Source organism: Saccostrea echinata, unplaced genomic scaffold, assembly GCF_033153115.1.
Source record: "Saccostrea echinata isolate AGI-Se365-2 ecotype Australia unplaced genomic scaffold, CSIRO_AGI_Sech_v1 ptg000033l, whole genome shotgun sequence".
NCBI lineage: Eukaryota > Metazoa > Mollusca > Bivalvia > Ostreida > Ostreidae > Saccostrea > Saccostrea echinata.
Genome location: NW_026889782.1, coordinates 6,086,344 through 6,230,522, shown reverse-complemented (window position 1 = coordinate 6,230,522; position 144,179 = coordinate 6,086,344). Strand labels below are relative to the sequence as shown.

Genomic DNA, 144,179 nt, shown 5'->3' with positions numbered 1-144,179 from the left:
TGTTATATATTAAAACACTTTTGAACATAGTTTCTTCATGGTATTTATCTGCAATCGAACTGCACATTGAACATAATACCAGCATCTGCATCTTTGCAAGCAATGTGGTTTTCGGCATGTGCTTATCTAGTGGGGGGCCGCCGTCCATGATCAAATATCTTAATTAACATTGTAAGATTACCGAAAATAGGCCTCGCCCTGGTAAACACAAATATCCCTTGTCCCCCCTCCGAGAAACGGAGAAAATTTTCTTGATTCGCACATGTTCGCTGAGTTGGAAGTACACATGTAGTTGGAAAGGTTGTAAATTATCAATATTACCTTTAATGAAAATAATCAAATCATTACTGTCTCAAAGAACAATGGATTAGATTGTACTCATTTTAGAATTGTGGACAGTCCCCCCCCCCCCAAAAAAAAAAAAATTCTAATAAGCAATAAAAACTAATGCGACCAAAAGTGGGAGGGGGCATTTCCCCCAAATTATCTGACAAACATCCAAAAGAATGCTAATTTACTGTACAAATCTTTGTATATGCGAATGCTCAACTAACAACATAAAAAAAGGGGGGGAACCAGCATCTAAAGGAAAATTTATTATAGCAAAATACTATTCTCAGAAAAAAAGTAGGGGGCCGACACTCCCCCCCCCCCCCCCCGCTTTCTACGAGCCTGTGTTTAGGCATATATATGAATAATGTTTGTTCTAAGTTATAGATCAGTAATTTGACGATTGCCACGTCAACTTAAAATGGTCGCGAATTTGGCGACTTAAAATAAAATATATTTGCCCTTCAGAAACTTTAATCTTCCCCCGGGCTGTCATACGGGGGTATCAATGTTTCACAAACATATCTTGTTTCTTTTTATTATGTTTCCCAAAGGGATTTTTACTTTCTTTTTTTTTAATTTCTTATCCGGTACTTTTTTTGTCCGACATTGTTGTATAGATTGATTGTATGCTGTTTAACGTCCCATTCGAGAATTTTTCACTCATATAGAGATGTCACCATATACTGGTGAAGGGCTTCCAATTTTGACCTTTACTTGGCACTCAGGGCCATTAGCAGTGAGGAATCTTTATCGTGCCAAAGCCTACCTTGACACGAAACTTCGGTTTTGAAGGTCTCATCCGAAGGACCCGAAACTGTCACTTCAAAGTGCCGAGCGCTTGGCGAAGGAACAGTTGCTACCCATTTTTTATCCACTTAGGTAAGTTGAAGCCGAGATTTGAACTTACGACCTTCCGGACACGGAGCGAGCGCTGTACCGACAGAGCTACCGTGAACGATAGTGTTGAATAGATGTGTTGATTGAGGGTCATTTTACATGTGTTGAATAGATGTGGTGAACGAGGGTCATTTTGCACGCACATGCAGGCATGTCCGGGTGCGTGCAATGATTGAAATGACCGATACAATTCAAATAGCTGTAGCATTTATATTTAATGATTAAATGCTTTGTAACTCAAAACAAATAGATATAAGTCCAGTTATAGCTATGATGCATGTATTAATAAAGTTAAAAATCAATAAATAAAAGGGTTTGTTGTCCTTTCAGTATGTATGTGTCACAGTCTGTGACTGTAAGCATCAAATCATGATCATTGTTACATGTTCAATATTACGTTTCGAAAATGTTTTAACATGAGAGATTTGATGTTTGATGTCCACCAGTATTACAGGACTTACATTGTGCAGTTATATCCTTACAGATTTTCAAGATGGCAGATATTTCTTCAGCTGGGGAGAGAGGGAAAGTAGGGGAATGTTTTGGTCCCTGGTTTGGGATGTCTTTAAGAATGATGCAACAGTTTATCAGTTGTCACCCTTGCCACAAAATGAGTATTGGTTCCAAGTTATTGGATACAAAGAGTTCAATGGAAGGTCGGAAAACATGTCAATTTCCAAATTTTCTCATTTCTATGCAAATTTTCATCGATTTTACATAACATTTTGCTATGTACATTTTGCCTATCTCAGACCTGTTTACTCTTACGATTTCGCCGTATTTTGTACGGATTTTCACTCCAAAATACGTCTTACGTTTTGCTATAACGAAAATCCGTTCATATGGATTTTAGCAATTAGTTTTCATTATCTGTCTCTGTTTGAAGCTTTTTAATCGCTAAAGAGAAAATTTTGAAACATTTAAGTTGCCAAAACGCGGTGGTTTAAAAAATGACAGAAATCACTCAAAAGAGAGCAGTGTATGACGTTTTACTTTGTTATTAAACCATATTTTGGTAATCAGAGATGTAGTTGTTTCTATTAATATATGTACAGTCGATGAAAAGTGAAATCTTACGGGCAAATGCCAAATCTCACTGACAAATCTAACGAAAAATACTGAGAGACAACAATTTGGGTAAACAGGTCTGCTATCTACCAAATTTATGTATTTCATACACTAGTATCAGATACATTTTATGTATAAAAATCTGATAGGCAAGGTTGTGCTCTATGTTTCCCGAAGTAAAAAGTATCTCAAATTTGACGAAATTCCACCCGAATTGAGGAAATTCGGGAAAATGTCCTACTTTTGCACCCTCTTGTGGATTCTGTGTGTGCTATGAATCAGAATTAGTGCAGGTTTTAAAACAAACATCATTTGAAGTTTTTAAATACAAACTATCACAATTTTAACTGCGTTCTGATTTTTACATCAAATAAGGGGCCAGATTCGGCCATTACCATACCTTGTCCTTTGGGGGAGAACGACGTTATGTATTGAGTAATGTAAAAAAAAAATTCAAGTAGAAGTTAAAGTAAATACCTCTTTTCTGCACATTATGTTTGGTTTATGACAAAACAGGTTAGTGAAATGTATCAGTGTACATCTTTAAAACTTATTTATAATTCTTAACATGGGTTCGATCGATCAGTCGTTGTTGACTTAGGTTCAGGATGTATAAGCGTATAATTTATATTATGCATGTAAACCTGAAGCATTTTACATATAGGCAGAGTACATTGTATATCAGTAAATTTTAATTACAACTGAACTCACTCTGTTAGTGTATCCCTGTTTCTTCTTGATATTAGCTATAGCTTCTTGTAATCTATTAATTGTTGATATATTTCTTGTTAATTTGTTGACATAAATACATGTTATGTCAACATATATGACATTATGTATTGAGACACTTCTTTTTTTCTAAGCACTTCACTTTTGACGAGTTATCGTATGTGTGCCCAATCTGTGGGTACTGTCACTTTGACTTCACTTACTTTCGGAAGCATCCCCGGTGGTACAAAAAAAAATATACTCCTTGCAGAAGCCTTGAAGGGATCTCCTGCTGTTCCCTTTCCTTCCTTAGCTGAGGTCAGGGAGGAGAGCAAGGTAGTCTTCACCACGATTAGGTAGTTGTCAATTGAGGTTTCTGCCGCCCACTGGGAGAGGAATCGTCGAGTTCCAGCAATGGCACAGATTCAGATTGTATCATCTACCTCTGTTGCTGTACGTCCAATTCTGCCCCCCCCCCCAGTCACCCTCCCAGTGGAACATTAGCAGATACGATAGCCAATATTGTCCCAGTTGTGGCTCCACCTGGCTCTACCAGCGAGCCTGAGTCTCCTGACACTCCTGATGTGCCTGCTACTCCTGCATCTGTGTCTGCAGCTGAACCTTCCTGTGTACCTGTAGTTAAGCTTGATGTGCCCAGCAAGGAAAATGTAGACATTCTCTCCCGAGTCCCTTCTTTTTGAGGATACCAGTGAGTTTGACACTGAGCCACCTTCCCGCACCTGTATCAGAGACGTAGCGACGAACACCACTCCCTTGAATGATGAGGTCTTCAGGCTCAAGGAGATTGTTGAGAGGCAGGAGCGAGTCCTCAGAAACAACACGATAGTCATCGTTGACCTGCAGCGGCTGCTCCAAGAGAGGTTGGAGGATCCTGCCTCCCTCTCGGTGCATTCACCTTGGTCCTGAAGAAGGAGAGAGGCCCCAGACTGTGCGCCGCCGGACGTCCCCTCCCCCACCAGCTGTAAAGTCGGTAGTGTACCACCCTGCCAGACAGCGACTCAGACCGAGGAGTCCTTCCCGCGCCAGCAATAATTCTCCTCCCTTGGATCACCTCTTTACCCTTCACAGGAAAATATATAGGCTATGCCTGTTGCCCAATCCATTTATGTTTCAGTACATAATAAAATATATTCAAATCAAAGAAAATCAAATCACCCTTCACACGAAGAAGTTTAGAAGACTTTAATTAAATATAATATACAGGTAACACAGTAATGTAAAAAAAAAATTCAACTAGAAGTTAAAGTAAATACCCCTTTTCTGAACATAATGTTTGGTTTATGACAAAACAGGTTAGTGAAATGTATCAGTGTACATCTTTAAAATTTATTTATAATTCTTAACATGGGTTCGATCTATCAGTCGTTGTTGACTTAGGTTCAGGATATATAAGCGTATAATTTATATTATGCATGTAAACCTGAAGCATTTTACATAAAGGCAGAGTACATTGTATATCAGTAAATTTTAATTACAACTGAACTCACTCTGTTCGTGTATCCCTGTTTCTTTTTGATATTAGCTATATCTTCTTGTGATCTGTTGATTGTTGATATTTTTCTTGTCAATTTGTTGATATAAACACTATATAAATTTTAATGCATGTGTTTGATATATAAATCTGAAAATGTATATTACTGTTTTTGTAGAGTGTTGACAGGAGAATTTCATGCAAGTGTCATGATCCATAATTTTTCGTACAATATGTGCATAAAAATCTTGTTTTTTGTACATACATTCCAGTTGCTTGATTGATTAAGCTGAGTACCTCGACGTGATTTTCTATTATAAATAGATCTGTTCTTGTACATAGATCTGTTGATTCATCTTCTGTGAATGGCCCACGGTTATTTGTTTGTTGAAATATTGTTTTATTGTTTATCAGTCCAAAGGGACTTTAACAATTTTTAAGGAGGGGCAAAATCTAGGAATATAGCTACGTATGTATTTATTGTTGATACTCATTCTAGTGTGTACTTGTACATAATTTACGCTTTTGACATCGCCAATTAAAGTTTGATTTGCACTGTTTGTGTATTTTGACCGTTTTGTCAGTATAAATGGTGTGTGAAATAATTTGTCAACTAAGTAAAGACTAGTTTTATACATGCATAATAACCTGAATTTCCCTATTTATACTTATTTTACTTTATTGTTAGGATTTCATGATACCTATTGTTTTAGTTATGGCCGACTCCCATAATGCAATGCGCCATGTGTTTACGAAGTTTAACGAGCGTTATATTTCAATTATCATTTATTGTTAATGCTTGTATGGATATTTAATGATACTACAAATAGTTAACTTTCTTGTATACACTTTCTTGAATTCCTTGCATGGAGTAGAGCATCCCGTCATGTTTTTCATTGGTTGTTGTAATTTACGCGACGTTACTGATTGGTCGCATTTGATTATGTCATTTATTAAGTATATAACCACGAGTTGTAGCAGACTACAGTGATTTTGACTGATCTTGGGTTGTAGAAAGGTGCGTTACTTTAGTTTGTTAATTTTATTACATTTATTTAGGAAGAAAGACTTTAGAATATTGGGGATGGATTTGGTAATGGTTTTTATAAATAGATTTATTTACAACCATCTGCTGAGCTGTTTACCATGATATATCGGTCTGAAATTACTTGACTTATTTTACAGATATTTTATCCGTTGTTATTTCAATAACTGGTTAAATCTACCAGTCTCAATACAATAACAAGTACAGAATACTTAAGTTTAAAGGATTTATTTGGAATTATTGTTTCATAGATATACAATATGTGTTCAGAATAAACCGTTTATTTGTTAAAATTTACAAGACTTGTCTATATTTCACTTTCACCCTTAATTTAGAAAAGAGAGAAAGTAATTAATTTTAATATTATTATTATTCACCAGTGCGCTTAACCGGTGTCGTTACAATATATTAGTAGTGTAGATAAGTTGACATCGTCAAATTAGCATGAACTCACGCGCATGCACGTCCACTTCGCTCTGGCTGAAATAAAAATTCCAATATCTTTCTGTGTGTTTTTTTTTGATAAAATACTTTGAAATTTAAAATATAGGTATATATTATAAGTTTCTAAAATATGTTTTATGTGGAAATTCTTGAAATCGCGCATTCACGTGTTTTGCAATTTGATTGGCTGAAACTTAAACTGACTATAACTTCTTTTGTTTTCAACAAAACAGAATGAAATTAAGAATAGAGCACAAATCTCTTTTCTGCTTAAACTTTCAGTAAGGCGTGACATTCTCGGCGATACAAATTAGCGGCCGTCGCCCGCGTGGCGCAGTAGTTAGAGCGTCAGCTCTAGAGTCGCGAAGTAAGGAGTTGATCCTTACGTCGCGAGTTCAAATCCCACTGTGGGACGTGGAGGCCGGTCCTTCGGATGAGACCGTATAAACCGAGGTCCCGTGTCGCAGTAGGTGCTGGCACGAAAAAGATCCCTCACTGCTCAATGGCCGCAAGTGCCGAGTATAGGACAAAATTTGGAGCTCTCCACCGACAAATGGTGGCGTCTCTATGAGTGAAAAAATTCTCGAGAGGGACGTTAAACAACATACAAACAAAATTATAAACATATAAAAATTATAAAATTACAAACATAATTAGCTCTCTCAAATGGTGACCTAGATTCTCATTGGTTAAGAAATTAACAACATTAGCAACTTTAGATTCTTGTTAACAAACAATGAGATGACATAAGCCACATCTCTTTGCTGTAAGAAACGATGTAATTGGTTCCTTGCGTTACTCGTTGACTCTGACTCGTTTTTATCCCATGTGTGTTTCACCTGTGAATGAAATACTGTGTAAATTTCAGTATTGATGAGCTAATCCGGCAACCAATAAGAATCTAGGTCACTATTTGAGAGACGCTAATTATGTATCGCCGAGAATGTCACGCCTTACTGAAAGTTTAAGCAGAGAAGAAATTTGTACCAAATACGGATAATGGGTTCCTGCATGCTACTATCAATACTGAATGCAAAGACATGCATGCACGTGTGCTGAAATCTGATTGGCTAAGGTTGCTAGTGCATCCACGTTTACTCAAATCTGATTTGCTTATGGGAGTAAGGGGAGCGTTTGGGGATCATCTGTAACAATCTCCGTTACAATTAGAAGTAATTTCATTAGGTTAAGACATTATGTACAAGCCATAGGCACAAAATATAAATAATTCCATATTTTTATGTAAACTTTGTATCATCACAGCATGATTATAAGTACGTATCATTATTATTAATTAAGGTGATGGTGAGAATGCAGATGGATTGTAAGACTCCAACAGAACTCGCCTGGTATGAAGATGAAAATGTGCACCTTGTAGACAATTAAGGAAAAAAAAACTCTAGAGAAATCCAATGAAATTAATTATATACGTAATTTCATTGTATAAATTCAAGTTAACTGGACATGTCCTATATGTTCGCGATTACGTTTAGAATCTTGTGCATTTTTTTGTCAGGAAATTTTCGGAATAGTGAAGTATGTTCACGTAAATTTTTATGATTAGGCAGATTTCAGATTGTGTGTGGCGCTAATTGGAAAAGTATCTGCAGTCCTTGAAATGATTTAATTAATATTTTAAAGGCTAGTTACATAACTTTTGCTTTTTTAATTTCTTTCACAATGTAGTTTAACTTAAGTACTTAACAAATATAATTTACCTCTCTACCCATCAAGACTGAAAATGGTGTGTTGAACTGATTCATTTAATGTTTGTTGATTAACGTCCCAACCCCATTAAAAAAAAACTACAGTCAACTATAGTAAATGCTTCGATACTTATGTTCACTATGGAACTTTTCTTTAGTACTTTTATGAAGACTTAGAGCTTTTGTATTTTTTTTCTAAAATGCATACCAATGATGTAAATTTTTCAAATAATATGTAAATATACATGTAACATTTCCTTTTAATATAGGAAAATTGCTTCTTGGAATTTAAAAATAAAAACAAACTAAAATATAACGATATGAAATTCATAGGAAAAGTATTTTGATTAACTTTTGTTAAAACTGATTTACTATAGTGAAAACATTGATACTACAGTAAATTATGGTACTTTTTAATTTAAATTTAGTATATGTGAGTCTAGGAAGATTGACTTAAGCATATATTTTGTATTGATTGATTGTATTTTGTTTTACGTCCAGTTCGAGAATTTTTCACTCATACAGAGACGTCACCATTTACCGGTGACGGGCTTCAAATTTAAGTCTATATTCGACACTCGGGGCCATTGAACATTGGGGGTTCTTTATCGTGCTAACGCCTACTGTGATACGCGATCTCGATTTATAAATTCACATCCGAAAGACCCGGGACTTTTACTTCTGGTGCATGGTGCTTTGCGAAGGAACAACTACCTGCGTTTACGTCTGAGGTTTGACGCTGGGGTTCTCGATCACGAAGCGAACGCCTTACCCTAGGCTACTGTAACTTGTGGAGGTACTTGGTATAGTATCTGGAATTCTGTCAATGATACATTTATTTGAAACTGGTAAATAATTTTTGCTTTTCAAATTTCTTTCATAAAGTTATATTTTTTTTTTTACTTAATGAATTTAGTTTACCTACCTACCCAGTCTGAAAATTGTGTAGCGTTAATTGGAAAAAGTAACTGCAATTCCTGCAATTATGCATTTAATGTTTTTATCATAACAACATAATTTTGGGGTTTCAAATTTCTTTTATAACAGTTGTTGTTTAACTTAAGTACTTAATAAATAAATGTAACTACCTTCCTACATACAAAGAAGGAAAACGGTGTGACGTGGAAAGGTAATCTCAAAACATATTTGGCATTAGACTGAAAATAATAATTTTGTTCCTATAGAACTTATTCAGATGTGTTTCTAAAACACTGATGCCCCCGTATGACAGCTTATGGCGAAGGTGAAAGTTTCTCAAATGAAAGTCAAAATCCAGGCGAAAAGATAAAAAAAATGTTGGTACCCAAAGAAAGGTCTTGTCTCGAGGAATATACCTGTGAAATTTGAAAGCTCTAGCTGCAACTGTTCAAAAGTTATGGCAAAGGTTCAAGTTTTTTAAAAGTAAAACGTCAAGGTCAAAGTTGTTAATATCCCAAAGAAGGTCTTGTCACAAGGATTACATACGTGAAGAGAGTTGATGCTAATATCATTGCACAAATTGCTAAATCACTAAACCATCTTTTTTTTTTTTTTTTTAAATCTCGTATAAATTTTGCATAATTATTTATTAGATGAAATCGAAATCTTCCTTATCAATTTCTCGTCTTCGTTTTACAGGCCCTTAAACACTATGAACAGAGATTCAAATGAATTTACATGTAGCACCCTCCCCCCGGATATTCTTTAAACTTTATCTCAAGAAGTGTACGTAAAACTATCAAATGAAATTAAATATCGAGCAAATATCTACGTGAATTAAAATAAATGTATTCTATTTTAACATGTTTAAGTTATTTCATTTAATTAATAAGTTTGTGCAATGTATATAACTTTATTATTTTTTTTTTTAATTTTGTACTGTGTCCTATTTTGCTAAACATTTTTCCATCAATTTAATTTGTCAACAAAATCGATAACAAATATTAAATTTTTTATGCGTCCATAAAGATTGTTCCTGCTCCAAGTAGTAAGTACATGTACAGTGTAGGTTCATTTGTTTATTAACACCGGTGGCCGTAGACGCAGAACAATAGGTAATTAGTGCCATTGTTACGCTGACCACTACAACTTACATGAAATATACATGTACCCCGTTCTGCCCCAGTACCTATTATTGTGTACCTTTGTACATAATAAAGCCAAATCACGGATTGATCTTCGATTTCTGATCCATACAAATCAATTTAAACGTGTATTCCATTCAGATCTTTACAATAATAAAATCTATCAGCTTAATCATCCATTATTTACATTTAGTAGATCCCATGTCTTATTTTCCAATCCATAAAATTAAATCAAATGCATGAGATTTTTAAAACTTATATTGAATAAAAATGTTTTATGTGTTGACATGTGAAATTGTAAGAGACCAACATCAAAATTACATGTACACGTGTATTCCATTGCACTTGCACTATAATTCTGACAAATTATTTTTGATCAGCCCCATCGGCCGGTTGCACTTGTATAAACATGTAGCAGAGTTACATTCTGGGACGATCCATGAATGCTTGCATTACGCATTCCTAAAAAAATAAATAAATAAATAAAAAATGTGCCTCCAGACGGAACATATTCACCCCTGTTTTCATCTCTCAATTTATTTTTTTAAAAAAGCATAAAATTTATCAGTTTCTGGCAGATTTTCAGGGGGGGGGGGAAGATCAGAAAGACCTAACATAAAAAAAAAAACTAAAAAAAAAACAAACTATGCATGTCTTTGGGAAAGAATAAAAAAATGCTATCATGTAAGGCAATCTTTAAAAAGAAAATGATTGTTTGTCCTCTCTTGACCGAGTGAAAAAAGGTCCGAATAAAAATTTTTCAATTCTGCTGGAATTTTTTTTTATCCCGAATTTTTCCCACCCATTAATAACTATTTCCACTTCAGTGTTTTTTAATGAAATAATTCACCAGCCTCCGAATTACCCAATTTCCTGAGTCGGGCTATCAATATTCTTTTTTTTAAGGCCTTAATGTTTTAGTATTACAGTGACTTAATATGTTAAAATGAAATCTTCATACAAAAAGAAAATTCCATTTATTCTGCTTACAGACATACATGTACTATTTTCATAGATTCTTGGATAACATTTGCCTTTACGCTGACAATTTTATTTAATGGTTAACTTTAATTATAATTGTCAAGATTTTCACAACCGCATTGTAATCGAGATAAGTGTCATAATTTTTGTCACAAGCAGTAAATATAAAGAAACATGAAAATGTTGTTGTGAAAATTAAATAAAAAGAAAGTAATGATTGAAGAGGATTTTAACAACCCTAAGCTCTATTTTGGCACCTTCTCAGCAGAAGAACGATGACCACAGTAATTATCAGTAAATCTCAGCATCGACAGCACATCAACAGTATTTATCAGACTCAACAGTAAGGACGACAGTAATTATCAGTTTTTATCAGAAACAAATAAAATTATCAGTAACAACAGTAAGAATAACAGTAAATATCAGCATTTATCAGAAAGAACAGCGCAGTATCAGTAATTATCAAACATTATCAGTACAATTAGGGATTCTCAGCACTTATTTCGTCCAGTAGTGGTGATAACAATCTGCAAGAAAATCCTATCCATCCAATACAAGATTCCATCAACATTGAGTGTGCAGATGGAAATTCTCTCTCTTACCTAGGGTATATTGAAATAGAAATCCAGCCCATAGGAATTCCTAATTGTCAGCCTTTACCGTGCCTTTTCTTGATTGTACCAGATTCAAATTACAGTAAAACAACTCCAATTTTATTAGGAACCAACATAATCAATTTATTTCTCAACAACACACATCAACAGTATGGAGAGAAGTTCTTTCAAGAAACAGCATTGAAAACACCATGGTTTTTAGCTTTTAGAAGTTTACAGTTGAGAGAAAAACAATGGTGAAGCAGAATTTCAGATTAGCCATAGTAAATTCAGGCGAACAACAGACAATCACCATCCTTCCAAATAGTCAAGTAGTCATTAATGGGTATGCAGATAAGAAGACTCCATACCACACAACTTGTGCATTAATGCAATCAGCAACATACTCCAGAATTCCAACAGATCTTGACATTGAACCATCTGTGGTGAACTTCGACTTCAAAGAAAATCAAATCATTCCATTTAATATTAGCAACTTAACAACAAGAACAGTGACTGTTAATCCAAAGGCACTACTTTGTGAACTTCACCCAGTATCCATCATAAAACAGCCTCAACATCTACAACAGGAGGAGATAACTCATTTGCAGGAAGTAAAAATTTCTACTGACAACTTATCATCTAGTCAGATACAGGAAGTACATGAACTACTCAGAGCTTACGAGGATATATTTTCAAAAGGCAGGCGACACTGATTGCCTGACGCCACGTGCGTCAGGCAGTATAAGGATTAATTTTTCAGGGATCCGAAACTAAGCGATCATTCTTAATGAACTAGATTTTGTGCAAGCTGATTTACTTCGGAATTTGTTACCTGCATTTAAACAAATACAGCTTGCAGAAAAAAGAATCATATAACTGATGCAAAATAATGATGTGTTTAATTCCTTCAGTTTTTGTTGCATGCACATGTTTATTCTTTGCGATTCTTTGTACGGACATGTCCGTGTAACATTTTTTCTGCGTTTCTAAACTACTGGATCAGTCCATTTGCCTTCTACGAAAGGGGTGACACAATCATTTCACGCCAAATGTCACATGTAAATTATCTTCGTGCCTTTTTCTTGGGTTGTTCCTTATGTTTGGACGTGAACCAAAATTAAAAAGACATAGAGTTTGGCTTGAAGAAAGAAGAAAAGAAATCAGTATCAAAGTACATCAGTAACTTGAAAGAAAACATGAAAGCAGCCTACGAACTAGTAAACAAGATTACCAAGAAATCGCAGGAAAGACAGAAAATTATGATAGGAGAACTTCAAATGCAGAAATACAGATAGGAGACAGAGTATTAGTAAAGATTGTAGCGTTTGATGAGAAACACAAAATAGCAGATAAGTGGGAAGAAGAACCTTACCTTGTTATTGACCAACCTAACTTAGAAATTCCAGTTTATAAAGTACAAAAAGAAACATCAAAAGGAAAAACCCGGACATTTCATAGAAACCTACTATTCCCTATTGGCACTTAGATTCATATGAAGCCAATTTAGAAGAATCATCTACATCACTTTCCAAACCTACTCTTAAACCCAGAACAAGGCAAAGATGGAAAAAACAAGAACAGGTTCAAGAGAACACACCAGAGACTACGAATTAGAAGATGAAAGTGATGTTAGTTCTGATGAAGAGTCAGTAATAGAATTGATCCCAGTACCGGTACCAAGGATACCTGAGGTTAACGTCCCAGAAGATGTTGGTAAGCACTCAGGAAAGCAGAAAGTACAGAGATCAAAAGAGCAGACAGTATAGAGTCCTAGAGAGCAGACTGTATAAAGTCCTATAGAGCAGACTGTACAGAGCCCTAGAGAGCAGACTTTTGACCAGAGAGAACAGAGACAGGAAAGAGAAGCAGAGGAAGAAATACAGCATTATGATGCAGAGGAGAAAGCAACAGAACAATAGCCAGTACAGAAAGAGACAGAACAACAGCAGGAACATGCTGTAGCTAATATAAGTCCCAGATCTGAAGATAAAGAACAAGAATCTTAACCAGTGTTACCGAGGAGGAGTACTGGTTAAACCCCCAGGAATATGTCTTAGCACAGCAGCAGCATCAACAAGAGTGGATGAAGAAATGCAATTATTTGAATCGTTTGAAATCAACATCAGAAATGAAGACATATGAGAATGAAATAGTTCAAACCATGCTAGATATTTTAAAGAAAAGCTAATCTGATGTTCATTGTACATATTTATTTTTATTTCAGATATTCCAGTAAACGATAAGAATCGCTGGAACAGAAAAGAATACAGTCAGCAAGTCCATTAGAGAAATGACGGGGACGTCAATTTCTAATGGGGGGGGGGATGTTTGTAGTAGAAGTACTTTTATAAAATAATAAAAGTTGGAAATGATTTTAAATTAAACAAGAGGCCCAAGGGCCTTAACGGTCACCTAAGTATAATACAACAATTTAGAAGTTAAATACACTGATAGATGAAGCATTGTTGCCCTAAAGCAAGAAAAGAAGGAAGATCAGGTTTAACAAAATAATTAGTCTAGTATTCAGTATCAACTCATAACTTAAGTTCTAATCTGTCCCCCACTTAATATTATCACCATGCAGACTATTAACAAACTATTAGTGCTTCTGTACTATTTTTAAACCCATATTAAGACATAAACCCATATTTATTTATCTATCACTTACAGGTCTACCTGATTATAAAAACTAAGAAATACTTTTTTAATTATACGATAAACATTCTTGCATAATTATCTTATTCTTTTAACCTTTCAAATACATTATTTACAGTGATTAATTATCAAAGGTGAATGGAAAAGAGGAATAACTTCTCTCAGTAGAATACAAATTAATAGAGCCCTGCCCAGGACCAGAATGCTTAGACGAATTGTCCAGGGGCCCGTTTCATCAAAAGTCGTAAATTTAAGACCTAACTTGGGTGTACTTCCGGGGCTTATGCCAAAACTTAGTCGGGTGTAATTTGCGTTTCACGAAGTAGCGTAAGACTAGTCGTAAACAATACGCTTAGTCTCAGGACTAAGTCCTTGACAACGCTGCACTGCACATGCGCAAAAAACATAAACATACGTATTGTATACAATGCAACACACAATGTTGTTCTACAAACATTGTACACAATACGGTCACGTATACATTAACTTAAATGAAAAACTACATGAATTTTTAGGGACCTTGAAGAAAACATACATCTTAAATCTACTTATTATAAAATATTAACTACTTACAACATACTATCTGATCAACTCCAAAATTAAAGGTCTAAGAAAAGAAATAAACATCTTATAAATGTATTTATTTTGAAATATTTACATCCCCCGCCTAACCCCCCCCCCCTCCTCTCCTTCGATTTTAATACAGGAAGAGAGAAAGAGAGAATCCGTTACAATTGTATATACTTGTAAATATATGTAACTGTGCATATGATGGACTAGTCTACTAAATTATTAAGAATCGATAAAATAATACAAAATATGCATTATCATGAAAAACTAAAGACTTTTTTTTCTATTTTTCTTTGACATTACTTTGTACGCCATTCCGTTTGTTCCTAAAAATTGTAGTATTAATTTTTTTTAAATGTGGATTCTCTTTATTTTTCCCAATAAAGAAAGGCAATTACCATCGATATTCATTTTGAAATTTTCAGAAATGTATCGTTCATTGTTTAAACATTAATATATTGTCATACATGGGCGTAATAATTGTAAAATTACAGTCATTCCGAGTCAAGTTTCTCTGATAGCTGATTTTCAGAATCTACCGAGTGACTTTGTTGCCCCTTGTCCCTAAGGTAAAATTCTCTCTCATTTGTATTCTATCTCAGAAAAAATTTGACGTTCAAGTATATTTACCTAATCAACTGGAATCTTTTTCGTCTTTTGAACGTAAACAACTTTTTCTGGACGCAGGTGCGGGTCCGTGATTTTTTTCAAAGGAGAGGTGGAAAGGGGGGGGGGGCAGAGTCATCAGTAAACAAAAATTCCATCTGAGAAACTTGTTGACAAGCTAAAAGATTGTAATTTTCTTTCCCAGACCTGAAAATCTTATTGGGGGGGGGGGGGAGGGTCCGTTCAATTCTTAAACTTAATAGATATGGTTCTTCCTCCAACGTACTAACTTAACTCTTTAACAGGGGTCCAAGGACATTTTCATTTCTAACTTACTTTACTCCAGCTTTGTACGAGGGCTGTTCGGAAATTATTGAGACATTGTGTATATTCTTCTTTCTAAAGAACGTCTTTCGGTGAAAAACTGCATATACGTATGACAAACACTAAGAATTAATAAAAGCAAAGAAACAAAAATTTACAAGTGTTTTATTCTTCTTTTCAATGGTATATTGTGTCAATGGTAGGGATACCCGGCGCAGTCACGAAATCAGATATTGAAAATATGCAACACCAACGTTAAATTCCTGGTAAGACCGAAAATAATTTAATTTATGTATATATTTTTGGAATATAATTTTGACGTCATTTTATGCAAGTTTGTTAGAATTTCGATCAAAAATACGGAGATCATAAATAAATTTTAGCACGGTATAGAATTATGATAACGACAACAAAATGGATTTTGACGTCAAGGCGGCGAATCGAGCATACATAAAATTTTGTGTAGCGCTATGGAGAACTCTTTTTCAGACTAAACGACCTGCTAAACAATAACAATAAGAAAAACATGTGTATGGGTTTGATTTTTTCACTAATATATTTTTTTTTCTTCAACCAGACTGAGAGTGAAAACAAAAGCTCCTGACGACCATCAACTATTACGGACCAAATAACGTTGACCCGCGTTCCATAAACCAGTACTGCATGATGCTAAGTCAACCTGTATATGATTCTTCACGGCTGACGTGACGTTAAAATGAGGTAGCGATGCTGCTTTAGGTCGACAGACACATGCATGATTATAATTTCATCGAAACTTGTCTAATTATCCTATAAATTAGAAATTTTGCACATTCGTTTTATTCGTTCTTTATAAAATGTTGACGAATTTTCATGAATTTATCTCTGTCCTTTATGGAATAAAAGTAAATGTCTGAATGATTTTCGAACAGCCCTCGTACATAAATAACTCTGCAAATTGCTGCGAAGAGGAATGGACCCCCAATCTGACCCCCCTCTAGGTCCACGCGTGTAAACGTGGAGTGAATAAGATATGGAGTTTTCGAGAACGATAATTTTTAAAAAGCCTACTTGGTTTTACGATGAGTTAAAAAAAAATGTGTATTTTAATTATAGATATTAACCATGCAAAGCTAAAGAAGATAACTGCTTTTGTGGGAAAAAAAATACTTTTTTCCACAAAAATATGTTGGGAAAATAGCTTTTTTTTTTCAAAATGGACATATTTAATAAGTTTCTTTTCAGTGAATGACACCGTATCTGTATCGTGTAGTGGATTTGCAATACCTCCTCAAACTCAAAATACAACAATCAAATGCATATAAGTGCAGGATTGTCAAAACTTAAGATATGGTGTTAAAATGAATCCCTAATAAGGCAATCTTTTATGAAGAAATTTATTAAAGTAAGTTATGTAAATACTGCATGTCAACTACCTCCCCAAGCGGTTGTACCCCCCTCCCCAATTTCCGCTCTCCCAAATCTGCATAGTTTCTGAAATGAAATTATGCATCGTTTGTATTAAAACACTTCTTAGAACCGTAATTCTTCTTGAATGAATGGCTAAATCGTTTTCAAATCAGTAAAGTCACTTTATTTTATGTTTACGCCCAAACTTACGCCTACCCATGATTAGACGCAAAATTTGGGCCTAACTTTAGTACGGTGTAAAGATACGCTGTTTAATGAAACGCAAATCTTTGTGCTAGTCCCGACTTTACGCCGGCATAGCGCTACGACTGGGCGTACGACCTTTGATGAAACGGGCCCCAGATGTTTAAAAATCTGGTAGAAGTACGCTTACTCATATCATTTAAACTTTTACTCAGTTTGCTTCCGATATGCCCAGAAGCAGAGAAGAATTTCACAGGTACAATGCATTTTCACTACAGATTCAACAAAGCCTTACCCTAACACCAGAACCCAGTCCAAGGGTCAAGAAATTCAAGACCAAGGGTCAAGAAATTTACAAATTTGGAAGAGTTACCCTCATCATCATAACTATGGACTTCAAAGAATTGACACTTTTCCACTATATTATCAAAAGCCCCCCCCCCTTTCGTTATGCCAGAACCCCTGACCCTAGGATCACAAGATTTAAAAATTCTGTTCGAAGCTCCCATTTTCATCATTGCTAAGCAATTTATTTATCAGCTCAACACTAAGGAGCAGACAGGATTAATTAATGATTAATTAATAGAATTAATGCTTTTTCACTATATAATCAATAGAGCCCCCCCCCCCCTCCTCAAGAACCCCAAAAACTGAGGCCATATATTTAAAAATTTTGGAAGAGGCATCCTTGTCTATCATAATCATGCACTTAGTTTGTTTGAATAGTCTCCAGTAAAGTCTGATTAAATCTTTCTACAAGACCATTTCCCATTGGATGGTAGGGTGTTGTTCTACTTTTACTTATCCCACTAATTGCACAAAGTTCTTTAATTACCTTACTCTCAAAATTTCGACATTGATCGGAATGAAGCCTTTCTGGGAAACTATAATGACAAATAAAATTCTCAAACAGAGCTTTAGCTGTTGTTTTTGCTAGTTGATTTTTTGTTGGCACTGCCATTGCATATTTTGTAAAATGGTCAGTTATTACTAAAATATTTTCAAAACCACCTTTAGACTTCTCTAATGTTAAAAAATCAATACACAGTATTTCTAAAGGTTTAGTAGTTTGTATATTTACAAGATTAGCTCTAGGGCTTTCCGCTGTTTTTCTTCGAACACATCTACCACAGGTTTCAACTCTTTCTTTGATTTCTTTTTCCATACCATTCCAATAAAATCTATGTTTTGCCAACCATAAAGTTTTGTCTCGACCCTGGTGGCCAACATCATTATGAATACCCTTAAAAGCAACATTTCTGTAATGTGATGGTAAAACTAGTTGTTTGATGTTTTTTCCATCTACCATTGTATGACGATAAAGAACATTTTTAGATATTTCATAATTTCTCCACTCTCTCAGGTATTCTCTAACCTCTAGGTTTTCATGTTTTAAATCTTTACTGTCTGGTTTCAAACCTGTTTCTAACAACTCAATAAGTCTGTTAATAGATGTATCTTTTCTTTGTTCTACAGCCCAGTTAATATTACTAAACTCTTGTAATTCGTTATCCTCACTACTCTTTTGTAGTGTAGCATTTTCTGACAACACTAGACTTTCAGCCAAAGGAAGTTCTTCCTTTTCTACTAACACTGCTGAAGTCAAAGCCTTAATAACATTAGGACAAATTTTTGTAGGTCTACGAGATAATCCATCTGCATCTCTGTTTGATTTGCCTGTTTTGTAATGCAATTTAAAATTGTAATTGGAAAGAGATGCCAACCACCTGTGTGACATTGCATCTAACTTGGCTGTGGTTGTTACATATGTTAATGGATTATTATCTGTAAATACGTCAAATGTATTGCCATATAAATAGTCGTGAAATTTGTCACATAAGGCCCATTTTAAACATAAAAATTCTAATTTGTGGGCAGGGTAATTTTGCTCACTTGACCGTAGTCCTCTACTGGCATACGCAATAACTCTATCCAAACCTCCCTGATTTTGATATAGTACTGCCCCCAGACCTTCCTTTGAAGCATCAATATTAACACTAAAGGGTTTTGAAAAGTCTGCAAAGGCTAATATTGGAGGTGATGTAAGTTTCTGTATTAATGTTTCAAATGACTGTTGTTCTTTCTTACCCCATACCCATGGAGTCTTCTTTTTCTTACATGCCTTGGACTTCTTATTAGTAGGGTGTCCACCTAATAAGTCATTGAGAGACCTTACCAATTTGGCATAATCTTTGACAAACCTCCGGTAGTAGCCGGTAAATCCTAGAAAAGAACGTAGATTTTTTATATCTTTAGGAACTGGCCACGTTTTAATGCTGAGATTTTTTCGGGATCTGTTTGTATTCCTTTTTTGGACACAACATGTCCTAAGTATTTCACTTCTGACATAAAAAACTCGCATTTTGAAGGTTTCAACTTTAAATTGTGCTTTTCAAGTCTCTTAAACACACCTTCTAATCTATCTAAATGCTCTTCAAATGTAGAAGAAAAAACAAGGATATCATCTAAAAATATCAAACACTGTTTTAGATTCATTTCCCCCATACAATTTTCCATTAACCGCTGAAATGTGGCTGGAGCATTTGTTAAACCAAAAGCCATGCGGTTACACTCATAAAACCCAAGGGGACCTAATGAAAATGCTGTTTTGTGTTTATCTTCTTCTTTGATTTCCACCTGCCAGTATCCTGATCTAAGATCTAACTTTGTAAAATACTTACTGCCAATAAGAGTATCTATTGTTTCCTCAACTCGTGGGAGATTGTAAGCGTCCTTGATGGTTTTGTTATTTAACTTTCTTAAATCAAGACAAAATCTTAAAGAACCATCTGACTTTTTAGCAAGTACGACATTGGAACAATATGGACTTTTTGATTCCCTTATAGCATTTGCTTCTAACATTTCTTTCAGATCTTGTCTTACCTCTTCGTACATTCCTGGAGGTATTCTTCTGTAAGGTTCCTTGAATGGAGTGTTATCTGATAAGTTTATTTCGTGTTCTACTAAGTCAGTTCTACCTATATCTTTTAAAGATGTAGAGAAAATATGTTTCCATTTGTTCAAAAATTCATGGCAAGTCTCTACTTGTTCAGGGGATAAATTATTTTTATTGATCTTCACCCCTAATTCTGATAAGTCAAATTCTGATGTAGTTTTAGAATCATTTGATGTTGACGGCTCCCAAGCATCTACTACTTTTACAGAACTTAATTTACAAATAATAGATTTTGGTGAGACCTTAATTGGTCGTGCTGACATGTTACATACCCGTACTGGAATTCGTGAGGTTTTACCATTCTTCACCGATACTACTCTTGGACATACTAAAAGACTGTTGTTATTTGGTAGATTTTCAATTTGTTCTGTAATAGCAGCACTTACCTGCATGTTGTTGCAAGACTTGACTATTCCTGAAAGAGTTTTTACCTCATAAGGACCTACTGTAATGGAATATTTGTTAGTGGTCTTTACAGGAATATCATTATTAATACTAAGATTTGTAAATGCTATTTTCCATTCCTCTGGAACATTTATATTTTCTGAGTTTGAATAATCTCTACACAACCTTATAACATTTGTACCCACAATGACAGGAACTTTACTGCTGTATTCAGTTCCTTTTGTAACTAGAACTGGTACATAAAATGGTTTCATGGACAAAAATGGAATATGTAATTCAACCTCCACATATCCTGAAAATGGCAAAAAATTACCTTCAGCACTATAAACTTTGAGTTCAAAGTCTTCAATATTATGAAGTTCTGGTTTATGTTGTAGAGACTGATAAAAATTCTCAGACATACATGTAACCATTGATCCAGTATCAATTAAAGATTTTGTTTCTAGACCATTTACAAATATAGTACTTTCATTTTGGTGTCCAACCATCCTAGACAACAAGTCTTGAGATTCTGTTTTCGTATTTTGAATAGGGCTTCCCTTAACTATGTTCTCCTCCTCCATTTGCCCTTCAATAGAAGAGGTTAGTATTTTTTTGAATTTTGAACAACTTGGGATGGTTTGTATTGCCTTTGACCTCGACCTTGACCTCGACCAATACCTCTGTTTGAATTGTTGTTGAATCTACCCCTTGCAAATGAACCTCTACTTGAATAAAAACTTTGTTGTCTCTGTGTATGGTTTTCTAATTCATATACTCTTTTGTTCAATTGTTGAAAACTTTTTGAATTGCTATCAATTTTCTGTTCTAACCTTTCCATTGTCTTTATCATTGTTTGTGGTTCTTTCTGCAGATCTGTGGATGATGTAGTAGTCTCTGCTCTTTCTGCCTGTTGGAATGCCTGCTTTGATGTCTTTGTTGCTCCAGTACTCCTTTGTGATGTTATCTCCTCCTGAACCTTCCTAATTTCACTAAGTAAAGATTCAAAATTTTTAATTGAGTCAAACAAATGTCTTGTGCTTTGTTTCAATTGTTGACTAGATAATCCTGTCCAAAATTTACTTCGAAGCATTCCATCTTTTGCTTCAGTACCTATATGCCCAAATTTTATGGCTTTTGATAAAGTGTCTTCTAATCTTGAAGCATATACAACTATAGATTCACCCTCTTTTTGACAATCATTGTAAAATGACTGCATAAGCGTTTCGCCTGAGGCTACATTGCCAAAAAATCCATCTAATTTTCTCAAAATGTCTAGGATAGAAGCTTTATCCCCCACTGACACTAACATGCTTCTTGCTAAACCTTTTAAAGAATTCCTTACTGCTTGAAGTAGGACATGTTCTGGGTACTGATTTGAATTTAATAAACACCTTACTTCAAAATTCCAAACTTCATACTTAACTTCCCCTTTTTGTGGTTCATCTGTTCCACTAAATGTTGGTAGTTTAGGGGTGGGATATTGACTTCCGGGTATCATAGAAACATTACCTGGGATTTCATCCATTGCTTTGACAAGCTTTGCCATGGGAGAAGGAAATGGGAAAAAGTTTGGTTTTCTGAAAGGAGTACTTGTCTTCTGCTCTTGTTTAAGACTTGCATTTAATAACACTTCATACTCCTCTTTTGTCAGAACCTTATAGTTTGGGTCTTTACTTACTTCATTTATGTGATGTTCAATAGAACTTTCTTTTTCGTCTGCATTTGCCATATTTAAAGATCTTATAATAATGACAACTTACTTCATACAGTATACAAGTAACAACTGCACAGGTATGTTAATATGATTGGGTCAGTCCCTTCCAATATTGACCTAGCAGTGAGACATGTATATGTATATCAGACAATAAAATCTATGGTACAATTTCTATGAAACAGGGATATTTCCTGTGATTGGGTCTGTCCCTACCAACAGAGACCTGCCTCAAGATTATGTACCAATACAATAAATAACAGTATCTAACTAAACATTAAGACGAGTTGATAAAAATACATTCAATCAGCCTTTTCAACCATACTCTTCCTAACAAAGAGCCTGGATGAACTCCATTTATGTATAATTGAAAATTGTATGAAGCACGTTGACACTTGCCCTTTTCTTTTCTGTATTTTAATAAATCACGCTTAAATCTAGGTCCAGAAACAAGACGAATAGAATTCACACTCCTGACATAATCATTCAGGATGCCAATTATTTCATTCAATGTTTTGTCTTGTTCTTTGAATTCTTCTGGATTGCTGTGCAATTTATATTTATTCCACTCCACAATAGAATATGGAGGAATATCCAAAAATACAGGAGTAACCTCTTTGAACGGATTGATAAAAGATACAAATAAATCAATATACTGAATGATATTTTGTACACACAAAATAGAATTTACATACCTTAAATCAATGTATTTTCCTGACTTCTGGGTTATATCACAGGTTCCCAGCCAAATATAGAGTGTAATCTGACCGTGTTGCTGTATAAGACGCGATAAGTTTTTCTTCAGCCACGGATAGAAATCTGCGAAACGAGCTCCTGGTCTACATTCAAACTGCACAAACACTCTACTACTTTTCAATAAATCTAAATGCTTCTTTAAATAAAAACCCTTGCTATCACTAATTAATATTGGTCTACTAACTACAGATTTAGAGATAATTGGTCTTTTTAAATACTTTAATAACTTGCTGTTGCTCATATATACCTAAATAAACAAAGGAAAATTTGTCAATAGATGAATGAAAATATACAATAAATACAAAAATAAACACTGCTTTTACTTCTCCTTTTCCTAGAGAAAAATTCTGTACCTGAAAGAAATTATTGTTAAATGAATATTTACATTTTAAAGTAGTTCAGTGAAATCAGGTATAATTCATTATACAGCTGTTATGTTATAATACAAGTGGCACCTGTAAATCACAAAAGGGTTAATTAGACTGGTTAATGTTTCATGACAAGTTTGTTATGCCCCGCCATGAATATGGCCGGGGCATATAGTGCTTGTCATGTCCGTCTTCCGTCCTTCCGTCCTTCTGTCCTTCCGTCTGTCCTTCCGTCACACTTTGCGTTTAGCTCTGTTCAAAGCTCAGTTTCAAAGAAACTATCCAAGATATTTTTATCAAACTTCATATGCTGATAGATATTGATGAGGGCTATGCAACTGCATCAACATTTTTTGACCTTGACCTTTCCTTTGACCTTGACCTCACTTTTCTTAAATTAGTGTTTAGCTCAGTTTTAAAGATACCATTCAAGATAGTGTAATCAAACTTCATATGTTGATACATACTGATGTAAGCTATTCAATTGCATCAACATTTTTTTGACCTTGACCTTTCTTTTGACCTTGACCTCACTTTTCTTAAATTAATGTTTAGCTCTGTTTTAATGAAACCATTCATGATACTTTTAACAAACTTCATATGCTGATACATACTGATGAGAGCTATTCAACTGCATCAATATTTTTTACCTTGACCATTCCTTTGACCTTGACCTCACTTTTCTTAAATAAGTTTTTAGCTCAATTTTAAAGATACCATTCAAGATAGTGTTATCAAACTTCATATGCTGATACATACTGATGAGAGCTATTCAACTGCATCAACATTTTTTGACCTTGACCTTTCCTTTGACCTTGACCTCACTTTTCTTAAATTAGTGTCAAACTTAATATGCTGATACATACTGATGAGAGCTATTCAACTGCATCAATATTTTTTGACCTTGACCTTTCCTTTGACCTTGACCTCACTTTTCTTAAATTAGTGTTTAGCTCAGTTTTTTAAGAAACCATTCATAATATTTTCATCAAACTTCATATGCTAATACATACTGATGTAACCTTTTCAACTGCATCAACATTTTTTGACCTTGACCTTTCCTTTGACCTTGACCTCACTTTTCTTGAATTAGTGTCAAACTTCATATGCTGATACATACTGATGAGAGCTATTCAACTGCATCAATATTTTTTGACCTTGACCTTTCCTTTGACCTTGACCTCACTTTTCTTAAATTAGTGTTTAGCTCAGTTTTAAAGAAACCATTCATAATATTTTCATCAAACTTCATATGCTAATACATACTGATGTAACCTTTTCAACTACATCAACATTTTTTGATCTTGACCTTTCCGTTGATCTTGACCTCACTTTTCTTAAATTAGTTTCTGAATCAAACGTCATATGCTGATACATACTGATGTAAGCTATTCAACTGCAGCAATATTTTTTGACCTTGACCTTTCCTTTGACCTTGACCTCACTTTTCTCAATTTGTGTTAAAATGTTGCATTACTAATATACCCTTGGCGGGGCATTCATGTCCTATGGACATATTTCTAGTTTGATATGATTTGTTGATGATGTGAGCTGAAATGAACTGACTATGAAACTTTAGTTTACCCCCAGATAATTTTGACAACAGATATATTCTATTTCTCACCTCGCACCTGCTAACTCGAATTTCCTCTGTCTTTCAAACACTATCGTGACTACTTACCTGTTGTTAGTAGTGCATTTTGTTAAGAGACATGCGGGGTTGTTATGAATGTCAGTCAACTGTTTTACGAGAAAATTACTGATTGGTTATCTTAGAATCTTGATGTAGACAGCTGATAGATATTTTACACACTCATGCAACTTTCAAACCTCATGCACATGATAATAAACAATACACAGATACACATTTGCACAAAGAAACACAATATAAATAGAGAAATAGAATTAAATAGAGTCACAGAGTCCCTGTAAAGTTTTCATGGATCCAGCGTCGACAAAAACGGGTTCCAGCGGCGAGGATTTCCAGAGAAAATGAAACTAGAAGTTAACTGTGTGCGTGATGTCACAAATATGTAAATGACTTGCACCGGGCATAACGGTAAATTTTTGTAGAAGAGTGGTCCTATGAGTAGAGCTCACGCACAATTCAAAACAAAACACAAAGGTGAAATCACATGATGGGCAACAATAATATAAGAATGAATGGATAGTTGAATGATTCCTCCACCGTTGAAATTTCGAATCACCTAATGTTTATTCTAATTGAAAACACAACGTTGGGCGCCATTGTCACAGCCGTAATTTATTTGTTACTCCTTTTTAATAATAACAATGAAAACAGCTGTTGGGTTCGATTTATATATTTTTCAATTTCATGGTAAGACTAAAAAGGTGACCGAATAGGCAGTTAAATTGTCCACATTATAAAATGATAGACTTTGTGGAGTAGGAGAGAAATTCTTCCTTACTCCTGGCTGTCCTAGGGTGGAGTGAAATAGTTAGGGTATTTGGCGCCAAGCATGCGCACCTAATACCAAACTAGTAAAACCACTCACACACTTCTCACTCTAAAATATCAACCAATCATACAACTCCAAGTCTCACCCATTCTGACACAAACACCTTTGACCTTTCACACTCCTAAATCCACCGATGAGCATTCAACCCCATGAATATGAATGAGATATTTTATGAATGAACACATAGTAAATTCCAGAGGACTGTAACTTACTATGATTTATAGATGAAAATGATGATGAAGATAATGAAATGATGATTAGTGATTAGGTCATTAAATATTCAATCATACATATAATATTTATTAGAATAATAATTTATTCACCCTGTGACACAGAGAAGAAGATTCTAAAGAATCAATGCATTTTCACTATATAATCAATAGAGCCCCGCCCTAACACCAAAACCCCTGACCCTGGGGCCATGAAATTCACATTTTTTGAAAAGGCATCCTTATGCATCAAAACCATGTACTTAGTTTGTTTAAATAATACCCAGAAGCAGAGAAGAAGATTTTCAAAGAATTAAAGCATTTTCACTATATAATCAATATAGCCCCGCCCTAACACCAGAACCCCTGACCCTGGGGCCATGGCTTTCACAATTCTGGAAGAGGCCCACCTCCTCATCATAACTGTGTACTTAGTTTATCACCTCAACGCCCAGGAGCAGAGGAGAAGATTTTCAAAGAATTAATGCATTTTCACTATATAGTCGATAGAGCCCCGCCCTAACACCAGAACCCCTGACCCTGGGGCCATGAATTTCACAATTTTGGAAGAGGTACTCTTGCTCATCATAACTATGTACTTATTTACTTTATTAAATACCCAGGAGCAGAGAACAAGATTTTCAAAGAATTAATGCATTTTCACTATATAATCAATAGAGCCCCTCCCTAACATCAGAACCCCTGACCCAGGGGCCATGGCTTTCACAATTCTGGAAGAGGCCCACCTCCTCATCATAACTATGTACTTAGTTAATCATCTTAATGCCCAGGAGCAGAGAAAAAGATTTTCAAAGAATTAATGCATTTTCACTATATAGTCGATAGAACCCCGTCCTAACACCAGAACCCCTGACCCTCGGGCCATGAATTTCACAATTTTGGAAGAGGCACTCTTGCTCATCATAACTATGTACTTAGTAACTTTATTTAATACCCAGGAGCAGAGAAGAAAATTTTCAAAGAAATAATGCACTTTCACTATATGATCTATATAGCCCCACCCTGGGGCCAGAACCCCTGACCGTGGGGCCATGAATTTCACAATTTTTGTAGAGGGCTCAATGCTTATTGCAATGATGCCAACAGTTTGACTGCTTGATGTCCAGGAGTAAAGAAGAAGATTTTTTTAGATTGCATTATTTTTGGTAGTTTTAGCACTATCCCTCAGGCCCCAGGGACCATGAAATTCACAATTTATGTTCTCCTTTACCCATAGATGCTATATACCAAATTTGGTTGAAATTGGTTGAGCGGTTCTAGAGAAGAAGTTAAAAATGTTCAAAAGTTATCGCACGACGGAAGACGCACAACGCCGGACGAAAACAGATAACAATAGGTCACCTGAGTGACCTAATAAAATAAATATTAAATATAAATTAAATAAACTAAATAAACTATTAAACATGTTATGAATGCATAAATGATAAGTTTTCTATTAAAATTTCATTCTGTTCATTCTTAACTAACATGGGTATTTAGTGACATAGCTATACATCCCTTTGGATCCACACCTGTACATAACTTTTACATGACCACACACACATCTATTGGTCAGATTTTGAAATGGATAAATTTCATTGGTTGAAAGTTTGGTCTTCGTAGGGTACTGAGTTTTATTCAGATTTAGCTGAAGATTTAGATTTCAAATGGAGAAGACATAGTTTTTAGGCTGCTGACTTATTTTATTTGGAAGACAGTTTCCTGAAATGACATTTCCATATATTCTATATATTCCATTTATCTGTCATCCATCATTGATTCAACTGGACATGTCACCCCAATAAACATAAAATTTAAAAGCTACAAATGTGTTTCCATCATTGCCGGGAATATGCGCTACAATGACATCACACGAAACTAACAATCCTTAAAAATACGAAAAAAATGAAGTGATTTGCGATCTTAAATCGTAGGAAATAATAAAACTACATGTACATCAAAACTAACTATAACATGCGTTTTTGTCGTAAGTGAAATCCAACATATCAAGGTTTAAATAAGTCACTGATCGCACTGCACTTGTCGATATGACGTCATTCTGTAAAACTTCACGCAGTTTGTATGCAGTGAGAGGCGGGTCAAGTAACATTTTTACAACGAAGAACTGAATTTTATAATTAAGGAGGCTGGGGGGTCAACAAATTAATCATCAGATATAACTTATTTTTTTAGATATGATATCTTAAGCTGTCAACTATCATTTGGCAAACAGATATTTTACACATTTTAGTTTTAAAATTTGATCATTTTTGCATATCTTTATATGAAGCTCTTTTTCTAAAGGAGATCAATATAGTCTGAAAATGACCACAACCACACAGCCCTCTTAAATAAAATATTATTTGCAGATTTTTAAGAGGTCATTAATTTAGATACAATGTCCTTTTTCTGATTTTGTTCATATATTTTCAGTACATTTCCTAATTAACGGATACTGTCGTATATTTGTATGCAGGTAAATTGTAGGATAATCTAAGGGTCTTAATAAATCGATCTAGTGCAAGGGCATACCTTCAATGGATAATGACAAGTTTTTAATCATCAACTCTAGAAGTATTGAGCTATTTGAAAAGTGCTGCGATCCTGTTGAAATCTTGAAACTGAATTATTTCCATATTTAATGAAGCTGAACAGCAAAAAATTTTGTATGCGTTCATACAAGTATGATTTAAACAATGGAATTTTAAAATCTATATAGGATTGCAGCGCTTTTCACAAACTACAGTGGGTGTTGCAACTATTTAAAAATTAAACTTCGAATTTTAACTTGGTTATGCCCTTCGCAGCTATGTTAAGGCCTCTCGTAGCTTTAAAATGCGCTCAAAACATAATATGTCATTGCGAGGTCGGTTTTGGTTTTAATTTATAAGTATTGCACTTTAGTACTTCCAATTTATATAAAGTGTTTCCTCGGCTATATATTAACATATTTGTTATGATATCACATGACTTTGTTGATCACGTGACGGTCATTTATATTTTTTTGAAGTGTTTCATATAAATCGCTTCGGCGCAGCTGATTAACACAATAATTATTAACACTTTATTATATAAATAAACTCATCGTATCCTTGTGTAAACGAAAAGTGCTTGGGAAAAGTCATAGTATCACTTGAGTACAGAATATTTCCTGAGAAATTCAACTTACCTACAAATTTGAGGGTATTTTCCACACAACATCGTAATCTGTATTAAAACAAAGCCAACACACATTTTTTCCAAGCAAGATTCAGTTAGAGAACAACCTCTTCTTACAGATTTTCACAAAAATTCCCAGATTAATCCTCATTAAACACCTGCACAGACTCTTTTATACACACAAAATAAATCCTACCTCCAACCACGGGTATAAAACAGAGTACATTTCAAAAGTTTATTTTTCATAAGCATTTTGAACATGCTGAATTTCATTCAAGGGTAGGTAAGCGGTGTATTTTTAAAATATTCGGACATATAACACTTAAAAATCCGTTTACGACCCCTGAATTTTTCAATAGCTATCTAGCATTTTACATGCAGTTTAAAATAAAGTGTAAAGTTCATGACACTCTAACCGTCATAACTCCTCAAGTTTGCAGTGACTTGACGTCATTTTCCATTATGACGTCATATTTTGGTAGTTCAGAGATGTGAAGGCACAGAGTGCACTGTGATATTCTACGGGATGCCTTAACCTACCTGCATTGCACTATTGAAATTTATAGGTGATCTCATACTGCAAGTATATGTGCAAAAATCACGTGACAGGTCTAAATAGTAAATCTAATCGTCTTTAAAGTGACACTGACGGATAAACGGGAAAATTGACAAAAGTAGAATTTTTGCATGACACATGCAAATTTTGTTCAGTTCTTGAAGATAATTACACATTTCAGAATCTAAAAAATCTAATTTTATGGAGAAAAATAAAAGTAAAAAAAGTCTTTGTATAACCCATCACAAAAATATTGCTTCGCTTCTTCCTCTTTATTGTACGCATGCGCTGAAAAGTTGAAGAATTTACCATGGTTTCAATTCCATAGATATAAATGTCGGATGACTGAGAATTTTGATACAATCTTTAAAAAAGATGATCATAACTTATTCCTTACTTCTGCTTGCCCAATTCAATGTTGTTTACAAGTTTCACGCTAAAAATAAAGGACGCGTGACCTTGACATTGTAGACATTGACGATAAAAACAAAGCGATAGATACAACATTTGTTTTTCCGGCACTTATATTTAGCAGTTTTTTTTTCTTGCTTTACAGTGCAGTTGAGTTGTCAGAACTTCGCTATATTCATATTTCACAGAAATCTTTTGTTTTGTGATACAATTTTCTAAAAAGAAACACATGGTTTTGACTCATCATGCAACTTTAATATGTAGTTAAAAACCATAATTACATTTGTCCGATATTATTAAAGTACTAAAAAGAATCACCATCCTGAGAAAGAATATATTTTATCATAAAAAATCGCCGATATTTCCATTGCGCACCTTAACTGTACTGCGAAAGAGTCGAAATGACAGACTGCAAAATAAAGGTGTATTACCTCTGTGTGTTTTGTGTTGACTGTCTTAGTATATTCGTTACAGTCCAATTCCTTCCCGTTGTTCACAATCCCCGGATCAAACGATAAACTGGGGAATGGTGGTCTCAAATTTGCTGACAGAATGTGCTATATCTTGTAAGACAGAATGTGTCTGCTTTGGTTTTCATCTTGAACAGAAGTTGTGTAGAATGCAAGCACGACGTGATCCGTCCAGAATGAACCAAAGTGAGACTGGGTGGTTATACTATCTACCAAGTAAATGTTTTTTTTTGTATTCACATACATTACTTGGTTTTTAGGTAACCTGAGTTACTCAGGTGACCTATTGCTATCTCTTTTCGCCCGTCGTCGTGCGTCGTGCGTCGTTCGTCGGTCGTAAACTTTTGAATATTTTCAGCTTCTTCTCTAGAACCAGTGAACCAATTTTAACCAATTTTGGCATATATCATCTAAGGGTAAAAGGGAACAGAATTTGGGGCCTGAGGGTGGGGCCAAAACCATCAAAATTAATGCAATCTTTAAAAATCTTCTTCTTTACTCCTGGACATCAAGCAGTCAAACTGTTGGCATGATTGTAATAAGCAACGAGTCCTTTACCAAAATTGTGAAAATCATGGCCCCAGGGTCAGGGGTTCTGGTGCTAGGACGGGGCTATATAGTGAAAGTGCATTATTTCTTTGAAAATCTTCTTCTCTACTCCTAGGTATTATTGAAACAAATAATTAAATGAAATACATAGTTATGATAAGCAAGGATGCCTCTTCCAAAATTGTGAAATTCATGACCCCTGGATTAGGGGTTCTGGTGTAAGGGTAGGGCTTTATTGATTATAAAGTGAAAATGTTTTAATTCTTTAAAAATCTTCTTCTCTGCACGTTGGTATTATTTAAACAAACTAAGTACATTGTTATGATAAGCAAGGAAGCCTCTTCCAAAATTGTGAAATTTATGGCCCCAGGGACAGGGGTTCTGGTGCTAGGGCGGGGCTATATAGATCCCATACTGAAGGTGAATTATTTCTTTGAAAATCTTCTTCTCTGCCCCTGGGTATTATTTAAATTGTGAATTTCATGACCCTAGGTTCAAGGGTTCTGGTGAGAGGGGGGGGGGGGGGCTCTCTTGATTATAAAGTGAAAAAGCAAAATTTCTTTGAAAATATTCTTTTCTGCTTCTGGTTAAAAAGCAAAGAAGCTAAGTGTATAGTTATGATGAACAAGAGTGCATCTTCCAGAGTAGTGAATTTCATGACCCTTGGGTAAGATATGTTGGTGTTAAGGTGGGGCTCTTGATAATATAGTGAAAATGCATTAATCCTATTAAATAATCCTGTCTGTTCCTTAGTGTTAAGCAGATAAACAAATTGATTAGTTATGTTGAGCAAACTTATGGTCCCAGGGTCAGAGGCTCTGGTGTTTCTTGGTGAGGGGGGGGGGGGGTGCTCTATTGATAATATTGTGAATCTGTAGTAAAAATGCATTATTTCTTTAAAACTCTCAGCACCTGGGCATATCTGAAGCAAACAGAGTAGAAGTTTTTATAAGGAAGGGTATTTTTACCAGGTTTTTGAACATCTGGACCATTTGGTCAAGTGTCTGGCCCTGGCCAAGGCTCTATTAATTTGTATTCTACTGAGAGGAGTTATTCCCCTTTGCCATTTACTTTTGATAATTGAATACTGTAAATAATGTACTTGAAAGTTAAATAGAATAAAAGAATTATGCAAAAAATTTTATTGTTATAATACAGAAAGTACTTTCATAGTTTTAATGATCAGGTAGACTTGAAAGTAGTAAATAAATAAAAATGAGACAAAAATAACTTGTCTTATTAAATTTTCAACAAAGACCAAGAGAGGCCAATGTAAGAGATTTCAACAAGGGACTAAAATAGTACAGAAGCACTGATAGTTCGTTAATATACTGTATGGTGATACATGTAGTGATAATTGGGGAACAGATTAGAACCTAATTTATGAACTGTTAATGAATACTAAGACTAATTATTTTGTTGATCCTGATCACCCTATTTTTCTTGCTTTTGGATAACAAAGCATCACCTTTCAATTCATTTAATACTCGATGCATCCTTTAAATTGTTGTATTATACTCATGTGACCGTTAAGGCCCTTGGGCCTCTTGTTTGGTTATGCAATTTTGTGAATTAAGTCCCTTACCTTTTAATTTTCATTTTCTTGTGATCAGCAACTTAAATATTCTTCTAACCCGCTCATTCCTAATTCATAACTTCAAAACCCAAACTTTAGAAGCAGCGGTTTTAAATGAGAATGTATCTTATTCAAACATTGCTGTAACGTGCAATTCCCTCAGAATGCTTGTTCTACTATTAATTACAATGTGTTTTCCTCCCTTATAAATACTTGCATTATTATTATTGCAAGGGCAGGCATAAACGTGTTCGGAATTTAGCCACAGAACTGTACCTCTGGTTGAGAAATTTTGGAGAGACAAAACAGAGAATTATACAGATCGGAACATTGTAATAGTTTCACCAACTCAATCCGCCTCACAAACTAGCTAAACTTTTATTCTCGATGACAGTGTTAATTTATTTGAAATTGAACATTTATTTAAAATGATTGATTGCAATAAATATATTATATATATATATTAATATGCTTAGTGCCTACAATATAAACATTTTTTTTTCTTTCGAGTTTCACACTTTATAGTTATTGACTGGGTATGAGGGCAACATATGATTTGTTGGACCTGAAGGTGAAAATGTTGCCCGAGGCCGCATTGTGAGAAAGGGGAAGGAATTTGACTGTAACGAATATACTAGACAGTCAACAAAAAGCTCCGTTACAAAGCAATCAGCATTATGAAGTGAAAGTTACGGGTCTTTCGGATGAGACCTAAAAAAAAACCCAGTCACCTTACTGAGACCTCACCACCTCGCACAAGGTATTTTATTTTATGTTGATAACTTTAATTTGTTTTAATAAATAAATAACTAAGATTATAATAAAGTTGAAATATTAATTTACTTCTCATATGTAATGCATTACTATGTATAAATTGTATATATTTATCTTTATAGAATCACCTTTTTGAAGTGAGTAAACACTAGAAACATCATTTATGTCTCTATTTCACTCGGTCACAATTTTTAATATTGCTGAATTAAGAAAAGGGTTTTTAAAACCAATGAAGGCAAACAAAATAATTGCTTGTTTAACATCCGTTCTAGATTTTTTCACTCATATTGAGATGACACCTGTATCCGGCTCTCACGGCCTTTGAGCTGTTATGAGATCTTTTTTCAAGCCAGCACCTATTGCGACAGGGGACCTCGGTTTATAAGACCGATCTCCACGTCCCGCAGTGGAATTCGAACCCGCGACGTAAACATTAACTCCCTACGCTGCGACTTTAGAGCAAACGCTCTTATCACTGCGCATGCGCCATGCGGGCGGGTTAACATATTGAAAAAAGATTTTGATAATCATTAAACCTTACACACAAGTTGACCATGTGATGAAATTGACCACAAGTGTTAATAGTCAGGAGCTCAACCTCTGACATTAATAAACTCTTTGAGAGAAAAATATTCAGAGGACTAGACAGATTGACTCCGCTTATATTTCAATTAAGGCTGCTTCATGTCCTGATTTAAGGCCACAGGTATATGACAGTTTGTTTATACAAAAACAATCAAACAAAGACAAACAAACAAACCAAAAGAACAAAAAAGGAATGACGGTGTTTAAATTAAGCGATACATAATGGCTTTATCCTTCTACATACTATCTAAATAATTGCAGTGTAAGATATCAATTCGTATCAGCCAAAACAACGACTTCAGGGGTCGTATTAATGACTCGAGATTGTACTTGAAGAATTTTGTTGACGAAGCTCTCCAGCAAAATCAACGATCGCAGGTATATATAAACTTACATGGGTCTAATATGGATTAAATTCTCCAGCAGCTGTGCTACTTTATGGAGAAACAGAGTAATTACTTGACGGAACACCCAAATAATTACTTTAGAAAAATGGAACAGCCGAGGTTACTTGATTTAACAGCTGTGTTACTTGATGTAGAGTCGAGTTAGAGTCGATGGAAGAGTTGGGTTACTTGACGTATTCTTCAAGGACAACAAAACAGGTGTGTGCACTCATGGGTATTTTTTTCCTTGACATTCAATTCAATAAACACAGAAAAATGGTTATTTTCCTACAGGAAAGCGTACCTATTACGCTACAATGAGCTCTTCTAATTCCTTTAATTTATATAAGATGTTTTAAAATGCATTAAAAAATATCCATCCATAATTAAAATCAAATGTCTTTTCAAGCTACATAAAAGGCATGTTTCAGATCCTAGATAAAGCGGGGAATTCACTAGACATGAAAATTACCAATGATCATATGCCGGGAAGTAAAACATCGACATAAAGAACGATCATTCCGATTCTTAAAGGGGCCTAGACACAGTTTTGACGTTAATATTTCCTCAAATTTTCTGTATAATATCATCGCCTATATGTTGCTATAGCTTTTCACATAGAAATGAAATAGCGTGTTAAGAATTCTTCTTTCATCTGGAAATTATTAAAACTACGAACTTTATTATTAATGCTTCCGAAAAGTAGAATTATTGTTGTTTATAAATGAAAATATTACAAACTTGTTCAGCATTAAAATTCGCGTCTTACTGGATTAATAAAAAAGCTATTAAGCTAACATACCTAAAATTAACAGGAAGCATTACGTCCGACATTTATACATTTTTTATTTGATTTCACAGACATTCCCGGAGAAGGAGCCAGCAAGGACCTGTAACTGTGTCACAAAATTAGCTATATACGTACAAACGGAAGGTTTTTAATGATTATTATGTTCCCCAAACGAAGTTTGGGAACATATTGTTTTTACTCTGTTTCTTATTATTATTATTAAGTCTTCCGTTCACAACGGAAGACTTATAGTGATTGTATTGTTTCTTTTTATTATTATTATTAAGTCTTCCGTTCACAACGGAAGACTTATAGTGATTGTATTGTTTCTTTTTATTATTATTATTATTAAGTCTTCCGTTCACAACGGAAGACTTATAGTGATTGTATTGTTTCTTTTTATTATTATTATTATTATTATTATTATTATTCCTCCCAAATTTTGTGAGCGCGATTACTCAGAGATGGTTGGATAGATTTTCACAATTTTTCACATGATAGTAGGCTGATATATGAAGTTTATATAAAATTCCGTTTTTTGAAAAATTCACTTCCGGTCCGAAGTTACGGCCGAGTTTCCAATTTTTAAATGGACTTTTGTCCGGAATTTTTCTCGGAAACGGTTTGAGGTAAAGATGTGAAATTAACAGGGGTATTAGATCATGACATTCTCTTTGTTTCGAAGTTATTTTCGTGTGTTTCCGGTACTTCCTGTCCGAACCGGAAGTGAACTTGTGTTTGGTCAATTTTCAACTTTTTTGTTTTTTAATATTTTTTCAAGATATTATTATGTATAACAGAGGTTATTCTACAGATACTAAATATATAATTTGTTTTGAAATCAGATTCCACATTTTGCAGATTTTCGGTACCGTCATTTTCCCTATTTACCTAGTGTGTAGACAATGGGCAAAGAAAGATAACTCTGACTTGTAAGTGAGAATAGAACTTTCGAGATAAAGGCGGAAATAGTATCGATGACGTCAGGGACATATACACTCTCCATATCAAAATATTTAGACGTTCTATATTCACTCTTCAAAATTTAAGAGTACGTTGGTTACCGCTTCCAGTGCATGTAAAGTTTGAAGTTGCCAGTGTAGTGTAAGTCTGTATTGACAGTTAATTGATTTACACATGAATATATGTAAAAAAAAATTACTATATCTGCTAGGTATGTAATTCAAGTAAATATATTATAAGCACTGAATATACATTTATAGTGATGGACAGGCATGCAATTTATCTATCTCGTATAGTAAGTTCGGAATAAGATAGTTACTAAGCCTTCTGTAATGCAGACGATTTATTATTCTCTATGATTTGAATGCGAAATTATCCCGATTTCCGAGTTTTATTTTCGATATTAAAAAATATTACGTACACTTAAAAAGGAACTGAGCGATAGAAATTTGTAATACAGACTGTATTAAAGCCTTTGGAAATAAATTGATATTTGTCACTTAAAAGAAAGAAAATCAATATATACATGTAGATTAGATTTGGTTATTACATGTATTTTTGATAAAAAGATGTCACATGATCTATATCTATATACCCAAGGAGTTATAAAAGATGTGAAAAGGCGATTCTTGGATTCTTGTCAAATACTCCAGAGTTAAAAAAAAAATATGTGAAAATGCGATTCTGTGTGAAATAATGCTACTCTGTATGTTTCTTTTGAGAAAAAAAAACATGATAAAAAAATTGCACAGGTGCTGTTGATATGTGGGATAAGTATATACATGTACCTGAATGAACACAATTTTATGTAATTAATGATATATAATTATGTACATGCAACTGACGTCCGTACTTTTCCTTATAATTCATAAATTTATAATGCAACTATCTAATTCCTTTGAAGCTCCCCCCCCAACCCCCCCCCCCCCCCCCCGTCTTGATTAATATTTGGAGACGTTCGTGCTGCTAGGCATTTGAATTTTATATTCGTTTTAGATTTAAATCTGGAACATGTGAATATAATTACCATTTACATGTATACAGAATTTCATATTCTATAATGGTAGATTTGTCATTATGAAATGTTCAATTTACGTCTGAGAGAGAGAGGGGGAGAGAGAGATTCCCTCTTAATCCCGATCTTCCTATCTATTTACATAGACCAAAAATTAGTTCTATATCAGTCACACCCATTCTTTATTAAATGTTTTCTGATTTCATAGTCAGTCATGGTCACATTCTGTATATTTTTCTGCTTAAAAAGTATCACACGAAGTGCACGTGTGTTGACCTGTCAATCAAGATCACCCGCGCTGTCTGCACTGCAATAAAATAGCCTGAGTTCGAAATGATCTTGAAGTATGATCTTTAAGTAAATCCAATGCAACAAACTTGTGAAAAAATAAAATAAAATAAAATAAATAAAATATCTCGGTATTATAAACTTCGACTGTGGGACGTGGAGACCGGTCCTTTGGATCCTTTAAATCGAGGTCCCGTGTCGCAGAAGGTGCTGGCACAAAAAAGATTCCTCACTGATCAATGGCGATAAGTGCGAAAGTATAGGACAAAAATTTGCAGTCTCCACCGGCGAGTGCTGGCGTCTCCATGTGAGTGATAAATTCTCGAGAGGGACGTTAAAGAACAAACAAACAAACAAAAAAATCAAATTTGAGAATTTATCATACATACACCCGTAGTTGGTGCATCACTTTTATTTAAACTTTGGAAGGATGACCAAGAAAAATTTAATTAGAAATTTTAATGAACTAAGCAAACAACCTACTCATTGTTAACACTTTGACCTGTTTCAAAGAAAGTGGGTTCCAACAGTAACGCACTAAAATCACTTGACTCTGACACAGATTTAGTGTTTCGGTGGTGCAATACGAGGCTTATATTAGAATTTTAAATAGGTATTAATTAGCTGTGAATTTGCCATCATCGGAAAGACGTGTTACTGACTAAACATTTAATACAAGTATGAAAACGGGCATCTCCAGCATACGTTTGAATTCTACATATCATTCACATGAATAGAATGGATTGATCATAACACGAGAGCGTTTGATTATCTAATACGCTAAATGTTTTTCTTGTCATATAATGTGAGGATTTGACCAGTGTGATAAATGGGCCAAATGATTCTAAGAGAAGAAGATGAATAGTCAATCAATCAATCAATCAATCAATCAATCGATTGCTGAATAATTACTGTAATTGAATAATCTTTCTTATAGGTATGCTGTCAAATCTTAATATTATATTATATTCAAAACTCAGTGACTTTACCTTTAATTTGATACTAACTTAATTCATTATATTTTTTTTATAACACCATCACAATTATGCCAGAACATATACACAGTAAAGTTTATGATAGTACGGTGTTCGTTCGTCTGTTTGTTTGTCTTAGAATTGATTGCAAACATTTTTTTTTAAATGCTAATTATCCTTGCTCTATGATATACGTAAATATCTCATAGGTGCCAAATGCATTATACAAGATTGATCATGAAAATCAAAGTACCTTAAGTACGGAAAGGACTTTCCTCCAGTTATTTATTTCTTTCACAATAAATATGATATGTATGTTTTTGACACAGAAAAAAGCAAATTCTTACAGATTTAGTAGAACGGAAGACTTTTTTGTTGCCATGGCAACAAGAGTCTAGTTATTATTATTATTATTCCTCCCAAATTTTGTGAGCGCGATTACTCAGAGATGGTTGGATAGATTTTCACAATTTTTCACATGATAGTAGGCTGATATATGAAGTTTATATAAAATTCCGTTTTTTGAAAAATTCACTTCCGGTCCGAAGTTACGGCCGAATTTCCACTTTTTAAATGCACTTTTGTCCGGAATTTTTCTCGGAAACGGTTTGAGGTAAAGATGTGAAATTTACAGGGGTATTAGATCATGACATTCTCTTTGTTTCGAAGTTGTTTTCGTGTGTTTCCGGTACTTCCTGTCCGAACCGGAAGTGAACTTGTGTTTGGTCAATTTTCAACTTTTTTGTTTTTTAATATTTTTTCAAGATATTATTATGTATAACAGAGGTTATTCTACAAATACTAAATATATAATTTGTTTTGAAATCAGATTCCACATTTTGCAGATTTTCGGTACCCTCATTTTCCCTATTTACCTAGTGTGTAGACAATGGGCAAAGAAAGATAACTCTGACTTGTAAGTGAGAATAGAACTTTCGAGATAAAGGCGGAAATAGTATCGATGACGTTAGAGACATAAACACTCTCCATATCAAAATATTTAGACGTTCTATATTCACTCTTCAAAATTTAAGAGGACGTTGGTTACCGCTTCCAGTGCATGTAAAGTTTGAAGTTGCCAGTGTAGTGTAAGTCTGTATTGACAGTTAGTTAATTTACACATGAATATATCTAAAAAAAATTAATATATATATATGCTAGGTAGCTAATTCAAGTAAATATATTATAAGCACTGAATATACATTTATAGTGATGGACAGGCATGCAGTTTTATCTATTTCGTATATTAAGTTCAGAATACGATAGTTATAAGCCTTCTATAATGCAGACGATTTATTATTCTCTATGATCTGAATGCGAAATTATCCCGATTTCCAAGTTTTACTTTCGATATTAAAAAATATTACATACACTCAAAAAAGGAATTAAGCGATAGAAAATTGTAATACAGTACTGTTTTAAAGCCTTTATAAATAAATTGATATCTGCCACTGAAAAGAAAGAAAATCAATCTATAGATTATATTTGGTTATTACATATATATTTGATAAAAGGTTAAATTATTTATGACACATGATATATTCTCTATATACCCAAGGAATTATAAAAGATGTGAAAAGGCGATTCTTGGATTCTTGTGAAATACTCAAAGAGTTAAAGAGTGTGTGAAATAATGGTACGCTATATGTTTCTTTTGAAAAAAAAAAAAAAAAAAAACATGATAAAAAAATTGTACAGGTCTGTTGATATGTGGGATAAGTATATCTGAATGAACACAATTTTATGCAATGATATATAATCATGTACATGCAACTGACGTCCGTACTTTTCCTTGTAATTCATAAAATTATCTAATTCCTTTGAAGCCCCCGCCCCCCCCCCCCCCCGTCTTGAATTTGAATTATATATTCGTTTTAGATTTAAATCTGGAACATGTGAATAACATTACCATTTACATGTATACAGAATTAATATTTTATAATTATGAAATGTTCAATTTACATGTCTGAGAGAGAGAGAGAGAGAGGAGAGATTCCCTCTTAATCCCGATCCAGACCAAAAATTAGTTCTTTATCGGTCACACCCATTCTTTATTAGATGTTTTCTGATTTCATAGTCAGTCATGGTCACATCCTGTATATTTTTCAGCTTAAAAAGTATCACACGAAGTGCACGTGTGTTGACCTGTCAATCAAAATCACTTGACGCTGTATGCACTGCAATTAGTAGCCTGAGTTCGAAATGATCTTGAAGTATGATCTTTAAGTAAATCTGCTGCAACAAACTTGTGAAAAAAATAGAATAAAATAAAAAATAAAATATCTCGGTATTATGAACTTCAACTGTGGGACGTGGAGACCGGTCGTTTGGATGAGATCGTATAAATCGAGGTCCCTTGTCGCAGAAGATCCTGGCATAAAAAAGATTCCCCACTGCTCAATTGCGATAAATGCCAAAGTATAGGACAAAAATTTACAGTCTCCACCGGCGAGTGGTGGCGTCTCCATGTGAGTGAAAAATTCTGGAGAGGGACGTTAAACAACATACGTATAATCAATCAATCAATCAATCAATCGATTGCTAAAGAATTACTGTAATTGAATAATTTGTCTTATAGGTATGTTGTCAAATCTTGATATTATAACTTTACAAAACTCAGTGACTTTACGTTTAATGTGATACTAACTTAATTCATTATATTTTTTATAACACCATCACAATTATGCCAAAACATACACACAGTGAAGTTTATGATAGTACGGTGTTCGTTCGTCTGTTTGTTTGTCTTAGAAATGATTGCAAACATTTTTTTTTAAATTGCTAATGATATACGTATATCTCTTATAGGTGCCAAATGTATTATACAAGATTGATAATGAAAATCAAAGTACCTTAAGTACTGAAAGGACTTTTTTCCAGTTATTTTTTTCTTTCACAGTAAATATGATATGTATGTTTTTTACACAGAAAAAAGCAAATTCTTACAGATATAGAAGAACGGAAGACTTTTTTGTTGCCATGGCAACAAGAGTCTAGTTATTATTATTATTCCTCCCAAATTTTGTGAGCGCGATTACTCAGAGATGGTTGGATAGATTTTCACAATTTTTCACATGATAGTAGGCTGATATATGAAGTTTATATAAAATTCCGTTTTTTGAAAAATTCACTTCCGGTCCGAAGTTACGGCCGAATTTCCACTTTTTAAATGCACTTTTGTCCGGAATTTTTCTTGGAAACGGTTTGAGGTAAAGATGTGAAATTTACAGGGGTATTAGATCATGACATTCTCTTTGTTTCGAAGTTGTTTTCGTGTGTTTCCGGTACTTCCTGTCCGAACCGGAAGTGAACTTGTGTTTGGTCAATTTTCAACTTTTTTGTTTTTTAATATTTTTTCAAGATATTATTATGTATAACAGAGGTTATTCTACAAATACTAAATATATAATTTGTTTTGAAATCAGATTCCACCTTTTGCAGATTTTCGGTACCCTCATTTTCCCTATTTACCTAGTGTGTAGACAATGGGCAAAGAAAGATAACTCTGACTTGTAAGTGAGAATAGAACTTTCGAGATAAAGGCGGAAATAGTATCGATGACGTTACAGACATATACACTCTCCATATCAAAATATTTAGACGTTCTATATTCACTCTTCAAAATTTAAGAAGACGTTGGTTACCGCTTCCAGTGCATGTAAAGTTTGAAGTTGCCAGTGTAGTGTAAGTCTGTATTGACAGTTAGTTAATTTACACATGAATATATCTAAAAAAAATTAATATATATATATGCTAGGTAGCTAATTCAAGTAAATATATTATAAGCACTGAATATACATTTATAGTGATGGACAGGCATGCAGTTTTATCTATTTCGTATATTAAGTTCAGAATACGATAGTTATAAGCCTTCTATAATGCAGACGATTTATTATTCTCTATGATCTGAATGCGAAATTATCCCGATTTCCGAGTTTTATTTTCGATATTAAAAAATATTACATACACTCAAAAAAGGAATTAAGCGATAGAAAATTGTAATACAGTACTGTTTTAAAGCCTTTATAAATAAATTGATATCTGCCACTGAAAAGAAAGAAAATCAATCTATAGATTAGATTTGGTTATTACATATATATTTGATAAAAGGTTAAATTATTTATGACACATGATCTATACTCTATATACCCAAGGAATTATAAAAGATGTGTGTGAAATAATGGTACGCTATATGTTTCTTTTGAAAAAAAAAACATGATAAAAAAATTGTACAAGTCTGTTGATATGTGGGATAAGTATATCTGAATGAACACAATTTTATGCAATGATATATAATCATGTACATGTAACTGACGTCCGTACTTTTCCTTGTAATTCATAAAATTATCTAATTCCTTTGAAGCCCACCCCCCCCCCCCCCCGTCTTGAATTTGAATTATATATTCGTTTTAGATTTAAATCTGGAACATGTGAATAACATTGCCATTTACATGTATACAGAATTTCATATTTTATAATTATGAAATGTTCAATTTACATGTCTGAGAGAGAGAGAGAGAGAGAGGAGAGATTCCCTCTTAATCCCGATCCAGACCAAAAATTAGTTCTTTATCGGTCACACCCATTCTTTATTAGATGTTTTCTGATTTCATAGTCAGTCATGGTCACATCCTGTAAATTTTTCAGCTTAAAAAGTATCACACGAAGTGCACGTGTGTTGACCTGTCAATCAAAATCACTTGACGCTGTATGCACTGCAATTAAGTAGCCTGAGTTCGAAATGATCTTGAAGTATGATCTTTAAGTAAATCTGCTGCAATAAACTTGTGAAAAAAATAGAATAAAATAAAAAATAAAATATCTCGGTATTATGAACTTCGACTGTGGGACGTGGAGACCGGTCCTTTGGATGAGATCGTATAAATCGAGGTCCCTTGTCGCAGAAGATGCTGGCATAAAAAAGATTCCCCACTGCTCAATTGCGATAAATGCCAAAGTATAGGACAAAAATTTACAGTCTCCACCGGCGAGTGGTGGCGTCTCCATGTGAGTGAAAAATTCTGGAGAGGGACGTTAAACAACATACGTATAATCAATCAATCAATCAATCAATCAATCGATTGCTGAAGAATTACTATAATTGAATAATTTGTCTTATAGGTATGTTGTCAAATCTTGATATTATAACTTTACAAAACTCAGTGACTTTACGTTTAATGTGATACTAAATTAATTCATTATATTTTTTATAACACCATCACAATTATGCCAAAACATACACACAGTGAAGTTTATGATAGTACGGTGTTCGTTCGTCTGTTTGTTTGTCTTAGAAATGATTGCAAACATTTTTTTTTAAATTGCTAATGATATACGTATATCTCTTATAGGTGCCATATGTATTATACAAGATTGATAATGAAAATCAAAGTACCTTAAGTACTGAAAGGACTTTTTTCCAGTTATTTTTTTCTTTCACAGTAAATATGATATGTATGTTTTTTACACAGAAAAAAGCAAATTCTTACAGATTTAGAAGAACGGAAGACTTTTTTGTTGCCATGGCAACAAGAGTCTAGTTATTATTATTATTATTTTTCTTCCTGGGTACTTTTTTGTCCGTGAGTGATCTCCGAAACTATACATCCGATTGAGTTGAAACCTTTTTAGGGTTAATAGGAATGTTATGTAGATTTGCGGAACGAAGGTCATTTTGCGCGCACGTGCATGCACGTGCGTGCGCGTGCAATGAGTAAAATGACCAATATACTTGATTTGGCCATAACTTTCATGTCTTTTGATGAAATACTTTGATACTCAGAATATAAGGATATATTAATAGTGTAGACAAGATGACATGGTCAGAATGCACATGCATGCACGTGCGCGCATGCGCATTGATTGAAATAACCTATACAAATGATATAGACTTAACTTGTATATTTTTTGATGAATTGCCTTGAAACTTAGAATATAAATATATATTAGAAGTGTAGACAAGATGACATGATCAGCGCGCACATGCATGCATTTGCATGCACGTGCGTGCGCGTGCAATGAGTAAAATGCCCAATATACTTGATATAGCCATAACTTTTACATTTTTTGATGTAATGCTTTGATACTCAGAATATATAGACATATTATAAATGTAGACAAGACGACATTGTCAACATGCATATGCATGCATGTGCGCGCGCATGCAATGCTAAAATGACCAATATACTTGATATAGCTGTAACTTTTACTTTTTGATGCAATGAGTTGATACCCAAAATATGTAGATATATTTATAGTGTTGACAAGATGACACGGTCATCATGTACATGCATGCACGTGCGCGCGCGTGCAATGCGTAAAATGACAGATATACTTAATATAGCCGATTTTTTTTTTATCTTTTAATGAAATTTGAATATAAAGATGTATTAAAAGTGTAGACAAGTTGACATGGTCATTTTGTACATGCATGCCCGTGCTCGCACGTGTAATGCGTGAAAAAACTTCATTGCCTTATTTAATGAAGCTTACAGGGAATGAGACACCAAAAGGAATTTGGGGAGCGTTTGGGGAACATCTGTAACGGTCCCCGTTACAATTAATACTAGTTTATTTTGGGTTTTATTTGAAAAGGGATATATTTACATTTGTAAATGGCTTACATTATTTTTCCACTTTATTTTGAGGATGACATTTCAGCGTCCATGATAATTCCATTTTTATGAGGATAAAGGGATAAAATGTCTCCATGTTATTTTATCATAAAAACGGGGAATTTAACTAACGCATGCTTAACATTTGTTTTAAAAATATGAGTAATAAAAAAATAGCAGTCATGTTGAACAATTCATAGAGAAAAGTGTGATATTATGAATATTTCAGTTCATGCTAAAACATTTGGAAGTACATGTAGGCATATAATCATAAATATTACAGCATATCTTGTCGCCGCGTGGCGCAGTGGTTAGAGCGTTTGCTCTAAGAGTCGCGGAGTAAGGAATTGATCCTTACGTCACGGGTACGAATCCCACCATGGGACGTGGAGATCGGTTCTTCGGAAGAGACCGCATAAACCGACGTCTCGTGTCGCAGTAGGTGCTGGCTCAATAGAGATCCCTCATTGCTCAATGGCCCTGAGTGCCGAGTATAGGTCAAAATTAGCAGCTCTCCACCGGCAAGTGGTGGCGTCTCCATATGAGTGAAAAATTCTTCAGAGGGACGTTAAACAACAAACAAACAAACAAAACAAAACGAGCATATCTTTAAAACATGTTGAGCATATTAATATTAATATAACTTCATGTGTTTGAATTTATATTGTTGACCTACAGATCAAGGTCGATTGAACAAGTTTCTCTTAATTGGATTTCAAAATTTCTAATTATTCACTGTTTTCCATATATCTGTGCTTATAGGTAAGGGCCTAGCTTTATATTGATGGCTTAAAGATAAAGTTAAAGTTTCATACTGACTGACCCCCATTTTACGAAAGTTACTGTCCCTAGGCTTTGCAAATATCTATTTACTGTTTTCCAGACATGCTGTGTGTGTAAATAATAAGCTTATCTTTGTCTCCCTATACTGATGACGTAAAGATCAACTTTTAATTTGATATCGATTGACACAAACTTTATTGCCCCTGGACTTTAAATTTCTAATCATTCACTGTTTCACAATTTTGTACCCGTCATATCGTTGGTAAAGAGTTGATGTTTAATATTTGGGGACTCATGACTTAACGATCAAGTTCGTTTTCTGATGATTTACGAATTTTCACGAAAATTGCCATTAGAATTTAAGTACGATTTTGTTTGCGGTGCTTTTATATAATGAGCAAATTATTGGTGACTCAAAGATCATGCTTAAGTTTTATTTTGATTTACCCATTCTGTTGAAAGTTTTCGCCCTTAGTCTTTGAAAGTTTCTAATTAATCAATTTGATACGTCTCTGTATTAGGGTGACTCAGATTATATTACAGATTTATATTGACTAACAAATTTTATTTAAAGCTCTTGCCCTTAGACTTTGAAAGTTTCTAATTAATCACTTTGGTGCAGTTCTTTCTGATTTGCTTGTAGATCATAGGTTGACAACTAATTCAAGAACAAAAAAGGCAGTGTGATATTCCTCTTCTGTTTCATTTTTTCGCCTCCTTGAACTATCAGATATTTAAAACATGAATGTAGGTGATGGGATTCATTGTCACACTGCCATATCAAGTTCTCTTCCGCGATCAACCTGGCATTTGTTTTCATTGCTTTTAATGAAAAAAGGTGCCTGCGTATATTTCCAATATATTGAAATCAAAGGACGTTAAAAATACTTCTATTCAATGCCTCGTATGTAGACTTTTCAATTGTTTAAACGAAAACTTGCGAGGCCAATATTGAGTTGGTCATATCCAATGGATTAAATAAATTGAGTCGCAAACAGTGTTTGTTTGAGAATGTTAAAAAATAAGACACAATAAGTTATATTAAATATGTAAGTTTAATTAAGATTTTTACCTTACGTTATTATTTGGAGCATTAGTCATGTCAAAATTAGGAGACTAATCTCAAAAACTCGTGGGCAAGTTAGTTCACAGATGTTTTTCCAAACCCGCATTTCATTGTGTTGTAGTATTCCCTTTTATCGATCGTTACGGTTGCTAATTCGATAAATTAAAGTCATAATACTTAACAAAGGTCCCGTCTCTTGTACCTTTTCTGTTCAGAACATTATAACTGAAAACAGTCTGAAATATTTATTGAAAAAAATGTTTTTATTTTAAAAATAGAGATAAGACAAAAATTCGTTTACTTCTTTTTAATAATTAATAAGTATATTTTTAAGCCATGTATTTCCTGCGTTTTTCTTTTTGCATACAAGAACTATTGTTTCCCAACACGGGAGTCCTAATATTTCAAAAAAAGTATTTCAATTAATTTTTAGAATTCATATTTCATTCTTCTTTTCTCCCGGCATAATCGTTATTTAAATTAAAACAAATACGATAATTTAAGACATACATGTAGTACCCAAGGTACTCTCGTCTTTTAGGAGGAGAAATGAATTGAACGACTTCCATTGAGAGAGCATTTGCCTTAATAAATATTGATCTGACGCAGCGTTCTGCTACATAATGTTTGCAGAATTTTGACTTCGGGCAAAGAACGTTCTGTAGATAAAATGAAATTGAAAATTAAAAGTCTACATTGAGGTTAGGAGTTTTATATTCCCATGTTATATATGTATATAAAGTAGTGCATTTTGGCTGTTCTAGTCAGAGCGCATTGGTAAAGTATCTGTCGCCTGTCTGTCTAGCTGTCTGTTTTTTCTATCTACAAACATTTCATCAACACAAACTCTCTTGTAGGTTCTATCGGACTGAAATTTGGTACAGAAATAGAATAAATCAAGGCTTCAATCACTATTTAAAGATGTTGCCATAGCTGCTTCAAAATTAGGGGGAAAAATTTACTCTTCTTGCAGTTGATTAAAACAAAACAAAACAAAAAAAAACACAGTGCAAGTTTAGAAAACGTAAGGATAGATAACTATGTGAAGATAAACATAACGATGTGAAGGTAAAACGGAAACATTTGATGTCCCACTCTTTTTGTCCACCAGTATAGTGAAAAATCCATTTCAGTAAAATTAGCATCAAAGACATGGTGACACCTAGAAGTATGTGATTATTTTTTATAGTTAGTAAATACAGTAAAACCTGTCTAATCTGGATGTTGTGTATTCCGGAATCATGTCTAATACGATATAAACTTTACTTTCATTTAAGGAGATTCAACTGTTTAAGACGAGTATAGTCCGGAATATTTTCTAATCCGGCCAATTTCTATGAAACCAGTGGTGTTCGGATAAGACAAATTTATTGTATGTCGATTTAATATATATTTACCCACTTGTTATTAATATTTTTGCAATAAATATGATTTTTTTTTTCAAAAATCATTTGTTAAAGAAAAGAGATTTCAATCATGTTTGAACATACACATGGACACTGTAACAATCTTTTTAACTATACGCCGTTTGATAAGAAACAGAATTATGTAACCGCTACAGCTTTAACACCAATGATAGTTAGCTACTCCTGAAATAAGTGGTTAATAGTTCAACAACCTCGTTTCGAAAATTTTATGGCCCTTATAAAGACCTTCTTAGCGAATATAACCTATCATTGGGTCGTATTTTGGTAAACGTGTGTCATTCCGATTTTAGGCCTTTGTTTTTATACTAAAGCTCTGTCTACCTGATCAATACATATGGCTCACGGCGGGTGTGACAGGTCACCAGGGGATGCTTTCTCCTCCTAGGCACCTGATCTCACCACTGGAATTTCCGGGGGTCCGTGTTTTATGCCTTGTTTCACAGACATGTATTGTAATTTTTTTTAAATCGATCACTGTTCATCATCTTCACAATTCTCATTTCAACTATAATATTGGCATTTCATGATACAATTTGATCAAGAGGTATTTCCCCCTTACTCCCATGGCACATTGAAAAACAATTCCTGCTACGTGTCTGCAAACAAAATAATTATATACATGTAACCATCTACAGAAAAGTTTTTAACGTCCCTCTCGAGAATTTTTCACTCATATGGAAACGCCACCACTTGCCGGTGAAGAGCTGCAAATTTTGACCTATACTCGGCACTCAAGGCCATTGAGCAGTGAGGGATCTTTTTCGAAAACTGAAAACTGCTGAAAACGGGACCTCAGTTTATACGGTCTCATCCGAAAGACCGCTCTCCACCTCCGACAGTGGGATTCGAACCCGCGACGTAAGGATCAACTCCTTACTCCGTGACTGAAGAGCAAACGCTCTAGCCACTGCACCATGCGGTCGGGGCTATAGTGTATAAGATATTGCTTGGTACAGTCTAGTGTATAAGATATTGCTTTGGTATATACTTTAAAACTTTACTTTTCAATTTCATTGTACTGAAAGAAAACTGTTTGCTTTAAGCAATCGATATGTCGAATCAATATTACGAGATTTAATCTAGAATAGAGGAGGTTCATTCTTTTCCCCTTTAAAAAAAGGACAAAATCACTCAGATGATTTAAAAGAATGCAGTCGAATCGATTTCAATACATCGAAATATTTTCAAAACATATAAGATAGTTTGCCATTCAAAAAGTGATAAGAAATTATCACTCTTAAAAGCCACTACATTATTAATAATAAAAAAAAACAACAGTCTGCAAAATATACGTTCGTATCGAAGGAAAGAAATCAATTCTTCATGATTTTTATCTTACCATTTCTCTTTAACGTTGTTGTCAATTACAATGCGGGCAGAGATGTCTTATTTAGCACGTATGGTAGGCTTATTCATTTTGTTAGGAATAGCTTTCTTTTGTAAAGGACACTTATTAAGAGGATACTCTAGGTTACAATATGGATATAGATTGGGTAGACTTCTGATAAACTCCTATGCTAAGTATAGCATTTTAGACTGTATGGAGGAGTGTATCGAAACTATTCGATGTAAGTCGCTTAATTATTACAAAGGGGCTAATTACTGTGAACTTAACTATGAAACCAAGACTACTGCACCGGAGAGATTTATAGAGAGTGCTGCCTGGATCTATAGTGACAGACAAGATTGGGAGAAGGTAATTATACTAAAAAGCTATTGAATATACATCAAAGGTAATGAAAACGATATTTCTTATTGCTTTTTTTGCTTTTCTTTTTTTAAGAATATATGATTCTGAAAATAGCATTACTTGCTGTTTGTATTTTGTGCTCCATATATATTTAAGTTTTTTTGTTTATTGTTTAACGTCCCTCTCGAGAATTTTTCACTCATATGTTTGTGTAGTTTGCTTGCAAGACAACTACGTAAATACCTTCATCCCTTGTTCGCCACATTAAAATAAATGTAAGAGCAGCTGCATTGCACTGTAACAGAATGGAAAAATATCCTATCACTAATTCGTAAAAGAAACCAAAAACGCTTGTTAATTAATACATTTATAAAAAAAAAAAAAATGAAAACATATATCTATCAGACACCACGGGTTAAAAGGAAAGGTAGTTTCCAGTTAAAAAAAAAATTTGAATTGATTTGGGAAGTATAATATGGAGTTTTGGAATGAACTTCTAACGAACTAATGTAGTTTGTATAATTATATTAAAGGAAAATATATGAAATGAGTATATTTCATATAATTTAGTTTATTAGTATTTCATTGGCTAACAGGGGAATCCTGGTGTCCTAACTGAGGAGGTCCAGGTTTTTGTTTTTGTTTTTATACTCCCGGTATGTCAGTCAGATCAAGCCTATCAGAAAGCCCGGAGAAAACATATTGTTTGAACTGGAGATGACAAAGAGAAACTGAAAAAAAAAATGGAGAGGCTTTCCTTGATCTATGAAAGTCGGAAGTATGCTTTCTCAGCAAAAACATAAAACATTTTCTAAGAAATGAATAGTGATCATAGGAAATATATTTTTTTAAAACTTAGCTTTTAATTGCTTGTTTATTGGGATAAAATGTATGTCATTCCATTAATATGTTGATCATTGTTGCGACTAAAGATATTGATAAACTGGCTTAAGTAAAATCATTATAATTTTAATTACATCTGCATGCTCAGTATTTCAAATATTTCACACTTAAAACTGATGTATATTGAAATGGGAGATCTATGTATCACATGTTTATGAATATATGCTAATTACATACTTTCTAAAAAATACAGATTTGTTTTTTCTGTGCAATATACCTGTCACAGTAGCCGTATTATCTTCCAGCGCTGATGTGGATCCTGCAGGGCTGATACGGATATACTCGTACATCACAACTCTTGCAGAGTAAACCTAAAATAAAAAACAAGCGGCCCAAGGGCCTAACGGTCACCTGAGGATAATACAACAATTTAGAGGATCCATAGAGTATAAAATGAACTGAAAGGTGAAGCTTTGTTGCCCAAAAGCAAGAAAAATAGGGTGATCAGGATCGTCTTGTATTCATTAACAGTTCATAAATTAGGTTCTAATCTGTTCCCCATTTATCACTATCACTATACATTATATTAACAAACTATCAGTACTTCTGTACTATTTTAATTCCTTGTTAAACTCTCTTCTGTGGCCTCTCTTGGTCTTTGATGAACATTTAATAAGACAAGTTATTTTTGTCTCATTTTTATAAGTCCCCTACCGGTGAAACCGGAGGGGACTTTAGGTTTCGTCTGAGTCTATCCGTCCGTCTGTCTGTCCCTCTGTCTGTCTGTCAGTCTGTCCCACTTGGTTTTCCGCACTTTTTTCCTAAACGCTTGCAGATATTGAGCTGATTTTTGGTATGTGAATGTATCTTGATGAGTTACAGATCAAGTTTGCATTTCGTTCCGCTTCATTGATTTTTGACGGAATTACGACCTTTTCAATTTTTAAGGGATTTTTTTCTAAACGCTTGCAGATATTGAGCTGATTTTTGGTGTGTGACTTAACCTTGATTACTTATAGATCAAGTTTGCATTTCGTTCCGCTTCAATGATTTTTAATGGAATTATGGCATTTTCAATTTTTAACGGGAACCAGATTACACTTGCCGGTAGGGAACTAGTATTGCTAATGCAATACTCTCAGAATGCTTGTTTATCTATTACTTACAAGTCTACCTGATCATTAAAACTATGAAAGTACTTTTTGTATTAAAACAATAAAAATTCTTGCATAATTTTCTTATTCATTAAACTTTCAAGTACATTATTTACAGTGACTAATTATCAAAAGTAAATGGCAAAGGGGAATAACTCCTCTCAGTAGAATACAAATTAATAGAGCCCTGGCCAGGACCAGAACACTTGACCAAATGGTTCAGATGTTCAAAAATCTGGTAAGAATACCCTTCCTTATTAAAACTTTTACTCTTTTTGCCTCTGGTATGCCCAGGTGCAGCGAAAAATTTTAAAGAAAATATGCATTTTTATTACAGGTTCAATATATTATCAATAGAGCCCCTCTCCTCACCGAGAAACACCAGAGCCTCTCACCCTGGGACCAGAAGTTTGCTCATCATAAGTAATCACTTTGTTTATCTGCTTAACACTAAGCAGCAGACAGGATTATTCAATAGAATTAATGCATTTTCAGTATATTATCAAGAGCCCCACCCTTACACCAGTACATCTGACACCCAGGGGTCATGCAATTCACTACCCTGGAAGAAGCACTCTTGCTCATCATAACTATACACTTAGCTTCTTTGCTTTTTAACCAGAAGCAGAAAAGAATATTTTCAAAGAAAATTTTGCTTTTTCACTATATAATCAATATCCCTCCCCCTTTTCACCAGAACCTTTGACCCTGGGGCCATGTAATTCACAATTTTGGAAGAGGAATCCTTGCCTATCATAACTATATACTTAATTTGTTTAAATAGTACCCAGGAGCAGAGAAGAAGATTTTCAAAGAAATAATTCACCTTCACTATAGGATCTATTTAGCACCGCCCTAACACCAGAACCCGTGACCCTGGGGCCATGAATTTCACAATTTTGGAAGAGACATCCTTGCTCATCATGTACTTGGTTTGTTTTTTTAAATGATATCCAGGAGCAGAGAAAAAGATTTTTAAAGCATAAATGCATTTTCAGTATATCATAAATAGAGCCCCACCATAACCCCTGATCCAGGGGCCATGAAATTCACAATTTCGGAAGAGGCTTCCTTGCTTATCGTTACTATGTATTTAATTTGTTAAATCATACCCAGGAGTAGAGAAGAAGATTTTCAAAGAAATAATGCACTTTTACAATATGATCTATATAGCCCCGCCCTAGCACTAGAACCCCTGCCCTGGGGCTATGAATTTCACAATTTTGGTAAAGTCACTTTTGCTTATCATAACTATGTATTTAATTTGTTTAAATAATACCTAGGAGTAGAGAAGAAGATTTTCAAAAAAAAAAAAAATAATGAACTTTCACTATATAATCAATATAGCCCCGCCCTAGCACCAGAACCCTTGACCCTGGGGCTATAAATTTCACAATTTTGGTGGAGTCACTCTTGCTTATCATAACTATGTATTTATTTTGTTTAAATAATACCAAGGAGTAAAGAAGAAGATTTTCAAAGAAATAATGCACTTTCACTATATGATCTACATAGCCCCGCCCTAGCACCAGAACCCCTGACCCTGGGGCCATGAATTTCACAATTTTGTAAGAGGGCTCAATGCTTATTATAATCATGCCAACAGTTTGATTGCTTGATGTCCAGGAGTGAAGAAGAAGATTTTTAAAGATTGCATTAATTTTGGTGGTTTTAGCCCCACCCCTCAGGCCCCAGGGACTAAGAAATTCACAAATTTTGTTCCCCTTCACATATAAATGCCATATGCTAAATTGGCTGAAATTTGGTTGAGCGGTTTCAGAGAAGAAGCTGAAAATGTTCAAATGTTAACGGACGACGCACGACGACGGACAAAAAACAGATAGCATGACTCAGGTGACCTGAAAAAAAAAATAAAACACTTCTTGTGATAACACATCTTTTTTTTTCGTTCAAATTCTCTGTAAAAAAAATTGTATTTCATTTGAAGTAATTAGTATTTGATATACACGTAATAAGCTAGTCCGTGATTATTAGCTCACCTGAGCCGAAGGCTCAAGTGAGCTTTTCTGATCACATTTTGCCTGTAGTCCGTCTGTCTGTCCGTCCGTCCCTCTGTAAACTTTTCATTTTCGACTTCTTCTCAAGAACCACTGGGCCAATTTCAACCAAATTTGCCACAAAGTATCCTTGGGTGAAGGGGATTCAAGTTTGTTCAAATGAAGGGCCACGCCCTCTTCCAAAGGGAGATAATATAGAATTAGTGAAAAATTAATAGCATCTTTTAAAATCTTCTTCTGAAGAACCACAAAGCCAGGAAAGATGAAACTCATGTGAAAGCATCCTCAGGTAGTGTAGATTCAAGTTTGTTCAAATCATGACCCCCGGGGGTAGGGCAGGGCCACAGTGGAGGATCAAAGTTTTACATAGAAATATATAGGAAAAAATTTAAATATCTTCTTCTCAAGAACAGCAAAGCCATGATGAGTCATATTTATATGGAAGCATCCTCAGGTAGTATAGATTCAAGTTTGTCCAAATCATGACCCCCGGGGGTAGGGCGGGGCCACAATGGAGGATCAAAGTTTTACATAGAAATATATAGGAAAAATCTTTAAAAATCTTCTTCTCAATAACAGCAAAGCCATTATGAGTCATATTTATATGGAAGCATCCTCAGGTAGTGTAGATTCACGTTTGTTCAAATCATGACCCCCTGAAGTAGGGTGGAACCACAATGGAGGATAAAGGTCTGAAATAGAAATATATAGGAAAAATCTTTAAAAATCTTCTTCTCGATAACAGTAGCGCCCTCATTGGTCATATTTATATGGAAGCATCCTCAGGTAGTGTAGATTAAGGTTTGTCCAAATCATGACCCCTGGGGGTAGGGTGGGGCCACAATGGAGGATCAAAGTTTTACATAGAAATATATAGAAAAAATCTTTAAAAATCTTCTTCTCAGGAACACCAAAGCCCTGATTGATCTTATTTATGTGGAAGTATCCTCAGGTAGTGTAGATTCAAGTTTGTTAAAATCATGACCCCCTGAGGTAGGGAGGAGCCACAATGGGGGATCAAATTTTTACAAAGGAATATATGGGAAAAAATTTTAAAATCTTCTCAAGTACAACAAAGCCATTTGTTATATTGACATGGAAGCATCATCAGGTAGTTTAAAATTCAAGCCCCCCCCCCCCCCCGTAATCTTTTCAATACTGAACTGATTTGTGCTTTGGCCTTGCCAATGTGCTCAGGTGAGCGATGTGGCCCATGGGCCTCTTGTTTTTTTATTTGCTCCAGTACATTGACTCAGGTGACCTAAAAAAAAAAATAAAAACACTTCTTGTGATAACACATCTTTTTTTCGTTCACATTCTCTGTAAAAAAATTTGTATTTCATTCGAAGTAATTAGTATTTGATATACACGTAATAGTCCGTGATTATTTTTTATTTGCTCCAGTAGATGTGTGATGTATGCTATTAATAAGTACGTAATAAACATTAAAATATGTCCTTTTCCATATCGCACCCTGTATCAGAAGGTGTGACATGGAAAAAGGTATGGCTTATTTTCTATGTATTAAATAGATGCTCTTTTTTTTTAAACAGTGGCTATACGATTGAAGCAGATGTGCTAATCACATGCTACGATTATTACTGAAAACACTCAATTAGATACATTTTTATAGGACTTGCCTGGATCCTGTCATGGAAAGGTCTGTGGAATTAAGGAAAAATGTAGAAATATCGGACGTATATCATCGTGTCAGATATCAGGTAAGTTTACATCATTATCAATTTCTAATAATTTCGAGAAAGCTTTCTAAATGTCTTTTGTATGATGTAGTGTTCGTCAAGGTAAAATTTAAAGAAGCTTTAAATGATGTAAATTCGGAAGAGTTCCTCATTGGTTATTATACCCCCCGCAAACGAAGTTTAGGGGGGGCGGGGTATATTGGAATCAGCATGTCCGTCTGTCTGTAGACGAGATTTTGTCCGGACCATTTCTTGGAAACTGTTGCAAGGATTTGTCTGAAAATTTGCACACTTATTATTCGCCATATGAAGGTGTGCACCTGGTATTTTCATCATGATTGGATTTTTTTGTTGCATTTTACAGGTGTTTTTTTCATTTTTATTATGTGGTTTTGTCCGGATCTGTTCCCAGAGACTATTGCATAGATTTGTATGAAAATTTGTACACTTATTATTTACCATATGAAGATGTGCACCTGGTATTTTCAACATTATTTGATAATCTTTCTGCATTTTACAAGTGGTTTTTTTTTTCATTTTTATTGACTTCATGTCTAAGATTTGAGACATAGAATCTTGAACATCTGTACAAAAATGTGAACTACAGCTTAAAACTACTCATTAGAACTAAAAAAATCACAAAGTATTAAAAACAGTTTTTACATTACACAGCAGATAGTGTAAATCCATTTGTCCCTTGGGAGTAATGAGTGGACATGCATCCAGTTAAAGATTAATTAATGAGTTCAGTTTGGGAAGCTGTTAGGGCATCTCTGATCAAGCAGGTCTTATCTATATCTCCTGGGAATTGGGCAGAAAGAAATAAAGATCTCTGCTGTCTAAGCCTCTTAATTTATGTCTGTCAAAATACATAGTTACTGAAACCAGCCTTTCATTTTTAAAATGAGTTTGATATAAAGGTATTAAGATCAATTTGACTTTGTATAATTAATTATGATATATTTTTTTTCAACAATCAATTTGCAGAGTGTCATGTCTCACAAAGATGACAGATAGTTGCAAACTATTTTTTCAATGTAATAAAAAACACTGCAATTATTAGTATTGATGTTTTATTAGGCTGCACATTAGTTTCATTCATAAAAAAAATATAATGAGTAATTAAATTTTCACTCTAAATGTTTAAGCAAATTGTGAACACCTCTCAGATCTAGAAAACATTAGTGATTCGGTACCTTCTCTGAAAAAACCCAGCGGGGGGTATTTGTCCCTTTTGGACAGTTCTAGTTTTGATTGATATTTTGAGAGCAAAGGAAAAAAGAAAATACATTTGAATTTCGGTACCTCAAACACTGATATCTCGAATACCATGGATATTTCGAAATGATTTGGAAGTCCCAAGAGCCTGTTTTCTCTAAGTATTTTACAGTGGTTATCTCTTATCCTCGGATATCTCGCAATTTTTTCTCGGCCCCATTGAGTTCGAGATAACGAGGCTTGACTGTATTTGAAAATAAAATATATTTTTTGGGTATCACACATTCAGATTAAATTGTTGATATTTGACAAAAACAGATTGTGGTATCCCATTCACCAGCAAGATGTCTACAGACAGTGTGGAGAGATGGGACGGTATTGGTATAGAAAGACGAATACATCTGCAATGTTCTGATGAGTACGAGCAAACCGGAAATGGAATCTTTGTATGTAACAAGAATGGCACCTGGAACAGTGACATGGTTTGTAAAGGTAATATCAGCATATACATGTATAGGACAATTGTTGATTGTAATATTTCAGTAGAATTCGCATTTTTATTTTGTAAAAGACAACAGAATTATTATCAATTACCTTGTTATGAAGCCATTTGAAGTGCAAGTGTCAATATATAAAATTAATTAAATTTATTTTAAATCTAATTAATTATTTTAAATTAATTAATTAAAGTAAAATTTAGGATCAATAAATGCTTTGATACACAATGCTCTATCCAAATGTATCCTTTTTTTCTTTGAGTGCTGTTGCAGAATACAAAATACAAGAACTGTACAAAAATATGCATGAAAATTTAGAAGATCTTTATCACTTCTTTTTAACAGTACCGTGAATGCCTAATAAAGTGTTCTTCTAGAGAGATTAATCGTTGAAAACATTGGAGCATACTCTCTTTCATCTTATTACCAATTGTCCAAAGGAATTCCAACAGACTGATAACTTGATTAATCGAGGGCCATGTTTTTTTTCTTCATGTCTTAACCCATCATACCGATTGCATTGCTTACTATTTAACTTGACTTTCCTTTTCTCTGTGTACAAGCCCCAAGTTTTGACAAAAGTCTCTCCTCTGCGTTGCATTTAATCCCATTTGCAATAATTTATCATACAATTTTTTTTAATTCTTCAATTTTACTTTATTTTTTTTCATATACGTACTCCCTAAGGGAAGCTACATTTTGACCGTCTGTTCACACGTATAAGCTCCATATTAGATAAACCTGTGAAATTAATCATTAGAATACATATAGAAATACTACACACTTCATTAAACAAGCTTATTGTCTTATCAGAGACAGGCTCCCATCTATTTCTTCTTTACTGTCATATTTATTTTTTAAGAGCAGAGAATTTGCTTAACTCATGGTACTTTTCTCTGCAAGAAGCAAAAATAAATCACTTTTTTTCCTTACTTCTATGGGTGAATGTGCTTTTGCTTTGTCACTGCTGTATTTCCACCAATGATTCAGTAGGGTTTTCCTCCAGGACACTTCATCTCAGTAATTTCTTCATCTGTTGGGGCTTGGTGACAGTTCTAATACACGAATAGAACTTCTCAGTATTTATTTACCCCGTTTGATCTGTATCTATTGCCTTTGTTGCCTCCTCCTGATCTTCTCACCTGGGTCCAGATTAAATGTCCTCTAACAGTTTAAAAAATATTGCGCTTCAGAGATTTTCATGTCTTACTGAAAAAATTGCAGACCGTATTTAAATGTACAACTTGCATCCAATAGTGGAAACTTCGACTTCTTGTGAGTCTCAACTGAATAATTTTTGTTATTTGTATAAAAGATTATTCAATTCATCTTCAGCTTCATTGTGATTACTTGAACACTTATCCATTAGGAAAATGCAACTTCTGTTGTGAAATACAATATTAATTTTCAAAGTCTTTTTAGCATCTTGTATAAGCTTCCCCCCTTCCCTCGTTATTAAAACATCCTAATAATTTCGGGGCTTTGGTAGTACGTACTCACAAAATTACAACTTTTCAAATATACAGTCACAAGTGAAGTATTCCCGTCTCTAGTTTTCTACAACTTGACGTTGATTAAGTCACGAATGAGAGGGTCTTCTCTGATAGAGACCTTGGCTACCTCTGAAATAGATATATTTTGTATGAAAGGGAACCATCTTGTAGCGTTTTATACTAGATAACCCTCTCTTCCTGTTAAAGGTATCATTGGAACACATCGTTATCTTTTGTCCGTTGTGACAAGGCTTTTTTCCAGTGGTTGCTGTTTGTTGGAGCCCTTTTTCTCTACGTGAGAAAGACAGTCGTTTGTGGGTCTTGTCCCTCTTTACATTCCCCTTATACTGTCTGTAGAATCTGATTTCTTCAAATTAAGACCCAGGGACTAAAGTTGAGTCACAACAAAGGATGAGTATGGATGTACTTTATATGAGGCATTTAGGCTACAATTGGGAATTTGTATTTACAAATATACCAATAGAGTGTTCATAAATATTTGTTCAAGCGGCAACCTCAAATGTAGTTCAAGAATGGGGGGGGGGGGGGGTTGGGGGGGTTGCACAACGAGATATAATCCTCTGCAACGCATGGCTGCGTCTTGTAAAAAAATGTAGCATGATTCACATTAATAAGTTAAAGAGAATGGATTTTCCTTTGTTGAAAAATTTGAGGAAGTGTTGCCATAATTTACATGTTTAAGTTGGTAACTAAGAAGTCCATTGGTCTCTTGTTTCACGTCGTCTTCATAATCCCCCCCCCCCCAAAAAAAAAAGTATGAAAATCCTTAAAAAGTGTTAATTGTCCATGATAAATTTAAAACTGTTTTTACTGTTTTTTTAATATTTAGCAGCATTAATACTTAAAATCAGAGAGGAGTATATGTAAAGCGATTTATTTCCTTTGAAAAGGGGGTATGAATGCAAATTGAAATATGGAAATATTGATATGAATTTTATTTTTAAAGTTAATGTATAGAGAATTTCATTTTTTTAAAATTCTTTTTTACCATTTTCTTAGGCAAAAGACTGGGATGTTTTGAAGATAACGAGACGAGATTCTTTGATCCAAAGGATTTTGTGAGATTATATGAGACAAACGACCTTTCTACGTGCACAACGCACTGCCATCAAAGTCGTACACAATTCAAATATATTGGACTACAGGTAAAATTCCTATTTTTTCAACAGCGGCTTTAATATAAAATTGTAAAATGAGCATTTTTAAGTTTGGAGAACAGTCATGTAATATGATTAGACTCTACTTTGGGAAAAAAATCAAAGTGCATAAAACATTAACGAACTGTGCCTTAAGTTATTGACTCGATATATCTCAGTGAACTTGAAATTACAGATACCGCAGAGTCTGCCCAATGTTTTTCATATTTCAATTTGGATATTTTACTTGAAAAAGACATTAATGGTAACCTAACCACAAAACTTTTTGATACACTTGATGACATCAACTTTTCTATCGTTAACTTCCCCTACTTAAGTAGCAATATACCCGTATCACCTGCAATTTCCTAAACGAGGCAACACAACAACCTTTTCAGTGAAATTTGGTGATAACAGTATTAAAGTTCAAAGTCCATTTAAAAAATACAAATCGGGAGCAGAGCAAAACGGGCCTCCAAAAATATCAGAGGTGTGACCAGGTGCCAGCAAATACAATCTATCATTAAGTCAAATGCTGACTGACGATTCTCATACTAATTGTTAGGCCTTTATTTACCCATCGAATTGTCTACGGATTTTTTCCGTTATCCCGATTATGACAAGGTAACACGGCTTAGGTGACCGGTCGGCAGGGGATGGTTACTGCTCCATGGTACCTGATCCCCCTCTGATGCTTTTAGAGGTCGATGTTTGCTCTGCTCCTGATTTGTATTTTTTCTGGGGATTTTTGAGCTTGATTACTTTTCGTTATCTCCATATTTGATTTAAAAAATTCAAAAGTGCAGAATAGTCCAAATTGGCGAAGACAAAAGTCCATTTAAACAATAAACAGATCCAAAACGGACCGCTGAAAGCAGAGGTTATATCAGGTGTCATGGAAGAATTCCCTGCTGACAAGTCAGACCTGCCGTATATTCTTTGTCATGATTTGGTAAACAGAAAATCCGTAGGCAATTCCGAGTAAAACTCTTGGTTTAATAATTTGTAAGAAAAACAAGTTCTGTATCATGTGAATTCAAAAACAGCAGACCTGCTTACCCTTCTGCTTTTGGCGTAATTCTTCCGCTTTTTACCACAAAATTACGCTGTTACGCCATGTAAACTAATTTTACGCATTTAAAAATTTGTCCTAGAAACATTCTTAATAAAGGGCTAAATTGGGAGTTAAGTAAAGGCGTTCCTAAATGACACACAAGAAGGTTCAATAATACTAATTAATACGAGGGTTGTTAGAAAAGTTCGCGGACAAGTTCTATTGTGAGCGCGCAATTTGCATGAAACCGGATAAACTCTCCAGATAAAAAAAACTTTACCCATTTTCCAATAAAAATACAAAGATTTTGTGTTTTCCGGTGATCCTTAAAAAACATACAGCTATATTATTTTGATAAAACATGCTTCACGGAGCAAGCCACTTTTTCGCACGTTTACATTACATATACTTTTTATTAAAATGAAAGAAAATGCACAGAAAGAATTATGATATTTTACATGTCGCTACAGTATTCATAAAACGTCACTTGCCGAAATTTTGAATTAAATTGAAGGGTGTATGACTGTTTTATAGCCATTTATAAATAATCAACGCATAAAAAAAATCCAGGAATGGAAACGTCATTGAACGTCATGGAGCACCGAGCTACTAAACAATTATGTGTGCAGACAGGAAAATGTCTAAAAATAGACTAAAATGCTTCTAGATGCTGCTGGAAATAGCCTACACGTACAAAGGAGAAAATTATTTAAATGGTAGTAGCTTTATAAGAATGGAAGGATTAACATTCTAATGATCAACTCCATCGATACCTCAATACCCCACTTATCGTATGGACGTTGCGCCTATGGATTTTGCGTTGTTTCCAGATCTGTTAACTGCGTAGACATTTATTTTAAGATCTCACTAATATCTGAAACAGCACAAAATACATTATAGAAGAAAAGTAACATGTCTTGATTTAGATATTTAACTTTTAAGTAGAAAAAAGACAAGAAAATTCGAAAGAAATGAAAGATTTTTAGAACTATGAAAAAGCTTAACGGGTTTGAAATCTGGTTGTCACGTCACTTAACGTCAAGTAATTGCTCCGTGAATCCTATGACCGCATAGTAAAAATTGTTAATTTTCAAAATTTTAGCAAATGGACATGATTTTTTAAATACTAATAAACAAAATATAGGAATTTAATCAGACATAAGTCATACTTCATAGTACACAATAGATTTTCCGTAAATCAATGTGTCAGCGAAATTTTCTAACAACCCTCGTAGAGGATTTCGCTTCTTCACGATATGATTATTTACGATACAAACAACATACGTAATATACCTTGTAGTTATAATATGCCTTGTATACGGGTTGTATGCCAAAGATAAGATGGAACGGGTTGTATGCCAAAGATTAGAACGGAACGGGTTGTATGCCAAAGATTAGATGGAACGGGTTGTATGCCGAAGATTAAAATGGAACGGGTGGTATGCCAAAGATTAGAACGGAACGGAATGTATGCCAAAGATTAGAACGGAACGGGTGGTATGCCAAAGATTAGAACGGAACGGGTGGTATGCCAAAGATTAGAACGGAACGGGTGGTATGCCAACGATTAGAGCGGAACGGGCTGTATGCCAAAGATTAGAAAACTATTGAATGATATGTGCACTTAGTAAAGTCAGTTCCATTTCCAATTCAGTTTATTCTTACATTGCTTAGAACAACATAGAGACAAGTAAATGTAAAGAAAACAAAAATACCAGTTTTACAACACATGGACTTTTAGTCAATATATGATTTGAAAAAGAAACAGTGATGCTTGCTTTGTTCAATGAAGTACAATTACAGGTTTAGTTGGACAATATAGTATCATTCCAAAACATTAAACTAGGGAATCATGAAGGATTACCCTTTAATCTCTGATCCACAAAAAAGAGTATTGAAATGACACCCTCGACATAAAAAGGGTAGGCAGGTCTGAAACAGATCTGCTAAAAACAAAGCAAAATTGGTCCGAATACAATTAGTGACTTTCCATTACTATCTCTCTTGTGATATCACCGACCGTTTCATTTTAGGAATTTGGCTTTTAAATTCAATTTGGTTGTGAATATGTTTGTTTGTTTGTGTATTTTTGTTTAACGTCCCTCTCGAGAATTTTTTCACTCATATGGAGAAGCCACCCCTTGTCGGTGGAGAGCTGCAAATTTTGAGTTATACTCGGCACTCAGGGCCATTGAGAGTGAGGGATTTTTTTCGTGCCAGCACCTACTGCGACACGGGACCTCGGTTAATACGGTCTCATCCGAAGGACCGGTCTCCACGTCCCACAGTGGGATTCGAACCCGCAACGTAAGGATCAACTCCTTACTCCGTGACTCTAGAGCAAACGCTCTAACCACTGCGCCACGCGGGCGACTGGTGAATATGGTTATAAGAATTTCCTCATAAAAGGGGGAACTATGAGTATAAGTTGGTTTACACCTAGCAGAATTAAAGTTCCTCTAAAATTATATTGTAATAATGAGCCTTACCAACATAGACTATGTTGTAACCAGCTTTGTCAGTACATAATGATCGTGTAATCTAATTCTTTTTTCACTTCTGAATTATTGAAGACAGAAGGAAAGATGATTTTCATACTATTGTTTTCTATCGTTTTACACGAAATTTCAGCATTCATCTTTTACTTATCCATTCTGACAAAGTGTCTTTTCCTTCATAATTACAGATCACATTAAAAGTCATGAAATAAACACCAATAGAGAAATACCGACATCTTACGAACGAACGTAACCAAAAAAGGGGATCGTTCATTGTATTCACATTTGCATTATTGAATTCTTCAATGTTATTGCGATTTCAAAAGATAAAATCCCCGCAGGATACCTCAAAATTACTTCTTGTCGTAGTCGCTACCGTAACGCTACAATACATTTCAATGGACATTTAAACGAGCGAAGAGGTTCCGAAAAGGGAAATACACATGTAAACGGAAAATGGAAAATGTCTCATTTTGAAGCATGAAGTCAAAGATTCTGTCTTACGAAAAAGTTAGAGTTAAAAAATAAACATAAAACAATGGCCCTTTTGTTCATGCTACTGGCTAAACTTTGCACGTGTAAATTATATACGGTGCAAATTTTGATGCACTAGATGCGCATTTAAACAATTTATGTCTCTTAAGTATGGTCATGCCATAACGTTGGAAATCCGAAATATTTAATTTTAAAAGAATCAAGAAGCTGAAAGGGGGGGGGGGCAAAGACTGGAGCAAAATTACGTCGAAGGATCGTATGTATCTAAGAAGAAGCCTTATCAACCGAAAAATTACGAGCGGGCTTTTTTCCCATGGATTCCTATGGCTATAATACATGTACATGTATATTGAAACCGAGTTTAATTTCATTTTGATAGTTTTCTTAGCCATTACAAGGAATTATCACCTCTGACAATATCTGTGTAGAAAATTTATAAATAGCCATTCCTGATGTGACATATATGAGAACGTTTTTGCAACTGAAACTCATGCACATTTTATTCAAAATATTCAGTTTTTTTTTTTTTTTTTTTTTTTTTTTTTTTTAAATTAAAATGCAATGCAAATCAGCTTAACAGAAATTGGAACTTAGTAACCCCTGTAAACATGAATGCTGCTTCGGCGAGTAATTTCAGACACGTGGTATCAGCCAAATTAGGTTATACTTAGACCATCTTTAAAAAATTGTTTCTTTGCCCTCAACGACTGGCTAAAAATGACCCGACTCAAAACTTGTTTAACCTGAGGAAACGATAATTTTTTCCTCCTGATTTTTCTTTCTTCATCAATAAGAATGTTGAAATTTTCTGGAAAAAAAAAATTATTACATATCTACCGACCCAATTTTTTTTATGATAATGTATGAAGATTATTTTGTTCCGAAAAAAGTTGGACCCCCCCCCCCCCATGAAAAAGGATTTTCGAGTTTAAACCCCCACCCCAGCCCCTTTTTTTGGTTTTTGTTTTGTTGTTTTGGTTTGTTTTTCTGCTTGTCAGATTTTTTTCTTGTAAGTTGATTTTTTTTCTCTGGCTCCCCAAACCCCTCCCACTTTTAAAAATGAAAATTATATGTTTATAATTCGACTAATGAATAATAAATAAATCTGCAGCAATATTACTTTTACTAGAAAGAATTCATGACTTCATTAAAAATGAAAAAAAAAAATCAGTAAAAACTACTTCTACACATCAGTGAAAACTCGTCTGTTTTGTTTATTTGCCCGTGTGAGCAGGTACATTTGAAGCATGCGTTGACAACTCAGTGAAACTCAGTGAATCAGCGTCATGCACTTGATGTTATTTAAATTATTCACATTTTGAGAACTACAGTATCTTTTTGTCAGTATACTTGGATCAATCTATGATTTTTTTTCTTAGAGGTGACGCAAGTTATAATTTCGACTATAGTGTTTTTCTGTACATTAGAGCTTCGGTCGAAATTACTCTGAGTGCAGGGTCATAAGCTACCCTTCACGTAAACAGTGTATCTTGTAATTTTATATTCTGACGAATAATGCATGCTAAACAATGACATAATAGAACATTGAGTATAAAGAAAATTTAATAAATATACACCACCCTCAGACATGTAGCATCAGAGTGGCCTGCCCCCACCTTTTCCACACATTACTTTTTACTGTTGGAAATGTTCATTGAAAGGCTTGTTGTCCCACGCCCCCCCCCCCCCCCCCCTTTGTTGCAGTATAGTCAAATTAGGCTAATGTAGTGATGTATGAAAAAAATTCGTAAAGAAAGAAGTTTTTTTGGGGTTGTCAGGTTTTTTCAGGTGAGTTGATTTTTTTTCTCTGGCTCCCCCCCCCCCACTTTTAAAAAACGAAGTTACGTCTGTAACCTTACCTAAATGCATAATTTGCAGCTTTTATAATCCTCATATCTATACAGATATAACATATACCATGAAAGGCAGCTGAAAGATAAATTAAGTGAAGATTACATCATCCAAGAAGACACTGTCTATCATATGAATGCTCTTTTATTTCTTTGAAGTGATATTTCAGATAAAGAAAAACCTACCCTTCTTTCTTTATGAAGTTACGTTTTCTTTTACTAGATACGATATAGAAAAAAAAATATTGCATATGCATGCATTGCCCCATTCTACTTTTATAAGGATTGTAGTATATGGATCGTAGTATTCCATGTATTTGCTTAAATGTAATGGAAATGGACATTTTATTCGATTAGCTGAGCTTCGACCCCTCTCCCTCCCCAGGTACACAAACATCTAAGCGCCACCACTTTAAAAATATTACGTTTTCCGGAGAAGTGCCAACTATTTTCTGATTTTTAATGGTTGATTTCTGAAACGTTAGAGAGCAATGCTACATTGTATAATTCATTACAACAATTATTGTCTATTGTGCACTCTCTCTCTCTTACAAACGCATAAATGTACACTTTTAAACAAGACACTATATAAGCGCATCACCTAGTAACTTGTTGCCTTTGCATGGATTTATACAGGTAATGAGTTTAAATTTCATCCATGCTATAAAACGTAACTTTCCCCAAATGAACACAGCGCACACTAGTATATACATGTATACGTATAACCACTGACGCATGACAAATGTGTTTCCTAACCCGTCATAGGTATTTTGGCGTATTTTCTTCTAGTTGTCCGCTTTTAATTACATTGTAAGTGATTACAGATAATTAGACAGGTGAAATTATCATTTACAAAGTGATTAAAATATTGTGCGTTCTATTATACACATATACTTAATTTTTCAGATTTATTAATATTAAACTAGGTGCAATAACTGGTCCCTGGAAAACTACCGAGATACGGGAAGTTAGGGCGAGCTACGTTCGTTCGTAAGATGTCGGTATTTCTCTAATAGACACATTTATATACAGAAATCACAAACCGTGACAACCAATGAGTCATTCACATTGAATACTCACTCACAATCATCTCAACTTTCTTTGTTGGTCTTTAACGATGCGTCAGAAGTGCTGATAACATAATCTTCAACGGGAATTTAGGTTAAAAAAAGTATGAAATGAATTCAGAGCTTGCGCAGAAATTGATAGAAGTACCTTCCCCGTGCTGCAAATATTTATTAAGTTATGGGTAGACAATGCAATATTTCCTGTTGGGAGTTTAATTTGTTTCGATATTTTATTTCAAACCTCCAATTGTTTAGTTAGTTATATTGTTTTTCCTTCTTTGCTTAATATATATATAAAAGGCAACTTCGGATTCCTGTAGTGAAGAAAGAAATTTAACAAAAGTCAAACGTTTTTGTTTGCAACTTAATAATTTCTTTTTCAGAATGGATATGCCTGTTTTTGTGGCAATCATATAACGTTCTGGAACAGAAAACCTGACATTGAATGCAGTGTTCCTTGTCCCGGCAACGTTTTGGAAACGTGTGGAGGGCATTGGAGAAATGAAATATTTACTGTCTAAAAAGCAAAACAAAGAAAATGGTCGATTTCTCTTCTTTTCAATAACAATCCGTCATTGTGCATGTTGTATACTTGTAGTAGTTATGAACACTGCTTAAATCCGCTGAACATTTCCAGAGCACTTGTTCTTTTGTTTGCTTCATAACTAAGAGAGTGACTCACAAAAATAACCACCTGGTTAACCTGAATGAATTTCGAAGCAAAGTCGTGCATTGATTCTGATTGTTTTTTCTTTCCTTCACACAACTGACAATGTGGATAACTGATTAAGTTTCTACAGAAACTTTCCAGGCAGGGACTTCTAAAAACAATTCCATAACAGTTCCTCCAAAAACTCCAGAAATCTGAAAGAAAATTGTCACCTCTTTAAACATGGAGCAGCCCGGGAGCCTGATAGGATGGTGTTCCCAGTTGAATTTTTCTGTCTACTGTTGTAACCATAATTGTGTTCATGGTTTTGAATTTACTGATACCTACGTCACACAAACAAATTCTTAGGAAATCTTTTGATACCAGAATATTTCTAAGCTTGATATCTTTGAGGAAGATAGCTGGAATCTGTTGAAATATGCAATGGAATATAGAACATTTCTTGCTATGTAATATTAAGTTTCATTTGTAAGTTTTCTCTCAAAGTATTCACCAAAATGAAGTCATAAGGTTGTTTCAATCACCGAAAGTCGCCCGCATGGCGCAGTTGTTAGAGCGTCAGCTCTAGAGTCGCGCTGTAAGGAGTTGATCCTTATGTCGCGGGTTCGAATCCCACTGCGGGACGTGGAGACCGGTCCTTCGGATGAGACCGTATAAACCGAAGTCCCGTGTCGCAGTAGGTGCTGGCACGAAAAAGATCCCTCACTGCTCAATTGCCCTAAGTGCCGAGTAGAGGTCAAAATTTGTAGCCCTCCACCGGCAAGTGGTGGTGTCTCCGTATGAGTGAAAAATTCTCGAGAGGGACTTAAACAACAAACAATCAATCACTGAACTCTGAAACCATCAAGAGTTTGTTTTTTAAGCCCATATGCCATTATTTGTATAATGTTTGAGTGCCTGTACTGTGGTTTATCAATGGTATGCTAGTTTCAATCAAATCAACAAAAACCAATCCTTCCAGTGCCCAACGGGGCAATACTAGGTATATTAAGCCAATATGTCATGTTTTATATCATTAAAGGATGCACATTAATGTATCTGTAAATGTTTTACTGACTTGGACTAGATCTTAAGCATATACTTGTGTATCTATTAGCTAAATATCCCAACAAATGCCATAGCAAGAGTGTTGTCTATATTATATTTTGTGCCCCGTTTTAAGCAGACCTATTTCTGTATTCATATAAAGCAGAATTTATTCAAAATATCTTCTACATAAAAAGAGGTCTCTTGCTGTGGCCTTTAATTCAACATTTTGATATATCGAAGACATTTTATCAATTTACAATATTCATTTTCATGACTATGTTGATTCGATATATCTTTTTACCACAGATTCTGACACATCTGTTTCATATTTGGAAATAAGTTTGACAAGTATTTTATCGAAAATCAACGCCATTATAGTCCTTTGAATTTTAGCCAATCAGATTTCAGCGCTTGTGCTTGCCCATGTGTTCAATGAACCTCGTGTTTTAATTTGTTATAATATGTTCCTAGTAAAAAATTCTCACAATATATACCTGTGTGTAAGATCTCAAAGATTTTATTGAAAAATATGAGAGGTTCTGACTTAGTTGGGTTTGCTACAGAGGCTGCTCGGTGTTCTGTATATATTACTCCTTGTTGCGTTGGACAGCGGTGTACCTATTGAAGTTTCTGTGTGGAGACAAGCCTACATTACACGTACATGTATATACTAGGCATCGGTTATATATGAATTATCGCTCCTTAGTAAAGTTTTTTTGAGTGAACTATAACTCCTTAGTTTTTTATGAGTTATTTGTTTTAAGAATTATAGCTCCTCAGGAAAGTTTCTTGGGGTATTTACTGTATGAATTATAGCTTTAGTCCTTTGATTTATTTTATTTAGCTGTGTACGCGTACAGGACAATAGGAATAAAAGTCTTGATTAAATTTATAAATAATTTAATTAAGCAATAGCAGAAGTATGTACCCATTGAAAAGAATTGGATGACTCGTTACATCTTGCGAAATACGTATTTTTAAGGACCCCATATAACTCCGTATTTCCCCTCTAAGTGTGTGCATAACTATCATATTGATTAAGAGCTATTCGGAAGTGGACCGTTTCTGTGAATCATACATGTATAAGAGAGCTCTCTAAAGGGCATCTAATCGAGTCATTAGGAACGTGAACAAAAGCATCCATATTTTCTGAAATAAATATCGCAGTTTTATTAATAAAGCTCCAAATGTTGTGAAACTCTGAAAATTTGCATTCAGAAAGCAAGCACACGAGTTCTTATATAATTAGGCCATCTTAAAGACACCTGTTTCAATGCATAAACAAGGTTCAGTAAAGCAAGTCTCAATTAATAATTATTAATTATAAACAATGCTTATTACATCATTTCATTAAACCTCTCTAATTGCAAAAAATACCTGGACATCACTGTTGATAAATTAAACCATGCTTAATATATCAATCGATATATAAATTAAGGTTAAGATCTAGTAAATGTACAAAAGACTACAGGTTTCTACAAATTAAGACATTAATTCCTCTAATGATGCTATATCATCATATCTTGTTACATAAGATATATCGGGGAATAATTTTGCGGCAAACACAGCAAAATAATGTGCTAGAAATTGTCCTTTTGAACGAAAAAATGAATCTAATTAGGTTTTTTTTAGACTTCATTCCATGTCACAAAAATGAAATGTATCCAGATTGCCTACAGTCTCTTAGTATGATCTGGACTTCTTCAAAACTGTGAGATTGAATATGGTTATCAATAGACTTCACGTGATTTTATTGAATGTCGTGAAAATGCTTCATTTTTATATCTACTGAACAGAGACCAGAAGAGTTTGTGTATTAGTAAAGTATCTGTTTGTCTGTCCGTTCGTAAACATTTTTCAAAATTAAAGAAGAATTTCAAAGATTTTCCCTATATATTTATTTGTAAAACTATGAATGCCAGTTGTTGCCTCAATAATACCCCTCCCAGGATCATCATTTCAACAAACTTTAATCTACACTATCTGAAGATGCTTTCATATTAATGAAATGGGGTTCGTTTAAGGAATAATAAATACAAACACCATGTTGTTGTTGTGGATAAGTGTATTATCAGTAGTATCAGTTTTATCACAGCTCTGAAATATATATAAACAATCATAAATATTTTAAAACAAAGCATACATGTAGATCACTTGCCAGATAGCACGGTCAAATGAAGAGTTATTTCCCTTTAATTGTGCTCATAGATAAAACATTAAGAGTTATCTTTCTTAATCAATAATATGTACAAAGTATGAACACTCTGGAATATATAGATAAAACAATGAGATCAAATTATACTGAACTCTTCCAGAATAATATAATTATATAGACAATATTCAAAATATATATACATCATACCTATATGTGATATAGAGCCATAACTCCAAATATATTTAAATAGCTGAACACAGCTGTACTCTATTCAGTGATCTGTGTATGAATAATATAAATATAACTTTATTATTACACACTTATTCTCACAGATATAAAATATACTTATTACTCTGAATATTTACAAAGTCATAAAATAATCACACGAACTGAACTTTCATACTTTATATTAGAATATTATTATTTGGTAATTTAGCAGATAAACAATTATATATAGAATATGAAATTAGTAAAAGTAAACTTACATTCTGTCCTGTCTTGGTCATTTTCATAAATAAATCATAAAATATCAAAAGGCCAATATGTCTACTCAGACCAAGATCTCCAACAAAAGTAATTAACTAAGTAAAAACCAAAAGAGAGGGAAACTAACCAACCAATGAAATCCAAGTTGGCCTGGACACTACACAAGATATATATAGAAAGGGACAGGGGTTTAAATGACCACTGTGATGTCATACATCTATAAATAACTCAATAAACACAGATTGATGTAAATAATACCATGTGGATTTATTCAATAAATGAAATGCTGTAAAGAAATAAATATGACAATTTAACTGAATTAATTTAATCCTGAAATATAATAATTAATATATGAAATAAATCACTCTATCACATTAATACGATTTATGATGGCTTTCCTGCGTTTGAGAAGATTTTTTAAAGTGCTTCCTCTATATACCTATTTAAAACTTAGATCTCATTTCCCGCAAGGGGCCATGATTTAAACAAACTTCGATATAAAATCATGACGAACTTTCATATAGATAAGCAAATGGCGTCTTTGCTGCTCTTGCGAAGAAGATTTGTAAAAGTTATTTCCTATATATTCCTATTTAAAACTGATCTTTAATTGTTACCGCTTCCATATAAATATGTCTAATCATGGCTTTGCTGCTCTTCAGAAGATTTTTAAAGATATTCCCCTATATATTTCTAGGTAGAACTATGGAGATATATGTAGATATCCGATTGTGACCTCACTCTTCCCCCCAGGGACCATGATTTAAGCCGCTTGAATCTACACTAGTTAAGGATGCTACCATATCAATATGACGAATCAAGGCTTTGATGTACGTTCTTGAGGAGATTTTAATTTTTCCCTATATATTCCTATGTAAAACTTTGATCTTTTATTGTGACCGCTTCCATATAAATATGCCTAATCATGGTTTGCTGCTCTTGAAAAGATTTGAAAAGATATTCCCCTATAAATTTCTATGTAGAACTTTGACATCTTATCTTTTATTGTGGTTCCAACCACACTCCTCGGCGTTGATTTGAACAAACTTAAATCTACACTACCTGAAAATGCTTCCATACAAATATGACAATCTAAGTCTTTGCTTTCTTGAGAAAATTTTTTTTTTTAAAAGATTTGTTCCTATATTTTCCTACGTAAAACCCGATTTTCTATTGTGATCTTACCCTATCCCCGGGGGTCATGACTTGAACAAAACATACGTACATTATCATTGGTCATCTGCGAAATTATATGGTATTTCTGCCTCCCATTTAATTCGATAAGCAAGAACATGCTCTACGTATGAACAATTTCGAAAACGAGGCAAGCTATTGATAAACAAGTTGATGAAAAAAGAATATCAACAATTTCGTTTGTAGTCATCATTTCGCAAGTTTTTTGGTCGATACAATGACCATGTCAGCAAAAACAACCTATCATTAAATCAAATGCTGACTGAAGTTTTTCATACTAATTGTTAGACCATTATTTATACACTGAACTGTCTACGGATTATTCCGTTTTTCCTGATCATGACAAGGAGCACACGGCGGGTGTAGGAAACACTGATGCTGAAAATACTGATACAGCGTCAGAATCTGAGTGGGCAAGGAAGTTCGTCATCTGCATCTTGCGTGTTGATTTCTGGTACTGAGCCTGAGGAGTCAGAAGATATTTCCAGAAACAGAACAGCAAGCGAGGAAACTTTATATGCCAGGCAACATCAAGCACTGGGAAGCCTCGACAGCATTGCCCACCTACTGATGGAGTCAGTCTCAGATACAGACAAAACGCTGACTGGTAGTCCCTCTACAACAGGTTTTGAAATACAATGAACTGTAAATTATATATGTATATTTACACTTACACATTTCATATATAATGTTCTCATCCACCATGAAAAATGCCATTGCACATTAATGTTGTACATTACTATGACAAGTTGAAACATTGTACAAGAAATAAGTAAATGTATATTCACTTACAGTCAATGGGCGGCAGGGGATGCTTACTCCTCCATGGCAATTGATCCAACCTCTGATATTTTAGGATGTTTAATGGACTTTGAGCTTGAATATTGTTTGTTATCTCCATGGTTCATACATTGAAAACAGCCTTTTCACATAAATGTTGCTTTTGTCTTGGTTCAGTGGTTCTTGAGAAGAAGCTTTTTTCAAAGGATGATAAGATTTTCGTTAATTCTTAATCCTCCTCCCTTCAAAGAAGGTGATATCCTTCATTTGACCAAACTTGACTCCAGTTCACCCAAGAAGGTGAAAATGTGAAAAGTTAACGAGAACGACGACCAAAATAACAAAGAGAGACAACGGACAAAGTTCGATTAGATAAGTTAAATTGAGCATTTGGCTCAGGTGAGTTAACAAGCTCAGGACTCCATTTTCAATAAACAAACCATTCTCTGTACACCAGTCTCAATAAACCGTGCTCAGTATACCAGTCTCAATAAACCGTGCTCAGTATACCAGTCTAAGTAAACCGTGCTCAGTATACCAGTCTCGATATGAAAACCTTATTTAATCATGACGTCACGTACAATAAATCATCCATGCTCAGCACATTTATCAAAATCAGGCTATCAATCTCAGTAAATGTAACATGCTAAGAACATAAATGCTCATAAATATACAGACCTGTTTACCCATATTGTTGTCTCTCAGTATCTTTTATTAGATTTGTCAGTGAAATTTGGCATTTGCCAGTAAGACTTAACTTTTCATCGATTTTACATATATTATTAGAGAACAACTACATTTCAGATAACCATTTCTGTCATTTTTTAAACCACCGCGTTTTGGCAACCCAACATCACTTAAGTGTTTGAAATCTTTATCTTTTTAGCGATTAAAAAGCGTCAAATTGAGACAGATCATAACGAAAATCCAAACGAAAGGATTTTCCGATTTTCATAATAGCAAAACGTGAGACGTAATTTGGACTCAAAATACGGCGAAATCGTAAGAGTAAACAAGTCTGAATACATAAAACTTCTCACATAAATTTTCTACATAAATAAGCCTGCGGAATATAGACGTACGCTGTTAATTAGAATTAAAATATTTTTGTCAAGAAATTTTCAAAGGATACAATCCAGGCTTTTCGTTATGTTTCTGTTTTATGATGGATAAATAAAATCAATGCGTTGTTTTAAATAGACCAAAATTGATTTTAGGAAGAAAAAAATTCAAAACATGTCAGATTAAAACTGTAGTCAATTTTTCTGATTGCATGATCATTTTCATCTAAAACATATGTAAATGCACATAACATTAATAATTTTCCCAAAGAAAATTAGTATGAAGGCAATTTCAGTAATTTTAACTTCTGCTCTGTGAAATGTGATAAAACTGAAAAGTAATCATGTTCAAAGGTATATTTCAGCAATACAAATTATGAGAAAAACCAACAAAGATCTCTGAAAACAGAGGTGAGATCAGGTGTTACGGAGGAGTAAGCATCCCCTGTCAAACGGTTACCCCCGCCGTGTGTTCCTTGTTATGATCAGCTAAAAGAAAAAAGTGCGATAATAAAAACTTGTATGAAGGACGTCAGTCAATATTCGACTTAATAACATATTGTATTTCTTAACAAGGTCAATGTATTGACCACAACAATTGCAAAATGTAGTATTTCTCAGAACAATTAACATTTTTTTGTCTTGTACAATCACTTACCAACTAAAGATGTTTATTTCTCCTAAGTGTATTTCTATTCATTATCACTTATGCACCGTTATACTTAGTATTGCAAATAATCTTCTAGAAATGTAATACAGACAGAAAGCTAAGACTTTCCGTTTAAACAGGGTAAATGTTTTTAATGTAGAACACAGCAGGGCTTTATCGACATTTTGTCTCTGTACCATCATTTGTAAATATTTGAGACTACGACGCTGACTTTTTAACAAGAGTTGGACATCTTTTTGGAGACGGAGATGCTAAATAATAACCTCCCATTTGAAATCAATATATGAATGAAAGACCTGTTAATTTAAACGAGGCACTGAATCATTGATTTTAATTATTCCGGTATATGTTGTATAAGGTCATCTTTATAATAGTCTAATTTTCTTATTTCTATTTTAAATTACACGATGAAGTATGAAGTATAAAAAAATAGTTCATCACGTATTGAATTGAAATCTTCTGTTAGGAAATATTGAATATAACAAGGGGCGAATACAAAGGGAGGGGTGCAAACGAAGAAAAAAAAAAGACAACTAAGTTGACCGCTTCCTACATGAATATGTTTGTATATATAAAGTCTAATGGTTGTAAACATATAATGATTTAAGTATGCAGTTTAGGAACTGAAAATATAAGATTGCAATGCAGAAATTTTGACAATTAAATACACCAATATTTGTTTCAAAGGCAAGTTGTTTTTTTTTTTCAAATAAAAAGCTACATTCATACAATTTGCTTATTAGAATAATAAACACGGAATTTTGTATTAAAATATAAAATTCATCTCATGTCATTCGAGCTTTGTATGTGTTTAAAAAAAAAATAAATAAGAAGGAATTCAAATTTCAATAACATGACAAAGTTCAAAGTACCATTATCGTAAAAATCAATAGGATTTAAATCACAAATACCATTTTTTTTATTTTATGAGAAATAACTTCAAGGTATTATCTCCTGCCTTTCTACAATAGGTCATTACCCTTTTATTTGACCCAGTTTATTTATTTTTATACCTTTACGACTTGATACAGGTAAAGGGCAAAAAGATCGATTGAAAACACTAGTCAGTGTTAATTCTATGAAATTGGCTTTATTAAGCTCAAATTCCATTAAGAAAATATTAGTTTTCTATTTTTTGTCTTTATTTAGCTAAAATACCTTGATATTTTTTTTTACAGACACAAATTATTTAAATCTCTCAAAGGAGTATTAATTTTTATCCTTTTTCAATGATATTCACAACCATCTTGCTACTAAGTGTCTCCCTTAAAGCTTTTTTATTTAAAAGTTTTATTCACATTCACCACGCTGTGCTGATTTCGTCTCGAGTATCATTGGACTTGATGAAATAATAGAAGGTAGTGTGGGTTCTCCAGCCATGGAGAAAGAGATTCATAATTTTCCTAATGTTAACTAAACCTAAAATTTAAACTAAACAGGAATTGTAGAATTAAATCACTAAATATGTAAAAACCAATGATTCTCAGATGACCCTTCCATCAGTGTTCCTAAGCTAACCTATGCGTTAACTATTCAAGGTTTGATACCAGTTTATAAGTTAGAGCTTCAAAGGCTCCCAAACCTTGTCTCAGAGCAGTGTTTCCAAACACTCTCTAATAAACCTTTATTTGAAAGTAAGTTAGGAAGCTAATGTAACCATAATGGTATGTCTTCAATAGTTTGATACCCGCAAATGAGCTAGCGAATTTCTACTACCTTTGGTTGACTGACCGTCCATTTCTCCCTATGTTAAGGATATGTAAAAAAATTTTTTTTTCTTACCAAATTCAAACATATTTGCTTCAATAGGTGCCTCTCTCACTAAAGAAATGATACACACTTTGGTAAAAAATGAGAAAATGTAACTTTACAGTTCAGTATAATTTGTGAAAAGTAAATCTAGAAATATATGATGTTTTGTTACAGTAAAGTTTCTGGGAACATTTTCAAGAGTCTAATATATTACATTTTTACACAATTGAAATTTTCTTATTAGAATTTATTGTAAGAAAAATTGAAAAAAAGTAGCAATGTAACCCTTCTGTTTGCGAGATAAGAAAATTTGCTTGTGGTACGTATATTTGAATTGCCGAAAAGCTTGATATCTGAAAATGAGTTAGGAAAAGTAACGTCAAACAGACGTCGGTTGATGTGACCAAGACGAAATTTATTTCGTTTTTTTAAAAATATGTATACATATCTCAATGTAAGGTTTAGGCAAAGGCCAAAAAATAAAAAAAATTGAGTTCTAAGTATTTACAAATTTGTTCAGGAATTTGTGTTATTAAAAATTTGATAGCCAAATCTAATTTACTTAGACTGATCCTGGTATTTTGTTTGTTCCTTGTCACTGTAAGCCAGTAACAGGTAAAATGACTTATTTTTATCGGTAACCCCAACAGTCAATTGAATCCTATATTTTTTTTTAGGTCACCTGAGTCACTCAGGTGACCTATTGCTATCCGTTTTTGTCCGTCGGCGTGCGTCGTGCGATGTGCGTTAACATTTGAACATTTTTTGCTTCTTCTCTGAACCGCTCAACCAATTTCAACCAAATTTGGCATATAGCATATATGGGTGAAGGGGGACAAAAATTGTGAATTTCATGGTCCCTGCCCCGCTGGGGCCTGAGGGGTGGGGCTAAAACCACCAAAATTAATGCAATCTTTAAAAATCTTCTTCTTTACTCATGGACATCAAGCAGTCAAACTGTTGGCATCATTGTAATAAGCATTGAGTCCTCTACCAAAATTGTGAAATTCATATCCCCAGGGTCAGGGGTTCTGGTGCTAGGGCGGGGCTATATAGATCATATAGTGAAAGTGCATTATTTCTTTGAAAATCTTCTCTGCTCCTGGGTATTAAATAAACTAACTAAGTATATAGTTATGATGAGTAAGAGTGCCTCTTCCAAAATTGTGAAATTCATGGCCCCAGGGTCTGGGATTCTGGTGTTAGGGCGGGGCTCTATTGATTATATAGTGAAAATGCATTAATTCTTTGAAAATCTTCTTCTCTACTCCTGGGTATTTAATAAACTAACTAAGTATATAGTTATGATGGGTAAGAGTGCCTCTTCCAAAATTGTGAAATTCATGGCCCCAGGGTCTGGGATTCTGGTGTTAGGGCTGGGCTCTATTGATTATATAGTGAAAATGCATTAATTCTTTGAAAATCTTCTTCTCTGCTCCTGGGTATTAAATAAACTGACTAAGTATATAGTTATGATGAGTAAGAGTGCCTCTTTCAAAATTGTGAAATTCATGGCCCCAGGGTCAGGGGTTCTGGTGTAAGGGTGGGGCTCTATTGATTATATATTGAAAATGCATTAATTCATTTAAAATCTTCTCCTCTGCTCCTGGGTATTAGATAAACTAACTAAGTACATAGTTATGATGAGCAAGAGTGCCTCTTCCAAAATTGTGAATTTCATGGCCCCAAGGTCAGGGGTTCTGGTGTTAGGGCGGGGCTCTATTGATTATATAGTGAAAATGCATTATTTCTTTGAAAATCTTCTTCTCTACTCCTGGGTATTATTGAAACACATTAAATACATAGTTATGATAATCAAGGATGCCTCTTCCAAAATTGTGAAATTCGTGGCCCCTGGATCAGGGGTTCTGGTGTTAGGGCGGGGCTCTATTGATTATAAAGTGAAAATGTTTTAATTCTTTAAAAATCTTTTTCTCTGCACCTTGGTATTATTTAAACAAACTAAGTACATTGTTATGATAAGCAAGGATGTCTCTTCCAAAAATATGAAATTCATGGCCCCGGGGACAGGAGTTCTGGTGTTAGGGTGGGGCTATATAGATCCTATAGTCAAGGTGAATTATTTCTTTGAAAATCTTCTTCTCTGCCCCTGGGTATTGTATAAACAGACTAAGTACATTGTTATGATATGCAAGGATTGTGCAAAATTGGGAATTTTATGACCCCAGGTTCAAGGGTTCTGGTGAGGGGGGGGGGGGGGGGCTTCTATTGATTATATAGTGAAAAAGCAAAATTTCTTTGAAAATATTCTTTTCTGCTTCTGGTTTAAAAAGCAAAGAAGCTAAGTGTATAGTTATGATGAGCAAGAGTGCTTCTTTCAGAGTAGTGAATTTTATGACCCCTGGGTCAAATGTGCTGGTGTGAGGGTAATATAGTGAAAATGCATTAATTCTATTAAATAATCCTGTTTGCTCCTTAGTGTTAAGCAGATAAACAAAGTGATTAGTTATGATGAGCAAACTTATGGTCCCAGGGTCAGAAGCTCTGGTGTTTTTTTTTTTTTTTTTTTTTTTTTTTGGGGGGGGGGGGGGGCTCTATTGATAATATAGTGAATCTGTAGTAAAAATTTCTTTATTTCTTTAAAAATCTTCTCCGCACCTGGGCATATCTGAGGTAAATAGAGTAGAAATTTTTATAAGGAAGGGAATTTTTACCAGATTTTTGAACATCTGGACCATTTGGGCAAGTGTTCTGGTCCTAGCCAAGGCTCTATTAGTTTGTATTCTACTGAGAGGAGTTATTCCCCTTTGCCATTTACTTTTGATGATTTATCACTGTAAATAATGTACTTGAAAGGTAAATAGAATAAGAGAATTATGCAAAAACTTTTATTGTATAATACAAAAAGTACTTTCATTGTTTTAATGATCAGATAGACTTGTAAGTAGTACATAAATAAAAATGAGACAAAAATAACTTGTCTTATTAAATGTTCATCAAAGACCAAGAGTGGCCAATGTAAGAGATTTCAACAAGGGATTAAAATAGTACAGAAGCATTGATAATTTGTTAATATACCGTATGGTGATAGTGATAAATGGGGAACGGATTAGAACCTAATTCATGAACTGTTAATGAATATTAAGACCAATTATTTTGTTGATCATGATCACCCTATTTTATTTCTTTTGGGCAACAAAGCTTCACCTTTCAGTTCATATTATACTCTATGCATCCTTTCAATTATTGTATCATACTCAGGTGACCGTTAAGGCCCTTGGGTCTCTTGTTCTTCTCTGAATATACACTTGATTTGAAATCGATTACGACGATTTTAAAATGCTCTTTGTAATGTTGAAACTGCACTTGCGACGAACTTTGTGGAAAACTTATTTTTGAACACACCACTAAAATTTGATCTTAACCTAGATCAAGTTCAAAGCGCTATACGTTACCTTTATATTCGTTAGTACTGTGTGTCATTCTAACTACGCAAAATTGGCGTTTTAAATAATGAGGCACATTTAATGTCTTTTTTTGGTTTTTTAATATTGATAATAAATAGTCATGTTACATATCTATGATTCTATTTAAGTGATACTCGCAACTTGACTACTTTTTGGTTCATCGAAGTTGAAATTCAAGGTCATTTATTTCAACTTTTTTCATACCAAAGTCACTGGATGAAGAGATTTAGTCACAGTAAGGAACTAATTTTTCACATTTAAGAAAAACCTCTTTCTCAAGAATCCATATGAGTGAAGATGTCTCAAGAGGGTCTAGGATGGGATCATAAGAAGGGTCACATTTGCTTTTATCTGATACAAATCTTCGGAGAGTCAGCAGAATCGCAGTTATATTTATATGTCAACATCTCCATATAGAGTAAAATCAAATTTGTTTAATTCCTAACCTCAAGCTAGGGCCAAACTAGGTCAGAAAATTTTGAAAATAAATGTCTAGATCCATTACGTGTGCGATCTAGTTACTGACGTATCTCTATAACTGAAGATCCTATCTTTTTGTCAGAATACATGAGGTTTACTAATTGTCTATTGACAATTGAAAAATAAGGAAGTAGAGAGAACTATAAAGTTTCAATTGAGATGTCGATTGTGAAATCACTAATTTTCGAGGGAGTTTGATTTTCGTAGTGTCCGTCATATAAGGGGACTCACGAATTCATGTCCTCCACGAAATCTAAAATTTCACATAGATGAAAACTCAACACTTTTATTATCAGGAAATCAAATTCCCACGAACCAAATTTTTTTCCCACAAACCAAAAGAGTTTGACTCCACAAACATGTTATCATACAGTAAAACATTACGGAAAAAATAAGTAGTTTTGATGAGAAATAATTCCCAGATAATGTAGACTCAAATTTGGTAGAACCGTTGCCATGGGACGTTGTTGTACATGTACCTACAATAAGAGATCAAATTTTCCATGAGTATAAATAGCTTAAATTTCAAGAACAGCAGGACCAAGGCGAGAATGTTGCATATGGTTCTTCATTTAAATAAATTTCAGTTCAGCAAATGCACTATATATACATTTAGGTAATTAAAATAAGTAGATAAACTAGACATATGTAAAAAAAAAAATAATTTTAATTAGATTTGAAATACCTGACTAAAAAATCACCATTAAAAAAAAGGTTGTTTTAATTTTATATCTCCGAAAAAAAAATCAAAAGGAAAAAAAACCTTTGTAAAATGTTAAAAAAACAAAAACAAAAAACAATAACAATAACAACAATTCTAGAAAAACTTTTTTGAAAGATAATCTTGCAAATCAATGTAACCTTTACTATAAACCTGAGGAAAAAGGAAGTTTAAAAAATTCACATGTTAACTTATTGTTTTTCAGGAGAAATCAGACTATTGGCATTTTTAATTGAGCTGCCAAAGATGTCTAGATGGAGATCAGAATAATAGTCTTAATACGTAGAGGATTGATTTTAGCACAACAATAATTATACTGGAAAGACAAACTTTGTTTATACTCAAGAAGTGTAACCAAAGACACACACAACATAATATAAGAAATTGACAGGTTGAGTCGGTAATAAACATCATGTAGGGTATATAAATATGCATGAAAATATTATCAACGAAAATATTGGTTTTCTGGTCCATCACTATTTAACAGAATTTAAACAGGCATTGTTCCCTGTCATCAGATCAATCAAAATGGCGCTTACTACTAGCCACGTCTTACGTGATTATTTGCAACACCCCAGCAGATAAAATCAGCATTTTATTATGTCAGAATATCACGTGACTGTTTGCAGCAGCCCAGCAGACACTGTTATCTTTTTATTGTAATGTCAGAGTATCACGTGACTGTTTTCTCGCCGAGAAGACACTAATATCTTCAATTATAATGCCATTTTGTCACGTGTCTGTTTGCAGCAGCCATGCAGACACTATTATTTTCTCCCCCATTTCTATCTAATTCTTTCATTTAGCTCCCCTTTTTGCCTTTCGTGTTGTTCCTTCCCATTAAGACAATGACACAGATCGTAAATGTACTTACTTAAAATTCTGAGACAATGATCAACACTGAAAAGGAACATTTTAAGAAGTGATTTAAATCAAAGGAAAAAAATCAATATTTGAAATAAAAATGTTTTTAAAAATTGATTTTAGTGGCAGTTATTCTTGTCTTGTAGATGAATCACGTGGATAATGACTGATGCCTTAAGAATATAAATTTGGTTGAAAGATCGAACAAACCCACAGATAAGCTTTATAAGATACAACCATGCAGAAAACGTCCGCATTTCTTGTTATTTTTGTTCTTTTACTTAGGGTAAATGAAAGCTCGGCAGGTAAACCTGGTGGTAAGTTCTTTTGTTACTTGATAGGATATATTATTAAGGAGTGTTTGATAAGAAAGTCGTATATTTGGACTGAAAAATCCTTTGTTCTAAGCATAAGTTGCTCACACACACATACACAAAAAATGATGCATTAATTGATAAATAGTTTTAGCTGATTTTTAATATAAATAAAAATAAAGAAATTGAAGATTTTCTTTATTGTTAAGAATATGTCACATTGTGTCATTATCTATTTAAAGCTGTAAAAATTGTTGTACACAATCTATGACATTGTTGAAAAATCTTACAAAATTTCTATACCTACTTTGACCATTGGTATTAAGATTACCATTAAAAATATTAATCTCACTAAATTATAATGTATATATTGCTAATTTCATAAAAAGGACTGTTCATTTATCCTTAATAGTCGAATGAATTTTTATACTATATAATTGCCATTATTTGAGTTGATATTTAATTCTTCATTCTCTAGGATCATCTGGGAACTCCAAGAAAACTTCTCTTGGTGGAAAGGGATCAAAAACGAAACACTTAGACCCGACTGATCTGAACAAGGTTCGTCATTTTACATGATGCTTTTGTCTGTTTAGAGCAACAAGAAATGTACTGTCCTGAATTGTGTGGTTTTTTTTTTTAAAGAATAGAATATTACATCTTTTCAATGACAGAGATAAAAAATCATAGAATTTCCATTCCTTTTTGGAAAACTTTCTTGAGGATAACTACACAAACATTTTTTTTCCTCCAAAATTCAACTATTCTTGCTTACATATGAACCTCTCTCACTGAAAAAAAATAGTATTTGTTTAGTTGAACAACTTTATGCTTGTCCAAGTCACAAAATTTGATGTGAAGTGAAGAAATGCAAGGATACAATTTTATATAATAAAAAAATAGAAATATTATGATACTGAAAAGGTTATGAGAACATTTCTAAGGTCTTTTTTTACATTTTAAAAATTAACATTTCCTAATTTTTATTTCCATTGAAAGAAATATCAAAAAACCATTATAACTCTTCTGCATAGGAGATCAGAAAATTTCTTTGTTGTATGTCTCTTTAAAGGTTCTAGTTGTCAATTTGTGTAAATTATTATTTTCTGTATACTACATGTGTTATACATACCACAGTTCAGAAATCTTTCTTCTGATCAATTTAACGTGTTGATTAAGGCTAATTTTAACAATATTCATCAAAGTGTTCAATAATTATATATAAGCATATTTTAGTAAAGGGATATTTCCAAAATAGCTAAATTGTTTTAGAAAGAAAATGAGCTTTAAGAAATAAATTAAAAATAACCGTCGATTTTTCCTATTGAACGTTCGTTTAAAATTAACAGGTCTTCATCTTAAAATGTTGAAATTTAATGTACATTGTACCTCTATGATTTTGCTTTTATCATTATGTGATTGGTGATATCATTATTTCGTTAGTTCAGTTGTTTGAATTGAAAGCTTTGAAAATACTTTTTATTTGAAGTCGGATAATCAGAGTTATGAGGTATATAATAGTTTATATTGCTTTTTTTATTTCGCTCTTTCCATGAAAAATACCCCTTTCTGTATAATACGGTACAAAGTAAGCTTTTTATAAACTATATGTCTTTGTTATCTACTTAATGGGCTATTGAAATATTTCGTCTGTTTCTTATACATGCACGCATCCAGGAATTTTCTTTAAAAGGAAAAACATATTATAAATTAGTATATTTTTAGCTCTACTGGTCAGATACCAGAAGAGCTTATGCGATAGTAAGGTGTCCGTCGTCCGTCCGTCTGTCTGTCTGTCTGTAAACAATTTTTCAAAATGCTACTCCTCCTGCAGTTTTGGTCTGATTTCAATATAACTTGGCACATAAGTAGACTACACTAAGATACAATATTCTGTGTATCGGTTTTTTGATTTCAATGAACGGTGTTGCCATGATTACTATTAATAGAAATTTCTGTGAAAAACTTTCAAAACGCTACTCCTCCTACAGTTTTAGTCTGATTTCAATATAACTTGGCAAACAAGTAGACTACACTAAGATACATAATTCTGTTTATCTGTTTTTTTTATTTCAATGAACGGTGTTGCCATGGTTACTAAAAATAGAAATTTCTGTGAAAAACTTTAAAAAACGCTACTCCTCCTACAGTTTTAGCTGATTTCAATATAACTTGGCACACAAGTAGACTACACTAAGATACATAATTCTTTATATCGATTTTAGATTTCGATGATTTTTGTTGCCATGGTTACTATTAATAGAATTTTCCTTGAAATACCTTCAAAATACTACTCCCCCTACAGTTTTGGTCTGATTTTAGTATAACTTAGCACACAAGTAGACTACGCTAAGATAAATAATTCTCTGAATCAGTTATGGATTTCAGTGAACAGTGTTGCCATGGTTACTTAAAATAGAAATTTTCTTGAAATACTTTCAAAACGCTACTCCTCCTACAGTTTTAGTCTGATTGCAATAAATCTTGCCACAAAAAGAGACTAAACCAAGGATCATTATTCTATTTATTGCTGTTGCAAAGTTTGAAGTCCAAGTGCTACTTTTATCTTCCTTTATAAGTACATCCAGTAGAGCTACAGTCTCGTCAGAGACTTCTGGTTTAATAATAAAGGTACATGTATATCTATGTCAATAATGTCATGATGCTGAAAATACTCTATAAGTAGTATGTATTATATCGACAATCTAATTTTGAAGTCAACGGCGGTCTTGTCAATCACAAATAGTGTCCAGAGAAATAAATAGATGGAATATAAAGGACGGTAATCAAACTGAAGATTTATTGGAACAAAACAAATTGTATGCAGAGCAAAGTCGGACCTCTAAAAGCATGAGAGATGGGATTAGGTGCCATGGAGGAGTAGGCAACAAACATCGCACGTGCTAGCGCTCTTTGTTATGATCTGGTAAACGAAAAAAATTCCGTAAATATTCAGTATGAAAATTAAGCCTTTCATTTTGTATGAAAACCTTCTGTTAACATTTCTCTGAACAAAAGACTGTATTTGCTCAAGAGGTAATTATACCGATTGTAGAATTTGCAAAATGTTGGCTATTGATATTCTTGTATCATCTACTTATTTGTCAATAACTTGCATCACTTTAGAAATTTTTCTTCCATACAACATGCTTTTTAGTATCAAATCACATGAGTGTCGGAAACTATATACGCAGATGATGATGGTATATTGCAACATAAACTAGTTATAATTGTAACGGGAACCGTTACAGATGTTCCCCAAACGCTCCCCAACCTCCTTTTGGTGTCTTATTTCCAATAAGTTTCATTAAATAAGACAATCAAGTACATTGGCTGTTTTACGCATTACACGAGCGCGCACGTGCATGCATGTGCATGCTGACCATGTCATCTTGTCTATACTATTAATACATCTTTATATTCTGAGTGTCAAAACATTTCATCAAAAAATGTTTTAAGTTATGGCTATATCAGGTATATGAGTCATTTTAGAATTTCATGCGTGCGCTAGTGCATGCAAGTGCAGGATGACCACGCCATTTTGTCTATATTATCAATATATCTTAATATAATGAGTATCAAAGCATTTCATAAAATATTATAAATGTTACAGCTAAATCAAGTATATAGGTCATTTTAGCATTGCATGCACGCACATGCATGCATGTGCGTGTTGACCATATCATCTTGTCTACACTATTAATGTATTTCTATATAATGAATATCAAATCACTTCATCGAAAAATATAAAAGTTACGGTTATATACATATAAGTGTATAGGTTATTTTAGCATTGCACGCGCGCGCACGTGCATGCATGTACATGTTGACCAAACTATCTTGTCTACACCATTAATATCTCTCTATATTATAAGTATTGAAGCATTTCATCAAAAAGTATAAAGTTGCAGCTATATCAATTTTATAGGTCATTTTAGCATTGCACTCGCGCGCACGTGCATGCATATGCATGTTGACCATATCATCTTTTCTACACTCTTAGTATCTCTCTATAGTGTAAGTATCAAAGCATTTCATCAAAAAGTATAGAAGTTACGGCTATATCAATTATATTGGTCATTTTTCGCATTGCACGTGCGCGCACGCTCATGCATGGTCTTGCATTCAATTTTGATAGTAGCATAATGTAGGATTCCATTATACCTATTTATATTCTGAATTTCATCCTGTTTTGTTGAGAACCAAGAGAGATTTAGCCATTTAAAGTTTAAGCCAATCAGATTGCAGCACACGCGCATGCGCGTGTTTTCATGATAATTCTTATATACTATATTGTAGAACCTTCTAATGTATGACTATGTTTTAAATTTCAAAGTATTTTGTCAAAAAACAAGGAAGATATTGAGACTTTTGTTTCAGCCAATCAGAGCGAAGCGCACGTGCATGCGCGTGAGTTCATGCTAATTCAACTATTTCATCTTGTTTACTCTACTAATATATACTTATGTTATGAGTTTCAAAGCATTTCATAAAAAAATGTAAAAGTTACGGCCATATAAATTATGTCAGCCATTTCACTCATTGCACGCGCCCGCACGTGCATGCATGTGCGCGCAAAATGACCTTCGTTCCGCACATCTACACAACATACCTATTAACCCTAAAAAGGTTTTAACTCAATTGGATGAGCAGTTTCCGAGAACACTCGCGGAACAAAAAGTACCGGAGAAGAAATAAGAATAAAAAAGAATAATAATAATAATAACTAGATACTTATTGCCTAGGCAATAACAGGTCTTCCGTTTTCTTGACTCTTTTGTCAACTGGTTTGAAAAAAAAGCTGAAAATGAAAAAAAAAATGTCCTTCCAGCAGGGATCGAACTCAAAACCTTTGGTTTGTAAGGCAGGCGCGCTAACCACTAGACCACGTATTCTGATGAAGATGGAGGTAGTAAATTAATTGTTTAAGAATAAATAGAAATAAAAGCACGTGTTCTTTTGTTTGTTATGGAATGTAGTAATCAGAATTGAATGGATTGAGAAACACGATTGGTGTACAATACAATTGCAGATTTTCGGTTTAAAAAATCATTTGAGATGGTCTATATTTGGAATGCATTGAGTTAATCATTCAGAGCCTATGATGCATTATAGAACTGCAGTGTCGACACTTTGTTTACAAATATAGGAAAATTTCGGATCGGGTTCGGATGTGACTGAATATCCTGAAATAATAGGTAAGATTAAAATAAGCATCTCTGTGTGGATTGAATTAAATGTAAGTAGCATAAATTAAAATTTCAGATAGGGATTTTAGAAAGAAAAATGTGTCAATGAGAGCGTGAAAATTTATTTGCTAGGAAAAAATCGCTGTTTTCGACATTCATTCGATTAATATTAATTCTAAATAAAATTGAAATAAATTCCACATACTAGAGAAAGCAAGAATGCTTGGTGTTAAAATATCATATCATATCAAGAGAATCGACTGCTATTCATAACAACTGAAGAAATAACCGAGAAAAGCTTTAATTAATTTTTATGTTCATCGGCATCTAAATTTCAGATACGAAAAAAGATATAGTGTTTGCCGTAAACATTCATAATTTCTATACACTTCAGAGATTCACCATCAAATTTTCAGGAAACTTTCTTTCAGATATCTTCTGCAATACCTCGAAATGTTATGTCGATCCGAGGTGTTGTATGAGTTCTAGAAAAATATTCTAGGCTGATATTAATCTGATTTTTTTTTTTTTTTTTTTTTGATTTTTTGTTGTTGATTTTTTGGGAAGGGGAGGGGGGAAAGAGGAGTAAATTAAAAATTAATTATTGATTCTGACCTTTTGGTCAAAGGTCAAGGTCATCAAAGGTCAAGGTCAGAGGTCAAGATCAAAGGTCAAGGTCATTGAGAAAATCCCGGGAAAAAAATTACTTTCTACGTTTTTTTTTTTTTACTTCATCAAGACTTAAATTACTCAAAACAAATAAAATGTTCATTCTACACCTAAATTATTCACAACTGATCATCCCTAAAAGTTTTCATGAAAAATTACTCATGTTCCGATTTTTCGGCCGGCACTTCCAGTGAAAATAATTTGCATGGTTTTAGTCTATCTAACATCTGCATTAGCCAAACATTTCTGTAAAAAGAAAAAAAAACTTGGAAAATTCACCTTGTTTGCATCGCTTCCGGTCACGCCGGATACTGACGGCAATGTACGATTTTCACATGATGTAGAAAAACTGGTGACTGACTATCAATCCTGAAAGTTTTGGATTTCAGTCGTTTACTGGTGCTGAGCAATTAGGTGAATAAAATCTCAATTTGAGGGCAGGAAAATACGCAACCGGAAGTGAATTTTACTAAGATGTTTGACGTCAATCTAGACATCTGCAGTCTCAATAACATACATAAAAATCATTTAAAGAACTCTCTCTATAAGCGATATGTTGGGGAAAAATTCAAAACCCCTACTATGTTGTTTTTGTTTCCGGTGGGACTAACACATATCGTAACTGTGAAAAAGATACAATTATATGATGCAAGTCTTATTCAAAAAGAGAAAAGTTGAAATTTTTTATTTCTTTGATCACTTCCTGTGGCGACCGGAAGTGACGACTGATGCTCTTAACCCAAATGGTTTTGTCTACTCCTCAAGGTCTAATACTCCTATAAGTGTGGTGTCTAAATCTCTTACCGTTTCTGAGATATCACTCGGACAAGTTCTCATTTTGCGGACATTCAAACGCGCGACCGGAAGTGAATTTTACAAAGATATTTGACGTTACTCTAGACATTTGCAGTCTTGATAACATATTCAAAAATCAATTCAAATACTTTATCTATAAAAAATATTTATGGGAAAGTAAAATACTCAAATTATGCAGTTTTTCGCTTATAGCCGGAAGTTGACGTTTTTGTTTCCGGTGAGACCAACATATTTCGAAACTACAAATGAAATGCAATAATGTGATGCAGAAAAAGATTCAAAAAAGAAAAGTTGAAATTTTCGATTTCTATTATCACTTCCTGTGACGACCGGAAGTGACGGCTGACGCTCTTAACCCAAATGGATTTGCCTACTCCTCAAGATCTATTAACCATATAAGTTTGGTGTCTTAATCTCTTACCGTTTCTGAGATATGACTGGGACAAAATATTTTTGAAAAAAACGGAAATCGGACATATCTGACGACAGGAAGTGAATTTTGAAAAAATGAAAAAAACGCCTAGGGGTATCTTCATCCTCTATCATCCCTGAAAATTTCAAGAAAATCCGTCCAGCCATCTCTGAGAAATCGCCCGGAAAAGAAAAGGGAAAAAAAAAAATAATAATAATAAAAAGAAGAAACAGTAGAATCACTATAAGGTCTTCCGTCTGAAACGGAAGACCTTAATAATAATAATAATAAGAAACAGAGTAAAAACAATATGTTCCCAAACTCCGTTTGGGGAACATAATTAGGGAAGTTGACGATAGGAAAGTTGAAATCGCTTAATGCATGTCATGTATAGGTACCACATGTAAAGTAGTATTTTTAATGTCTACAAAATTTGTAATCATCAAAGATTAAACCTGCATTGCTGTGTAACAAATTTCTCAATGGAAGCCATGACGTTCATTTGACTTGATAGTTATACTTCGACCTTTGTTGAATGAATTATATTGAAAAGAACTCGTATACTTCATTGTACTTCGACTACATTGAGTAGAACTAATGTTCTGTGCTATGCATACTTATGATACCTCACAAACAGTTTTAAGTTTGTAGTGGAAATAAGTTGTATTTTTCAAAATAAAATGTAGCGGTTATGCACACAGGAAACGATAATTAAGTTGCAATTTAGAGAAATTTAGCGGTAATGTGCTATTATGCTTAGCTATATGTCCAAAGAGTATTTTTTCAAGTTGCAAGCAATTACCCTGCAAAATGCCCCTGTATCAGAAAATACAATTTATTATCACCTCCAATTTCATAATCTTGTTTTTGTTTAGTCGCTGTTTATTGCATATCTAAGGCGATATCCGATTGTTTTATCAATGAAATTTTATATTCTCTCTCCGAAGGAAAATACCGATTAATAGACACTTTACAATTGGCAAAATAATTTTCCTTATATGGTATCAAAAACTGAAGAGAGAAAGAGAATTAAAAAAAAAATTCTTTGTTTTTAGATTACAATCAATAAAAACGAAATTATTTTCGAATGCAGTAAATAAAAAGAGAAAGAGTTTAATCAAAAAAGCCCCCCCCCCCCCCCAAAAAAAATTGTTTTGTGAGAGTATCATTTTTTTCTAATATCTTCGTATTCTTCTTTCGTGTGTAAGCAACAGTTAAATAAGTTTTCTTTTAAGACAATCCCTAGATGATAAAGACCTTAGATTCTAAAACATGATGAGAAAATTACAATGTCTTTATTGTTAATTAGAATGAATTTCAAGTGAAGTGTTACAAATCTTAATAATCTAATTTTGTTTGTATTCTAGCCTCTGATTGGTTAATATCCAAAAAGGAACACAAATTATTTATTTATATAACCTGGTTTGGTATGGGGACACACCCCCTGACAACCAGCTGAATCATATGCATCCATACAATCCTCTCATTTCCAGTCCTCGGGATTCATGGAAAATTCCAGATTTAATAAATGTACCTTTAACTTCAAACAATAATTCGATCTTACCACATGTAAACAATCAAAAAGGCTGCTAGACCTGTGTATCAGTTTTTACCCCCCCCCCCCCTCGCTTCCCATCAATTCCGTTACTTCCGTTACTATGGTTGTATTATTGAGCGGCAAATTTGAACTAATAAAAAGCAACGAAATTTTACACCCATAGTTATTTAATGATTTTAAAATTAAATTATAAGGAATGACTCTAATTCTTGGCCAAATTATTCGAGTATAGCCTGGTTTGGGTCAGTTCACGCTGTTTTATAATCCGCTTCGCGGATTATAAAGCGTAAACTGACCCAAGCCAGGTTATACTCGAATAATTTTGCCAAGAATTAGAGTCATTCCTAAAATAATTGATAGTTTAACTAATAGTATTACATCCAAGAAATTGTCAGCAGAGAAGGTTATGATTAACTTAAAAATAACATACCTTACCTGCATTAAAGTTGGATGATTTGTTGTATCTTAGTTCGTGCGTGTCATTTAAACAAAAAGGTTAGGCCACTGTCTTTATGTAATATATACAAAATTATATATTTCTGTTTTATGTATTCGATGAAAAACTCTAATTATACCATGGTAAGTTACTGTTAGGAAGTTTTGAATCTTTTTCAGACACTTCTCTAATGATGACAAACTATTTAAAAACATGCAAAGTGAATCAACAGTTCTTAAATATTCCCTGTACCTGTTTAAAAATTGTTTTAAAAAAGAAATCATTTATCTTACCACTATTTTCTGTATCCTTGTAGAAAATTCTGGACGTTAACTCAGTAGAAGAGGATTTAGCCGAGAGAATGATTGTGTATAAAGATGGAAAGAAAAGAAAGGTAATTCTACATCCTACCGTAGCTAAGAGAAAGACTGTGTTTAAAGATTAAAAGTATATACGAAAATTCTAAATCACCCAAACTTCTGTGTGTATCTGCTGAGAATAAAAGTTTTTATCACCCCAATGTAAGAAAAGAACAAAAGACTTGCGTTAAGAATAGTGAAACTTGTCTAATCCGAACACCACTGGGACCGAAGAAATTGGCCGGATTATAGGCAATTTTTCCGATTAAATAACATTTTTAACAATTGAATCGATTAAAAGGAACCTCAGCTTTTCATCGTATTAAGCAAGATTTCCGAATGGACAACATCAGATAAGTTTCACTGTATACCTTCTTCAGTTTTTTCTGTTTTGTTTCTTTATTATTTCTTTTGAATGGGTCCTAAAATATTAAAGTCCCAGTAAGTATGCACAATGATCGATCAATAGTTTACAATACAAGAATGCACGAAAATTGATTTTATGGCTACTGTAAACAGTTTATAATTCGCCATAACTTTCATTCGCGATACGTCAATTTGATATCCATTCGATACCATTCAATTTTCGCTAACGAAGAAGCATTCTGCATAAATACACAACTAAGAAATCTGTAGGCCATGAAAAATATTCTTCAATTAATGTAGTTTACAGTATGTCCGGAAGAAATACTAACATGTTTTTCACTTTAGATGGGTTTGGAGTTTGCTAAAACGCAGATCATTAAGGAAGAGTGATCTAGTTCAATGCATAAGTAGTTTTGCGTAAAATTATCATTTACTTCAATTTTGTTTAAATTAGAAAGCCCAAAATGATGAGAGTTCCTTCCATTCCATTAAATTAAACTTGAAGACATCATAGTATAATTCTCATGTCTGAGACGAGATCATTCATTAAAGGGGCTGGGACACAGATTAGAAGCTAATATTTTACTAAAATTTTCTAAATAACATCATGACTCATTTGTCGCTAGATCATTTAACACCGAAATGTATTAATCAAATTCTTTTATCTGGAAATTATTAAAACTTCGAATATCGGAACGCGTTTGATTGACACATAGTCTTGCACATTCACAAATAAACTTTATCCTCAATAATTAAAAAAGTAGAGATAATGAAATAAATAAATAAATAATATTATCCAGAAAGTTTAGAGTAGAATTACAAGACAGCAAAACCAACTCGCCAGTATTGTCAGTCCATGCTCAGTGTTCAGACTAAAGAAAATCACAACACTCGGAAAAACTTAAACACTAACAATAATAGAGGTAGGGCCCTGTTTACAAACACGGGTGTTAGACGTGATGTTATGAAGAAGGTCGTTGTCATTGAATTCTTAGAATATTTATGTCAGTTCAAATCATTAAACTGAAGTCATGTTCTGAATAAAAATAGACATTATATAAATATCTGCTCAATTCAACGAAAATTCTACCTCACTATAATATACGTTTATTTTCATAGAACATTGTATAAATAAAGAAAGTATCAAGATTCTGAAAATCTCAAAATCGACGAAAAATGTCGAAAGTCCCTGTACATCAGTTGTGTTGCACTGTTCATGTTAATGTCAATCGATCTACATTCGAGCTACTGTCTTTTGTTTGATTACATTTTAAACATTTGGCAGACAGCTTTAAGGATTTTAGATATAACTTTTATATGATTTTTGGGACATCGATAAATCACTATTAACTAGGTTTAATCAGTCTCTAACTTCTATTAGTCAGTTCAAATGACCTCACACATTTTCGTCATCAGGTAAAATCAATTTGCTACACAGTTTGGAGTAGGGCTTTTATATTCCTTAATTATTATCAAATAAAGTGCAATTTCTTAAAGGATGTACATATATATAAAATATTGAATAATCTTTTGTCAGGTACCTTTTTGAACTTTGATAAGGATACCTGAGTTAATGCATAAAAACAAAAATAGTTTACTTTCATTTTCTTTGCCGAAAAAATTCTGCACGCAATGCAATTGAAGACGGTTAACCTACCAATTTGTCATTCAACCTGTGGGGCTTTGGGGTGAATCATTTGTTGATTACTGTATGTATCCCTTATACTTTTGGTATTGATAGCACATAGATGGCATAACCTGTGACTTCAGCAGTTTTCTATAATAATCATTGAAACTTTTCACAGTGGTTAAACAGGAAATAGGTATATGGATGTTTATTCTGAGTGGATAAGGTAACCCAAACTATACAGTATCAAATACTAAGGGAAAATATTGATAAAATGAAAGCTCCCATTTTGTTAAATGCCCGTGATGTTGAAGGATTTAGTGCGCCGGGACTTCATAAGATGTCCTGTTAAATCACTTGAAATTGATACCAATTATTAGTATTTCGATATAAAATTTTGATGATCATATATAAAAAGATTCTTTTGTATTATCTATGACTTTTTGCTTGATTATGTCGTCAAATATATTTTCTGTGCAAGAAGTCCGCGTAATTTTTGAACGGCCCTCGTACATTAAACAAATGCATCACAAATTTTCAAGTTTAACTAGTGAAGGATAAATCCAACTAAATTTAAGCTGTTTTATTGTAATATTTCCCTAACAAAAACTTATTATAGTTAACTATAGTTTACTTTGGTTAACTACATGTATACTGAATACTTTTGTTTACTATGAAGCATAAGTGTACAACGTTTTGTGGGATTTTGAAGCTTATATTTTCTTTAATTCGATAACAATGATGGAAAATTTGGACAAGTGATACACATCTGTGAACGTACAAGTAAGATTTTTATTCAGTGTCAAATATGTGTATGTATGGATTCGAGAACATGAAAAATAACAATCTGAAATCCATAGTAAAATAAAGTAAAATGCTTTGATTTACCAAAGTTACTATAGTAAACTACAGTTAACTATAATTGTAATTTTTTGTTAGGGTTTCTCTTTCCAGTCGGTAAAGGAAGTGCAATGCTTGTGTTTTATGTTAACTTGTTTGATTTCTACTGTCAAGTACTATCAAAATCTATGTTTTTCCTAATAAAATTTGAAAAGAAAGAATGCCGATAATATTTGAAAAACAAAATTTTCTCATTCTTCTTGGCATAGGCAGTAGAATTAAGCAAGCCAAAAAACAAAAAAAAAAAAAAAAAAAAAAAAAAAAAAATTATGTGGACCTAAGATTTTATTCATTTTTTCAATCAGTATAACAATTCAGCTTAAATAAGCATTAAAAAATTATTTTCTGCCATAGTTATTTAGGTATTTATGTACTTAAAAATGATAAACATTTGCTGAAAATTACAGCTTAGTGGGCCAATTAATTTTTCGATGAAAGTGCGATTTCAAGATTTTACCGAACAACCCTTGCTGATGTTTGAAATTTATTGCTACCAGGAAATCGAATTTACATGTAAATTTTTGTCTTAAAATGTTTCGTTTATAGATTTAAGAACCATTTTGGCCGTTTTTGCAGATTCTATATTAAAACTTTGTGTTGAACGCATTAAGGAGGCTGGGGGTCAACAAATTAATCATCAGATATAACTTAAGTTTTTAGATATGATATCTTAAACTGTCAACAATCATTTGGCAAAGAAAAATTTCATAAATTTTAGTTATAAAATTTGACCATTTTTGTATATCTTTATATGGACCTCTTCTTTTAAAGGAGATCAATATAGTCTAAAAATGGCCACAACCACCCAGCCCTCTTAAAAAAACTAGGCTAAATTAAATCAAATTATTTTGGGGCATAGATATGTTTGGTTGAGAAAAAGTTTGTTTTTAGCACATTTACCTTCTGTTGCTCCCAGATTTTTCCATGAATTTTTCTTTTGAGTTTAATTTCAACTTTAAAATATTTATCAAGATTATATAGATGAACGTTGCACTGTTAATCTATGAAATAAAAAGAAATGTTTTGTCTATCGAAAATGTTTTATTTGGCAATGAGTAAAATGGCACAATAAAATTGCAAAAATATACATACAATGATGATAAAACATAAACTCAACATTGCTTTTTATGACCCTCAGCGAAGTTTTGTCCGACTTTAATGTGATCTTTGTTCTTCCTGTCTCAAACCCCTTATTCTTTGATGTTTAAATTTAGCGGACGGTTGATTACTCTAATAAAGATAAAAATAAAAGAAGAAGCGTATCAATTATTTTCACCCTTTAAATGTTTCCTTTTTCATTTCTTTCGACCTGTTATGCATTAAACCTTTTTTCCATAGTAAGTAGGAAAAGTTAAAAAAAAATTGTAAAGCAATATTTCATAAAATTTCTTGTATTTTTAAAATAACAAGAGCACTGCAAAGCGGAGCATATCAATCCTGATATGATTGATTACTTGCTTAACTTTGTTACGCAACCATTAACCCCCCACCCCCCGAAAACACACACACAGCCTTAATATATCCTCTCCTACTTCGATGCGAGGGGATAAATTTTTTATTTCATTTTATTATTTATTTTTTTTTGCAAGGGAAGCGAAACGTTACTTTTTATATTTTCTTTGGCGAATACTTTTATATTTCTAAGTACTAAATAAAAAGTTGACACTAGGTTTTGAATATTCAGCATGTTGAGTTATCATATATTCCATGCCATGAGGTATGTGGACTGCTGCTTCAGTTTGGTTTTTTAATCAGTGTAAATTTATTTGAGTAGTGATAATTATGAATGATTTCTGAGTTATAACGGAATGCAAGTGCCCTACTAAATTGCACCTGTTGAAAACATCAGGTGATTATTAACTTGTAAGACATGTCTGTATTGCGCATATTCTGCATTTGTAGAAATATATTCTTACAATTTGTTATCCCTCGCAACGGAGTTATCAAATCTAAGCTGCTTAAACTTAAAGCCAACAACAGAGAAGATGATGTGAACATAAGTAATATTCTAATCATAAAAAGTTCAGTCTTGTATCCTACAATATTTCAAGTTGAAGTCTTCACCTCATTTGTGCACAGATTTTAATATTCTAATGCTTTCTTGACAGAAAAACAAAGCAAAAATAAGTCATTAATTATTAAAAACTCGCAAAAAAATATCTTTTTTAATATAAATCGTAGATAAGTTATTTAAATACAAATGAATTTAAATCTTTTATGACACAAGGCAGAAACATTCAATTTGGTTCTTTCTGACATGTAGTTTTTAGCAAACCTAAACTTAGTTAAGACGTCTTGGCATGCACATATCATGTAGAATGACTTTGCTAAGTATTGTAGACTATAAACTTCTTGCATTATATAATTGGTTTGAGAATTCTGTATCATCCATGCGTATCTGCATTAGTTTCATGGAAAGAATCGTCTATTGTCTTTAAATTTTAGTTAATTGTAATTTTCTTGTTTGTTTTTTAATATTTAGCCACAGAACCTAAACAAAAGCCCAAAGAATTTTGAAATAGCACAGAGAATGGACTCGCATCCTATGCACAAAAGGAAACCGGTAAGAAAGATTAAACAGATTTAAAATTGCTTTGTGAGGGAAGAGTGACGTAATGGAAGCAGGGTATAATTAGCTATTGAATAATGGTTGCTTGACTGATTTATACTAGTCTTGGATATGTAATGTGTAGGAATATGCATATTATGTTGGACTGATAACAAAAGATTAAAAAAATATTTCGAACGTACTTCTTTTATATTTGTTTACAATATATAAAATTGGTTTTAACCTAACGATGAATTAAAATTAGATTATGTTAAACTTGACTCCAAGAAAATTGCTAAATACGAAATAAAAAGTACATGTAATGTCAAGAAAGATGTTAAAATTTGGAAACGAAACGAAACACATAACTCTCATTATGCTTATTAATATGCATAGACAAGTTCTCTCCCTTATTTTCCGACAGCAACCACCAGCAAGGAGACAGAAGAGACTTTTTGTTCCGGAAAACAACCTTAAATGGCCTAACAGAGAAATACCATACAGTATACAAAGAAACACATACCGAAGCCGTAATGTTATAATTAATTTGATGGGATGATTTTGTAAAAATTGCATTTTTTGAGTAAGGAACAGATTGTAGATAAAGCATTTCAATAAAAGTCGAGTCAATTGGAAATTGCTAACTTTGAGTATCTTGAAAATTTCCACTTGATATATCAATATACATGTACATCAATTATACCACAGTTTGGGTATTTTATATTCCTTAAGACTGCTTTACTTATAGAAAAAAAATATTTATGCACCAACATTTTAGTTTTTTACAGAACTGAAAGCCTTTATTTTTCAAGTGAATTTTATAATGTACATTTTTTAGCTCTACTGGTCAGAAACCAGAAGAGCTTATGAGATAGTAAGGTGTCCGTAGTCCGTCCGTCTGTCTGTCTGTCTCTCTAGCTGTCCGTCCGTCTGTAAACAATATTTCAAAACGCTACTCCTCCTACAGTTTTGGTCTGATTTCAATATAACCTAGCACACAAGTATGCTACACAAAAATACATAATTCTGTTTATCGGTTTTTAATTTCAAGAACGGTGTTTCCATGGTTACTAAAAATAGAGATTTCTGGGAAGTACTTTCAAAATGCTACTCCTCCTACAGTTTTGGTCTGATTTCAATATAACTTGGCATACAATTAAGTAGACTACACTACGATGCATAATTCTTACTATCGGTTTTTGATTTCAATAAACGGTGTTGCCATGGTTACTAAAAATATAAATTTCTGTGAAAAACTTTCAAAATACTACTCCGATCTGATCTGACTTCAATATAACTTGGCACACAAGTAGAGTTCACTAAGATACATAATTCTCTTTATCCATTTTTGATTGTGATGAATGGTGTTGCCGTGATTACTAAAAATAGAAATTTCTATTAAACTCTTTCAAAACCCAACTTCTCCTACGGTTTTGGTCTGATTTTAGTATAACTTGGCACACAGGTAGACTTCACTAAGATACATAATTGTCTTTATTGTTTTTTGATGTTGCCATGGTTACTAAAATCGGAATTTCTGTAAAATTATTTTAAATGGCTTTTCCACCTACAGTTTTAGTCTGATTACAATAAATCTTGCCACAAAAAGAGACTAAACGAAGGATCATTATTCTTTTTTATTGCTGTTGCAAAGTTTCAAGTCCAAGTGCTACTTTTATCTTCCTTTGTTCTAAGTACAAACCAGTAGAGCTATAGTCTCGTCAGGGACTTCTGGTTTTAATTAAAGCATACACTATTTGATTGCAGTTGGTAACTTAGAGACGATATTTAATGAAGCAGTGGAAAAGTTTAACGATGCGGCCTGCGTAACATGGATACCTAGAACAACAGAATCCACCTACATCAACATCGTGGGAAACCAGCAATTGTATTTAATTTCTTCACTTCTTAAAAATAAGAGAACATTGTTTGGTGTAACTCTGAAATTGTATTTTCAAATACATACTACTCTATTAAATTAAAATCATTTGAATTGTACTTTCCATTATTTATTAAAAATACTATTGCTATCTCGAAAGCAGAAATATAATTTACAATTCCCTAAAAGCTCTAACGTCCTTTTGAAAGTTTAAAACGTTTGCATAAATTGTTTGCAAAACTTATTATGTATATTAATTTTTACTTTCAATAATAGATGTGCCTCTTATGTTGGTTACGGCTCAGGGCCGTCTAATGTACAAGACCTTTGGCTTTACGAAAACGGCTGTGTATATGTAAGTTTATGCCTCTTACTGTCTAAGAGTCGTTAGCTGTTTTCTTTTGGTGCATTAAAAGTAACCTTATCAATCAAATAAACAACCATTAAATGTTAGGCTGAATTATACGATAGTTATTTTCTGAGGGGAAAGATGTATTCAGGTGAACTTTTTTTTTTATTATTTTCTTTAAAATGTGTAGATCTATAGAAATTTGAGGTAATAGAAAAGTTGACTCCTAAAGCATGTTAAGGTTAGGAGTACCATTTTAAAAATTCTTCAAATGTTTGCTTGAAACAGTACTCTCTTTTCCTTAAGGTTGACATAGCAATACATGAGATGTTACACGCTGCAGGAGCGATGCACGAACAATCAAGAGAGGCCGACCGTGATCCTATCATCACCTATAACTGGGACGCCATCTCCAGCGATGCGGAGTTTAACTACAGGGGATTCAAACTCACCAATGCCCGCCAATACGATCTAGGGTCGGTTCTCCAGTATGAATTGACGGTAAGAAATATGTCAAGTGTTTTCACGTTTATTGAGAATCTTATAGGCATTATATGAATTAGCAAATAGTACTAAAAATTCAACGGTAAACTGTGCTGTTCAATGAAAACCGAAAAAAATATCTAAGACAAGATCAACAATTGTTTGAATTTTTTCTTTACAGTAATCATTCCATGTCCTAAAGATCCGGGAATGACGATAAACTTTTGCACATTTTGTTTTTTAATCAGTTATCAAAACATATTTCTTCTGTATCATTTAAATCATGTTTGATTGAATATTTCGCAAATGACGTTTCATTAAATTATTGAACGACTGTTTGTTGCCAAATTCATTAAAAATTGCCGGTTACAGCGATCCGTCAACCGTAACAACTAGCCTTATCTCTTTTTGGCTATTTTAACAGCTGTTTATCGAAAGCGAAAGCAGACTTTTAATTTGATTTAGGATAATTATTATGCGAGTGAAATATAAGTATAGTTTGCGGACATCACGTCATATCTAATGTAATATCATAGGAGTAAGCATGAACTCTGGTGCAGACATTTTGAAGTTTATTTGCAAAATTAAAAAAATTATAAGTAAAGAGTTGAAGACAACTTGAACGTTACATATATTATGATTTGGAATTGTGCGCAGCCCCCCCCCCCCCCCCAAAGGACATGTTTACTTCATACCGCGAACAATACTAATCAATGGAATATCTAGCAGTTATTAAAGGGTGAATGAACTATCAATTCATTTTCAATTCATTTATCAATTCATCTTACAAACTGTGCTTTATCTAGATACATTTATCTTGGATACCTCTCTTACAGATGTAATTTTATGGTTTGCGAATTACCTTTTTTGCAGTACGGGTCTACAACCTATATGATATCCAATGATCCTGATCTGGCTTATTTGCCCAGACAGATGAAGGATGACCTGTCATTTTATGACAAGGCTGAACTGAATGCTTTCTATCAATGCGCTGGTAAGTAACGCCTATTTTGGCCCCTTTTTACCATTTATAGAAATTTACAACATAAGAACAGAAAGAAAGTGATTTGGTTTTTTTTTATAGAAATGATTGGTCATTTTTGCATAATGATATAAAAAGCCATTTTTTTTAAATCAAAGTTAATACGATGTTTCTAAATGCACATGTACCTTTGAATTGTAATATGATATTCAAATTATAAGTAGCAAGTCTGTTAAAATAAAATTTTTACAGATGACTGTGTCAATCCCCCCACCTGTCAAAACGAGGGTTTTGTGAAGCAGATGGGAGGAGTGTGTAGCTGTGTCTGTGTGGAGGGACTAAAGGGGGAAGACTGCTCACAACTCGATACCTCTCCCGGTGAGTCGTAAAGTATCAAATCTATATTTAGCTCTTCACCTCCATCTTCACGTCTATCTATGAGTGAAAAATTCTCGAATGAAACGGGGAACAACAACATCATCAACAACAACTTTAATCAGCAAACTTTATACGAAAAAGGTGAAGATAATGAACAGTGATCGATCTAAAAAAAAAAAAATCTACAAACAATACAAATCTGTGAACAAGGCATAAAATACGAATCCCTCGGAAATTTTCGAGGTGGGATCAGGTGCCTAGATCGAGTAAGAATTCCCTGTCAACCGATCACATCCGCCGTGTTCCCTGTGTCTTGATCAGATAGACGGACTATTCACAAGTCAAATTTAGTATATAACAAAAGCCAAACAATTGGTATGAAACACGTCAGAAAAATCTTTGCTTTGGTAAAGCATGAAGAGCTAATAATTTACATTTCAGGATGTGGGGACATCATAACACTGACCAGTGGTGGATCACAACAAATCGTTATGTCCCCTTACACAGCTGGACTCAAATGTACTTGGCTGATCAAGGTAGAGAATACTAGTATATCCCTGCCGGCATTCATACATATATCATTTATTTATGCTCAAAATTGATTTCGTAAAAATTTTAATTTTGTGACGATTCGTTCTCTTTTTTTTTGGAATGTGTCAAAAATAAAGAAAAAAATTTAAATTGCTGGATATTGATTACATTTTTATCTTTCTAAATACAAGTAGTTTTTATCATCATTTTATTTGCACACATGCCTGTAACATTATCTTTTCAAACACAATACTGAAGATTCCAAATGGGGTTTAATACGCATATTATAAGAGCGGGGTTATGATTAAATAAAATATTATGATAGTTCAATATCAAACATGAGAACAACTACAGTTCAACTAATTTGCATAAAAACATTTGGCAAATTGTAAATAAGTAGATGATGTTTAATCAAAAGAGGAAACCTGATTTGTAAAATGTATACATACTGAATTCAATTTGCAGAAATTTACTGGATGAAATTAATGACGCAAAAACCTTTAAGCAATCTTAAACAGTATACTTTCCTCTATCTGGAACAGGGTGCAGAGAAAACTAAGATCCGCCTATCTGTTGATTCCATGGACCTGCCATCCAATCCACAAGACGCTTGTTTTCATTTCCTGGAAGTCAGAGACTATCTTTCTGGGACTCCAGGAAAGTTGTATGTATCTGTCAGCTTCAATTAACACGTGTTAGTTACTGTTAACAGGTGTCACGTACAGTAAACATATTTTATTCATTTTTTTTTTACACGTGTCGGTTATAATTATTGTTAACACGTGTCAATTACTGTTAACATGTGTGTTTAAAACCTTATGTAGCTTTTCATACATTTTTTGCATTTATCTGTGTTTAAAACTATCGAAATTGGAGTTGAAATTGGATTGTAATTGAATTTGAATCTAAAAATGTTAGCATTTCCTTACAATATGCACTAACAGCTTTGTTTAATGCCACAATGAAAAAAATGAATATGAAGCACTTCAAATTTTCATTATTTCGACAATTTAAATTAATTTTCAATGCCTAAAAGCAATATATCAATTTGATAATATTGTATAATGTTTAACTCCAAGCGTGTTTTTCATCATTACATGAAATACAGGGTTCGCTCTGAGATGAACAGAAGAGAACGTAAAGATAGTGCTATAGTTCTCACTAATATGCAAATATATTTTAGAAGGCGTCCCTTTTAGAAATATCTGAACACCTGTATAACTAAGAAATTAAAATAGAAAATTGTAACCAAAAAAAAAAATAGTGGGATAAAAACTCTTTCCTCTGTAGAATTTGTGGAAACTCAGGTGGTGGTGTTTTCACTAAGAAACGCCTAGGACCTACCAATATGATGGTTGTCCAATTTGATAGCGATACATACAACACCATTGCCCCCGGAAATGGATTCACCTTAACGGTGGTAGCAGTGCCTTCAGGTAGGTCACCCTTCTTGAATATTTAAGCATGTCATATCACATTTTAAGGTAATTTAAGTGTGAGTTTTCTTTTATCTTGAAGCCTGTAGCAGTAACCCCTGTAAATATCCGGCTACCTGTGTCGACGGAGCTACGGCTGACGACTATACGTGTGAATGTACGGCAGGATACTCAGGCACGAACTGTGATACAGTCTCAGGTCTGTATTAAACCTTTATAATTAGGTACTGGATAAATCAAGGTTTTGTAAAACAAAAAACTATGCAAATCAAGAGATAATGCATTATGAATAGAAGTGAATGTGTTCAATATCACATTGGAAATATTGGAGTTTCTTTATTTCAGCTTCCGCTGAGGTTACTGATAGTTTTGAGGATGACTTTACAACATTGATGAGACACGTGACTACCGGTGTAGATTTTCAGTGGTCAACTGGTCTGGTACTTGTTTATTATCTCCCCTAATTGTAATAGATACGTTGCAGGAGAATAGGTCTCTCATATGTTATCAAAGATACCTCTATCTAAAAAAATTTACAGTGCTTTTTTTGTGGAAAAATTTAACTTTGAATTTTTGTTTCACAACACTTCAAATTTTAAGATAAAAATTAAGATTTTGCTTTAAAATTATATGATTTTACAAAAAGTGTTTCGTATGTTAAATAACAAGAGTGCACTTAATAATGAATGTTGAGTATAAATTTAAAGTTCATTAACATCTAACAGATGATTGTAATTAAGTTTGACTTAAGAATAAGTTTGATTCTTAAAGCCGATCGAAGAGATGCACACATGATATATCCCAGTTAAAATAAAAGACACTACAGAGTCTGCCACATCTATATCTGTTTCATATTTTGCTGTATGACTGACTTTAGACGATAACGGTCAACTAATAACTAGCCTGTATGACAGACGGGATGATTTCAGCTTTTCAATCGTCAACTTCTCTTATTTATGAAGTAATATTCCAGCATCACCTGCATATGGTGTTAATGTCTCCCAACTAATAATTCGATGCACAAGAGTATGCTATGAGTAGGAATAATTTTTAATCCAAGGCAAGCTTGTATCAAATTATTTGATGTTACAAGGATTTTAACAACCCCATTTAAAGTAAGCTTTTCGTAAATTCTACCATGTCATACAATATAGGACACATTTGTATTTACAAACTAGATCATTACAATGACCGTAGAATTTACGAAAAGCTGACTTTAATTGGGGTTGTTAAAATCCTTGTAACATCAAACATTTGATAGGTAATTGCTCTTCTACTGAGAACTCCGTGTACCAGCTCAATACACAGGGCTCATGCCGGATGTGAACGGTCGACAGTGGATGCTTACTCTTCCAAGGCACCTGATCCCACCTCTGGTATCCAGGGGTCTAGATCTGTGATTTGGCCCTGTTCACGATTCGTTTTGTTTAGGGTGAATTCACCATGCATCGGACACCCTCGCACTTCAGCAAGTACTAGCGATATCGCTACCGATCGAATATTATCAAAATGGAACTTAATATGTAGTATGTGGTTAAAATATAAATTTTTGACACAACCGTGCCCTATTGATTGAGAAAATACCATTAAAAATCGATTTTTTCGGAATAAGTCAGAATTCACCATGGATCGGACAATATTCACCATGCATCGGACATACGATATTTAAACCAGAAAAATATCATACCTTGATCTCGGTGCTTTAAAATGAGTGATATCAAAAGATTTTTATCTTTTATTTAAAAACTAACCTTCTAATTAAATTTGAATGACTATTTCGATCCACAAATGTGGAGAGATTTTAGTTGCATCACATCGCCTTAGAAAGGCTTTACATTACTAGTAATATGGCAACTCGCGCCTTTGTCTCGTGGGTTATCATCATCTAGTTTAAAGAAATAAACAGAGTCCACTTCTAGTCGTCATATATCGATTATTTGTATTTTCACTGAAAATTTAGAGTTTCTATTTTCTATTTCCGTAAAGCTGTCATTTGGGTTTTATATGAAAATGGAAGTGATTACCCATGCATCGGAAAGTGTCCGATGCATGGTTAATTTGTGTCCGATGTACGGTGAAATAAACATACTAGTTAAAAAACAACTCTAAGAAATATTATACAAACATTGAAGTAAAATTTTTGAAAATTTCTGTAAAATTATCAATTATTGATAAATTTTACCTAGGTCAGACCCGTTCCGTTGACGTCTATTTAAAAGAACGACAACTCTAAAAATTGCAAAATCGTAAAATTTCTGGTTACTCCCCTTTGATGATGCAAAATATGACGTAATTCCAAGGCCATTCCTGTGGTATTTTTATCACAACATGAAAATAAAAATCGGCATCATTAAAAAGTTTAAATCTTCGTCTTTAAGACAGAAACAAGTAAAAACACGGGGAGACTCGGATTCAATGAAAGTTTATTGCTTAAAGTTGTCCGAAGCAAGGTATGTGTCCGATGCATGGTTAACTCGCCCTACTGGATGATGGAAATAACGGGAAAAAAAATCAAGCTTCAAAGTCCATTGAAACAATACAAAGGACAAGATAGGCTAAGACCCCTTTTTGGCCCCTGGTTTTTGGTGTCTTTTAGAATTATGCAACAGTTTATCAATAAAAACCTGTTGTCACCCCTACCACAAAATAAGTATTGGTCCTAAGTTATGGGATACACAGAGGTCACAGGAAGGTCAGAAAATATGTCAATTTCCGAATTTTCTCATTTTCATGCAAATTTTCATCGATTTTACAGCATATTTTGTTTCAGAAAACATAGAGCACAAGTTTGCCTATCTACCAAATTTATATATTTCCTGCATTAGTATCAGATGCATCTTACGTATAAAAATCTCAGATAGGCAAGCTTGTGCTCTATGTTTCCTGAAGTGAAAAGTATCTCAAATTTGACGAAATTTCAGCAGAATTGAGGAAATTCGGTAAAAATGTCCTACTTCTGCACCCTCTTGTGGCCTCCGTGTAAGCTTTGAATCCAAAATAGTGCTAGTTTTAAAACAAGCATCATTTAAAGTTCTTAACTACAAACTATCACAATTTTAACTGTGCTCTGATTTTTACATCAAATAAGGGGCCTGATTCGGCCGTTACCATACCTTGTCCTTTGGCGCAGAGGAAACATGAACCTCTAAAAATATCAGAGGTGGGATCAGGTTCCATGGAGGAGTAAGCATCTACTGTCGACCGGTCACACCCGCTGTGTGCTCATTGTCATCATCTGGCAAACGGAAAAATCTTTAAACAATTTTGTGTGTAGATAATTGCCTAACAATTTGTACGAAAAACATCAGTCAGGATTCGACTCAATGACAGATTGTATTTGCTGACAAGGTCATTGTATCTACCATAGAATTTGCGAAGTGTCGATTTTAAACGAGATTGTTGATATCTTTGTTTCGTCAAATTGTAGAACATGCCCTTGTGTAACGAATCAACTTGGAGACATAAACCCCATATACAGATAGTGATAAGGGTATATTCATTGCTACATAAAAATGGGAAGTTGACGATAGAAAGGTTGAAGTTATCACGTTTGTCATAAAAAATGTTGTTAGGTTAGCATTAACGTCTTTTTCTAGTAAAATGTCCAAATATGAAAAAGATATGTCAGACTCTGTGGTATCTTTTATTCGAGTTCAGTGGGATATATCGAGTCCACGTCGGAATGAAAATGAATATTTTTAATTGATAAATGGTCGTCGATATATTTTAATGTTGAATTGAAGGCAACAGCAGGGACTTTTTCTTTTCATGTAGATGTTTTTGAAAAACGTCTGGATATAGAAAATTGTTCACTGTTTGTCATCATAACTTTATACATTTCATTACCTTTTCCTTTTTTTTTTTACTTTATCAGTATTTTGATATGAATGGAAACCAAATACAAGCGTCTAATGGACACCTTATGGCTCAAATGATCAGCTACTTTCTCAATACGCCTTTCTACTATGCCAGCATTGCAAAAATGGAAACATCTGCAATATTTGAAAGTAAGTTTTAATCAAATTGAAATTCTACTCTTCCTTCTTAATATCGTATTTCTAAACGGCGGTCAGTATCGAATACAGAATGACAATCAAAATCATTTTTTTAGAAATGAAGAAAATTTATAAGACATTAACTGAAATTAAATCAAATCAAATACAATGGAAATTTAAGACAATGAAAAAGGATAGTTCGTTATTTAAAAGGGAAGTTTTAGAAAAGAAAAACAATTCAGTTTAAGGGTTATTTTATACCTTAACAAGTGTTAAATTTTATTGGCATACTAGTTAAACTTTCATTAAGGTCTGATATCACGTTCCTCAAATATCTGTCATGTTTTTCTTCATAATATATTTAAAAAAATATTCATAATTTTAACATTATCTTGTGATTTTTAAAATGTTTTCAAAATGTTTTAGAAAATAAATACAACAAAAATTGTGATATTAACAATTCAAGTGATTTCAAATAGGATTATGTAGAAAACACCACCCTCTGGTATTTTGCAGTAATGCCTAGTAAGGAACCTCAAATTTTTGTGAGGAAACTTGTTAGAGTAGCAATACCTAATGACAAATATTCTAGGAAAAATTATATATTATTGAGGAACGTGTCGTCTGACCTTAATTGAGGTTTAATTGATCAGTTACTTGATCTTTTTAAAGGCTAAAATCATTGACTGACATTTGATTGGCCAGTTACTTAATGTTCTTTTAGGTTGAGATCACTGCTTGAGATTTGATTAGTCATTGTTTTATTTTTTTTTTATAGGTATTTAGTACTGTTTGTTATTTGATTGGTCTGTTACTTGATTTTCTTTTAGGTCTTGCTTACTTGTTTGGATTTGACCATTTACCTATCTTTTTTTGGTCGAAATTACTATTTGAGATTTAATTGGTCATATCGTGATTTTATAATAGGTGCAGACCGCTGTTTGAGATTTGATTATGCCATATCTAACAGAAATCTACGCAGCACGTGGAAAACGAGACTCACAGTTAATATCATGAGCGATTCTAAGACGACACCACACGTGTTCAATACCAACACCGGTAATGTCTGGACTACAGCTGAAATAAACATGCCAGCTGTGTCCAATTTAAAGGTATATAAGATCTTTTATGCAAAATCATTTTACTATATTGCATCCTCTTCATATTGAAATAATGTTCTTTAAAAATTCATGAACAAAATTATTCAACAAGACATGATTGTATGTTTAACGATCAAGATGTGTATGTTAATATAATATTTGACATACTAGGTTGAATTTGAAGGCTACTTCGGTGATCAGGAATTGGCTGTTGATAACATTCGGATATCTCCTCTACTCTGTAGTAAGTAACCAGACTATCGCCATTAAAACTAGGTACTGTGTAATATATACTGTCTTTTTCCATTCATGCTGTCATCCTACTTAATTTCTCGGTAATAACTGTTACATATTTCTGGTTCGTAATTTTTCCATGTACATGTATTTGTCTAATGAAGAAGTTTGTTGGGTTGTATTTGAGGTCACTTGGTCAATTGTAGGCTACTTTTGTTAAAAGAATGATTTTAGATTTCTATGCAAGAAACTGAAAAGGGTTTTTGAAAGTTAAAAGATGTCTAAATAGCAACATCTGTTAAACGATTGCAAACTCTAATGGAATTCAATTGCAGTGATAAAATTAAAGAAAATCACCATTTATCATTACGCTTAACAGTTTTTTAAACTAAATATTTTGATTTACTATGAGACTTCGCTTTAAAACTTTTTTTATGAGATTTGGAACCTTATCACATTGTATCTCTTAAACTACATTCCAATAATGTAACCTTTTTATATAAAAATATTGTATATAACATAACAATTTAAAATTCATAGTGAAATATTTTGATTAACTTTAGTAAAAACTTTGATTAGCTATAGAAAAATTATGAAAATATAGTAGACTATAGGTAACCAATTTATACGTATAGCTAACTATGGCTTATTTTGTTAGGGTAGTTACGGACCCTTAAAGCATATTTAGATTCCAAAATACAGTAAAAATTCTAGAAAGATCAGAATATTAATTAAACCAATAATACACCTTAGTAGTATGTGGTAAAGATATATGGTTTTTACTCTCCAAAATTACTTAATGAAATAAGCATAATCTTATAACATTTTCTTTCAAACGTCTCGGATGACTTTTCCTAATGCTAACGGAATATATATAGATTATCATGAAAAATTATTAGGCATTTAGTTTATTAAAATCTTCATCTTCACTGCATTACTTTGAAATACCTTCTTGAAATTTATTCCTGGAGAATGCCCCACATATTCAAACAGATAGATATTTCCTTAAACATATTAATACAGATTTTCGTACATTTTTTTTTAAAAATTTAATTCATATATTATTATTATTTTCCAGAAACCTCATGTTTATCTTTACACTATGCACAATGATATAAATTTAATATAAATTTTAGCATTAATTTTAATAAAATTGCTTATACACTATAAAATTTAATCAGTTTTACATATTAATACTGTTAAAATTCTCATTTTTTTTCTCACAAATAAAAGCAACCAAAATTTTTTTTAAAGATGCCCCTGGACCATGTGACGGCGTAGATTGCCAAAATGGGGGATCATGTCAGGTGACATCATCGTCGACGTTTGAGTGCCAGTGTCAAACGGGTTTCTCTGGCCAGTTCTGTCAAAATGGTAGGTTGTCAAATCTGGTGCAACAAAGTATTTTTTTCTTATCTCTGCTGTGGATATAGATAACATTTCGATAGGAAATATTGATTAACCTTTTTGCTATATTAAACTACGCTTTTATTTGATTCCCTACAGGTAAATTAAGTTTTAGGCCTTATTAGTAACAAAAGTATATATTTCGATGACCTTGACATTTTCTCTTTACATGCGTAGTTTTTATAACACATGAATACCTCAAAACGATATTTCAAATAAGCTATGGCGACATTTAGGTGCTACTGACTTTAATTTCCATTTATGATCATTATTTTTTTTCATTTTACCAATATTGTTGTCACAAACATGAATTTTTTTTTACCATTATTTTGTATTAGTTATTTTGGGCACCTTTTTCAGCTCTTTAAAGTGTTTTTTATTTAAATATTTTGGATTTCCAACGCTTTGGCATGAGTATCACTGAAGAGACATAATTTGTTGAAACGCTCATCTGGTCCATCAAAATTGGTACCGTATATGATTTATATTATATGAAAATATAATAATATGAAAATCTCGTTCAAAACACTGAAAAAACTAAAAAAGTACAAAGAAACCTGAAAAAAGTAAGGCTCACGAATCCTTTTTAGACAGTTCAGAAGTCAACAATAATTTTTAAGCCTTTCCTTCCGATAGTTGTTGCCTATGATAGCATTTCTTTTTCAGATGTATGTAGCAGTAACACCTGTGTGAATGGGGTCTGTAATCCTGTGTCAGCCTCGGACTATACCTGTCAGTGTGACGAGGGGTGGTATGGAGAAAACTGTGACATTGGTTAGTAAAGAATTAGTCTGAATAATAGAAAGAGATACCAGATTTATCCATAATCAAATGCAACTGAAAAAATACAGTCAAACTCCATTATCCCGAACACGATGGGACCGATAAAAAACTTTGAGATATCCGAAGGTTCGAGATATCGAGGTAAAATACTTAAGAAATACGTGGTAAGGACTTCCCAATCAGTTCGACTTATTCATTATATTCGAGAAATCCGTGTTCGAGATATCAAAATTCAACTGTACTTTGTTGACTGTAATAACTAATTGGGACTTCCCATATCATTCTCTATTTGAGTTTAACCATAAACAATTCTGTTTTGCCTTCATGTCTTGAAAAGCAAAAATGCAAAAGCGGACTCTGGCGAGACTACGGATAAATATAACCTGGTTACCTCAGAATGTAAATTAATAATTTCCCTGCATGTCAGGATAAGAAAAAAAAATCGTTACCTGGTGCTGATATGAAAGGAAAATATGATGTAAACCTGAAGGATTTATAAAGTTTTCACCACCTTTGAATACATTCACCAAGTTGTCTTGTTTCAGATCCGTGTTCGACAAATGACTGTGTTAATGGAGAGTGCGTTGCTTTGTCAGAGACAGAGACTGAGTGTCAGTGTAACACTGGATGGTCGGGAACTAATTGTGACATCCGTAAGTTTTTAATTATTTATGTCCAGGATCTTGATCTGGTGCGGGCACCTGCTCCACACAAAAATTAGATGGTTTGGTATATCTTGTTTTATTTTCTTTGGTTGTAATGATGCAAATATCAAATAGTTCTTCCAAAAGTTTTATTTTCGGAACAGGTACAACCTGTGTTTCAATATCTCTTATTATATCCTTATCTGTATATACTTGACATTTAAAAGGGCTTCGTTTTTGGTAGAATTAACAAGCTACACCTGTGATTTCGAGGAGGACCCTGAAGCTAGTTGTTTCCTGACAGAAAGTGCCAACGATGATTTTGATTTCACCCGAAGAAGCGTGAGATTTCTTAACCTTAACAATCACTAGCTTTTCTCACGGTCTCTGTTTTATAATCTTCTCTCTTTTCTCATGGTCTCGATCCCATGTCATGTCTCTGTTTTATATATCTACTCCCAACCTACAACACTGCTTTCTTTAACACTAGTTTAAAAGTTAGCACTCATAAGCTGCTTTGAGTTGGAGCCTAGCTGTAAACTTGTTAAGAACCCTCTATACACCAGTGCAAAATGTTTTTTGGACATTGAGAAAATTATATTGATTAAAGATGTAAATATTGAGCTTATCTATCTAATTTTCAATATACGGTACGTGGCATTTATCCCCAGGAAAAATGTTCAAAGACGACAAAGTATCAATGAACAGAAATCACTATTGTTTACTTCCATGGAGAAAATACACGCATATAAAGTGTTCAATTAATTTATCTTGGCCTTTTTAAAATGTTAAGAATACTAAATTGATTATAAATTGAGTAATATACTGTAAATTTCAATTTATTAGAATTGAGATCTAAGGGCAGATCACTCTAACTGCAGAAAAATATCAGAGAATCAGAACTCTTTAGTGTGCAGTGTAGAAAGGGTTCTTAATTGTATTTTATCTTTACATTGACAGATAACAGAAAATATAATGATTTTACAATAATTATTTCTAAATTTTATTTGTTTTTTGAAAGACATTTGCTTAAAAGGGATGGATTTACGAATGAAGTTTTTGATCTTCCTTTAATGTAACAGTCAACAACTGAAATTTACAGGAAAGCACACCTTATAAATTTGTTTTCAGGGGTTCGTATTTTTGCTCTGCTCACAATTTGTATTGTTACTGGAATTTTGAGATCGACCACTATTCGTAAACTTCATCGTTTTCATTGTTAAAGATTTTTTATTATCTTTTCAAGTCTATTGTTCAGGATCTGAACATATTTTATTAAGTTATTACATTATGATACATAAAAGAATCGGAAATAAGTTCTTTCAATTACATGTTCCTTTCATGAATTGTTATACACAATTAATGGCAATGTTTATGAACCTACAAAAAACTTGACTGCAGCATATAACATTATCATTTAATTAACTCTTTTTCTTGTGATAAAGTAAAACACACATTTTTATATCCATATTGCAAGGTAATTCGGAAAAGACTTCCTTTGAACAAAGATTTATTTATATTTTTGTTCATTACGAGTTTTCATGTTTTATTTTTCAATTGTAGGGAGGTACACCCTCAAGTAGAACTGGACCGAGTGGTGCAGCCTCTGGAAACTACTATAAATATACAGAGGCATCCTCTCCACGATCCCGGGGCGACGAGGCCAGCCTGGAGAGTGACGCCAGTTTCCCAGGTAAGGAAAATCATTTTCACGGCAGGTACAACTTTGTCAAATACTGTGACTCGTAAACATGATGTTTACATGGTGCATATTAATTGCTACGATATAGCGTCACTTCAGTCTGTTGTGTATCATCATTTCCCTGTGTGTGATGTGGCGCCAATTTTATATGTTATGTATCGCCATGTTAGTGTGTATCCCCATCTTGGTCTCTATCGCCACCTATGTGTTGTGGGGTGTGTATCTCAATCTTGATGCAATGAAGTGCCACATTGATTTGATGTTAATTACCATCTTGGTGTATTTCGTCATATTAGTGTGGTATGTATTGCAACCTTCCTGAGATGTGTATTATCAACTTGGTGTGATATATATTGCAAAAGTGGTGTATTTCGCCATCTCTGTGTTGCAATCTTGGTGAGTAAATTGTTTAATCTATGAGGTTGAAATGAATGTGAATTTCTTTTACATATGGAATCAATGATGAGCATATTTTATTTTCCCATTACAAAAACATACCCGTAATACTGATCAAAGACTGGTTCTTTAAAGTCAAGGTCTAGAAATGAGTTTATTTGTCTTTTAGGACGTCATAATCAATTTAAACTTGCTTTTTCCCATACTTTGCGGCTATTATTGAATTTTGTAGAAAATGAAACATGTTCATGGAGCTTAAATTCCCATCATGTCAAAGTAATCCTAAAATTTATATTCAATTTAGCCCAATATGTTTTAAAGAAGATGTCAAGAACATATAAATTACCTTGTTTCGAGAGACTGTAGGCAATCAAGATATATTTTCATTTTCTGATAAAGAAAAAAATGATTCATAACTCGTTTTCCTCATTTTCGTATTAAATAATGAGATTTAAAATATGATTTTATCATTATATTTACTTAAATATATGCCACAGTAAACCTTACTTTACTGCGCTGTGGTCATAAAGCATCATTTGAGGAATTCATGTCTCAAATTGGTCTGTAGGCAATTTTCATTAATTAGACTTAAGAGCTAACATCTGTGTTTGCTCTGCTCATAATATGAATTGCTTTATTGGCCTTTTGAGCTTGATTACTGTTCGTTACCTTCATATTTCATATTAAATTTTAATATTTTTTTGTGATATTGAAGTGCACGATTCCATGCTACTTCTTGCCATATAGAATTGCAATACAGTGTATTGTATGTAGCACTATTATGGCGTAATCAACAGGGAAATTTGTTTTTCATAATTTATAATGATGTTTATAACATTTTCTCTAGAACTACGTGTATTGTTTTATTTCTAGCTGGAACTTATTGCCTGAGTCTCGCAATATCCATGTATGGGACGCACATTGGGTCCTTGGAAATTTTGACAAAGGAAGGAAATAGTGCTGAAGTTAGGCATCAAATATACAGCGGAAATCAGGGGAGGAAATGGTTTACTTATTCAAAAGAACTCAGTCTTACCTCATTATCAAAGGTAGGTTTTTAAGATGTTTTGGCTAATTTTCGTAAAACACACATGCACTCTGTATAGATTTATATAAGGAATATTTGCACTTTATTTTCGGGAAGAAAATCTTAATCAAAATTTGTTCGGTACAAATGTTTTCCATATGTATATAGAGAACAATACATGTATACATATAACGTGTGTTCAGAATATATATAATCAAAACAAATATTTACTCCAAAAAGTGTGCCAAAATAAAAAATATCAACCTACCTTTTGTATATATAGTATATGTATTGTGTATTATGTAATTATAGGATATTTTCATTAGATATGTTCAGCAGGTGATATTAAGTACGGCAACATTACGTACGAATCATATTGTAAGCTGTTTGGTTCATTTTGAAGAAAACAAATCTAGTCATTTTATCTGCATTGCAAAAACAATATTAAATGATCTGAACAATTTATAATTTCTCTCGTGATATTTAACATAAGTAGAACAAAAAATCTTATAGCGAGTGTTAAAACAACCTAAATTCTATTTCTGAACCAAGTTTTAGAGAATCACAAATTTCTGACTGGCTATGAGGCATTAGCGGTAAAGTGAACTTCGAAAGCTCATTTGCTTATGAAGAGCGTTAAAACCTAGTTTCTTATACGACTTATTTCAGGAGGCGATATCTCAACACTCAACAGGGATTATATTTTATCCCACTTTAGACAAATTTGTAGAATATCTATAGGCTAAAAACAAATCACCTGGCACTCTGAAATTTTCTAATACACTGTCTCTGATCAGGAGGTGTATTGAACATCGTATGCGAGATTCTGTTCTTTGTGGTCTAGTGTAAACAATTGGTGGCAAAAAAAGTTTGTTGGAATGTATGTTTCATCTTTTTAACTGTGATAATGTTGTACGGATTTCCATATCACACCCTGGATGACTCCGTATAAGGTGATCATCAAATAAACTAAATGTGTAACTAATAGTATTAAATTCTGATGACTTATTCCATGACATATTGAAGACTTATGCAAACTTAAATACTAAAAACTATATTTCACATAGTCCTGCCCCAAAACACCTAATAATTCACTTTCGAAGTTCAATTAACTCTAGATGTCCTTAAGGAATAATGATTACATGTACATGAAAGCAACTTTGATTGTGATATGTTTGTGTTGCTGTGTAAGATGTGGCGCTATGAGTAGCTAAATTATGATAACAATCGTTGTAGATCATCATCCGGACAAGGATTGGAGGAAAACGGAAAACCAGCTATAGAGGATATATTGCCGTAGATAATATCGCACTGGAATCTGGATCTTGTGTTTAATAATGACTGGATCGTGTATAATATGTGAACCTGGATCGCCTATGATAAGTGGATTGTATACGAGCTGAAATCTGGACTTTTAAAACAGAGTGCCCCAAGTAGATTCTAGAAACCAAGTCTATAGTTAAATTGTTAAACCATATTTATTTATATCGTATTAAGAAAATGTCGATTTCTTTAGATTTAAAAAGAAATCTTTATAATTTTTTAAAATAAAAAAAAATATCTGCAGTTTTTAAAATCTTTCAATTCTTTTTTTCCTAGGACAAATGGAGGAGATTTAGAATATCTAATTAGATTTTGATCATAATAAGCCTAATGGAGAAATTGTGACGCATACTTCACTGTAGTATGTACGTGTTTGGAAGGTATTTAGTTACCTTGAACCAACTTTCTCAATCAAACGACAAGGTCACAAAATATATGATTGTAAAATCGATGTTCGTTGTTGAGCAATTTGACTCAAATTTCACCCATGGTGGGTTCAAGGGTAAAGACTGCAGTGACCTTGTAGAACGGCTTTAAGTCAAACGGTCAAAGGCAACATATTAGCATAACATACTTATATATGCTCAAAAAGTCAAATAGAACAATACAGATTGAGAGCAAAGCAAACACAAAATCAATCTTTGGAGCTTTTCCGGTAATTTATACCCTTTGCCCATTATTGCTCAGGCTTCAACCACAGTGTCCATAGATAAAAGATGTGAAGTGTCTTTGAAACATGTTTCTCGATCAAAGGTCAATGTCAAAATATTTGTCTACGTAAATTACCTGTACTGAGTACTTGTTCTCTCCCTTTGGTTCAGCTTGCGCAAACTTCTCTAACAGAGTGTTTATTGGTTGAAGGTGTGCAGTGACTGAAACAAGATTCTCGATTATAGGACAAAGAATGCTATTTTAATTTTGATCACAGTTTCCATTTCATAGGTCAGATATGACTCAAACTTCCCCCATAGAGTGCCCATGGGATCAGAATGTGCAGATACCACGAATCAAGTTTTTAAATCACAGCAGCTCTCTATGTAAAATTCTTCTCTTGAGCATATTATCTCTTCCATCAGCTTTAATTTACTAATGCTTCTCCCAATGCAAAGAGTGCAGTCAGTAGCAGATGTAAGTGTTATGAGTTTTGAATTTCTTAGCTTCCATACACTTTATAAGCAAAATACATGTGGAATGTAAAGAATCATCTGTTTTCAACATTCCCTAGACTACAAACATGTTTAGTGAAAAAAATCCAACCAACAAAAATGCATTATTTAAGCAAAGTGCCGCACATATTTGTTATCTGAAGGGAAGAGTATCAGATATATTGAGAGATTCTCACATGAATCATAATCACACGTACCTAGCTACAAGCTTCTCGAAACATTATCGTTAAGATAACACATTTTGATTTTAGAAAATTGGTCAATGCCAAACAGGTATGCAAATATGCATATCTGACTTGATTAGTTATGTATGAGGTTTAATGATGTATAATTTGAAATCTTCCCGTCACGAAATAGACACCTTCCATTTTAACAAAATGGGTTGCGTAAAGGTAATACATTTATCTGGCAATATACAGGATAGTGACAAAAGTGCGTAAATTTTCCGCCATATTGAATTCTGATTGCCGAAGTCGCGTTTATACAAATAAAGTATTCGATATATAGAGGGCGTCAAAAGTTGTTGTAATTTATAAAAAAAATGATTTTTGGTACATGTACGACTGTGTCAGCTCTTCAGTGTTAAGAGGTACAAGCCTCTGCTTCTACTATTGACCGCCATTAGTTAACAATGGATACCAAACGACAGAAAATGACAAATGAGACAAAAACGATTATTTTGGAGTTATTTGACAGCAGTTTCAAATGAAATGTTCATTCATATGGAAACGCCACCACTTGCCGATGGAGGACTGCAAATTAAGACCTAAACTCGGCACTGAGGGCCATTGGGCAGTGAGTGATCTTTTTCGAGCCAGCACCTACTGTGACAGGGGACCTCTGTTTATACGGTCTCATCCGAAGGACTGTTCTCTGCGTCACGCAGTGGGATTCGAACCCGCGACGTAATGCTTAATATATACTTTGTTTCAAAATTACTGAAACAATATGCAAGATGTTAGTCATTTTCACTTGGTAGCGGTAGTCCCTATGGCGAAATTGTTAGCGTGGTTTATTTCCAAGCGGGTCACTAAGGTTCAATCCGAAAAGTGTCCATTGTTTTCTCACTTTGTAAGCTTACATGTATGTTTTTATTTTTCATGATATGTGGAAAGAGCGCGGAACATTTATTGGCAATATTGGAAACATGCAGCTATCAGAGCTATGTCATTTACTTTGGTGACTTTCATTTTCAAATCATTTTAGATTGATAACTCTGACCATTTGAGGTAAAGAATCAGCAAATCGTAATCGTTGATTGATACATTTTTCGGTATCTCATCTAAATGTATGTCCCAGTGATCTACTTTCAGAATTTTTATTTCTATTCAATTACATTTTCATTGTAAATATAATACTTTATGCATGATACCTATCGAGCATACTATGATAATTAGGAATACTGCCTGGTCAACAGGAGATATTTACTCCTCCTAGACACCTGATCCCCCCTCTGGAATTTCCAGAGTTCCGTGTTCTATTCCCAGTTCATAAATTTGTGTTGTATGTAGATTATTCTAAATAGATCAGAGTTTATTATCTTCACCTTTTTCATTGATGCACTTTGTACTTAATAAGTACTAGTTGTTGTTTTTTTTTGGCCAATTCAGCAATTTATCAGAAGGGTGTTTCTAAGCCCTGGGCCTCTTGTTTTATTCATCTGTATTAAAATTAGCTGCGGAACTGTAACTTTGTGAAATAATTGACAGACAGGAGAGTTACAGTGTCACCGATAGAAAATAAAAACTATAGTTATTGCTCACAAAAGTTGCACTCGGTTCTGGATGAATTTCTCCAAATTCTTACCTCAACTACAAATTTTTTTTTTAAAATCCTTAGATCTCTATCGATTACTCTCGTTGTTGATATCTGCACGAAGTATGTTGGGCCATATTACCTTACCAATCAAAATGACAGTATAAATACGCGAAATTTTAGATGATTTCAATTTCAGGCCTAGGAAGGCTACAAGTTTGGCTTTCAGGAAAGCCTGATATGTCATCCTTAATGTCAAAGAATAACAGTTGAATGTTACATTTTTTTCTCAGCTATTACAGGCAGTAGTATTTTGGGAAAAAAAGGGGGGCATACAACCTGCTTGATTAGTTGACATTTTTGTTTTCAATACATTTATTTCAATTCAAGGAATTCAAGGAAAATTGTCAAATAAAAATAGAATATAAATAAACTGATTCCTGTTATAGCACTTTAGGACAACGAACGTAAAATTCCGCACTCATTTGTTATCTTGAAGGAGAGGGGGTATGCTGTTTGATCCTTGTGTGTCAGTCTGTCTGTGTGTCCGTGTGTCTGTCTGTAACAAGTTTTCTCAGCAACTACTCATCACAGATAATTGAAATTGTAGCACAATCTTTGTTTAGACATATGGCGGGATTCATTTTTGTTTGAATCCAATGTCAACTTCTCAGCAACTGCTCAGCGCAAATGCTTGAAATTTTAGCACAATCTTTGTTTAGTCATGCCAAATGGTGGAATTCACTTGTATATGAATTCGATGTCAACATGAGAGTGTATATTCACATCAGAGCGGGGATATAACTAGTGAGCATTCGCTCACAGACTTCTTGTTTAAAAGTACGTCAAACTCCAAGGTAAAAAGATCAAAATTAATGGTACGCAGGCGAAGCCCTTGTCATAAGAAATACACACGCAAAATATGAAAGTCTAAGTTCTAACTGTTCAAAAGTTAAAGCCAAGGTTAAGTATTTTTTAAAAATTGGTCAAACTAGAGGGCCAAAAATATTTACATCCATGGAAAGGTCTTTACATAATCAATACACATGTGAAATATGTATTTCTTGTGACAAGACCTTACTTTGGATACCAACAACTTTGACCCTTTGACCTTGACCTTGGAGTTTGACCTACTTTTGAAAAAAACTTTAACTTTAGCCATAATTTTTGAACAGTTGGAGCTAGGGCTTCCATACCTCACATGTGTATTCCTTAAGACAAGACCCTCCTTTGGATACCAACAACTTTGACCTTTTGACCTTGGAGTTTGACCTACTCTAATTTTGAAAAAAAACTTTAACCTTATTATAATAACTTTTTATAACTTTTTAACAGTTGGTGCTTGGGCTTTCAAACTTCACATATGTATTTTTTGTAACACGACCTTTCTTGGATACTTCATTCTATTTGACCTTGACCTTAGAGTTTGACCCACTTTGGCAAATTTTTATGAAACTTTAACCTTGGCTATAACTTTTGAACAGTTGGTGCTTGGGCTTTCAATCTTCACATGTGTATTCTTTGTGACAAGACCTCCCTTTGTATACTAACATTTTTGACTCTTTCACCTTGACCTTGGAGTTTTACCTACTTTTGAAAAACTTTAACCTTGGCCATAACTTTTGAACAGTTTATACTTGGGCTTTCATACTTCACGTGTGTATTCCTTGTGACAAGATCTTTCTTCGAATACCAACAACTTTGACCCTTTGACCTTAATCTTGGAGTTTGACCTACTTTTAAAAAATTTTAACCTTGGCGATAACCTTTGAACTGTTTTATGCCATAGCTTTCATACTTCACATGTATATTCCTTGTGACAAGACTTTCCTTTGGATACCGACAACTTTGACCTTTTGACCTTGACCTTGGAGTTTGACCTACTTTAATTTTGTAAAAAACTTTTAATCTTGACCATAACTTTTGAACACTTGGTGATGGAGCTTTCTTACTTCACATGTGTATTCCTTGTGAGAAGTCCTTTTTTGGATACAACAATTTTGGCATTGACCTTGACGTTTGAACTACTTTTAAAAAACTTTAACATTGGCTATTACATTTGAACGTTTGGTTCTAGGACTTTCACATTTCATGAACATGTGTATCAAGACCTTCCCTTGGGCACCACTTGACCTTGACCTTGACGTTTTGCTTACTTTTAAAAATCTTTAACCTTTGCCATAACTTTTCAACTGTTGGTGCTAGGGCTTTCATATTTCACAGGTATATTCTTCCAGACAAGGCCTTTCTTTAGATACCAACATTTTTGATCTCTTGACATGGAGTTTGACTTGCATTTGAGAAAATTAAAACTTCGCTATAAGCTGCCATACGGGGGCATCGGTGTTTCACAAACACATCTTGTTTTACAGTTAGTTATCTAATGACTAAAGTACAAATTAAAAGTAAAGTTTTCGCCATTAATTCAAACCATTTGTATTTATGCACTTAATGCAAGTATTTATGTAAATGTTTTCAGTGTGATTTCTTTATTCTGTAATTTTTTGGATCCATGCCATGGCTTATATATTCAATGTACCATGTATAGTTTATTTTGATAGCCTTGAGCTGACCATCGATCACGCTATAGTCTAGATGACAACATGTGTATTTTGAAGACCCACACAACCCTAGCGATTTAACCTCTCTTATCCTTAATGAATTTCGTGTAGTTTTCCTTTAAAATGGTCCATATTGTTTACAAGCATTCTGAGAGTATTGCATAAGCAATACATGTCCCCTACCGATATCCCCTTTTCTTTTTGGGATGTCATTTTATAAGACAGTGCCCACCTCCCCCCCCCCCCCCCCAATATGGACATTTCGGTTAGTACTTGATTATGAATAAAATGTCTTGAAATGAAGTCTGCCTTACAAAGACATGTTTGACTGTCTTTAGACATACATGCATGCTTTGTTTAGAATAGCTCATCTTACATGATTAAAAAAAAAACAATTTTATAAATTCTTTTGAATATCACAATTATAGTTGTGGGGCACTTATGCAATGGTCCAAATAGAACAAGGTATGAATATTAACCAGACACCATTGAAAACATCTGTTGAAAACTGTAGAATGGAATAAAACAAACGACTTCCTGTAACAGTGAACGCACAAGGAATTGGAGCGTTTTCGAACCCTTTGACAGTAAATTCACATTATGTCTGAATAACATGACTGTCTGTTAACACGACTGCTTACGTATGGAGAACGTTACTCGTTGATCTTAAACACATACCATAAAAAAATCAAATCGGAAAAAAGATTCATTCTTTATTGCATCTGGTGTTTTTTTTGTCAAGTATATTAAGTATTCACTGCTAGAAATTGCTGAAAACAACGAACAATATTACTTAACTGTCAAACTCGTCTTTGGACCATTTATTTAGTGTAGCACTATAACCCGATCTTGAACCCGATTATAAAAAAAAAAATGTTTAAAACTGATTTACCTTAGCACTGTTAGTCAAACGTGACAAAATACAAACTTGATCTATAGTTTCTTACTATAAAGGTACCCAGCAAGTTTCAAATCAATAATCTTTAACATGACAACCTCGTTTATTTAGTGCACTGCGAGCCCGATAATAAAAAAACCCCACAGGAATATTTACAATTGATTTACTCTAGCACCTGTTCGTCAAACCTGACAAAATTCAAACTTGATCTGTAGTTTCTCACTATAAAATTAGCCAGCAAGTTTCAATTCAATTCTTAAAAGCATAAGACAAAAAGTGCTGAAAACCAAGGGGACAGACTGACAGAGGGACAGACAGACGGACGGACAGACGTGAGGAAACCTAGAGTCCCCTACGGTTTCACCAGTAGGGGACTAATAAAAATCAGACAGATCGTTCCTTTGAGTATTTTTTCTTTACATCTCTAAATTTGTAAATCGCGTCATTATCAGAATCACATTTGCCAGACCACCAGCTAATCAATGGCAGCTTACACTAGAACTTCACTTCCGGGTTTCAAACTTATGTGTCATCTCCCAAGGGAGATGACAACTGACAATAGTTAAGGGGAATGCTTTGTTGTTAAAATAGTAAAAAATATTTTAGGAACACACGGTTAGTAATATTTTGAGAAAGCAGTATGAAAAAACATGGAGATATAAATCCTGAAACAGACACGCAATAAATCCTGAAACAGATGCGCAATAAATATACATTTTTTTAATGGGTGGCACTGTAGCTCTCTAATCGTCCACCCAGTTTTTCTTGTGACCAGCGAGCTATAGATCTGCAGCTTCTTTATAAAATCTTACTCTTTTTTTTTTTACTTTGTTACCCTTTCCTCTTTTGTTCAGTCAAACAACATCCTTTTTGCATAAGTAAAGGGTAATATATATCTTTTTTTCTTTCTATTTAGTTCTTCGGTCCTTCGGATATAATTCGAGGTCCCGTGTCGCAGTAGGCGCTGGCACGAAAAAGATCCCTCACTGCTCAATGGCCCTAAGTGCCGATTATAGGTAAAAAATTTGTGACCCTCCACCGGCAAGTGGTGGCGTCTCCTTATGAGTGAAAAATTCTTAAGGGGGACGTTAAAAAACAATAAACAAAAAACTTATCTAGTTCTATTTCTTTTCTTTTTTTTTTTTATAAAAAAATACGTAAGTCAATAGACTTTCGAAAGGATTTTACCTCAGTTAAGTAAATTCAGCCAAAGGAGTCGTTTTGATATTCCTGAACATTATTGCTTTGAGTTGCCAGAGGCTGAGTGGGCCTTCAATTATGACTAAATCTAGAGTTTTCCTTTACAAAGAGACACCAAGAGAATCAGACTCATTCCCAATTCTGAAGAGATGCTGTTTGTTTTATCTTTACCAACTGGTGACCTCTAAGCTGCCATGTCACCCACACATATTTTATGAGCTCTGGAACCCAATGACTGTGTTATTCAAGCATAAACATGCTGACAATAGCATGTTTGACATTTTAATACCTTTAATGCGGTTCGTGATTCCTTTTGAAAGTAAATGGAACATGGTGGATCTGACCTTGAATTTTTATTGAGTAGGGAAAGCAAAACCCTTATAATTTTCCTATCCTCTACGTAACCGCGCAAGGGTTATACTTTGGACAAATTTGAATTGAAACTGTAAAACTTGGCGTTATGCTTGAGTCTTTTTGATGTACATAAACTACATATATCCTCTTTTGCCATTAATTAATTTTATTTTCTTGATATCTCTTCGTCTGTGATGTTTTATATCCAGATTAGAATTAGAAGTAATATGGCTGAAACATTGCCGACTCAGCGTTAAACAATAAACAATCAATCAATCAATTAGAAGTAAACGACGACAGAAAAAATGGCTTCATGTTCCAACGTTTCTGCATGAGCATCACTGAAGACATAATTTCTCGAAATGAGCATCAAAATTGGTACCTTATAAGATTTACATAAATGCACTACTAATTAATGAGATATTTTGAAAAAGATGATTATAAGCGACTGAAACGTAAAAATTTTGTACTCAGTTACTGACCTAAACAGAAAGGGCTCTTTAGAACACATTGAAAAGACTAAAATGTAACTTATTTGTACGGAGAAGGAAAGACGAAATTAATTTGATTGCGATTATTTATTGAGTGATGTTGCAGGAGTATACATATAGTATTAAACGAAAGAAAGAATAAAAAAATAACCCTTTGAGAGAATTTGTTTTAAGATTGAATTAGATAAAAATTCACATGATTTTCATTTTTTAAACTCAAGCTATGATACCGGATTCTAAGTGAATTTTCTTGTTTTGAAATGCTAAGATTAATGCTTTTGTTACAAATATAACCTGTTTTTCGGATGGATTCACTGGCGTTTATAATATTAATTGTTAGGTAATAGTTTTCGTACTGATTTCTCTACGGATACCTCTGTTTATCTAATCAAGACAAAGTGCTCACGGCAGGTACTACCGGACGTCAGGTTATGCTTACTTCCATCTCTGGTGTATTCAGGGATCTGTGTTTATCTTTCTCTTCATTAACTGGATTTTAAGTTCGCTCTTCTTTAACTTCACTTTTCTTAACAGTATGTTTAAGAAGTCGATTCCAAGTCATTGAATATTTTTCAGGTGTTTATACACGTAAAGAGGATCATTTTAACAATGTTAGATTTCCCATGAGTCTAATTGTATCCCATTGTTACCGGTCCTGTTTTGTATTCTTATGAAACAGAGTTTATTATGGAACTTCTACTTGAAAACAAGTCTCTTGCTGTGGCCTTCAGTTTGACTTTTATATAGAGAGAAAATAAAAATCAATAGCATTAAAAGGTATGACCTTTCTACACTTTATACAACGATTTCCCACGAGAAATTGATGTCCAGACTTTTTGACAATATAGGCAGCTGCATTTCAATAAAAAGAGAATTCGTAAATTTACTTACCTTGTCATTGGTCATTTGCAAAATTGATTTAAAAAAAAATTCTGATTGTAAACATAAGTACTCTGAAGTTGATATTAAAAAAGATGCTTGAGTTTCAGATCGACAATAACTATGTAGCTTTTGGAGATCTAACAATTTGTCGAATTTTTATTTGGGTACAAAATGCGCCCCATTATTAGGTATTTTGTATATTCATATCAAGCAGAATATATTCAAAGACTTCATGAAAAGAAGAAGTATTTTGCTGTGGCATTCAATTCAACATTCAGATTTATCGACGGCATATTATAAATAAAAAATCATTCCTACATTGATTCCATATATTTCTTTCAACTCGAAATAAAAGATATGACGGAGTCTGAGACATCCGTTTAATATTTGGACATTTTACTAGAAAACATGCTAAAGGTAACTTAACAAGAAAGCTTGATGATAAACGTGATGACTTCAACTTTTCTATCATCAACTTCCCTTATTAAGTATGTAGCAATATACAAATATCACCTGCAAATGTCTCCCATAGGATTTGGTACGCAAGAGCATGCTCTACATACGAGGCAAACTATAGTCGAATAAGTTGATAAAACATTAATATCAACAGTGATGTTTAAAGTCAATATTTCGCAAATTCTATGTTCGATACAATGACCTTGACAGCAAATATACAAGTGTAATATATCATTAAGTCGAATTTTGACTGATGATTTTCATTCAAATCGTTAGGCCATTATTTTCACACTGAATTGTCTACGGATTTTTTCCGTTCGCCGGATCATGACAAGAACCACACGGCGGGTGTGACCAGTCGACAGAGGTGCTTACTCCTCCATGGCACCTGGTCCCACCTCTGATGTTTTAGAGGTCCGTCTTTGCTCTGCTCCAGATATGTATTGTTTCAATGGACTGTGCTTGATTAATGTTCGTTATCTCAATATCTCATAGAAATTTTTTTTATCGGCAAATATTATTTGAATGATATTTAAACGTAGAAAACAATTTTAAAATCTCTTTTAGACTTTACAGACTGTGTAAAAATATTTAAATTTCAAAATCTTTCAAATTCCTTTGTTTTCATACATTCATCATAAAGTTGTTTTTTATTAATGAAAAAGGTGAAGATAACGAAAAGCGAAAAAATCTATGAATACAATTCTGTGAATAGGGCATAAAACACGAACCCCTGGAAATTCCAGAGGTGGGATCAAGTGCCTAGGAGGAATAAGCATCCCCTTTTGACCTGTCATACCCGCTGTGAGCCCTATGTATTGATCAGGTAGACGGAACATTACGTAGTCAAATTCAGTATAAAAACAAAAGCTTAACAATTGGTATGAAACAAGTCATCCAAAATACGAGACAATGATAGGTTATAGTTACTAATAAGGTAATTATAACGACCATAGAATTAGCAAAATGCCGACTTTAATTGAGTTTTTGACATCATTGTTACATCAAGTTATCTATCAGTAACATGCCTCGGTTTACAAATTGAACATACTCGGAGCATACTCTTCAGTATCGAATAAGTTGGGAAATATAAACACCATATGCAGGTGATAACGGGATATTACTACATAAATAAGGAAAAGACAAGATAGGCTAAAACCCCCTTTTGGTCCCTGGTTTGGGGTGTCTTTTAGAATGATGCAACTGTTTATCAATTAAAAACCTGTTGTCACCCTTGCCACAAAATGAGTATTGGTTCTAAGTTAAGGGATATACAGAGGTCAAAGGAAGGTCCGAAAATTTGTCAAATACCGAATTTTCTAATTTTTCATCGATTTTACCACACATTTTGATTCAGAAAACATAGAGCATGTCTATCTACCAAATTTATATATTTCATACACTTGTATCAGATGCATCTTGTGTATAAAAATCTTAGATAGGCAAGCTTGAGCTCTATGTTTCCCGAAGTGAAAAGTATTCCAAAATTTACGAAATTCGACAAGAATTGAGGAAATTTGAGAAAATGTCCTCCTTCTGCACCCTCTTGTGGTCTCCGTGTAAGCTTTGAATCAAAATTAGTGCTGGTCACGTGACTAATGGCCAGTGTGGTCACGGTTTAATTTCGAGGAGGGTTTAAGTCAATTTGCGCTGGAAAGACAAATCTGTGATTCCCTTAACTTTGCAGAGGTGTTTATTTCTGCTTAAAGCACAGTTCTGTGGTAATTTTTAAGTTTTTGTGTGTGATTTGGGAGTTAAACATATAAAGAAATAATGCCATTTCAAAACAGCAAGGATGAGAACAGTTCACGCAGTAATCCTACCCTCTCGACAGAAGTCAGTGGGGTGTCACTTCAGATGTCCGCTATCCACGATAGCCTTCGGACAATTACCGGTAAATTGGACAGTATAAACATTTTGCAACAATCTGTAAATAACATGAACAGAGATCTATGGGATGAAGATGGCCTAGACGATCGTATTAAATACATTGGCCAACAGCACGAGGATAATGTTGGAGAAATTGAAACTTTGAGATTGGAAAATAATTATTTGCGAAAAGAACTCGAGGTCTTAAAATCTATCGTAATTAATCTAGATAGAAGGGTCAGCCACCAATAGAATGAAATAGTGGACCTTAGAGGTAGATCCATGAGGGACAATATCCTTGTGCATAATTTAGCTGAGGAAGAGCAGGAAGATCTAAGTACAAAAGTGAGTGAGCTGATCAAAGAGCATTTAAATTTGGATGTTAGCTTTATCAGGATTCACAGAAATGGTCAGAGATCAACGGGAAACTCTAGGCCTAGGTCAATTACGGGGAAATTACATAATTATAGTGACAAAGATCTTATTCTCCAAGCAATGCGCCAAAAGAGGGAAGATGGCACCACTGACAACATGCCGTTTTATATCACACCGCAGACTCATCTGCAAATTAATGAAAATAAAAATAAACTGCAAGAGATAAATGCTAAGTATAGAGAGGAAAATGTGAAAACAAAGATTGTGGGGAACAAGCTCGTATTCCCGTATGGATCTGTGTACCGGGATAAGGTTCTACCACCAAGAGCCGAGGACCTCCTGATGCTCGACAGAGAAGAAATTGAGAAACTAGAAGAAGTTGATGTTAATAAGAGTGATACGGTTACAGAGGATGGGAATGTCTTTACATCGTTGGTTGCAGAAATTCAAACATATGCACAAGTTAGGAACTTGTACAAAAACGTCTTGCGCAATCCAGATTATGCTTGTGCTAATCATAACATTTTAGTGTATAGGTTCAAAGATGCACAGGGGCGAGTTCACGATGGTTACTGTGACAACGGGGAGTATGGAGCCGGGCGTCGAATGCTGAAGGTACTTGTTAGTGCGGAAGCATCAAATGCTGCAATTATTATTTCGAGGAAAAATGCCAGGCATTTGGGACCCCGTCGCTTTGAAATTATGAGTGAACTTGTCAAAAAAAGCGGTTAGACACACTTACTAAATATTTTACATTGAAAAAAAAAACCAGTAAATAGAAATCTTGTACAATACGTAAAAGTGAAATTTCTATTTTTCCTTCCTTATCTCTTTTTTTTCTTCTTTTAAGATTATTTTTTAAGACTATTGCATTTACTAACTTTCCGGGAAAACATACGTTAACCATACATACTCATGTTTTACTCGGCAATATTCGTTTCCGATAGTAATTGTTTTGGGAATTACCTTTGCTTTCCTGAGGTAAATACAGATTGACTTATTCCTTTTCTCCATTAGGAGATATGTTCAATCGGCTGGCTTTAGCTTTAGCCTTTTGTTTGTGTAAATATGCAACATTTTTTTTTTCTTTTTTGTATTCATTTCTCTCCTTCTCTTTCTTTACTACGGGCACTATTTTGATTCTTTGTTGATGTTCCTGTATGGATACGGTTAAAGAAAACCATTTAAAAATACTCACAGTTAACCGCCAAGGTCTCGGAGATAAAAACAAAAGATTAGATATTTTTAATACTCTAAGAAAAAAGAACTGTAATGTTTATTTTCTACAAGATACTCAGTGATGATGAAAAAATTATCCAAGCACAGTGGGGCTGTCAGGCTTTTTTAGTTCCTTTAAGTCAAATTCACGTGGAGTAGCAATACTGTTTTATAATAACCGTGAAATAGATATTCACAGACATTTAAATGATGAAAATGGTAATTATTTAGTTATAGACTGTGCAATTGAGGGTGTACAATTTATATTAGTTAATATCTATGGACCTAATTCAGATACACCAGTTTTCTATTCTAATCTGATGAATGAGATATAAATTTATATACAAATCAGGAAATTATCATGGCAGGAGACTTTAATTTAGTTCTAGATAAAGAAATAGACTCCATGAACTATAAAAATTCAAATAATCCCAAAGCAAGATTGGAAGTTATGAATTTAATGGAAAAGTTAAATTTAAAAGATGTGTTTCGTGAAAACTATACACAAGTTGGACGCTATTCTAAGAGGAGAAAGACACCTTTAAAACAGGCTAGACTTGATTTTTTTCTTATCTCTGAATCATTGGTCCCTTCTGCTACTTGTATTCAATATGAAAATAGTTACAGATCAGACCATTCCCCAGTTGTAATGTCCATAAAGATAAATAACTTTGTAAAAGGCAAAGGTTTTTGGAAGTTTTACAATTCCCTTTTAACAGATAAGGATTATATAAAACTGATAAAGGAAAAAATAAATGAAGTGAAAACTTAATATGCTTGCCCAGTATACAACATGGTCAATCTTAGTAGTATCGATAATGAATTCTTTTTTTACTGTCAATGACCAGTTATTTTTAGATATTTTACTTATGGAAATTAGAGGAAAGACTATTTCTTATTCAACATATAAAAAAAAAAGATGATCGAAAGAGAATTAAATTTAGAAAAAAGAGATTCTATATTTAGAACAAAATCTGACGGAAATTTTACTTGCAACCCTTACAAAGAAGCAATCAGAACTTGAAGGTATACATAAGACTAGATTGAAGGGACAGGTTATTCGATCTCGAATGAAATGGATTGATGAAGGAGAAAAACATACCAAATATTTTAGTCAGTTAGAATCTAGAAACTATATAAGTAAACAGATACCAAGAATAGAAAAAGAAAATGGAACCATTGTTTCTGAACAGTATGACATTTTGAATGAAACTAAATTATTCTATGAAAATCTATATAAAAAAAGAGATATTTTAGACAATGAAAATTATAGTGAAAAACTAGCAGAATATAATGATATCCCAAAGTTGTTCTTAGAGGAATCTCAAAGTATAGAGGGCCCTGTAACAAAAAAGGAGGTACTTAATTTTCTTAAACAAATGAAGAATGATAAAAGCCAAGGTCCAGATGGATTTACTTGTGAATTCTTTAAATTTTTTTTGATAGATATTGGCACATTTGTGACGCGTGCAATAAATGACTCGTACGTAAAACAAAGTTTCTCTGAATCCAACAAACTAGGTGTAATAACTTGTATTCCAAAAACTGGAAAACCACGACAATTTTTAAAAAACTGGCGTCGTATAAGTCTCTTGAATGTTGTATACAAATTAGCATCTGGATGTATTGCTGAAAGAATAACAATTTTCTTAGATAAGTTAATACATGGAGACCAAACTGGGTTTATCAAAGGCAGACTTATTGGAGAAAATATTAGATTAATATACGATATCATGCATCAAGCTGAATTTAGAAAAATACCTGGTCTTCTAATGTTTATCGACTTTGAAAAAGCATTTGATACAATTTCATGGAATTTTATACACCAACCATTATGTTTTTTTTAATTTTGGTATATCAATTAGAAATTGGATAAAATCTTTCTATAGCAATATCAAATCATGTGTTATTCAAAATGGGATTGTGTCCAAATATTTCTGTCCTGGGAGAGGTTGTAGACAAGGGGATCCTATTTCCCCTCACTTGTTTTTACTCTGTGCAGAGATATTAGGTATTTTGATTAGAAAAAATAAAGACATAAAAGGTATAACCATTGATGGTGAAGAGTATAAGTTATCACAATATGCAGATGACACTTCTGTTATTGCTGATGGTTCTCCAAGCTCATTACATGGAATTACAAGAGTATTAGATTATTTTGCTGCAATTTCAGGATTAAAGATAAATTTTACAAAAACAAAACTGATTTGGATTGGAAGCAAGAAATTTTCAAAAGAAGTGTTTCATCACTCGAGATGGAAGTTTGATCCAAATAATACAACCTTCGATTTATTAGGGGTTTAGTTTTCTATTAATCTGGATGAAATGGTAGAAATGAATTATAAATTAAAAATAGAAGAGATTAAGAAAACCATGATACAATGGAAAGCTAGAAAGATCACTTCTCTTGGAAGATTGACTGTAATAAAAACATTATTAATTCCTAAACTAAACCATCTAATCCTAACTTTACCAAATCCCAGTGAAGAAGTAATAAGTGCTTTTGAAAAAGACTTGTATAATTTCCTTTGGAATAAGAAGAATCATAAAATTAAGGAAAATGTTATAATTCAAGACTGCAGATATGGTGGTCTAAAGATGATAGATTATAAAGATTTTGTTACATCATTGAAGGCAAGTTGGATAAGACGGGTAATACATTCAAGAGCCAAATGGGTCAGCTTACTTGAGGCAGAATTAAAAGCAAGTATAAATCATCTTTGGGTGTTGGGAATTGATTATATTAAGAATTTAGGCATTAACTTGAGAACTAAATTCTGGAAAGATGTATTTTTTTAGCTGGTCTAAAGTATTTCAGAATGAAGCTATGAATGGTTTAACACCCCAGCAAGAACATGTTTGGTACAATCCAAAGGTCACCATTGGTGGCCGGTCAATTTTTATTAAAAGTTATTTTAATTCTGGTTTTGTTTTTATTAATGATTTTATTGATTCAAATGGTAATATTTATAGTTTTAATCATATTCAAAATAACTTTAATGTGAAAACAAATTATATTGAAGATGCAGGACTAAGAACTGCTACAAGAAAGAGACTAGCCTGTTTTAAAGATTACAAAACAATTTTAATTTCCAGACCACTTATTCCTGCTAGTTTGCTTATTTTTTTCAAGAGTAAAAAAGGGTGTAAAGATATGTATAATCTTCTCATTAAAAATAAAAAGGGTGAAATAACTTCAGTTATAAAATGGAGAAAAGAAGGAGAACAATTTTGTGAGGCATCATGGGAAAAAATATTTGAGCTACCATTAAAAACAACTCAAGAATCCAAATTTCAATGGTTACAATTTCAAATTTTACATAGAATAATTCCTACTAAAAGTTATCTTTACAAATTAAAATTAATTGATTCACCATTATGTTCCTTCTGTGATACTGATATTGAAACTATTGATCATCTTTTTGTTGACTGCTTCTGTGTTAAAGAACTTTGGTTGGAAATTGAAGAATGGATTTTGAATAAACTAAACCGGTTATTTTGTTTCGATAAGAAATCAATCTTGTTTGGTAAATTTACAAACAGAGAACAATACAACTTTGAGAATCTCCTTATTATGACTATCAAACAGTATATTTTTTCAAGTAAGTTCAAAATCCAATAAAATTAAGCATTGAGGAATTAAAACATGTAATTACTGACAGAATTATTAGAGTTGAAAAGTTTTTACTGTTAAAAAACTGTAAATTTGAGGAATTTACAAGACACTGGAAGGAAATTGTTGAAAAATTGTAAAAACTCAAAAATCAATTTTTATTAATATTTTGAAGTTCAGTGCCCCTCCTTTCTTATCCCTCCCCATCTTTCCCCCTCTTCTTTTCTATCTTTTCTTAATCCCCCAAAATAAAATTCTTTCACACATTTTTTTTCTTTATATAACTGTGACTGTTTGTATTTATAATTTGTGTGATTGAAGAATTAAAAAAAAAAAAAAAAAAAAAAAAAAAAAAAAAAAAAAACTGAGTAAAAACTACCAATAAAAAAAAAAATAGTGCTTGTTTTAAAACAAGCATCATTTTAAGTTCTTAACTACAAACTATCACAATTTTAACTGTGTTCTAAGAAGATGGGCGTGTTTGGCGTGTGATCTGCAGGAATCATGTGACCGAAACATTTATAGTTTAAGTGTCCACGATTGTAAGCCAATGACCAAAAATAATCGTTTTTCAAAGAGTTTTATTTACTGAAAGTGTGAGTCGTAAAGCTGATCGTATAGTGGCTCTCCCGAAGAGCCCCGTAGATCGTATTTTATAATGTACAATACATAATACTCATTTACGTATGAAATAGACAAATCAGATTCAAGTAAACAAGTTATTCAATAAATTTGTACAAAATCCTGGAATTTTATAAAATAAATTGTAATTGAAACATAAACTTTAATAAGCTTCAGTCCAACGTTTTGGTATTGTGCAAAAGTTAAAATAATGTTAAGATAATTTTTAGCAATGTTCCGTTACTGTTCCTGCATCGTCGTCCCAAGATAGATAAACATCCTGGTAGCTTACATTGTCCTTAATCCGATTACCAGGTTTGTTTATTCTTACGGAAAAGTCTTACACTTTCATATCCCGATTGGATTATAGGTCAATGCACTCTATATTAAGTACATTGTAAATAGTTTAATATGTTTATTTTCTGATTAAAATAATTGTCTCAAACCCTATAGGTTTACATTCGTCCCCATGCAGGAAATTTCTAAATTGAAACAAAACAATTATTTCATCATGATTCACAGTAGGAAACAAACAACATTAATCCTTCACAAGGACGGAAGCACTGAAACCCGGTTCACATGAGTAATCACACTATGTTCATAATGGTCATTCGATGTTTAGGTGTTTCTACGCTTTCCTCTTCTTGTCGTTCAAATTCAGATTCACTGATATATATATAGAGTTGTGACAGATTATGTGTTCTGGATTATGCGCTTATAAAAGTATATATATGGATATACACGTATCATGTTCTTCTTTCCACATGGATGTATATGAATTATGGAATACCGTTCTCTTCCATTATTTAAGCATTATTCTTGGTGCCAGATATTCACGTATGATGTAAGTTGTTTCATACTGTAAGTTATTTCTTTAGTGCATGTAATGGATACAATCCCGGAGATTTTGTAGATGACGGAGTGTAATTATCACCACTCCAGGCGGTAGTATCGCCCTTCAAAGTAGAAGCCATCAATGGATCATGTATTCTTGAATTCTGATCTGACTCACATTGTTGTTCCAAACTGTTTATTAAATCCTTCTTCTCTTGGATATACTGTTGTACCAGTTTGACTTCTTGTTCCATTTTTGACACGTCCCTCCAATCTTTGGCATAGATTTCTGTATCCTCGTCTATGGAGGCGGACTCAGAAGGCCTTTACACTTATTTCAAATAGCTCCTCTGCTTCTTTCAAACAAAAGAAGAGGCCCATGGGCCACAACCCTGTCCTTCAGAAAATGATTTTGTTAAGAATTTTTCTACCAATTTTATTCACATGATAAATTATGACCCCAGATTGTTCCCCTTTTCAGCCTTTTTTAGAGGATACGGCTAAAAAAGTTGAATCCACATATCATTGGACATTTCAATATCTAAACCAGGCCTTACTTATCTTGAGAAAGAGGCTATATTAAAAGACTTTTTTGACTTTTTTTCTAGTTATATAATACTTGATCCCCGATTGTAGCCCCGCCCTAAACCCAGAATCCATTGTTATGGTACGAAATCAAACACACCCAAACACACTGTGTCCCGTTACTTTATTGGTAAACAGCTTAAAACAAAACACAACAAATATTAGGTCCACAATGAATCAAACAATGCACTGATACAGACTAAACATCAAAATTTTCAATTATGACAATTATGCGAATGGATAGTTTTCCAATATTTTATGTAAAAAAGAATATTTACTGGCTTCCATACTTTCCCATTCTGTTGAAAACCACGTGTATCATTTTTGATTCAATATCATTTAAAATAAAGTTTGATTTCACACAATGTTATCTCGAGCTATAAGAATTCGATTCATATTGACAAAATGCAGTGCGATATTGTTTGCATATACAGCGTATCAATTGCAATCTTTGCATTACACATGCAGAAATAGGACATGTCGGCTAACCCACAAATTGAGAAATTGTGCATCTTATCTCCATATGCATGCTTACATAAATACATGCTAGATTCACATTCTATTTTACAAGTTTATACAAATAAACCATTTAAACGAAGTATTTAACACTATGGCCGGCTCTACACAAATCACTGCAATTTCTCACCTACACAACGTTGCGCGGGTCTTGCCGACATAGTCTCGTTTAACCAGACGCTCGGCAGTCACCGTAAACTCACAATAGCCTTTGTAACCGACAGACGGCGTTACTTTGTTTTCGTTTTGAAGACACATTTGAAAAAGAATGTTATATACTATTAAGATTATGTTTCTTCTGTGGGATTGTGATTTTATATCAATAAACTTATCCTTTTGAAAGGAGTAATAACAATCGACAAAATTTGTTCTACGTGGGATTCCGACAATAAATTTTGCAAGACAGTGTAGAACACACTTAGTAATAATGGATGGTCAATAACGCAAACAATTCATTTCCAGCTGCTATAACTTGTAGACATTCAACTGTAACAGGAAAGGAGAAAATGTACGGCTTGACCTTGAATCGAACCTAGGACCCATGCATTGCTCAGGTGCTCTACCGAATGCGCTATCCAGGCCGATATCTACAGCCCAAACCATTTCATTCCTTCCTCCTTAAATTGTCGTCGCCCTCGAAGTCATTATTTGCCCCTGACAGAACTTTTACGTGCAAGTCCAGGGGTGGTCAACGACACCAAATCTGTAACAGGGGATGAGAAAATGCATGACTTGACCGAGAATTGAACCCGGGACCCCTGCTGACTAGTCAGCTAGGTGCTCTACCGACTTAGCTATCCTGGCCGATATCCATAACCCAAACCCTTACACAACACAGGCCCGCAAAACGCGGGGTGGGGGGAGGGGGTGCGCCATCCCACTTCTTTCTAAGTACATGTATAGTAAATTTCCTTTAGATGTTGGTTGCCCCCCCCTCACTTTTTGTTGTTTTAAGGTGGAGCGCTGGCAGAATTTGTGTAGTAAAAAAGGTTTTTGGGGGGAAGTTGGTCCAACACTTTTGAAACCCTTGCTACGGGCCTGCAACTAATAAATCTTATTAACTTGCTTTTTTGAAGATTATTCATGTAATTGTTTCAATTGTGGAGGTGTGTTCTATTTAGCCAATAAAAAACTTTAACAGATCTTTCGATAAGCTTCGTGTTGGCGTTACATATATCACGAGTCCTTAACAGGCTCTTTGCTCGTTTACGAAGACAGCTGGGCGTTTGGTTGGACGAGACTATTGCCGACATAACAAAACAACAGTTACTCTTACGTATATTTATTAACTCATACGTGAGAAGATTTTGAGAGGATTTGCTATTTTTGAAAAGAATTTTTATTCCATGTAAAAATTTCATTCCCTGTTGAATCCTACTATTCCCCCCATGGTTTATGATTTTTCGAAATAGAATATGAATTTCTCGAGAATGCTTACACTTAAACATCACATCAATGTCATGTTCTTTATGAGAAAATTTAAAGATTATTGGTTTACATTCCCTTCTTAAACTTTGATTCCTATTGTGGCCAATCCCAAACCAAGGGCCATGATTAGAACAACCTTCAATATGCACTACCTGAGGATGTTCACATATAAATTTTACAAATATGATCTTGCTGTACTTGTAAAGACGACATGTAAAAAAATGTTTGCTATTCATTGCCATCAAATATGGAGATAAGGAACAGTATTTAAGCTCGAAAGTCCATTGAAACAATACAAATTGGGAGCCCAGCAAAGACGGACCTCTAAAAACTTCAGAAGTAGGTCAGGTGTCATGGAGGATTAATCATCCCCGACCGGTCACACCCGCCGTGTGCTCCTTGTCATGTTTGCATTTTAATGTCACTAATCATGGTTTTGCTGTTCTGTAGAAAATGATATTTCAATTTACTCTCTAACCTTTCCCTTTTAAAATAATAATAATGCGGTCTTACACAATCACTGGGTGCTGTCAGGAAGCTTTCATGTATAGCAGGAATACAGTGTACAGCCCGATATATTTTTGAAGCGCGTTAGCGCTTCATGATATATATGCCGGCGTGAAGCGTTGTAACTAGTTCATATACCTGATGAATTTAAAAAAAAAATAAATTCACGTCTTATATTTACATCATTTATCTGATGAGTGCCATAATTTATGCCATTCAACTGTCATTTTTAAATCAAAAAAGTTCGCACAATAGTAATAGTTTTGACGTTGAGTAGGGCATTATGACGTATCAGTCGAGATATTCGTGCTCATCGACGGCAGTTCATGACACAATGCACTGTTTTCTAATTTGTAAAGAATCTTAAGAAAAAATAATTGGAAATGTAAATATTTTCTTAATAACTTCATATCTTAGCTAGATAAGAAAGTATTTAAATAATTTTCTAGATATGTGTGTAATATGTTCCTATTTGAAGCTTTTATCTCGTGCAATTTGAGGTGCAATATATCTCTACAAGATCTAATTTTTTTTTCAGTAGGTTAATAGAATTTGACTTTTTTGAAAACAAATAAGCTTTTCTTCATTTGAAAAAAAAATTCATCCTTTATCAGTTTAATATTTTATAAAAGTGCTTCTAATTGATATATGACTTTCATTTCGATGTTTCTTTTCATTGAATGGTAATGCTAAAGTAAAATATTACAAATACATGTATTTCTTTTAAAGGAGTGATCGGCACGGAATCATATAGTCAGCATTATGAAATGTCTTGAAATAAGTTGGTAAACTTTTCCCTTTTAATTAATAAATTAATATTTTTGTCTATGAGTATGTACATGTATATATTTTTAATTTTACATCATTTCTCAACTGAGTATGACGTGTAAAGGATAGCCCCATAATAACTTGTTTTTCTTTATATACCAAATTTAAATGAAAGGACAAATTTTCACAAGGCACTGTTGCTATATAAAAAAAAGGATAAGCAACTTGTAAGCACTGATGTTATATAAAAAAGGTATAACCACATTATGTTGCCATAAAAAATATCTTTTCCTTGGAAAAACATGAAAAATGTTATGTGGATTTTTTTTCAATGAGATGAAAGACACGAAATCAAATAGGCTTTACCTTTTAAAAGAAAAATAACTATCATATTTTTTTTACAGAGTTCATTAAATTTGCAAGGAAATAAAACAAGTATTCATGTATGTACCTACACATTTAGTCAATTTTGTAATTTTTTTTTCAGTATCATTATGTTCAGTAATATCCCTAGCAAAGTAATTGCTAAGAAATAATTTGCCTGACCTTGAATGTAATTTGCTGAATGAATGTTTTCAAACGAAATATGAGCCGTGTGCAAAATCAACTGACACATTCTATAATTAGAGATAGCGTAATCATAGGTAGATGGAGGCAACGTGTTTTCATGTAACGTTATGACTAAGTGGTTGTCAAGCACTTTTTTAAAATCATCATAACGGTAAAATTCAAAATACTTCCAAATTGAAATCGGTGAAATTTCTTTTTTAACGACAATATGCTAAAAGTCCACAATGCTATAAATAGAATAGCATACATCTGCATCACACTTTCTTAGTTTGATTTGTATGGCATGTCAAAAATGTAATATTCGATCTTTTCCATTTTAATTGTATAATTTTCCATTTATATTCTATAATTTTCCATTTGCATTGTATAATTTTCCATTTGTATCGTATAATTTCTCATTTGTTTTGTATAATTTTTCATTTGTTTTGTATAATTTTTCATTTGTATTGTAAAATTTTTATTTGTATTGAATAATCTTTCATTTGTATTGAATAATTTTTCATTTGTATTGTATAATTTGTATTGTATTCTATAATTTTCCATTTGTTTTCTATAATTTTTCCTTTGTAATACAAAATTTTTCATTTGTATTGTATAGTTTTATTTGTATTACATAATTTTCCATTTGTATTCTATAATTTCTATAATTTTCCATTTGTATTCCATAATTTACCATTTGTAATCTATAATTTTACAATATAAATTGAAAAGCAACGTTTGACATGCCACAGATTTGACTTGAATATTTTCGTGTCTTTCCGAAACACCAATGAACGATTAAACTTCTGTTCTTAAGAGAAGTGTACATATTAATGAAATTCTTACGCATGAAAAAAAAAATAATGTAAGTGTATTCACCATGTAATTGAATAAATGTCTGCATCTCAATGTAAATGCATCAAAACTATGTTCGTTAGTTCTTAACATGCTTGGAAAGTTTTAATTGACGCTGTCAGTGCAAAGTGAACAAAGCAGTGTAGGGCGTAATGTGTGCGAAGAAAGATAAATTTTCAGATGTCTCATTGAATCAACAAGTATCGACCGAAGCCGATCCCCAAAATAATTTACTTAAAAAAACTTCTTACGATATTTCAGTTGATATTTTCAGAATATCAACTGTCACAATCACAATTCTATAAATAGTTTTATTGCTTTGTACCAAAATTTTTTTTGGGTCATTTTCACACAATGTGAAACGTTCTTATTCTTTTTCACATATGTATGACAACATTCTGTCACAATAGTAATCTCCCCAAGTCCCATTACGACATATATGGACACAGTCTTGTCCACCATTGTTATCAGGCTCATTGGGAGGATGCCAGTTGGAGTACAAAGTAAAGTTACTGTTGTTTTTTGTCCAGACAAAAGTGCCCTCCAGGTCAATATCGTTTGCACCAATCCAAATAGAACAACAATGCCACCAACTGCTACATTGGGCTGAAGGATGAAATTTTAAATTTATATATAAATGAAAAACTTAAAAGAAGTGAAACAATAGAAATCGAGCAAATTTATAAAACAGTACTATTTGTATAAAAAGGAATAGAAACGAACTTGGTGCAATTGTCAAATTAAAAAAATCTTTCAAAATTATATTTAAAAAAATGTTGATAAAACAATTTATTTGCTGATGGAAACTAACAAAGAAAAGTATTCCTTTTAAAGTAATTATCGGCATGGGATCATACAGTCAGCATTATGAAATGTATTGGAATAAGTTTATAGATATTTCTTTTTATCTTGATCGACATAAATTATTTTTTTTCTATGAGTATATATATATATAAGTATATATATATAATATATATATATATATATATATATATATATATATATATATATATATATATATATATATATATATATATATATATTTTTTAATTTTACATTACTTTTCAACTGAGTATGACATGCTTTAAGAAAAGCATTAAGAAAAGCATGTAAAAACATGCTTTTCTTAACATATCAAATTTAAAGTGAAGAACAAAATTCAACAGGACATTATTGTTATATAAAACAGCATGTCCACAATATGTAACCATTAAAAAATATTCGTATTTGAAAGAAAACATTGAAAATGTAATATTTGGAGGAATATGGATGAATAACATGAAATCAAATGAGCTAAATCTCGGAAAAGAAAAATCTGCAGATAAATAAACTTACAGTAGCAAGGCAATAAAACTTTATTTTTCATCGATTTACCTAGTCAACTTTGTAAAGTTTTTTTTTATTAAAAAGATTTATTATTAAGAGCCATTCTCTGTAATGACTTTTACTTTTATATAGGAGCTGTGGCACGCATAGTCTCAGAATTTCTCCAAACTCCCTATGATAAAAGTCTTTGATAAGGTAAACTCAAATCGGGCAAAAATTGGTTGCTACGTGTCATTGTTACCATAGCAACATGTCCTAAAGTTTGAAAAATGGCATATTTCAACATGTTCAGAGTCCCACAGCTAATGTTTGCAGCAAAGCAAACAAATGGCAATGACTGTTTCTGAAAGTTGAAGGCCTGATGTCTTAAATGCATGACAAACATGTTTGGTAAATCAACTATTACATACGTTACTATGGAAACAAAGTATTCAAAAGTAATAATTTTGTTCATTTAATTTTATAAAGTCATACACTTAAGAATAAAAACAATTATAGATTGAAATGCAAGCATATAATAGACAAGAGATCCTTGAAACATATACCAAGGACGAAATATGATATTTCTTATGGGTTGGCACTGGTTGCCATGGTTTTAATACCACAAAGGGATTTTAAATTTACTCTCTTAGTGTTTTAATCTTATCCTATCTTTTTAAAAAGCATATTTCTATATAACTGGTGATCAATTTTTAAAGGCGTTGGTGTGACCCTAATTTTCACATTTCAAAAAATTCAAATTCAGTTCTTTAAATAGAGCGTTGCTATGGAAATTAGCCGAAAAAATATGCATAAAAATCTGAAAAATATTCTGTTTCCTTGGATACGTACCCTTGTATGTAGATTCCCAAAACTTTTATTATTGATATATATGAACAACTAACCTGACTTTCAATTTTGACTACCATCCAATCTCTAACTGGATGCAAAAAGCTGGCACATAGGGTTTAACACTGATATAAAATTAACAAAATTGAACATTTTCCCCCTCTTGGTAACCATAGCAACAGTGTTGTATTTTTCAACAAACTTTATCAATATATGATATTCAACTTTAGTTCTACCAGATAAATACCATTCAAGGTGAATCAAATGATATGTTTCTTGATTAAAAGGTAAGTAAATTCCTAAAGCAGCAAAAAAATATCTCTTTAAATAACTGGTACATTGTTTCCATGGTTACACTGCAAAATAACAATTAATCCCAATTTTTCTTATGTTGTCGGTGTTGCAAGGTCCTAAGGATGTATATGTGCCAGTCATGAATTTTATTGTTTTTCCTCAAGATAGTAGCATTAACCCAAACTTAAGAACAGATTTTGCATGGTTACACTGTGTTACCATGGCAACCATGAAGGTTATTTTTAGAATAATATTGCCAATACCTAATTACATAAGGTCAAATATTTTTGTTGTTTTTCTTTGGTTGTTGATCGAGTTTGATCATGTAACATCTATAATTAGTGAATATTGAGCGTTTTTTAGCATTTTTCACCATCTAAAATGTATTCCAAATGTACCCATGGTTACCACTTACTTAGAGATAAATTCTTAATAGTTTCTTTACAGCATAAATGGCAACAAGGTGTCATGTTTTTGTGACAATAGTTTGTTTGTTTTTCTTACTCTTTATTAAGGCTTAATAAAGATTCAAAGAAGCTGAAAATCTAAATTTTTTCAACTTTTCTGGCTGTTACCATGGCAACCAAGACACATAGCAACGAAATTTTATTTGATATATGTTTCTGGTGTCAAGTTGTAATTATTGACAAAATTTCATCAAAATCGGTGACCATGCGTGGCAAAGAAGTTTAAGTGGTTACAGAGAATCGCTATTAATATGTTCACAGGGACGTAACATCATCTTTGAAAGGGGGGGGGGGGCAGACAAAAAAAATCAACTTGCCTGGGAAAAATTCACAAGCAAATAAAAAAAATCAACTCAAAATCCTTTTTCATAGAAGGGAAGGGAGGGTAGGTTCCAACTTCTTTTCGTATCAAGTTTTATTCTGTTCTATACTGCAAGAAAAAAGTGGCGGGAGGGACTTGAAGGGGGGGGGGGGGCAACCGGCCTTTCAATAAACTCCAAACGAATTATGAGCCGTGTGAAAATTCAATCCGATACATTCTCTAATTAGATATAGATCTAGAGTCATCGTAGGTAGATGGAGTCAATGTGGTTTCAAGTGATGTTGTGGTTATTTGAAGTGTCAAGCATTTTATATATATATATAAACATAACGGTAAAACTCAACCTGAAGGTCAACACTCACACAATTATTCTGTTCCACAATGTAATTGTGTTTTGAATTGAATAAAACGTAAAAATGATGTTACATGTATATAGGGTAAGTCAGGGTTATTTCGACCACCGTTTAATTTCGACCACAGGAACACAACTCCACACAAAGATCTACGGAAGTGTTAAGACAAGTTTAATTTTTTTCGGAATTATAGAAAACTATTCCTCAAATAGTGTTTCCTAGTATAATTATTCATCGCAAATATAGCTTGATCAGAGATTTAAATAATATTTTTACTGTTATTTATGTCTCCAGTTTGACGTTCGAAGTCCCCGTCTTCAGTGCGCTTGATTTGATCAAGGAAATGCAAGAGAGATAACTCGTACAACCTCTTTTTAAGTTTGACCTTGTACAACAGTCTACAGCACGAATTAAATTAAAATTGTTTTATTTTTTCTTGGAATATCTTTAAGTTGCAGAATTTACAAATTTATCTTAGACATCTCTCAAAATGCACAAGAAACGTCCATATGATTTTGGTCGAAATTACCCCTACTGATTTTAAGGACGCGGGGTAAATTCGACCACTTATTCTGAAATATGTGTAAGTTGTCTTTAACAGCTGTTTAATGCAATGCAGAGTTAGATCTTCTAAAAAAAAATGATTATACTGTATATTTACAATATTAACTACATATAACCTTTTATATTCCAAAATAAAATATGTCAGATTAATTAACATATAACTAACTATATATATATATTGTCCGGGCCGTTCACGAGGGTGCATCACTGTGCGAGAGAACACGGAGTCGGCACTGGTTTTGAAATAACACATGACGAGAGCAATCCTTAAGATTCCAAACCCGTCAAATTAACAAAAGAGAGTATGCAGGCAATATTGAATA

General features: G+C 33.4%; 2 protein-coding genes across 2 annotated transcripts; both read left to right on the top strand.

The window, feature by feature from the left end:
• Window positions 1-72,977: 72,977 nt before the first annotated feature.
• On the top strand, window positions 72,978-116,213 carry LOC133198060 (uncharacterized). The gene is made up of 25 exons (XM_061334214.1): window positions 72,978-73,227; window positions 83,151-83,233; window positions 92,069-92,146; window positions 97,487-97,567; window positions 97,977-98,082; window positions 99,320-99,440; window positions 99,708-99,786; window positions 100,087-100,281; window positions 101,137-101,257; window positions 101,498-101,623; window positions 102,065-102,159; window positions 102,697-102,818; window positions 103,445-103,590; window positions 103,673-103,789; window positions 103,936-104,030; window positions 107,465-107,597; window positions 108,513-108,697; window positions 108,857-108,929; window positions 110,174-110,293; window positions 110,993-111,100; window positions 111,655-111,762; window positions 111,998-112,095; window positions 113,317-113,446; window positions 114,725-114,900; window positions 116,115-116,213. The coding sequence occupies exons 1-25, from the start codon at window positions 72,978-72,980 to the stop codon at window positions 116,211-116,213; spliced, it is 3,045 nt and encodes a 1,014-aa protein (XP_061190198.1).
• An 11,902-nt stretch (window positions 116,214-128,115) lies between these two features.
• On the top strand, window positions 128,116-128,940 carry LOC133198059 (uncharacterized). The gene has a single exon (XM_061334213.1). It carries the CDS (start codon window positions 128,116-128,118, stop codon window positions 128,938-128,940), a length of 825 nt encoding a protein of 274 aa, XP_061190197.1.
• The last annotated feature ends 15,239 nt before the right edge of the window (window positions 128,941-144,179 follow it).

What these genes read in the sequence shown, in the direction of transcription:
- LOC133198059 (XM_061334213.1), top strand. Translation starts at nt 128,116, where the DNA reads ATGAGGGACAATATCCTTGTGCATAATTTAGCTGAGGAAGAGCAGGAA.
- LOC133198060 (XM_061334214.1), top strand. Translation starts at nt 72,978, where the DNA reads ATGCTGAAAATACTGATACAGCGTCAGAATCTGAGTGGGCAAGGAAGT. An exon ending in TGGTAGTCCCTCTACAACAG is followed by an intron (nt 73,228 to 83,150) that starts GTTTTGAAATAC and finishes TTCATTCTCTAG; the next exon opens with GATCATCTGGGAACTCCAAG. An exon ending in TGCTTTCTATCAATGCGCTG is followed by an intron (nt 101,258 to 101,497) that starts GTAAGTAACGCC and finishes AAATTTTTACAG; the next exon opens with ATGACTGTGTCAATCCCCCC.